The 133,935-nt window shown below is 39.1% G+C and overlaps 2 protein-coding genes and 1 long non-coding RNA gene across 5 annotated transcripts; 1 reads left to right on the forward strand and 2 right to left on the reverse strand.

Moving 5' to 3' along the window:
- Positions 1-20,511: 20,511 nt before the first annotated feature.
- On the reverse strand, positions 20,512-66,370 carry COQ2 (coenzyme Q2, polyprenyltransferase). 3 transcript variants are annotated; one of them, XM_037830132.1, is made up of 8 exons: positions 66,072-66,370; positions 49,448-49,614; positions 37,179-37,300; positions 35,702-35,787; positions 33,832-33,965; positions 27,878-28,066; positions 25,278-25,339; positions 20,512-21,276 (listed from the first exon to the last, which is right to left on the reverse strand). In XM_037830132.1, exons 1-8 carry the CDS (start codon positions 66,340-66,342, stop codon positions 21,156-21,158), a joined length of 1,152 nt encoding a protein of 383 aa, XP_037686060.1. In that variant the 5' UTR covers positions 66,343-66,370; the 3' UTR covers positions 20,512-21,155. The 3 variants fall into 3 exon arrangements, with proteins under 3 accessions (XP_037686060.1, XP_037686062.1, XP_037686061.1); XM_037830134.1 differs by lacking the exon at positions 20,512-21,276 and adding an exon at positions 23,302-23,346 and having other exon boundaries at positions 66,072-66,369; XM_037830133.1 differs by lacking the exons at positions 20,512-21,276; positions 25,278-25,339 and adding an exon at positions 25,464-26,019 and having other exon boundaries at positions 66,072-66,365.
- LOC119529598 lies at positions 23,313-38,731 on the forward strand. Its single transcript, XR_005215908.1, has 3 exons — positions 23,313-23,502; positions 24,065-24,210; positions 38,467-38,731. It is a non-coding gene; the product is annotated as an uncharacterized LOC119529598 (long non-coding RNA).
- An 11,391-nt stretch (positions 66,371-77,761) lies between the features above and the next one.
- On the reverse strand, positions 77,762-120,381 carry HPSE (heparanase). The gene is made up of 12 exons (XM_037830135.1): positions 120,038-120,381; positions 109,016-109,161; positions 107,154-107,279; positions 103,343-103,516; positions 99,673-99,841; positions 99,279-99,326; positions 98,671-98,764; positions 98,111-98,217; positions 96,891-97,005; positions 94,076-94,194; positions 92,772-92,918; positions 77,762-79,381 (listed from the first exon to the last, which is right to left on the reverse strand). Exons 1-12 carry the CDS (start codon positions 120,265-120,267, stop codon positions 79,222-79,224), a joined length of 1,635 nt encoding a protein of 544 aa, XP_037686063.1. The 5' UTR covers positions 120,268-120,381; the 3' UTR covers positions 77,762-79,221.
- Between the last annotated feature and the right edge of the window lie 13,554 nt (positions 120,382-133,935).

Consider the following 133,935-nt stretch of genomic DNA (forward strand, 5'->3'; position numbering starts at 1 on the left):
CTTAAGCCCCTAAATGTTTATGTAACAAGTCATTATTGACCTCTAAGGTCCTTTACATCTAACATAAGTCATGCTCCTAGGGGCCAGCAATTTTTTTTTTATTAGTGAGTTTTCTCAGAAAGTAGAGGAAGTAAGTGTCCAATGTTGATCGCAAGAAAGAACTGGTCAGAGAAGTGGAAGTGACAGGAATCCCAGGGAAAAAAATGATGAGGCTATTTTAGAATTCAGGGAAAGTTGGACATGATCAGACATATATTGTAGAATTTGGTAAGACAGGTCCAAAGAGTTTTTGGTTAATTGGTGGGATTTCTGCAAAGAGACTCCAAAGGGAAAATGACAAGTATTTAGGAGAGGTGCTTCAAAATGAAATTCAAAATCTTGTAAACAAGGATGACCTCAGATAGGACGAAAAGGGGGAGTTACCCAAAGAGACACATTTGGCCGCCTATAAACTCTCTAGTAAACTCAGGTATCAAAGGACATGCACAAAAGTTGGAAAAGGTTGAAATTTCAAGTGTGGCTATAACTTGAAAAAAATTGTTAGGAAGCTCAATCTTTAGAATGAAGAGACACTTGCAAAAAATTTTAAAGACAATATAATAGGGAATTAAAAATCAAATTTATTGAGATAGTATTTGCATGCAACAAAATGCCTACATTTTTGTGTACAGTTTGATGAGGCTTGACAAATATACATACCTGTTAAGATATAAAACACTTCAATGACCTCAAAAATTCCCTTGTGCTCCACTGCAGTCAGTCCTCCCCCAACTCACCCCAGGTAACCATTGATCTGGTTTATATTACTGTGGATTAGTTTTGCCAATTCTGGAACTTCATACAGATAGAATCATGCAGTAGACACACTGTTTCAGTTTTCCTGACTGCAATCAAAAATATCAGTAAAATGCCCTCCCCTCTACGAGGGACCCGACTCCCAGGGGTATAAATCTCCCTGGCAATGCAGAGTATGACTCCCGGGGATGAATGTGGACCCGGCATCGTGGGACTGAGAGTATCTTCTTGACCAAAAGGGGGATGCAAAATGAGACGAAATAGTTTCAGTGGCTGAGAGATTCCAAATGGAGTCGAGAGGTCACTCTGGTGGACATTCTTATGCACTATATAGATAACACCTCTTAGGCTTTAATGTATTGGAATAGCTAGAAGTAAATACCTGAAACTATCAAACTCCAACCCAGCAGTCTGGACTCCTGAAGACAATTATATAATAATGTAGATTACAAGGGGTGACAGTGTGATTGTGAAGACCTTGTGGATCACACCCCCTCTATCTAGTGTATGGATGAGTGGAGGAATGGGGATAAAAACTAAAGAACAAATGGGGTGGGATGGGGAGATGATTTGGGTGTTCTTTTTTCACTTTTATTTTTTATTCTTGTTGTGGTTCTTTCTGATGTAAGGAAAATGTCCAGAGATAGATTGTGGTGATGAATGCATAACTATGTTATCATACTGTGGACAGTGGATTGTATATCATGGATGATTGTATGGTGTGTGAATGTATTTCAATAAAACTGAATTTAATAAAAAAAAAAGATTAAAAAAAAATACCAGTAAAAGATTGGCTTAACAACAGGAAATTATTGGCTCATGGTTTCAACACTAGGAGAATTTCAAAATCAAGGCATCAGCAAGGCAATGAAGAGTGTGGTTAATTAAGGTGTAAAGCAGGACATGGTGAATCATCCTAAAAGACTGGAATATCTCATCATCATGGGAACCCAGAGCTTTACTTCTGGAGTACGTTATTGGAAGGGGATTGTGGGAGAGACCAGTGAATGAGAAATAGGAATCTCTAAGGTGTCCTTGGGTAGAAAGAATTTCTCCATCTCCAATTAGGATATATATGTGTTTGTGTGTTTAGCATGGACAATACCAAGGTGGGGATTTTACTAGATTATGATTTGGGGGGCTCTTTTATTTTATGATGCTATAAAAGACTGTCCCCTACTCTGTTTGCCAATTTTACCATTAGGACCTCTATATTCTATTTTCTTTCCTTGATTGCACAATAAAGATGAGATATCTGTACCATTAACTATCTACCCAGCACAAAAAAAACCTTTAAGAAAAAAAGTTCCTCTTAACTCTCCTAAGGAAAAAACAAAAGAAAATTTGGATTATGGTTAGGGAACTTTGGAACAAGCTGATAGAATGATACATAAAATATAACATGGCTGGCATCCCCAGGAAATTTATAAATAGAATAAAAATGCATACTCAAATAGCTTATCAGCCTAAAGACCATCTTAATTGGCAGAATCAGATATTATTTATCTTATTTCAAAATTATAAATACAGAAAATCTTAACCAATCCATAGATTCTACTTACTACTTTTAATAAAGCATTGACAAACCCAGCCTTCATTTGCTTTAATAATAATTTTAAGTACTGGTTGTGTTGACTTGGTAATCATAGGAAGACATTGAGACCAAGCATTTAAGTTGACATCTACACTATTGAAATGATACAAATGTAAAGATTCAAGAAGAAGGAACTTTTTTTAAATTTTTTTAATTCAATTTTATTGAGATATGTTCACATACTGTACAATCATCCATGGTGTACAATCAACTATTCACAGCACCATCTTATAGTTGTGCATTCATCACCCCAATCTATTCCCGAACATTTTCCTTACACCAGAAAGAATCAGAATCAGAATAAAAAATAAAAATAAAAATAAAAAAAGATCACCCAAGTCACCCCCACATCCCACCCCACTTTTTCATTTAGGTTTTGTCTCCATTTTTCTACTCATCCATCCATACACTGGATAAAGGGAGTGCTATCCACAAGGCTTTCACAATCACACTGTCACCCCTTGTAAGCTACATTGTTATACAGTTGTCTTCAAGAGTCAAGGCCACTGGTTAGAGTTTGGTAGTCTCAAATATTTACTTCTAGCTATTTCAATATATTAAAACCTAAAAAGTGTTATCTATATAGTGCGTTAAGAATGTCCACCAGAGTGACCTCTCAACTCCATCTGAAATCTCTCAGCCACTGAAACTTTATTTCATTAGAAGGAACTATTTTTTAAAATCTATATGCACTTGACAAAAACCAAGATTAATAAATGCAATCTGTCTGTGTCTCTGCTAACTTTATCCTTTCTCCACCCTGTTTTGGAAAGAGGAGATTGGCATGTTTTCTTGGGAATGTAACAACTACAGAGGTAATTCTTATTTAAGTTTTTGAAGAACAGAACCTAAGAAGCATGCTAAACACATATTCTAAATGAACTAGCAAGGCTTAGAAAATGTAGACTTTTTGTCTTAGGTAGCTTGAGGCAGCAGAAACAACATCTTATTTTTATGAATAATCTATTTTGAAATATTTACTAAAATGTTTATATACATGAAAAGGACTATTTCCAAAGGCATACTTTCATAAAAAACTTTATTACTGAGTTATCTTTAACATATGATGTTCAGTACTTTTCTAGAATTTCATATTTGCCTTCATTTCCTAGAGTATTAAAGATATTCACGACTATGAAACAGTTAACTAATTTGAGTCTAACTAAAATAAAAATAATTGTCATGTTTAGTACCCACACAGCATCCCTACAAGGACAACCTCCAGCATGAGGATGAAATAGGGAATTAGTCACTACTCAGCTAACTCAAGGAGGGAATGTAAAAACAACTCTCAGAACCTGAGGCTCAGAGGCAAGTACTCAAGTGGACATTGTCTTAGTTTCCCAGCTGCTAAAACAAATACCATACAATGAGTAGTCTTGAACAATGGGAATTTATTGTCTCACGGTTTTGAGGCTGGGAAAAGTTAAAAATTGCAGCGTCAGCAAGGCAGTGCTTTCTCCCTGAAGACTGCTGTGTTCTGGGGCTGGCTGCCAGTGATCCTAGGGTCCTTGGCTTTTCCATCACATGACAATGCACCTAGCAATACCTCCTGTCGCCTCCAGGTTCCCTTGACTTCTGGCTTCTTGCTTCTCCCTGTGGCTTTCTCTTTCCATGTCCAATTTCCTTTGCTTCCAAGAACTTCAGCCATATTGTATTAAGGCCCACCCTCATCCAGTTTGGCCACACCTTAACTAATAACATCTTCCAAGGTCCTATTTACAAATGGGCTCACACCCACAGGATCAGGGTTTGGGACCTGAACATGCCTTTTGTGGGGGACATGAGTCAATTCCCAATAGACGCCCTGCTGCAAATGGCAACTACAGTCTCAGAATAAAATGAGAATTGGAGTCCCCCAAGTTGAACTAATTTCTACAGCTCTTACTCAGAAAGTAGATGTCAGGCAAGTAGCAGTGTTGAAACTTACGTATGCAGTTTGCAAAGAGTTGGTAAACTGGGGCAACAGCAGTGGGGCAGTTTTCCCATTTCAAAGGCCTCTTAACATCTCCTCTGTTTTCAGTTAATCTTCTTCATTAAGGAGAGTTATATTCAGACCAGAGGTAATTGAAGCCTAAATTATTATAGAAGCCAATCTACAGTGTAACAAGCTGGACAAGAGTTAATTCACCAGGAAATTCTCTAGAGAAGAGCACTAAATTTGTTTATAAGAAATACTTTGTAAAGCCTGTGAGGGTAAAGTTGAAGACCTAAGATCAGATCCAAGCAAAAGAAGATGGTTGTGAAATTATTCTACATCAATAAAGAGAAGAAGTTACATTGCTCCTCAGGGGAAAAAAGAAGGAAATGAGGGAAAGACAAAGAGTATGATAATAGGAAGAAAAGCAAGCAAGATAGTAGAATGCAGAGCGAGGCTGCACACTCTCATTTGTGAGGTTTGGCAAGGTTGTGCTGTATCTGCTTGCACTGGCTCAGGAGAGACAAATTGTACCAACCCCATGTTCAGTGCCATCACGTTGGTAGCTTGAAATAACCCATGGTGGAAATAATTATACCGTAGAAATTCACAAATGCTACAAATCAGGCTTTTTCTTCTCAGAAATCCTGTTTACCATCACACCTCTGGGTATGGAGCAAGGATAATAAACAGAAGGCCACATATCATGTGCCTAAATATTTAAAAGTTACAAATCAGGGTAAGAAATTGTTATGTAGAATATATTCCTATCCCCTTGCCTTGACAAATATATTTTTATAATGACCTGGAGAGGCAAATTTGGATTTAGAATCCTTAGACTCCTCCGAGTGCCACAACAGAACATGGACAGAAAGAGCTGGTTCCCTGTCCACCCGCACCTGGCCTGTAAGGCACTTCCCCTTCTATTTCTACCCATTGCCCCATCCCATATTGCAGAGGGGCTTGGGTGCTCATGAGTGGATACCTCAATCTGCACATTTGAGCTCTAACTACACCCCCATAAAACATGTGTCTCTGGTTAGCCCGGGAGCCTAGGGGTGTGCACTCAACTGTGTGGTCTACCTCGGGAGGACTGAACCAGGAGAAAGGGTGCACAGACCCCAGAGATAGGCTCAAGGCTGTATGGGCAGATACTTACCCAGAGCATGGTATAGAAGGGTATGGCGCAGAACCCATGTGGGCTTGTCTCCTTGTCCTGTAGGGAGGGAGTATAGTCAGAGAAGGGTTAAGAGTAAGACCATGTAAATCCCAGAGCAAAGGGCAGGAGCCCTTCCTGCCCAAGTCTAAGGATAGCATTGCGCTGGACATTTGTGGTAGTTTGGAGCTGTTATGTACCCCAGAAAAGGCCATGTTCTTTTAATCCATTCTTGTGGGTGCAGACCTATTGTGGGTGGGATTTTCTCATTAGGTTGTTTCAATTGAGGTGTGACCCTGCCCATTCAAGGTGGCTCTTAATCCTTTACTGGGGTCCTTTATGAGGATAAAAGAGAGAGAAACACCCACAGAAACTGAAAGAGCCACCAAAGGCAGAACCTGAAACCACTGAAACTGAGGAGAGAAGGACCAGCAGACACTGGCCATGTGCCTTCCCATGTGACAGTCTTTCTTCAGAGAAGGTATCCTCTTGTTGTTGCTTTAATTTGGACATTCTCACAGCCTTAGAATAGTAAAACTGTAAGCTAATAAACCTCTTTTGTAAAACCAACTCATTTCTGGTATATTGCATTTTGGCAGATTTAGCAAACTGGAACATCATTGTGTAGTGGACCCCTCTCTATGATCCTCCAGATTTTCAGTAAATGCTACAAAAGTTATGCAATAACTGGGTTACTAGAGTTCCTTCCTGGAAACAAAAGGGTAAGTCAAGACAGAAGCAACAATATTCTAGAAGCAGTTGTAGCTCCTTACTAGTCAGAACAGGTGGCAGAATCCTCAGGCCCAAATTAGAGCCTGAGCAAAAGACTACTCTACAAGGTATAGACGGCTGGGTTTGTAAATTTTTATACCTCTGTTCATGTGAGCTAGACATACCTCTACAGTATTGCTAATTAATCCACATATCTGGAACACCACTCATTTTGCCAATTAAAAACTGTTTCTATCATAACTGAAGCTTATTAGCGATTAGCATATCAAGAAGCTACAGATTGGCCCTCTGGAATGTGGAGACTTGATAGGACCCTGCAACTACACCCAGGAAAGTCTATTTGATTAGGGAACTTCTGACGGTAAATTGCTGCCATTAGATTAAAACTAACAAACACACAGATGTTCTATTGTCCATGCTCTTGATACATATTGAAAACATTTATGCACACACGCATACACACTGGAAGTACAGAAGACACGGCATCAGAACTGAGATGATAATTAGCAGGTAGTGTCCATTCTGTCCAGCTAGCAACATAGAAATATTCGCAGAGGGATTCTATAATTAAGGATTTTATGAAGAAGACAAAAGTACTTTTTTAAGAATGACTGAGCCCAGACTGTACTTCACAAAAGTTTAAAGGTCCTGATGTCAACTTCCAGTTCCTCCACTCTCAGGAACTAGAGATAACAGTTCACCTCTGTGGCCAGGGGAATATTTCTGGAATGGCCTGGATCCTCTTTTCAGTGTCCCACAGCACTCTCATTCCACACTCTTTGGGATGTCCACTTCCTGTTTCTGGGTCTTTATTATAAATGAAAATAGTTCTTACTTATTTGTTTCAGCCTTGGCCCAAAATATAGTCTTCAACCACAGTGTCTTTGCACTGTGCATTTTGGCCTGTGATGAGGTGATATAACTAACGGTTAGAGGAAGGTCTCTGCCTGAGTTTGAAAACCTGGGGCTGACTCCCAGCATCACCCACCACTTGTGTGACTGTGCACAAATGTTCTCAACCTCTCTCTTTTCAGTTTCTCACCTGTAAAATGAATTAATAGATGCAAAGTGCTTAGAACAGCTCTTGGTACAGAGTAAGCCCTATAAGGTTTTGACTATTATCATTATTTGTTTCCGCTGACAGACTTGCAAATTGGGGGACTTTGAATTTTCTCCACTTTATTTTATTTTTAAGAAGTAAACTACCAGCAAATCCTTTTATACTTTAACCATCATTGTTAATATGTTACCTGCACGGCTACTCCATTAGGTAGCTGCAATGACAGGGTCAGACGGCTGCTGGGATAGTTTTGAAACTTGAGATGCTTAAGCCTGTGATTTCAGGATCTAAAATGTTACCTTTCTCTTGCCCTTTATCTGTTGTCTCTCTGTTAGACATTCAAACTGATTATCAGTCTTTCTACCTGAAGGAATAAAGGGGTAAAAAACGAGAACTGAAATACATTTTTTTAAGGAGAAAAAGCTCATGAGGCATCTGTGAAAGAAAGTCTAAAAGAGTTTCCTCATTGCCTGTGCATTAAATTTATCTATATATCATTTATTTCCTTTGGTGACTGTAGATTTTCATTGGTGTTAGGTATTCTGCAAATTCTTAGGAAATTGTTTTTAACTCAAGTTTGTTTCAAAGAAAATGTATAGTGAACCTTACGTAATTCTGAGCCATTACTGCTTCATAGTAACTATTTATCTACTGAGTTTGCTTTAAATATTATACCATATTCTGATTGGAATCAGTACTAATAGTTAAAAGGTCTGTACATTTTAGAATATACTTTATTAAAAAAATTACACATAGATGAACACACTTGGTTCTATCCTGAAGTAGTGTCAAAATCAGATAAAACTGGAGAAAATCCTCTTCCAGTTTCCTGTACTCCAGACAGGGCAGCTGGAATGGTTACTGGATTGCTGTATGAGGGGGTCCCAGTTTGCCCTGGACTTTCCTGATTATGGCACTGAAAGTCCTGCATCATGAGAAATGCCTCGGTCCCGGGCAAACCAGGGCAGTTGGTTACCCTAACTAGGGGATCTTGGCTTTCCCAGGACTTTCCTGATTATAGCAATGAAAGTCCCCCCACATAGGAATTGCCCCAGTCTTGGGCAAATTGGGATGGTTGGTCCCCCTTGCTGGGGGGCTAATGGAGGGGTGGAGGCCTTGAATGCCAACCTAGAAAGGTCTGAGTGTACTGGATCAGCAGCAAAGTGAATAATCAGGCACCAAGTACTATAAAAATCTCCTATGGATTCCTAGAAGCCTCTTCTCCCAGAGGGGGAATGAGGAGGGGAAGTGGCCACAATCTTTCCTTACCCTGGACCACTGCCCCACCCCTCAAATTACAGGTCATTTAGGACCTAGACCCATATACATCCACCAATACCCACAGCACAGTGAAATTCAGCTAGAGCTATGGCCATCCGAGTCAGGATTGAGGGTTTTGTCGCCTTGTGCTCCGTGGAGAGATAAAATTATAGTAAAGGTTAAGAGTGTGGCTGGGATCCAGACAACCTATGGTCAAATTCCTACTCTGCCCATCTAAATGTGGTGGCTTTGTAGCGTTGACTTGGCTAGACTGAATTACGTATCCCAGAATTCCCCTCCCTGTGTGTTTCCAGTTTATGTGGGCCCAAAGGAGATTTTCTTCAGTCAAGGACGTCAGTCTGTGAATCACGTTGGTCTGGTGAAAGGCAGTGATTTCCGCTGTGGCACCTCAAGCCAGGTTTTTGGCTACCAGACCTAGAGTTTTTGCTGTAGTGTAGATCAAGCAATATGGTAGGCTGCCCGTCTGTTTTATTCCTAGGGACACTGTGATCAGTTAGCCACCGCAATTGATCTTTATGAGCCAATGTATTCTGACTACCAGTGTATCCTGCTACCCTCCACAGTACATGTGGCCACCCACCTTATCTTTGGTGGTTAAATAATGCCACTTGGCCTCTGCTATTTTGCTATCCCATCATCCCCATTGAAATCAATGTATCCATCTCAATGGCGATATCCCCTGTAGTCGTGCATGACCTACAAAGGAGAGCAACAAGAGCTTTAAAGGATGCAGGTACTCCCTTCACTAATGATTTGGTAATAGGAGTACCTTCTGGGCCTTGGGTTGGGATGTACCTGGAAGGTGGGGGGAGTTAAGTGTGCAAGATTCACACAATAATTCCAGTCCAACCTCCTTATCTCTCTTTGGGTTCTTTCCTTTTCATTATGGCAGGAAAGCTCTCTAGTAAGTGCACCCATATCAATGATTTTGCCCAAATCTAGTGTTATATTCCACTTTTCTTGTTCTAATGTCTTTAAAATCCACTCCTACATATGTTCTTCAGGTTTCTGATGATATATATTAGAAAGGTGTTGCAATTCTTTTGGTGTGTAAACTATTTCCTCTTGGATCATAGTGTTTCCTGTCCTGCTGTAACATACTGAAATTGGACCCTAGTTATGTGTCCAATGCATAAGGGGTGGTTGTGGTGGGACTTGAGGAGAATAAGCAACACCTTTTTAAGGCACCTTCCCCAGAGGAGGTTAACACAGGATATTTAAGGCAAAGGAAGGCTAGTCTTCTATCAGAGGGCAAGCTACTGCCACATAAAAGGGAGGCTCAAAAATGGTGAATTCAACTGTTATTGTAATTCAGCAACTCAGACAATTACAATTTATTTTGAATTTTCAGCAATATCAGCCCTCTGGCTACAGAAATAAGAGATTCTTTTAGGGCTGTATTGGAAGCTGTTTGGTGCACCAACTGTGACTTGAGTTGAGAGGTAAAGGATTTGAGCTTCTCAGATTCTCTCTGCAAGTACTTGTGTGCACTCAGAAAAATCTATCCTATACCACATTGTAACAGTCATTATTATTGCCATAACAGTTAAGTGCAATGGCCACTTGGGCTCTGAAGACACTTGCATCACTTGGTATTTCACAACAATCAACCGCAAAGGTGACAGCTTGACTGTGGGGCCCCTGCATGCTATGGATTACTAACTTCCCATTTCCCACTGGCAAGAAGCTCAGCACTGTCCTCAAGCTCAGAGACGTGACCAAATCAATCCCTAAGTCCCATCTTTGCAGGTCTGTCTCCTGGGGTCACTCTCAGCACCACTTCTGTATCACTCAGAGACCAAGTATAATTTGAACTGCGAAAGTTTAATACAAAGAATTATTAACTATAACAGAGGTAAAGAGAATGCTAAAGAATATACCAGAGTTGGGGAAAAGAACCCAAGGAAGGAACAAACTCGGAAGGGGTCCTTCTCCCCAAGGTTGGGTTTCAAACCCTGTTGGAGAAGGTGTGGTTGCAGCACACTGGATGGTAGAGAAGTTTTCTGGGTTGCCTTGGATCAGAGATGGTCTGGAGTCACCAGGTAAGCAGAGAACACCTCTCTGGGGTGCATGTGGGCAAGGCTGGCAAAGGGGCCTCTAAAGAGGAGTGAGGCTGGTCGTGTACAGGGATTTGGGGCATCAAGAAGCCATTTGTCAGCTGAGTGTCAGGACATCTCGTGTCAGGAGGGCTGCAGTGAAGTGGTTACTGGGCCGGGCTGGGGTTGAAAACTTACTAAGGGATTGCATGTCATATGCACACCGCTGGGGAAGAGCTGGAAATCCCCGAGATACTCACAACACTGGCAGCCACAAGTAGGAGCAAGAAGAAGCAAAAGGAAGCACATCTGATCTAGGACAGGAAGCCCCTTCCTACGGAAGTGGCCCTCCAGTGCCCTCTAGAGACAAAACCTAATGTGCTCCTTGTAAAGGCGAAATGCTACAGGGTCCAGCTCAATTGCAGAATGAATAATGAAGCCTGGATTTGGAGCTGTGAAGTGATAGATTGAACCAGCACATCAGTCTGTCAGCTTTCTCAGCATATCTGCGAGCTTCCAGATGCTCCCTGAATAAATTTCTTTTCTGCCTAAATCAGCCAACTTGCAACTAAGAACACTAACTGATATACTTGTTTTGTTTAGTTTCTTTTGACAATAGTTTTCATTATTGTGACTTCAAATTGTCATTTTGGGAGGGATACACCATAAAATTCCCTGGTATTAAAAAATTTTATAAGTATGAGTTAAAATGATCTGAACCTGTAATGTGTTATGCCTGTGGACTATAGATACAAGACCAGCAATCTGGCTTTCTTGCTCTTCCTTGAACGTGTTTGGCTTAGCCCAATTTCAAGGCTTATATATTCACTCTTCCTTCTCTGTGGAACATTCTTCCCCCAGGTACCATATTATTCTGTCTCATCACATCATTTAAGGCTCTTTCCAGCTATTACTTAAAATTCCTTCCCTAGACCGTATCCAAAAGTCTTCTTTCCCCATAACTCTCTTTCACTTTAGCCAGTTTTTATTTTCCTTATAGCATCTTACAACTATGCCAAATTATATTAATTAAAAGAATATATTTATTTATTACCTACTCATTTTTTCACTTACTTATTTGTTATTGAAATGTAAACTCTACAAAGTCAGGGACATGTTTTGTTTGTGGCGTCCTCAGAACCTAGAACAGTGCACGGCACGTAGAAGGTGTTCAATAAATATGGATTAAATGAATAACAGTCCGTGTCAGAAAAGGAGTGGCTCTTTTGGAACTTAAGTCCATATGTAGACAGATCTATAGCAACAGAATTTTTCTTTTTTTAATTTTCCCTGGCTTCATGGCTTCATGGTTATTTTATTGTGTTCTCTTACATTGAACAAATTTAAGTCAGCAGTGGAGGTTCAAGAGAAATTTCCTTCAACACAAGTCAATGCTATTCAGTTTGCATTTTGGCAACACAAGGTAGCACATTCTTTTCTTCTTTTTTCTCTTTTATTTTGCATACATCTATGGTTCCCTCTGTTCAGGAATTTGCACGCTAGTTGGAAAGGGGCCCTTTTTACAGCATGTGTGCTTGTGTTCAAAGGTAATAAAACAAATGAATCATGCAAGCTCTGCAAGGGCATGAGGCCTGCCAAAGAAAGGGGACTATTTTAGTTGACAGGGTCAGCTTTTTTTTTTTTTTAATTCATTTTTATTGAGATATATTCACATACCGTGCAGTCATACAAAGTGTGCATTCAATTGTTCACAGTACCATTATATAGTTGTGCGTTCATCACCAAAATTAATTTTTGAACATTTTCATTACCACACATACAAAAATAATAAGAATAAAAATTAAAGTGAAAAAGAACAATTAACATAAAAAAGAACACTGGTTGCCTCCCCCACCTCCCCCATTTTTCTGCTTATCTATCCATACACTGGACAAAGGGGAGTGTGGTCCATATGGCTTTCCCAATCCCACTGTCACCCTTATAAGCTACATTTTTATACAATCGTCTTCAAGATTTAAGGGTTCTGGGTTGTGGTTTGATAGTTTCAGGTATTTACTGCTAGCTATTCCAATTCATTAGAACCTAAAAAGGGTTGTCTATATTGTGTGTAAGAGTGCCCACCAGAGTGACCTCTCGGCTCCTTTTGGAATCTCTCAACCACTGAAACTTATTTCATTTCCTTTCACATCCCCTTTTTTGGTCAAGAATATGTTCTTCATCCCACGATGCCGAGTCTAGATTCCTCCCTTGGAGTCATATTCCACATTACAGCAATAGAATTTTATCTCTTAACTTCATTAGCATGAAAACAACCTAAATGCATTTTGGTTATTCTTGCCCAACTTGATGAAAATGACTTCCATTCACATTTCTTTTCATTGTATTAGTTTTCTGTGGCAGCTCAAAACAATAGAAATTTATATTCTTCCAGTTCTGGAGGCCAGAAGTCCAAAATGGGTCTTACAAGGCTGAAATCAAGGCGTCAATAGGGTCATGCTCCTTCTTCCCGTATCTAGAGCTCAATTCCTTGCATTCCTTGGTTTCAGAGCCGGTGGCATAACATCTTTTCTCTGTGACTCTGCTTCCCTCTGCCCCTATCACATGACCTTCTTCTCTTCTGTCTGTAATCTTCTTCTGCCTTCCACTTATAAGTACATTTGTGCTTACATCTAGGGCTCACATGAGTAATCCAGGATAATCTCCCCATCTCAAGACCCTTAATCACACCTGCCAAGTCTTTGCCATATAAGGTAATGTTCATAGGTTCTAAGGATTAGTATTTGAACATCTTAAGGGGCCACCAATATTCAGCCTACTACATTGTGGTGTAATTTACATGCAATAAAATCCACCCTTTTTGGTTTACAGCTCTATTAGTTTTCACAGAAGCATACAATTATGTAAAACCATTGCAATAAAATATAGAACAGTTTCACACACACACACACACACACACATATCCAATTCAACCCTTCCCTGCAGTCTCCAACCCTTGGCAACCACTGATGTATTTTCTGTCCCCAGGGTTTTGCCTTTTCCAGGATACCATATGTCTTAGCTTCCCAGCTGCTATGACAAATACCACGTAACAGGTTGGCTTAAACAATGGGAATTTATTGTCTCACAGTTTTGGAGGCTGGAAGGCTTGTTTCCTCCTGGGGTTGGTAGTGTTCTGGTAGGCTGCCAATCCTTGAGTTCCCTGGCTTTCCTGTCATGTGGTGATGTCTTCTCCCATGTCTTCCAAGTTCTAGCTGACTTCCAGCTTCCCTGTGGCTTTCTCCTTATAAGGCATCCAGTAATGGGATTAAGACCCATCTTGATTCAATTGGCCACACTTTAACTAAAAAGAACATCTTCAAAAGTCCTTTTTATGATGGGTTCATGCCCACAGGAATGGGATTAAGAATATGTTTTTTTTTTTTTTTCTATAAGTAGAATCATACAGCATATAGTCTTTTGAGTGCGGCTTCTTTGACTTAACATACATGCTTGTTGTTGCATGCATCAATAGTTTGCTCCTTTTAGTATTCCATTATATAGATGTACCACAATTTATTTATCCTTTCACCAGTTGAAGGACATTTGGTTGTTTCCAGTTTGGAGTGATTATGAATCAAGCTACTGTAAATATTCACATACAGGTTTTTGTGTGAATATAAGTATTTTTTTCTTTTCTTTGTGTGGGGGACACCTTCGTTTGGGGTTGCTAGGTCATTTGGTAAGTGCATGGTTAATTGTAAGAAACGGCCAAACCATTTTCCAAAGTGGCAATACCATATTGCAGGTCCATTAGCAACATATAAAAATTTCAGGTGCTCTGCATCCTCACTAGCACTTGCTATGGTAATTTCCACACACGAGAAACAAAAACACAACCTATGACTGACCAGCTAAAAGCAAAGAGAAGAAATTCAGAAACATGAATGAATGAATGGGGAACAATTATAAAATCACATACCTATTTCCTACATTCTTCCACATATCCTGAGATCTTAACAAATTTTAATTAGTAATGAATAATTTGTGATAAAACTATCTTATTTGTAATATATTTTCAGGTGAATTAAAAAATATCTGGAGTGTTTGTTTTTAGTATTAAAATACTGATCAGTGACATAATCTTACTCTGGATTCTAAAGTGTTGAAGTCTTTACTTCTCTTCAAGGAAATAATGTAAACTGAAAGCAATCTGTGTGGATGAGGCATTCTCTCAACAGGACGTGACCTCTGATTTCAGTAATTCTCTCAGAAACACTGTGTCAGGGTTTCTATTGCTGACAATTATGAAGGATGTAAGAGTCATGATAATTTAGGCTTTTGTTATAATGCTCATTGCTGCCTAAAGGAGAAACTAAAAACTTTAGTTTTTAAAAGAAGATTCTTAAGGAGTTTTAAACTGGGCAAGTCAACAAATAGAAATATAGTTAACATTTGCATAATTTCTATTTCTTCACATTGAACTTATACTCTATTAATGGGTAGAACATCCCTTTTACAGTTTATCGGTAATTTTGACAAGTTTTCAATTTTCTGTTCGGCATTCCGCCATCCCCACCAAACTGAAACTACTTAAGGAACTCAGCCTTAGGAACTGAATGTTAACATTTTTTCGTTAAAATGGGACCTGAAAATCAGCTCTTCTTAAGTGAATAGTTCTTCATAGGTGGCTTTCAGAAAGAGAGATACTTAGAAAGGAAAAAGAATGCTAAAAATGCCTTCAAACAACAACAGTATTTGCTGAGCACATACCATAAGCCAGGTGCTGCTGAAAGCTTCATATACTTTATTCATTCAACAAATACTTATTGAGCATTTATTATGTGCTAGATGCTATTCCTGGCACTGGAAATACAGTACTGATCAAAGCAGAAAATGTGTGGCCTCATGGAGTTAAGATTCTAGTTGATGGAGACAGGCAATAAATAAGAAAATAAGTGGAGAAAAATAAATCAGGGACAGGTGCAAGGTAATTTATCTACTAGATACTATCTATTAGAGTGCATGCAGATTTAGAAAGAGTACAAGAAGGTTTTATTGAGATGGTGGCCTTTAGCAAAGACTAAGGAGGTGAAGGGGCAGCTGTGAAGATATCTAGGGAAGTATTGCAGAAATGCAACAAGGCCAGTATGGCTGGCACTGTGTTGGCAAAGAAAGGAGTGGTACGAGAGTCAGGAGGTAACAGGGTCTTTGGCTTTACTTTGAGAGAAAGAGAGATCCAGTGGGAGATTCTGAGCAGAGGCATGACATGTGCTGGCTTATGCTTTAACAGGATCACCCTGGCTCTAATGGTGAGAAGAGACTAAAAGGGGTAAGAGCAGAAGGAGGGAGACCAGTTAGGAACTGATCACACTAGTACAGGATGGGAACTTGGCACGAGCATCAGAGGTAGTAAGAAAAGGTCAGATTCTGAATTTATTTTGAAGGTATTGCCAAGAGGCTTTTCTAATGTCTTGGATGTGGAACGTGAGAGAAAGAGGATTTGTGGATGATTCCAAGGTTTGGAACTGAAAGAGTGGAAGAGTAACTGGAAGAGTGGCATTTCGGTTACTGAAATAGACAGGTGGCTGGGAGGAGGAGGTTTAAGCTTTCTATATGCATTCAAATGCTAAGTTTGTGGCATCCCAGGGCTGGAGCCTTGAGCACTCAGGGACCTGTGTGACCTGGGCGCAGACATTGAAGGTCATTGAGCGTAATCACTGTTGGTAATCAAATTTGACAAGACTCAGGTGAGGTTTTTCTGCAACCACATCTCATCAGGCTCTGCTGAAATCAACTTTCAGAAGACTCAGCTGAGACTACTTTGTAACCAAATCTTATGAGGCTCTGCTGAGTTATATAAGGCACTTCTATTTGTCTTGTTTGACTTCCTCTCCAAACTGGCCACCGTTGGGAAAAATCCTCTTTTAAGTCAGTCCCTATTGAAATTCATGGGAAACTCTTTGCCTTGCATGTTCTTTTGTCTTGGGGTTGAGTTGGGCTGGAGCAAAGTTCAAGGGGAAGTTTATGCTGGAGGTACACATTTGGAAGTTATCAATATACAGATGACATTTGTCAAGGACAACATTGCACTGGACAGTATTAAACAGGCAAGGATGACTTCATTCAAAGCTATATGCAATTGAGAAAAGAGAGACCAGAGGCTATAGTGATAAGGAAAGAGACCAGAACAAAATCTGAACTCAATTCCACTGAAGCAGAGAACAGGAGGGCTTTTAAGGACTGGGGTGAACTGGTGGAAAAGTACTGGAGGAATTAGGGGGAGGTCAAGCAATGGGGTGGGTCAATTACCTGGAGTTATCTCCTGAGTTTGCTGTTGAGGCCAGATGGTGCAACATGTTCCATTTGGAGACTGTAAGGATTAGGATGAGAAGGGCCAAAGGTCTAGAGTCAGGGAGAAGCTTGTCTAAAGTTTATTAAGCTAAGGGGAAGTTAAGGGTGTCTTGGTAAATAACACATAGGGAGGGAGAATTCCTAGTGTTGGGGATTGAATCCTGCTGCCCACAAAAGGCATGCTCAAGATGGCGAGTGTGAACTCTTTTGTAAATAGGACCTTGAAGATATTATTAGTTAAGCTGTGCCCAAACTGAATGAGGGTGGGCCTTAATCCAATATGGCTGAAATCCATTGGATATGGAAGTGGAAACCAGAGGATGAGATAGAAAGAGACAGATTACCATGTGACGGAGGCAGAGATTCAGCCACTACAGACTCCAAGCAAAAACGTGACCTGCTGAGACCTTGATGTTGGACTTCTAGACTGCAAACTGTGAGCCAATAAATTCTGTTGTTTAAACCAACCCATTCTTTTATATAGATCTGCCATAAAAGAGTGGGATTTGTCATGGCAGCCTGGTAAACTATGATACTTAAACTAACCTGTTTTCCAGGATCACAGGATTCAAGTAAAATTCAAAGTTACAAGACTAGATAAGATTATTGTCTCATGAAATTCTTAGAAACCACCATGACGTAAATATTATTTTAACCCCCATTTTAGACTTAAGGAAACCGAGGCTGGAGAGGTTTAAATAGCTTGCCTAAGTCATATAGTTAGTAACTGTATGGATGCAAATGTTCCTTCTTATCTCAATTCTCATCTTTTCATAACTTGTTCTGATTATGAGAAAATTGTTTCTTTGGGCTTTGGTTTCCTTATCTGCAAAATTAGGACTATAGAAAAATGGTTTACAAATTGGATTCTGTGGGAATTCTAAGGCTTCCTAGAGGTTCTTCAGAGCTCCCTTGAAAAAGAAAGGGAGGCTCAGGGGAAGGGTTCAGGAATTTTCACCCAGTTAAAGGGAGGCAGCTCTGTTTTCATCTGTATTTATATGTTGGCACTTTACGTAAGATTTTATTTGGGGAAAAAAAAAATCAGTTGCCTATGTAACAAAAGTGAGAGAAATTCATTGGAATAAGTGGTCTCTATGGCCCCTGCCAGTTCTGAGAGTTCCATTTATTCATCCAGCCAGCAATCAGTGCCTGCTCATGGTAGTCTGTGCACTGTGCTACACTCTTACAGGTCTAGCTCAATATTGAGAAGGGAAGAGTAACTGAATATCTACATATCTATCAACCTGATCATTCGTCTATCTTTCCTTCCTTCCTTCCTTCCTTCCTTCCATTCATCCGTCTTTCATCTATCATATCTACCTCTCAAATTATGCATGAAAGAGTATCCAGCTAGAAAAATAATATTGTTGCTGGCATGAACACTAAAAACACTGACATACTGTTTTATTTCAACATTTTTTTCCCATAGCACATTTGGTTGATTACTTTTCAAAGCAAGGGAGAAGGGGAAGAAGGGATTAACATCTTTTGAGTTTTATCATGTGCCAGGAAATTTATCTCAATTTTGCCTCATACCAACCAAGTGAAATTAAGTATTATTCCATATATTTAACAGATAAGGAAACTAAAGCTGAGTTTACATAACTTGGCTGAGGGCACTCAAGCAGGGATTCACATCCAGACCTGTCCAACCCCAAAGCCAGAACCTGTGTATGCTGTACTGTCACTAGCTTGCAACTCAGTTGTAAAACTTTCCTGTTTGCCAAACCAATATCAGTATGGTTTCTTTGTATTCTGGAATTTACCGTCCTCTTTTACCTCCTAACTTATAAACAGTTTTATTGCTTTGGTTACATGTTGCCAGATTGCTTCCCCAAATGCCATGCTAGCCTTTAGACTTAAAAGCCAGAGGCGACCATGCCAGTTTTCCCACATCCTTGTAACCACTGGATATTATTTTAAAAAAAAAGTATATATATATATATATAAATATAAATTTTTTTTTGCCACATAATTGGCAGAAAACTCATCTGCTTGTTTTCATTTTTTTGATCTTTGTGTACTAGTGAATTTGAACATTTCTTCATGTTTGCTAACTTACTGCATTTCCTCTTATATATCTAACATTATCCCAAATGAGATGACACATGTAAAAGAGCTTTAAAAATGATGTAGCTCTTTACAAATTAGATTAGACCCTGACATCTGTAATACTAAAGAAAGCCACATTATTGATACTCAGATTGGAGTATAAGCAATTTAGGAAGAAAAAAACAAGAAAGGAAGAGAAAACAAGGAGTAATTTAGGGGTATAATCTAAGATTATTTTGACAAAATATTTTGCAAACCACCTACTTATTTGCTTGAAGTATTTATAAATATTCTCATTAATATGCTATTGGCACATACATATGTAGAGAGTCTTCTAAAAATGTTGAACCATTTGAGATTGCCATTTTTATAGTTCAAACCTTTTGACTATTGATATCTCATATGGTACACTGCTAAATATCAGTGCTGTCCAATAAAAATATAATGTGAGGCACAAATGTAATTTAAAATTTTCTAGTAGACACATGAAAAAGTAAAAAGAAACAGGTGAAATTAATTTTAACAATATATTTAGCCTGATCTCTAAAAATACCTCAACTTTAAATCAATGGAAAATCATTGAGATATTTTGCATTCTCTTTTTTATACAAAGTCTTCAGAATCTGGTGTGTATTTTACACTTACAGGACATCTTCATCCACACTAGCCACATTATCACTGCTCGATGGCCACATGTGACGAGAGGCTACCATACTGGATAGCACAGCCCCATGTACCAGATTGTGAGCTTTTTGAAGATAAGAACTGTCTGATTTATCTCTGTGTTTGCGGCAATTAGTCTGTACCTGGGCCATCGGAAATGCTCAAGAAATGTTTGGTTTGATGACTGTCTAAACTAATAGTATACATTAATGACAGTGACTCCAAGATGTTAAATACATTACTTCCCCATGGAAGAGAGAGTTTTACATAAAGCACAAAATCCAAAATCCCATAACTATTAATAAAATGTTGATCCTTTAAAATGAAGACACAGTCTAAGCAAGTTTAATATCAGATCTTGGGGATATGATCAACGAGGCAGCATAGAACAATAAACAAATGGGCAAAGATGTGCAGGTAATTCACAAAAGAAAAAATACAAACCTCCTATAAACATTTTGAAAAATACTCAACCACACTAGTCATCACAGAAATGCCAAACAACATTAGTCTTGCCTATGTAATTGGCAAAGATAAAAAAGTTATGGCTTAGTGTTGCAAAAGTCTAAGGAAAGAAGTATGCATGCACTGCTGGTTGAAATGCAGACATTAAATCTTTCGGAAAAGCAATTTCAGAAAATGTATCCAAAACCTTAAAAGTGTGCCTACCGTCACACCCACCTTACAATCCCTCGAAATATGCATGAAGAGATACTCCGCTTTAGGGATTCATCCCACAAAAATAATCAGAGATATACCCAAAGATATAAATTTATTCATAGCACTATTGTTTGTGGGGGGAAAATATAAAAATCCTAAGTGTTCAATAATAGCATTAATTAAATTATAGTACATACATATGATTAAAAATTTAAGAAGCCAACAAACACTCATATTTTGAAAGAACATTTAATGACAAGGAAAAACATTAAGTGAAAAAAGTTTTGAAAAGAAGTACAGTGTGTCTCAATTTTATTAAAAATGTTTATATGTGTAGTAAAAGCCAAGATGACTATTAGTCTGATAACAGTGCATTGTCCTTGGATAATGGTGTTATAGATAATTTTTATTTTCTTCCTTTGTGCTTTTCCTATTTTAGACTTACCACAATATATGCTACTTTTGCATTAGGAAAAAAATGCAGAAAATATTATTTTAAAAAGATAAGAGAGAGACAGCTGTGGGTAACTTTTCATTTCATGTCCTTTATCAGTTATTATTCCTGAGGTTAAGCAAGGTGGCATCACTGTTCCCAACCAAGTATCTGATAATGAGCAAGGTGTGGTGACTCATTTCCCAACATTGCAGGAGGCCTTTGGACATCACTGATCAAGACGCTATGTTGGCTCCTTCGTGAGGTGGGGTTATGACTGTTTTACAATGTGACTTACTGGTAGTTCAAGATGTCTCAACTTGGGCACTCTGTTGGTGTCTGTTCTAGTTTCCCAGCTGCTAAAAAAAATACCATACAATGGGTTGACTTAACAGGAATTTATTGGTTTATGGTTTCAGAGGCTAAAGGCTTGCTTCCTCCCGGGGTCAGTGTCTCTGGCTGACTGGCAATCTTTGGGGTCCCTTTACTTTTCTGTCACATGGCAATGCACGTTGTGGCTTCCTCTCCTTTCTCTTCTGGGATTTTCTTGACTTCTGGCTGGCCCTGTAGCTCCTCTCAGTGCTGAAAGCATTCTCCTTTGTTGACTGTGGATATAATCAGCCATAGATGCAATCAATTGACTAATGATTTAAATCCATGAAATACTGCACAGTAACAATCAACCAAGTGCTTGCTTAACAAACAACTGGACACCATAAGCTTTCATAGGTTCACATATGAAAGTAGCCCTCACAGGGCTTATCTTTGTTCTTAGAACTGCACTTATTTTTCAGATGTGGGCAAGGAGGATTGTTGCTCAAAGGGAGACAGGGAAGTCTGAGGCTGCAATTATAGGCTTTCTCTGGTACTCGAGCCTGTCCTTTATTTTGGAAAGAACTTATTAAATAATAATAATAATCTCCTTTCCTTTGTTTTTGTGGGGATTACATTTAGGTTATCTTGAAGTCTATTTTTAAAAGGCAAACATTAAAAAGTACAAATAGTATTAGAAGAGTTAAAGGTTAATTTTTAGCTCAGCTTAAAACATGGAATTTAGAACCAATGCCTTCCAATTTTTCTTACAAAGCCATATAATAACATGTTACTCATAACTTTTCATTTTTTTCATTACATTTTTATGTAGTTTTAATCATGCATGCATGCAAATCTGTATTTTTATTATGGTGCTTCACATTGTGAACTTAATATGTCATCAAATGGCATTAATTATTTCTAATGGTTGCACCCAACACTGGATCTGGCAAATAACTAGGATGTTAGCTCACTTGCAGTAAAATAAATTACAAATATACACTGAGTACCTGTAGTGTGATGTATTGGAGGTATTGCAGTGAATGAGACCAACAAGGTCCCAGTTATCATGAAATCTCCATTCCAGCAGGTGGAGACAGATCATTTTTAAACCCATGAGAATGGTATTATTATAATGCCCATTTGAGGAAACAAACCACAGAGAGTTCAGGTAACTTGCCCAAGATCGTCCAAGTGTGCAAGCAGAGACTCTGACCCAGGTAGGCTGTCTCCAGGAATTGCACTCTGAGCTACTGCTTCACTGGTACCAACAAATGCTCTGAGGGTTCAGAGGCTGGCCACTCAAAGCTGCAATTGTATTAGTTTCCTTGTTGCTGTTGTAACAAATTACCACCAAATTAGTGGCTTAAAACAACATAAATTTATCTGTTCTGGAGGTCAGAAGTTTGAGATGGGTGTTGCTGGGAAAACATAGGGTTGCCAGGGCTGGTTCCTTCTGGAGGCTCCGAGGAGAGATCCATTTCCTCCCTTTTTTCAGTTTCTAAAGGCCGCCTGCATTCCTTGCTGCATGACCCCTTCCCTCATATCACTCCAGCTTCCTGCTTGCATCATGATGTCTCTCACCACTGCCTTTGACAGTCTTGCCCACTTCTTGTAAGGACTTTTGTGATTACTTTGGGCCCACCTGGATAATCCAGGATACTCGCCCTACCTCGAAGCCTGTAACTCAATCACCAGGTAAGGTAACAAATTCACAGGTTCTGGGGATTAGGACATGGACACCTTTAAGGGGCCATTGTTCAGCCTGCCACAGTTGTGGACATTGGAAGAGCTAAAACTTGTGCTTTGGAACAAAATGGAAGGATTATAGTGGCCCAGGGAAAGCTTTTAGTGAACAGCATTTATGTAGTGCCATTTGCCAGTGAGGTTCAGTACTAGGGCCCTTTAACATATGCCAACGTAATGCTCACAACTGCCTGGGATTGGCAGATGGCATTCACCACTTCTATGAGGTCTTCCAGGGGGCAAGGTCAGGTAGGATTCACACCCAGGCCTGTTTGCTCCAAAGACCAAGCCCTCACCATGGTACCAGCTGCAGGGAGGACAGTCGTGATGGCAGAGAGGCTTGTAGACAGTGAAGAGACCAGCCCAAAGGGTAGGGGGTGGAGGTGGTGGTTTGAAGTTATCTGGACCCCAGAAAAACATATTCTTAAATTTAATCCATTCTTGTGGGTGTGAACCCATTGTAAGTAGGACACTGTGATGAGGCTACTTCAGTTAAGGTGTGGCTCACCTCAATCAGGATGGGTCCTAATCCTATTATAGGAGTGCTTTATAAATGGAATGAACTTCAGACCCAGAGAGAGAAAGCCATGGAAGCCAGAAGCTGAAATCAATGAAACCTGGAGAGAAGGGAGAGACCAAAAGATGCAGCCATGTGCCTTGCCAAGTGCCTTGCCAAGTGGGAGAGGAGCAAAGGATCGCTGGCAGCCAGTCTTTGGGAAGAAAGCACCACCTTGATGATGCCTTGATTTGGACATCTTTTCTGCCTTAAAACTGTAAGCTAATAAATTCCCATTGTTTAAACCAGCCCATTTTATGGTATTTACTTCGAGCAGCCTAGAAACTAAAACAGGATATGCTGAGTTGGGGGACATAGTAGAGTGCAGCCTGATTGTGGAGGCCTTTACAACCTGGAAGAGGCACTGAGCAATTTAGCAAAGAAATCCAAGAAAAGGGAGAGGCAGTGTTTGTGATGCAATTTTCAGACCCCGCAGCCAGGTTTCCTGTAGCTCCTACCCCAACTCCACCCCCATCATAAACTTTTGTTAGATAACCACTCACAATTTACAAAGTTCATTCACAGGTTTTTTTCTTAGGATCCTCACAGTGACCCTGAAGCACAAGGTTAGGGTAAGAACTTTGGTAATTTTATCTATCATGAAAAGTTACTTGCAATACCCTCACAACTATATTGACTATAAACAACCCTAATACTAGATGATTGCTGCAATTCTTTCCAACCTTGATTGTTTTATGTCCATGATTCTAGAGGCTAATAATCTATTTTATCTTTTTACCCTCCCAACCTACTCCTTACTCATTTTTCTGCTTTTTCAGGCTTTTCACCTGGAAGGAGGAAGGAGAAATGAAAAAAGAACTAAAACATTAAGTTTAAGCAGCTTTTGAAAACAAGAGAATCCAGGAATTAACTTTACCTATATTCTCCTGTTCCCATTTATTACAAAGGGCTGCAGGATTTTAAGGTTTGTTCTATTTTTAACTTTCATTGATTGACTTGAAAATGAAATTGAAATACACTACACTCACCTTCCTCTAATTGGAATTGGCCCTAATGGGTTAAGATATTTAAGCATTCTAAAATATAGGGTGACATTTGTAAAAAAACACAACAGATTGTAAACGACCCATTTTACTCTATCTATTCTAATGCGGTGTCAGAATTAGATACAATCAAAGCCAATCATAATTCCCTAAATGCAGGGGACAAATTTCCTCTTTTTTCTCCTCTTCAAATCATTACTACTATAGTAGAGCAGTTACAACTACTACTACTGTCTAAGCACTCACTCTCAGTGGTTCAGTATTTGTTTAATCAACAATTAAATAAATTTTCCTATGCTTATTTATCAGTGCCAGGTATATCAATTGCTCTATAAATGTTAGCTGCAAAATACTATGCAATCCAGCATTTGCAACTGCCTGTAATTCATATATACAACTAACTACTTCCTCTAAGCACCAATGCCCCCAAGAGCCACTTAAATCAAGCAAAATATATTTTAGGTTGACATAAGCACTGAAGAGAAAAAATAATGTAGAATTAGGGGATAAGATGTGTGGGGTGATGTTGGTATGTGAAATTATGCTGGTATGTGAAATTTTAGACACAGTGCCAAGGAAAAGCTGCTTGGAGAAGGTGACATTTAAGAAAAGACCTAAAGTGAAAGAGTAAAACATAAATTGATATTTGGCGAGAGCATTCCATGCAAAGGGAATAGTGAAATGCAAAGGCCCTGGGGCAGGAGTCTGCCCAGTATATCTGAGGAACAGTGATCAGGCCAACAGGGCTATAGTATGATGTGCGGAGAGTTGTTGGGAGACAGGGCCAGATCACGTAGTGCTTGGTAGGTGACAGGACTTTTTAATTTTTACTGAGTAACACGGGGAGATCCTGAAGGGTTTCTGGCTCTAGAGTCCATACACTCAATCAGTATTCCAGGGTTAACTGCTATCCTGTAAATTATAATTGAATACGATAAAAAATAAATAAGTAGAAATTAAAATAGACAGTCCAGGGTGACCGACTCACTGCCTGTTTTCTTGTCTCTGTGGCTGCACACACACACCAGATCTTCCAAATAAATGCTGGAGCTGGAAACAAGAGCAGGGCAAAGGGGAATAGTTTACATGTTCCTAAAACATGAAAAGCAGAATGGTTTCCTGAATTAGAAGTTTTTGGCAGTGCTTAGAGGTTACAATAAAGAACAATAAGCCCTAACTTTCCACAGCAGTTTTTATTTTTCCCTTAAAAAAGAGTCCATTTTCTTAAAGATACATTCATTTAGATGGGATACACATCTGTATTTTTAAAGTGCCCAAACTCCCATCACATCCTATAAGAATTAGGATGAGCAAAAGAATGCACTGACTTCAACATTCAGGGTCATCTCAGAGCTTGAAGAGCCCCTGGTTTCTGAGACAGGGAAAGAATTTTGCTAGCAAATAGCTGAACTAAAATCTAGGCAAATACTCTCCAAATCTTCATTTTCTGGTTCTTACTTCTTTAACATATTGTATAAGATTATTTATTCAAATCTAATTATGTGATAACAATACCTGAGAGTGTTTTGTAAAAATTTGTTTTAAAAATCCCTAAACCTCATTTGCTAATTTTCTGATCTAATATCTATATGTTCCTTTGTTTCTTTTGTTTTCTTTTCTTTCCACAAATTTCCAAGGACAATCCCTAAAAATATTATTAGTCCTATAGTTCGGTTTGAGGCAAATTTGTTCCAACAATCTTCAGGTCTGTGGATGTCTAGAGTGTAAATCTGTAAAAGAATAACATAATGCTTCATTAATACCTAGTATGGCATGCGGTGGCATCACAAATGAACATATCAATGCAAACAAGAAAACAGTATCTCATTATAGAATGTTAAGCAATGGCAAGTTCCTTAAGCCCAAACTGTTTTCCAGTATAGAAAAATCTATTGCATCTCTCACTGAGGATCATTCAAGCTGTGTTCTGAAAACTTCCAGTGAAGGGATACCAGAATGCTTTGAGAGACAATCCTTGCTACTTTAGTTCTATTTGGAAAACTCTTCCTTACACTGACTGATCTAAAATCTGCTTCCCTGAAATTCCTACCCTCTGGTGCTAGATTTATTCTCTGGGCCAATGATTCCTGACAGGAGAACAAGTCATATTTGGGGCAGGACAACTCTCTATTGTGCAGGGTTGTATGGTTCATTGAAAGGTATTTAATATACCTGGTTCTCACCCATTACATGCTTGTAGTGCCTCCTCTCTACTTTATTATAATAATAAAAATGCCCCCCCCCCCCCATTTTCAAATCTTTGCCCCCCTCACATAGAGAGGGAGTGTTGAGAACTACTGCTAGTGACCTGGAACAAATATATGCTTTTTGCCTGTGGCAACCCCACAAATATATCAAGAATGTCTCAAGTCCCAGTCTTATTCTTCGTTAAACTTCGGCATCCCTCATTTTCCCAACTCTATTATGTGTACTTCCATTGTTCAAATACTAGAAGGCTATGTCCATCATAAATGCTGCATCAAGGACTGGACAGAGGATCACGAATACAATCTACAATATAAAGTGTGTACCAAATATTTCTTACAATATTTTTGCTTTCTCTGCTCTCTAATATCCAAGCACTTAAATGTTGCTACACAAACGTTATCCTAACCAGACAATCAACTGATGATTCTGTCAAAAAAGATGCTAAAACACTCGTGGAGCTGACTTATGAACAAAAGGAGGTGCTGAGAAATTCTGCCGTTGGGAAATGGTAGAATCCTATTTTTTAGCTTTCTCAGTGAGGAAAACAATGAAGGTGATACAGCACATGATTTTTTTTATGAACTTCAGATTTTAGTTTCATTCATACTATGCTGCGTAAGTCTTGCCTATACTGATATTAACTTGTAATAATCTGTACTAAAAAATGATCTAAATATAGGTTTACTAAAATCTTTTGGCTGCTGCTAAATGAAAATAATAACACTGATACAAAACTACAATACATTTTTAGTAATCTATTTAATTAAGGTTAGATTTAATTAATTCATTTTACAAAATTCAATAATGTAGATTGAATTTCACAAAAGTCAATAATGTGGAATATCATTCTAAGCCTTGTGGGGTTTGGGGGATGGGGTGTTAGATGAGCACCCTGAAATGACAGTTTCCTGTTGTTTAGGCAGAACTCCACCATGTTTGATATTTCATTTGTTATCTGGTCTTGGTCTCTTGTTAGTGGGACCCAACCGATGAATTAGTTTGTTTACCATCAATAGAAGCCCAGATTTTTCAAAAAACGGTTTCGTTGATCAGTTCTCTTTTACAGTAATTCAACTCCAGCCACAACCTTCAGAAATTGCTGAAATTTTTCCAGACATGCATTAGAAGTAATTCCAGGAAAATGAGAGAATATTCTCAGGAAAATCCAGGTTTAGGTTTATGTGATTTTTCTAAAATAATACAGCTAGCTTTTTTTACATGATAATTAGGAGCAGGAGGGGGTGGTTCACAGCAGTACAAGTCGAATTGTTCATGGCAAGAAGTATCTTGCTTGGTAAACACAGAGAGCATTTCATTTAAATAATTTTTCTAATTTATATCAAGGAAAAAATGAAGTGAAACATAAGAAACCTGTCCAACCTGGTGAGCCAGGTGGGTTCCAACAGCGGCCAGGGCAGTGTAGTAGGGAGCCGTCTGGTCACAGTTCACTCCCACCAGGCTCAGCGCCCCCAGCATGGCCAGACCGAAGCCACTGAGCCACCGCTTGGTGTTCTCATGGAACCGCAGCGCCGTCGATTTCAGACCAATGAGAGCATCATCTCTTTTGTCCTATTATCAGAAAGTAAGGTGAGTTTTTTAAAAATGAGATATAATCCACATACCATAAAATTCACCATTTTAAAGTATATAATTCAGTGGCTTTTAGTTATGTTCACAAGCTATGAAACCATCACCACTATCTAATGCCAGAAGAAATGATCTTAACGGACATGTAGATATTCCATAAGCTGAGAAAGATGACATAACTCAGAAACATAGGGTGATCAGTAAAGAATGTGCAAACCAAATCAAAGTTAAATGTTACCACTATAATTATCTTTCACCTCTATTTCCATTCTATAACCCTATAATGACACGTACCTATATATTGTATTATATTAGGATCAAAACTCAATTCCAAATAAAAGTGTTCTATAATTGCTTAAGGTGATGAATGCACAACTATATATGATGAGACCGTGAGCCATTGATTGTATACTTTGGATGAATTATATGGTGTGTGAGTACATCTCAATAAAATTGCTTAAAAAAACAAACAAACAAAAAACCCAAAAAATCAACTCCAATTCTTTAAAGAGCTCTTCTCTACCTCAGAGTTCTCAAATCTCAATACTTTCTTATATGTTTTATTTTAAATCTTATTAAAATCACAGATGTAGAAAAATGCTCGCTTGCCATCTAAACACATCTATTTACATTTCACCTGTTTTTCCTTCTTATTGCAAGCTCCTTCAGGTGTAAACTTTGTCTTTAATCATGTAAACTACAAAAATGTCAAGGAGTAGGAGGTGCTTTTACCAAAGAAGATAATCTAATTGGAGTACAGTTGTCCTAACCATTAGTTCCAGATCTTACTGCAAAAAGTACAGACATCAAATGGGAACACGGTATTTTCTTCATGTTTTTTCTATAAACCTAAAACAACTCTTAATTTAAAAAATTAAAAAAAAAAGTATAGGCATCTCTCCTGAACTGTCAGCTTCACTTCAGAAAATCAGATTGGTTAAAGATCTGGTGAACTTTTTCATGGTAATACAAATGTGGTGTGGGGAGGAGGATGTTAATGGAAAAAAACAGTATGGAATCCAGATAGAAATATTATAAAAAACCTTAATACTCACATTCATTAAGCTAGACATGACTTAAACAATATTATTTTTAATTGTGAAAATTCCAACACAAAAACTTAAATGGCCAAAATAGACAAGTAGTGAAATAATAAAAGTTACAGCAAATCAAATCAATGGACTATTATGCAGTTTTAAAGTGACAATGCCTAAAAACATGGGAAATGTTTATGTAATACTAACTGTGGTAGGTTGAATTACGTACCCCAACAAAAACGTTCTTAAACTCCTGTCCCTGTGGATATGAACCCTTTGTAGAACTGTTATTTGAAGATGTTATTTTTAGTTAAGGTGTGGGCAACTGAATGAGGGTGGGTCTTAATCCATATTAGAGAAGGCCTTATAAAGAGAACCTGAAAGCCACAAAAGCCAGAGAGGAGAGGACATCACCACAAGACAGGAAGCAGAGATACAAGCTAAGGAAGCCCCAGGACTGCCGGCAGTCAGCACTAGAATGCTAAAGACTCTGGGAGAAAACAAGCCTTGTTGATACCCTGATTTTGGACTCCTAGCTTCTGACACTGTGAGTTAATTAATTCCTGTTGTTAAGCCAAAACCAGGTTGTGGTCTTTGCGACAGCAGCTCTAGCAAACTAAGCTGCTAAGTTAAAAAGCAGCATAACACAATGACTGAAGGCGTAGACAGAGAAGCAGAAGAGTGTACTGGCTGAAAGCGTGGACTCCGTGGAGACACTCAACTCCGCCACCAACTAGCTGTGTGGCATGGATGAGTTACTTCTTTGCGCTTGTTTCCTTATCTGTAAAATGTGTATAATAATTCTACCTTTCTCTCTTTGAGAATTAAATTAGTTTTTTTTTCAGTTTTATTGAGATATATTCATGTACCATACAATCATCCATGGTGTACAATCAACTGTTCACAGTACCATCATATAGTTGTGCATTCATCACCCCAATCTATTTATATATATATATATATATATATATATATATATATATATATATATATATTTTATTGAGCTTGTTCAGATACCATACAACTATCCAAAGATCCAAAGTGTACAATCAATTGTCCACGGCTCCACCATGCTGTGCATCCATCAACACAATTATTTTTTTTTCCAATTTTTAGAACATTTTCACTACTCCAGAAAAGAAAGACAAAAAAAAAGAAACTCAGATTCTCCCATATCCCTAACCACGCCCCCCTCTCCATTATTGATTTATAGTTTTGGTAGAGTACATTTGTTACTGTTGATGAAAGAATGTTAAAATACTGCTAACTATAGTATATAGTTTGCAATAGGTGTATATTTTTTCCCTATATGCCTCTCTATTACTAACCTCTAGTTATAGTGACATACATTTGTTCTAGTTCGTGAGAGAGATTTCTAATATTTGCATAGTTAATCACAGACATTGTCCACCACAAGATTCACTGTTTTATACATTCCCATCTTTTAACCTCCAACTTTCCTTCTGGTGACATGCGTGACTCTGAGCTTACCCTTTCTACCACCTTCACACACCTTTTGGCACTGCTAGTTATTCTCATTACATGCTACCATCACCCCTGTCCATTTCCAAATATTTAAGTTCACCCTAATTCAATATTCTGCTCATGAAAAGCAACCGCTCCCCATTCTTTAGCCTCATTCTGTATCCTGGTAACTTATATTTCATGTCTATGAGTTTACATATTGTAATTAGTTCATATCAGTGAGACCCTGCAATATTTGCCTTTATGTGTTTGTCTTATTTCACTAAGTATAGTGCCCTCAATGTTTCTTCATCAACCCATTTCTTTTAAGATGGTTTTGTTCAAACACTATATATTCCATCCTAAGTAACCAATCATTGGTTCCCCGTATAATCACGTATTTATATATTGAGCACCATCGCCACTCTCTATATAAGAAGATTTCTTCCACAAAGACAGGAAGAGTCAAAGAAGGCAGAGAGGCAAAAGAAAAAGGCAAGAGAAAGAGAGAAAAACAAACAAACAAAAAAATTTGATAGCTGGAAAGTGACAAAAGGAAAGACAGCATTAACCTAAAGGAGAATAAAGAGTCAGACAACATCACCAATGCCAGGAATCCCATACCCTTCCCCTATTCCCCCCCATATGCATTTAGCTTTGGTATATTGCTTTTGTTACGTTAAAGGAAGCATGATACAATGCTTCTGTTAATTCTAGTCTCTAGTTTGCATTGATTGTATTTTCCCTCCAATCCCACCCTATTTTTAACACCTTGCAATATTGACATTCATTTGTTCTACCTCATGTAAAAACATATTTGTACCTTTTATTACAATCATTGAGCACCCTAGGTTTCCCTGAGTTACACAGTCCCAAGTCTCTATTGTTTGTCTTTTGTTCTGGTGTCCCACATGATCTCAGCCTTCTTCTTTCAACCATATTCACAGTCATCTTTGTTCAGTGTACTTACATTGCTGTGCTACTATCTCCCAAAATTGTTTTCCAAACCTCTCACTTCTATCTTTCCCTTCTGTTTGCAGTGCTTCCTTTAGTGTTTCCTGTAGAGCAGGTATCTTGTTCACAAACTCTGTCATTGTCTGTTTGTCAGAGAATATTTTAAGCTTTCCCTTATATCTGAAGGACAGTTTTGCAGGATATAGGATTTTTGGTTGGCGGTTTTTCTCTTTCAGTATCTTAAATATATCACCCCACTTCCTTCTTGCCTCCATGGTTTCTATTGAGAAATCCACACATAGCCTTATCAAGCTTCCTTTGTATGTGATAGATTGCTTCTCTCTTGCTGCTTTCAGGATTCTCTCTTTATCTTTGATGTTTGATAATCTGATTATTAAGTGTCTTGGCGTAGTCCTATTCAGATCTATTTTTGGGGTATGCTGCGCTTCTTGGATCTGTAATTTTATGTCTTTCGTAAGAGATGGGAAATTTTCATTGATTATTTCCTCTATTATTGCTTCAGCCCCTTTTCCCTTCTCTTCTCCTTCTGGGACACCAATGACACGTAAATTCTTGCTTTTTGTTTTGTCTTTAAGTTCCTGGAGACGTTGCTCATATTTTTCCATTCTTTTCTCTATCTGTTCTTTTGTGTGTAGGCTTTCAGGTGCCTTGTTCTCCAGTTCCTGAGTGTTTTCTTCTGCCTCTTGAGATCTGCTGCTGTATGTTTCCATTGTGTCTTTCATCTCTTTTGTTGTGCCTTTCATTTCCATAGATTCCGCCAGTTGGGTTTTTGAACTTTCAATTTCTACCTTATGTACGTCCTGTGTTTTCATTATACAGTTCAGCTCTTTCACCATATCTTCCCTAAACTTTTTGAATTGACTTATTATTAGTTGTTTCAATTCCTGCATCACAGTTGAAGTACAAGTTTGTTCCCCTGACTGGGCCATAACCTCATTTTTCTTGGTATAGGTTGTAGTTTTCTGTTGTCTAGGCATGGTTTCCTTGGTTACCCCAGTCAGGCCTCCCCAGACCAGAAGGAAGAAATATTCAGTATCCAGTTTCCCTGAGGGTGTGTCTTAGAAAATTGGTATACCCTGTGATGCCTCCGGTCACTGTGCTTTTCTGCCCAGCAGGTGGTGCCTGTTAGCCTATAATTCTTGACTGGTGTAAGGAGGTGTGGCTCTTTTTCCCCAAGTTCTGAATGAAAGGCAGGTAGTAGAGTTGGGCCCCACCCCTTTCCTCTTAGAGAAGATAGACGCCCTACATGGAGGTCATTAGCATTTCAATGGTCTCTCTCTGCCTGTGCTATATACCCTTGTCTGAGTCACAGAACTGGGAACTGAAAATGGCTGAAGCTTTCTCCACTGAGCTGAAAAAGGAACAGAGAGTCCCCTTCAGAGCTAGTGTGAGGTGACCCTCCAGCTCTCCAAGGTCAGTTGTCACCCAAAACCTCTGTCTGCTTGTTGGGGATTTGTTACCTCATAATGAGCAGTTCACACTCACTAATTAAAACCCCAGTTGGAGCTCAGCTGAGCTATATTTGCTTGCTGGGAGAGAGCTTCTCTCTGGCACCACCAGACTTCGTAGCTTAGGCTGTGGGGGGAGGGGTCTCCCGATTTGGATCCGCAGGTTTTACTTACAGATTTTATGCTGTGATCTCGGGCATTCCTCCCAATTAAGGTTGGTGTATGACGTGTGGACAGTCATGTTTGTCCCCCCGCAGTTATTCCAGATTATTTACTGGTTGTTTCTGGTTTTTTTAGTTGTTCCAGGGGGACTACTTAGCTTCCATTCCTCTCTATACCACCATCTCAGATCTCTAAATTAGTTTTTGTAAAGTATTTTAAAAAGGGTAAATAGTAAATACTACTTAATTGTTTTTAAATAAAATTAAATAAATTGAGCTCTATAATACACAAAAACATGAAACAAAAATATTTTGTTAAAATAGGACTGTATAACACAGGGAATCCTATTGTAAATGATGGACTATAGTTAATAGTACAATTATAAAAATGATCTTTCATGAATTATAACAAATACCAGAGTAATGCAAAGTGTTAAAAATAGGGTGGTATATGGGAACTCTGTATTTGATGCATGATTTTTCTGTAAATCTACAGCTTCTCTAATAAAAAATTTCTTTTTTTGTTTGAGCCAGGGAATTATGAATGATTTTCTCTTAAGAAAAAAATTATTTTTCCTTAATTTGGTTCTTATTTTGAAGTTCTTTAAAAAATGCAAACAAAATTCTAAACCAAAGTTAAGAAAAAGATATAATTTCCTTACCTGATGTGCATAGATAGTATCATATATTAGTGTCCACATAATTCCAGAAAAATAAAGAGGCAGGCAAACAGACGGATCGCAGGAGCCCTTGATAGCAGACCATCCAAGTAATGCTCCCCAATTGAAAGTCAACCCTACAGTTAGTAAAACATAAACAGGTAAGGCTAAATATACTTTAGAATTCCAAAGGAAAGGAGAGGAACACCAGCACATACTAAGTGCTTGCTTTGTATCAGGCTCTGCATATGCTGTTTTCTAATATTCCTTCATTAAAATCCTCTCAACTTCCATAGTAATTATTAGCTCCATTTTACAGTTAAGAAAACAGGCCCAAGGAGGTTAATTAATTAAAATAACATAGCTAAAGTTTAAGGAGAACACTTATCCTAATGGGGTGCCTGGCACAGCCAATACACAGTTGATGCTGGGGTTGAATTTAGACCTATATGACTTAAAAAGCTATGGTCTGTCCATTACCACTCTACCTCCCCCTACAGGTCATAAAAATAAGCTAGATAATAAACACTTATTTACTCTACAATCCTTATTTATTCTATAATCTTCTCTGAGGACTGATTACTACACCTACATTTGGCAACTCCTAAATCTCTATTTGCAAGCCTGATCTCTCCCCTCAGGTTGGGACTAGACACTGAACTGCCTGCTGGACAACTGTATCTGCACATCCCTCAGGTCCCTGCAACTCAATGTGTCTCAAGCCCCTTTTCTCCTCCTATATTGCCTATTTACACTCAGAATGCCCCCTCCTCAACTGATTCAGGGCCTCTCCTTTGTGGTCCCAGAGCACTTAAGCCTGCCACATTGTTCAGCAATTGCCTGTTTATCTATTGTCTCCTTCTCTAGCTCCTGAAAGATGGGGAATGTGTCTTAGTAATTTTTATTTTTCTAACATGTGGTGCTGTTCCCAGCAGAAAATAGAGGTTCAATAAAAGTATGAAGTAGATATGTTATCTAATAGATAGGAAATGCTTATGCTTCTCTCACCAGAAGGGCAGCTGAGAAAATAATTTCCTGCCTTTTTAATAATGAAAAGAAATGTTGAATCAAAAGATCTTACAAAGAAAATAAATATTCTACCCCAACTTTTCCACAAACCAGGCATGTATCAATTCCTTGGTTCATTTTTTATTTGTTAGAAAAACAGCTCAAAGAACGAAGAACAGAACAGAATAGAAAAGTTGGGAGCAGATATTTTTGCAATTGATTTTGACATATCTGCCTACCTATCTTCCTCTCTTTCTACCAACAAATATTTATTGAATCCCTGGGATGTGCCAGGTGCTATGCTATCTATTGGGTAATATGTAAAGAATGTCTTATCTTTGAGGTGTGTACAGTTTCTTGATGTGGAGACAAAGGAGGTTCAAAACTTATTCTTGTTGGATTAATGTTAAATGAGTAAGTGCTACTTTGGAGTATTATGGGAGTCCAGAGGAGGAGACTGGCTAATTATTTTCCTAGGAGTTTTAGGGAGAGCTGTGTGGAAAAGGAACTACCTGGGCTATCAACACACTTTCATCCCTTGTTTTCCTGCCAGTTCCTCAAAGCATTCAGATCAGCTACCTGAAGAGAGAGGTAGGGTGATGGTTGGTTTTTTAAAAATTTTTTTCATGGCACACCTCAATTTTTAAAAAGAGCATTTCAGAAATTGATGATGATGATGTTGATAATCTTAATAAATATGCAGATTCTTATGCAATAAAAATGGCTAACTGCCCTCCTTTAAAATATGAAAGTCATCTCTTGGTTTGAAAAATGTCTTGACTGACTTGACATTTTATCCCTGTCACATTATCAAGAAAAAGTATAGTTCGAGAGTAGCAAATATTTATAGTTATTTCAAGCTCACCCAAGGCTAACTGAGGCCAGTATGTTATTCTTTTCATTAGCGGGTAGGTGATGACAAGAAGTAGGGATGCTGCTCCCAGAGCTATGCTGAAATCAGGGAAAAACATAAAAAGATTAATGTTACTATCTCTTAGAAATCGCCAGATACTTTAAGACCATAACAATAGCAACACTAATTGGAAAATCTTTATTTACTTCAATTATATTTTTGTTATATAAAATTATCTTCCTAGCCTTTGACTTTTCCTATTATAAAGGACACCTGGGAAAAATCTGAAGAGTTACAGAATAACCAAAGAAAATAATCATAGCTAACATATAGTGCTTTCATATATTAGGCACTATGCTACGTGCTTTACATATGTGAACTCATTTTAATCTTTACGATGATTCTAAAAGGTAGTTTTATTCTCCTTGTTTTATAGATTAGGAAACTAAAGAACAAAGAAATTAAGCAACTTGCTAGCTGTCATATAGCTTGTCAATAGCAGGGCCAGGATTCAAGGCAGTCTGGCTGCAAAGTCCATCCCCTAATAACGTTAAATTCTATTCTCTCTCTAAACTATGTTTTCAAATATTAAGGCATTTAGTAAACTGAGACATCTTAATAGAGAACAGAATCAAATACCCTTCCCTAGATGCATGACAGTAGGGGTATTATTTCTCTAGAAAAGGATGAGGTCACAAAGCATCTATGGAAAGATGATAACACAAGATGCTCTGCACCTCAGGCCTCCCTAACATCACTCCTCCAGGAATCACCTTCCAAAGTGTTTTCACATCACCCTTGCTGTCAGGGCAAGACATGTAATTAAGTCTCGTCTCTATAAAGTAACACTAATTTGCTAACCACCCCCCCCCACTTGTTTTTGTCTTTTTCCTTCTCATTGAAGCTCTTGATAAGCAGCCATTTGATTCATAAAAGTTTAATTTTGTCTCGGGTACACAAAGTATCAAATAAGTATTTTCTTTGTATCTCTAAGAGGTACAGGAATTAGTCCTCCCCTTTTTCCTTCTGTCATTGATTGGTAAAGAGCATGACCCTGGAAGAGTGAGTATAATCACTTCTGTTTTTATGTACTTCAGAGATACTGTCAGCATAAATAACATTACACATAGACATGTGGGTGTACACAGACACAGACACAGACACACACACACACACACACATAAACACATGCATACACTTAGCCAAATATATGAAACTGCTTTGTTTCCCTTAGGGAACATGCAGTGAATATACTGAAGGTGATGCTGAATAAAATAAATCTTGATCTCTTAATTCCTTTAGTTGAAAACATTCTTGAAGCAAATTTCACAATGTGTTGTGACTTATTAACACTTGCAAACTTATAGATGCTCAATATGTATCCAATAAACATCTCTTGATAAAGATATTTCAATTTTATTTTATTCCTATTTCCTCTATATCAGAGGATAAATTGTATATATGATTATGAAAACTATATTTAATATACCTGTAGTAATTCAAACACAGAAGAACACCCAGTGCCAAGGTCAGCTGTCCTCCAAGAAAAACAAAGGATCGAAAAGTTGAAATGTCTCCAGCAGCTATTGGGCGATTTGCTGTCCTTGTAACCTTAACATATGAAAAATAGATACTTTAGCCTTATGAAATGACTCACTCATTTATTTAGACATTTAATCGAGAGACTGCCCCTTGGTAGGCACTAAGGATACAAATATGAGTAAAGGGTAAAATCAACATTTGAAGTATGGCCCCAAATCAAAACTTCAGATATAAAATTGTTTTGAAAAGAATTAAAATTCCCACCATTCCCCTTTCTCTCCCATCTCTATCCAAACCAAACAAAGCAACTTCTTCATCTAGCTGAGCAAGTGTATGTTCAATTTCCATAGAGAAAAGAGGGGTAATAATAAGAGAATTTGCAGGAAACATGGAATGAGGAAATTGTAGTAGATACTGAATAAAGCTGATATCACATGAATGTTTTGATCACAGGAAGTAATGCAATCAGAAGTCAGATGTGAAGAAAGAAGAGACATAATCTGGGTCTATAAGAGGGATTGCTTTTGCTAGGCTACTTAGGAATGAGTCTATAATCTTACATTGATTCAAGTCACTCCCCAAACAGCAAACCTCACCCAAAGGGCAAACTCATGGGAAGAGCGACAATAGACAGAGCTGTTAGGTAGACAAACAATATACTTTAGCTGTTCTTTTCCTTCCGAGTGATCTTGAGATGTGACTATTTTATACCCAACCACAGATAACACCATAACCAAATTCCTAATATTGCCAGAAGTTAAGAACTCAGAATCTTGGATCAGAGAGCCCAGAATTTGAATCCAACTCTATTGCTTAGTAGCTGTGTGATTAGGGACAAATTACTTATCTCTCAGCCTTAGGTTATGTACCTGTTACAGAAAACACACACACACACACACACACACACACACACACACACGGGTTGGGGGAGGGAGAGAGAGGGAGTGTGATGGTTAGGTTCATGTGTTAACTTGGCCAGGTGATGGTACCCAGCTGTCTGGTCAAGCAAGCACTGGCCTAACCATTGCTGCCAGGATGTTTGTGGCTGGTTAATAAACCAACAGACTGGTTTATTAAATCATCAGTCAATTGACTGCAGCTATGACTGATGACTCAACGAAGGGTGTGTCTTCCACAATGAGAGAATGCAATTGGCTGGATATAATCCAATCAATCAGTTGAAGACTTTTAAGAGAGATAGACAGAGGACCTTTACTTCTTCTTCATCTGACCAGCAAAGCTTTTCCTGAGGAGTTCAACGAAGTTGCCAGTACGTTTCCAGAGGAGTTCATCGAACATGTTCGTCGAAGATTCCAGTTCATTTCCTGAGGAGTTCTTCAAAGTTGCCAGTTCGTTTCCTGAGGAGTTCATCGGACACCTTCCTTGGAGTTGACAGTTTGCTGACTGCCCTACGGAATGTGGACTCGTGCATACACACAGTTGCATAAGTCACTTTTATAAATCTTATATTCATAGATATGTCTCATTCATTCTGTTTCCCTAGAGAACCCTAATTAATACAGGGAGGGAGGAAGGAAGGGAGGGAGAGAGGGAGAGAAAATAGTAGTGTCTACTTCATAGCGTAAATGCAGTGCTAGAGGCATATAAGTATGCAATAAATGTTATCTATTATTAACATATTTTTGTATGATTTATATCAGGAATCAGCAAGCAATGGCCTATGGGCCAAATCTAGCCTGCCACCTCTTTTTTGTATGGCCCATGAGCTAAGAGTGGTTTTTAAATTTTAAAATGGTTAAAAGCAAACCAAAAGAAGAATAATGTATTGTGACACATGAAAATTATATGAAATTCAAATTTCAGTGTCCATAAATAAAGCTTTATTGGCATACAGCCATGCCCATTTGTTTACATATTGTCTTTGGCTGCTTTCAGGTGCCAATGAAGGGTTGAGTAGGTTTTACAGAGACTGTATGGCCTGTAAACCCTAAAATATTTGCCATTTGCTTCTTCACAGAAAGTTTGCTGACCCTAATTATGTCATGCATCACTGTGCAATAAAATAACTTGTCAAAAACTGTGAGTAATGACTCATCGTGGTGGAATGCCAGAACTGGATCTTTTATTCCTAATTTAGTTGGAAATTAGAAATAATATTTGTGTCTTATATTTGTTTCAGGCATGCTGGTATCTGTTGAGTGGTTACAGTGTGCCACCATTCTAAGTGCTATACATTTATCACATCACCGAACCCTTATAACAATCTTGTCTTTCAGTCATTCACAAGATCTTGCCATTTCCAACTTGTATGAAATTGAGGCACAGAGAGTCTCAGTAACTTTCCAAGGTCACAAAGTGCTAAGTGGTTGCATAGCTGGTTCAGTTTACAGACCACATTACTGACCACAAAATTATACCGTCCCTGTGGTAAATGTACCTAGCTAAATTTGAAAGCTGAAAACACACAAGCACTCTGTCAAAAGACTAAAAACAATGTAACATGATAAAACACATTCTATGAAACCAGCATTCTCACAGCTCACAAAACCAAATCATTAGTAGCTGAGTGCTGAGATTATTTCAGTGTTTGTGGACCTAATGTTTATCAGTTCATCATACGGCTAGTGGATTACACAGAACATCAACAAAACACACTCAACCAACATACACTAACAGCAATTCACTTATTTAATGTTAGCAATTTACTAATTCATTACTATTAATAAGTTATTGCTAATTTACTAATGCATTAGCAATTCCCAGGTAATTTATAAAACCCTGAGCCATAAATATGTCCTTAATGATATAAAAGAAACTGTGAGGTAAGCACTGTAATTTGGCCAAGGTTTTTAATTCATCTTTTAAAAGAGATTCATATAATATTTTAAAGTTCATGTCAGCAAAGCCCCCTCAGTAGGTATAAAACACCCATTTATTGCTTTGTTCTACGTCAGTATGGAATTTGAACTCCTCTAATCATAGAAAAATGCATGAGGGGGATGTAAAGTATCTAATCAGTTCTCTTTTATCTATGGAGAAAATCACTTAAAGGGGCACTAAAAAGGTCAAACTGTTAATTAAAAAAGGGAAAATATTGGTTGGCTTGAATATATTATACTATATTTTATAGACATAATACTGGTTTATTTAAGATGTGTAATTAGTTTTTTTTTAATTAAACTTTTTCTTTTGAGATAATTGTAAATACATATGCAATTATAAGAAATAATACAGAGATCCTACGTACTCTTTACCCAGTGTGCCGGTTTGAAACTGTTATGGACCCCAGGAAAGGTCATGCTCTTTTAATCCAATCTTGTAGGAGAAGACGTACTGTGGGGTGGGACTAGATCAACCTTTTGATTATGTTATTTCCCAACTGAGGGTGGGACTTTTGATTAGATTATTTCCATGGAGGTGCGAACCTGCCCATTCTGGGTGGGTGTTGATTAGTTTACTGGAGTACTTAAGAAAGCCAAGAGCTGATATGGACCTAGACACTTAGAGATGCAGACAGAAAGACGTTTGGAGATACTAAGCTAAAAGATGCAGCCCAGAGTTTGCTCTGGAGAAGCTAAGAGAGGAACCCCAGAAGCTTAAAGAGAAATGCCCTGGGAAAAGCAGCAAGGATGCATGGGGGCTGAGAGAGAGAGAAGCTAAGAGAGACAGAAGCCCAGAGACATTTTGGAGAAAGCCATTTTGAAACCAGAACCCGGGAGCAAAGGACCAACAGATGCCAGCCACGTGCCTTCCCAGCTGACAGAAGTGTTCTGGATGCCACTGGCCTTTCTTCAGTGAAGATATCCTCATGTTAATGCCTTAGTTTGGACCCTTTTACAACCATAGAAGTTAGGTTATTTGTAACCTAATAAATCCCCTTTATAGAAGCCAATCCATTTTTGGTATTTCTGGTAAATGGCAGCTTTAGCAAACTGGAACACCCAGCTTCACCCAATGGTAATATACAGCAAAAGTGCAGACACTGGCACAATTAAGATATAGAAAATTTTCACCACAAGGATCCCACGTTGCCATTTTATAGCCACATCCACTTACCTCAAACTTCCGACCCTTCCTTAACTCCTGGCAGCTAAGCTGTTCTCCATTTCTCTTATTTTTTCATTTCAAGAATCTTATATAAATGGAGTCATACCGTGTTAACCTTTTTGTATTGTTTTTTTTTCTCTCAGCATAATTCTCTGAAGATCCACCCAGGATGCTGAGTGTATCAATAGTTCATTCCTTTTCATTGCTGAGTAGTTTTCCATGGTTACCGATATACCATATTTTGTTTAACCATTCACTTGTTGAAGGACATCTGGTTCATTTCCAGTTTGGGTCTATTATGAATAAAGCTGCTACAAATATTCAAGTACAGGTTTCTGTGTAAACATAAGTTTTCATTTCTCTGTGATAAACGCCCAAGAATGCAACTGCTGTGTTGTGTAGTAGTTGCATGTTTTTTTAAAAAAACTGCCAAAATGTTTTCCAGAGTGGCTGTACAATTTACATTCCCAACAGCAATTTATGAGTGGTCCAGTTTCTGTGCATCTTCCCAGCATTTGGTGGTGTCACTATTTTTTATTTTAACCCTTCTGACAGGTGTGTATATATCTCATTGTGGTTTCAATTTAAATTTCTCTAAAGGCAGAGGATGTTGAACATCTTTTCATGTGCTTATTTGCAATTTGTAGATCCTCTTCAGTGAAATGTCTCTTCAGGTCTTTTGCTCATTTTCTAATTAACTTGTTTGTTCTGCTGAATTTTGAGTTTTTTATATATTCTAGATACTAGCCTTTTGTTGGATATGTTGTGTGTAAGTATTTTCTCCCAGTCTGCTTCTTGTCTTTTAATCCTTTTAATAAGGTCTTTCACATATCAAAAATTTTTAATTTTGATGAAGTCCTGCTTATCCATTTATGGATCATGTTTTTGAGGTCAAGTCAAAGAACTCTTTCCCTAGCTCTAAATCCTGAACGTTTTTGCCTATTTTTTTTTTTAAGTTTTATGTTTTACATTTAAGTCCATGATCCATTTTGAGCTAATTTTTGTATGAGATGTGGCTTTAGTTGAGGGGTTTTGTCTTGCTTTGTTTTGTTTTGTTGCCTACGGATGTCCACTTGCTCTAGCACCATTGATTGAAGAGGCTCTTTTCTCCACTGGATTGTATTTGCACCTTTGTCAAAAATCAGTTGGGCAAAACCTATAATGTCGAAAAGAAGGAAGGAAGGTAGGAAGGAAAGAAAGGAAGGAGAGAAGGAAGGAAGGAGGGGAGGGAGGGAGGGGGAGAGAGGAAGGGAGGAGGATTGAAGGGAAGGAGTCAGTTGGACATATTTGTATGACTCTTTCTGGGTGTTTTACTCTGTTCCATTGATCTCTGTGTCTATCCTTCCACCAATATCACAGTCTTGGGTATTGTACCTATATACTAAATCTTGAAATTGGGTATTCTGATACCTCCCACTTTTTTCTTTTTCAAAATTGTTTTAGCTATTCTAGTTCCTTTGTCTTTCCATATAAATTTTAGGACAATATTGTCTGCATCTACAGATCTCACTGGGATTTTGACAAGAATTGCCAAAAATCTGTACAAGACTTGGGTACAATTGACATCTTTACTATGTTGAATCTTCCAATCCATGAACATGTACATCTCTCCATTTATTTAGACCTTTGATTTCCTTCATCAGTGTTTTGTAGTTTCCAGCATACAAGTCCTGTACAGGTTTGGTAGATTCATATCTAAGTATTTCATCTTCTTTGAGCAATTGTAAATGGTACTGTATTTTTAATTTTGGTGTCCTGTGTTCATTTCTAGTATATAGAAATACAATTGATTTTTGTATGTTTACTTTATATTTTGCACCCTTACTCAACTCACTTATTAATTCTAGGAAAGTTTTTATAGATTTCTTGGGATTTTCTATGTAGACACACAAGTCATCTACAAATAGGTAGAGACTCATTTTTTACTTTTCAATCTGAATGCATTTTATTTCCTTTTCTTTTCTCAAGCCAAATGTTGAATAAGAGTGGTAAGAGCAGACATCCGTGCCTTGTTCCCGATCTTAGAGGTAAAGCACTCAGTCTGTCACCATTAAGTATAATGTTAGCTGTAGGTTTTTTGTATATGCTCTTTACCAATTTGAGGAAGTTTCCATCTATTCCTATTTTTTCTGAGTTTTTATCATGAATGGGTGGTGAATTGTGTAAAATGCCTTTTCTATATTGATTTATATGACCATGTGATTTTTCATCTGTAGTCAGTTAATATGGTAGATTATATTGATTGTTATCAAATATTAAGCCACGCTTCCATCCCTGGAATAAATCCCACTTGGTCATGGTATATATAAATATTTTTAATATGTTTCTGAAAACCATTTGCTAATATTTTGTTAAGGATTTTTGCAACTATATTCATGAGGGATATTCATCTATTATTTTATTTTTTGTACTGTCTTTGGTTTTGCTAACAGTGCAATATTAGCTTCATAAAATGAATTGGGAAGTGTATCTTCCTCTTCTATTTTCTGGGAGAGATTGTGTAGAACTGAGGTTAATTTTTCTATAAACATTGGGTAGAATTCTCCAGAGAAACTATCTGGGTCTTACAATTTTTTTTTGGGGGGGGGGGAGATTTTTGGCTATTCCCTTAATAGTTATCAGGCTATTCTAATTACCTATTTTATATTGGGTGTTCTAGTTTGCTAATGCTGTGGAATGCAAAACACCAGAGATGGATTGGCTTTTATAGAAAGGGGGTTTATTTGGCTACACAGTTACAGTCTTAAGGCCATAAAGTATCCAAGGTAACACATCAGTAATTGGGTACCTTCACTGGAGGATGGTCAATGGGGTCCAGAAAACCTCTGTTAGCTGGGAAGGCATGTGGCTGGTGTCTGCTCCAAAGTTCTCGTTTCAAAATGGCTTTCTCCCAGGACGTTCCTCTCTAGCAAGCTTGCTCCTCTTCAAAATGTCACTCACAGCTGCACTGAGTTCCTTCTCTTTGAGTCAGCTCATTTATATGGCTCCACTGACCAAGGCCCACCCTGAATGGGTGGGGCCATGCCGCCATGGGAATATCTCATCAGAGTCATTACCCACAGCTGGATGGGGCACATTCCAAGCAAATCTAATCAGCACCAAAACGTCTGCCCCACAAGACTACATCAAAGATAATGGCGTTTCGGGGACACAATACATTCAAACTGGCACATTGGGTGAGTTGTGACAGCTGTGTTTTTCTACGAACTGGTTCATCCAAGTAGTCAAATTTTTGTGTGTAGGGTTGTTTGTAGTATTCCCTTATTATCCTCTTGGTCCTCTTGATATCTGCAGAGTTTGTAGTAATATGCCCTATTGCATTCCTGTTATTGGTAATTTGTATCTTTTCTCATTCTTTTGTCAATTTTGCTGTCTTTGCAACTGGTCTTTTCAAAGAACCAGCTCTTTGTTTCACTGATTTTCTCTACTGTTTTCAATTTCATTGATCTCTGCTCTTATCTTTATTTCCTGCTTTTTGCTTGCATTAGGTTTATTTTGCGTTCTTTTTCTGGGTTGTTGAGGTGGGAGTTTAGATTAATTTGAGGCTTTTCCTCTTTTCTAATGCATGTATTTAGTACTATAAAATTGTCCCTCAGCACTGCTTTGGTTGTATCCTACACATTTTGACATGTTGTGTTTTCTTCTTCATTTAGTTTAAAATATTTCTAAAAATTTTTCAAAAGACTGTTTCTTTGACCCCTGGTTTATTTAGAAGTGTTTTGTTTAGTTTTCAAGTATTTTGGAGATTTTCCTATCATCTTTCTGTTATTGATGTTTCTTACTGTATGTATTTTCTGTTTTTCAGATTGGGTAATTTCTGTTGTTCTCCCAGTTCATTGATTCCACTGTCCTCTCCATTCTGCTGTTGAGCCCATCCACCGAATCTTTTCTTGTGGTTATTATATTTTCCAATTCTAAAATTTTCATTTGGTATTTTTTTTATAACTTCTATTTCTTCGCTGAGGTAGGGGTTTGTGCCAGTTTGAATGTATTGTGTCCCCCAAATGCCATTATCTTTGTGGTCTTGTGAGACATAATAGTGGGGATTAAGTTGGAACATTTGAATTAGGTTGTTTGCATGGAGATGAGCCCCACCCAACTGTGGATGATAACTGACGGGATATTCCCATGGAGGTGTGGCCCCGCCCATTCGGGGTGGGCCTTGATCAGTGGAGCCATATAAAACATGCTGACTCAAAGAGACTAGAACGGAGTGCAGCTGTGAGTGACGTTTTGAAGAGGAGCAAGCTTGCTAGAGAGGAATGTCCAGGGAGAAAGCCATTTTGAAACCAGAACTTTGGAGCAGACGCCAGCCACGTGCCTTTCAGCTAACAGAGGTTTTCTGGACGCTATTTGCCATCCTCCAGTGAAGGTACCCGATTACTGATGTGTTACCTTGGACACTTTATGGCCTTAAGACTGTAACTGTATAGCCAAATAAAACCCCTTTTTATAAAAGCCAATCCATCTCTGGTGTTTTGCATTCTGCAGCATTAGCAAACTAGAACAGGGTTCCTCATTCCTGCTGGGTTCTGCCTCCCCACTAGTCCTCTGCTGATACCTCCCTCGTGGGAGGGGTAGGAGTGCCACATTACAACTCTCTATGTGGTCTCCACTGATACAATGTCGGGAAGTGAACCTTGTTACTGCTGGGTCCTGGTGGAAGTCCTGACTCTCTAGTAGGCTGCCTCCAATACCACTACAGTGTGTAGGGATGCCTCATTACTGTTGGGTAGGGGTAGAAGACTAGGTTCCCCATGTGGTCTCCACTACACTGTGGAGATGGTGGGAGCTTGTTACTACGTGGTGAGGATGAAAGTCTCAGTTCCCTATGCACATACAATGCAGTCATGTAAAACAAAGCAAACACTCAACTGTTTACAGTACCGTTATAAAGGTGTGCATTCATCACCAAAATTAATTTTTGATATTTTCATTACCACAAAAAAATAATAAGAATAAAAATTAAAGTGAAAAAGAATAATTAAAGTACAAAAGAACACTGGGTACCTTTTTTTTTTTCTTACTCCATTTTTCTACTCATACATCCATAAAGTAGACAAAGGGGAGTGTGGTCCATATGGCTTTCCCAATCACATTGTCACCCCTCATAAGCTACATTTTTAGACAATCGTCTTCAAGTTTCAAGGGTTCTGGGTTGTAGTTTGAGAGTTTCAGGTATTTACTGCTAGCTATTCCAATTCATAAGAACCTAAAAAGGGTTGTCTATATTGTGCATAAGAGTGCCCACCAGAGTGACCTCTTGGCTCCTTTTGGAATCTCTCTGCCACTGAAGCTTATTTCCTTTCATGTCCCCTTTTTGGTCAAGATGTTCTCCATCCCATGATGCTGGGTTGAGATTCCTCTCCGGGAGTCATATTTCATGTTGCCAAGGTGTCAGATCCCAAGTAGGGGGGAGGGCAGTGATTTCACCTGCCAAGTTGACTTAGCTAGAGAGAGAGGGCCACATCTGAGCAACAAAGAGGCATTTGGGAGGAGGCTCTTAGGCACAATTGTAGGGAGGCCTAGCCTCTTCTTTATGCAGCCTTCTTTAATACCACCCTGACAGGGAGGTTGGAGTACCTTGTCATTGCCTGGTAAGGGGGGACTGTCTAGGTTCTCCATTTGACCTCTGCTGACATGTTTTCTTTTTCTCTTATGGTACTTGGCTAGAGTAGGGTGGCTGCTGTCTAAAAGTCTTCTGTCTTGTTAGGATGCTCCTTTTCTGGTCCTTTGGCTAGGAAAAGTAGGCTTTTGCTATTGTTTTTCTGCACCCATTGGAATTTCTAAGTTGCCAACTTCTTCTGCTTCAGATCTGGGATATATGAGACAAAAAAGAAAATCCAGGAAACTCAACAGTTGGGTCCTAAGAACCTTGTCAGCCTGCTGCCTTCTCTTCATCTTTCAGTTTTCTATTGTTCATTTTATATATAATGCTCAGGGTTTTTATTTGTACTTAGTGTGAAGAATAGGGAAAAGTACATCTCTTCAATCTTCCCAGAAGTAGAAGTCAAAATCTAGGTAATCAGTTTTAATATTAGTGAAAGAGAGGGACTGAAAGTTTTAGGGTACAGTAGGTCTACCATCATATCTTTTTTTTAAATTCAGTTTTATTGAGATATATTCACATACCATACAATCATCCATGGTGTATAATCAGCTGTCCACAGTACCTTCATATAGTTGTGCACTCATCACCCCAATCTACCTTTGAAAATTTTCCTTATACCAAAAAGAATCAGAATAAGAATAAAAAATAAAAATAAAAAAGAACACCCAAATCATCCCCCCCATCCCACCCTATTTTTCATTTAGGTTTTTGTCCCCATTTATCCACTATCCATCCATATACTGGATAAAGGGAGTATGATCCACAAGCTTTTCACAATCACACCGTCATCCCTTGTAATCTACATTGTTATACAATCATAAGATGAAACAACTTAGAAATCATAAATTTTGCATTTCATCTTCAAATTTCCTATCAATCAAAGTCATAGGTCTTAATTTGTTTTTGTATGTTACTGAGAACAAAATGCTTTTCAAACATTTAATCTTAGATACTCCCTTAGACCCACGACTCATGAATTGTTATTAATTTATAGTACTACTTATCATTTCCTATAAGCCTTATTCTGAGTTAGCAAATATGCTTTTAAAAAATGATTAGCTGCTCTAAACATCTCGAGAACTATTTTGAAGACATATATACCAGAAGTTTCATTCATATGGTTATGCAGAATGAAAAACTGACCAGGATGGGTAAATTCCCAAGTCAAGAAAATATTCATCTCCTGGCATGGATCCACTTGATCAAGCATCCCAGTTGTGTTAGTGTGGCATAGAGATCCCTTTACTATGCAGTTCCTGCTACTCCCCTGCTACATCTTATTCTCCAGCCATATACAAACCACATATGGTTGCAGTTACCAGGGACAATAAACTTTATCTCACAGCATGTCTCTGAACCTGCTGTCTCCTCTGTCTAGAATGACCTTCACCCTCCACCCTATCTTCCCCCAACCTTTTTTTTCCTTTTATTGCCATATTGTTCTGCTACAGTTCAAAGATCTTCCCTAGGAAAGTTTTCTCTGACTCCCTCCCTTAAATGGGGTAGGTGGTCTTCAGTAAAGACCACCATTCTCATGACACTCCCACTGTATTATAGTTACTAAACTGTGAGGTTAGGACTGTTGTATTTGATCCTAGAACCTGTCACTGTGTTTCACAAGTATTAAGTACTCAATGAATAATTTTTTAATTAAAAATTATATTAATGTGATACTGTTCTGTAAACTAAAAATTATTATAGATATACCTTGCTTAAAGAAAATTCAGTCTTATATGAAAGGAAAACTAGGGGTAAATTTCATTTGATAAGAGTTCACTATGGGTTTCTTTTAAATTAAAAGTTCACTTGATTATTTACTCAAGCATTTAATGATCTTGTACTTGTTATAGCACTTGTGCTAGGATAAAGGTAAAAAAGATGGCCCCCTCCCTTGAAAAAATAACTCTCTGTTAAGGAAAAAGAAGTAATTATACATATGCATTAGCATATGCACAGAAAATAATTCAGAGTAATATAATACATCAAACTGCTAAATGAAATTTTCTCTGGGGGTTTGAGGAAGGGCATAAGGGGGATTCATTTACTATCTTCTGCATTTCTGAACTGTGTGAATAAGTATATATTACTTTCCTAAGGAAAACATAAAGATATAATTATGTTCTTTAACAATTATCCTTAACATAATAAAGAGACAATTATAGTAACTGCTACTAAAGCCACCTTGGTTAATTTAAATCAAGGTTTGATTTACTAAGAATAGTTATGGCTCCAAAACACATTTCAAAGGAAGGGATGGCAGTTTTTTTGGACACTCATAGGTTCAGGATGGATTTTTCACCTTCACTCCTAATATCTTTACCCTTGGCCCTTCAAATTCTTAATTCATTCAGTAAAAAAATTGTTAATTCATTTAGTAAAAATGAATTATGAGGACCCATGGCCACTCTTATGCTGAGATAAGATTTATATTGTATTTTGTAACACCAGTTATTCAATTGATAACAACACTTCTTATGTTGGATTTCAGTGAGGATACTAAATAATCTTTTGGTTTACATGTTATTCAAAAGTGAAGCCATCTTGTTACTCTGTAGAATTGAGAGAAGGCTCTCTGTCCCTTTCCAGGAAGAAACTACCTTTTTATCAAAGTCCCGGTCCCACATGTCATTAATAGTACAGCCTGCTCCACGCATCAGAACAGCTCCAGTACCAAAGAGGGATAACATGTACCAGTCCGGAAAACAACCCGGTTCAGCTGCCAAGCTGATGCTCCAGGTACATGGCAGATACAGCAGCCAGGTTCCTAAACAAAAATAAAAAACAAAAAAGGTACAAATTCAAATTCATTTACTGTCTTCATTTGTTTAAATACCACATCCCAAAGAAGTAAAGAAAACTATAACAAATTCAAAAAACACATGACCAACTGGTAAAATAAATTTGCAACTCATATCATAAAGGACTATTTTCCCTAATATGTAAAGAGTTCCTAGAAATTGAGAAGAAAGAGATCAATAATCTGATTTAAAAATGGATAAAAAACATACAGAAGGTTCACAGATAAAGAAATACAAATGGCCCATATACAAATGAAAAGATACTCAAATTTGAGAAATGCATGTTAAAACTACACTAACTTAACATTTTCCCCCTATAAGACTGGAAAAACTCGAATGTCTGATAATACACCATGGAGAGCCAGGCACGCTCATATATTTCTGATGGAATTACAAAATGGCCCAACTATTATGGAGGCCGTTTTGAAAATTTTTACCCAAATTACATGTGCACATATTTGTTGACCCATAAATTCTTCCTCTTTAAGTTTACTTTATAAGGTACATATTTGACATTTGTAATAGTAAAAGACTATAAACATAATAAATGTAGATCAACAGGGGATACTTAAATAAATTATGGTATATCCATTAAAAGGATTATAATGCAGCTATTAAAAATTGGGCAGAGACATCATCAACATGGTGATGTAAGACATACCCTGGAAAAGTCTTCCCTCAGAATTAGCTAATAAAAGGACAAATCCCACTTGCTTAGAACTTTGGAAGACATTAGAGAATGGAAAAGGACTCTATAAACAATGAATCAAAGAAAAAGAAAAATAATCTACAAAAGCAGGTAGGAAATTTCTGTCCTGAACCTGCTCGTCCTCTTCCTTCCCCTCACTGGGTCCCACACAGCCTGTAAGTCTCCCAGAAGGGACTTGGCCTGGAGCCCTCCCATCATGGACACAAACTATAGAGCCAGTCACAGAAACAAGACTCAACCCCACGCAAACCAGACACAGGGACTCAAGTCCACAGAGACCCAGGGTAGAACACAAGCTGCTAAGACCTGCTACACGCAAAAGAGCAAACATGATTAGAGAGAGACAGAGAGAGAGAGTGCCAGAGAGAGTGCGAGAGAGAGCGCAGCAGAACTGCTGACAAGAGGTGTGCTTACTAAATCCATTTTCTGTTGGCTGGACCACCTAAATGCAAAATAGATTCTGGAGTGATCCCATCTGGCTCCGAGGGACAAGATACCATAAAGGGGAAGAAAACAGAGGCAGAATAGCCCCACAGGAAAAAAAAATGGGGAAGAGGAATCTAAAATCTACTGCTCTAAGACAGTAGAGGGGGCACTGAGTAAGGGGGAGAATTTAAACAATTATAGGAGACAGAAAATTCTACACAAAAACAAACATAACAGATCAAGATTACCAGAGGACAGCAGAGGAGAGGAAGCTTTCTACTGGAAGTGAAATAAAAAATGCAATCATAAAAACTGTTCGCAAATGCAGGGCAATAATAAGATGAAGAGCTAAAAAATCTGCAGTTAAACAGGGGCTACTAGAAAGGCCTATAATAAGTTGGATCAAGTATCAAAGAAGAGCTTTAACACAAAACCAATCAACAATAAAACCAGAGAAAAGAGGGAAAAACTAACCTTTAGAGTTAACTCATAAAGATAATCAGATACCTAGACATGAGCAAAAAATTATAGGCTATACTAAGAAATAGGAATATATAGCTGAGTCAAGGGAACAAATAAGAACTTCAGAAGAGACACAGGATTTGGAACAACTAATCAATGATGTTCAAACAAATCTCCTAAATCAACACAAGTAGATGAAGGAAAATATTGATAAAGAGCTAGAGGATATTAAGACAATGTGTGAGCATAAATAAGAATCCAAAAGTTTAAAAGGACCATAAGAGAAATTATCGGGAAGAAAGGCACAATAATAGAAATTAAAAATACACTAGAGGCATACAATAGCAGATTTGAACAGGCATATGAAAGAATCAGCAAACCAGAAGACAGGAAAATTGAAATCATACAGTCAGAACAGAGCAAAAATAGCAAAAATTGAGCAGTGTCTCAGGGATTTGAGTGACAGCATGAAGCACACAAACATGTGTCATGGTGTCACAAAAGAAGAAGAGAAGGGCAAAGGGGCTGAAAGAATATCTCAGGAAAAATGGCACAAAAGTTCCCAACTTTTATGAAAGACATAAACATACATGTTCAAGAAGCACAGCTTACTCCAAACAGAATAAATCCTAATCGACCTACTCAAAGATGCATACTAATCAGATTGTCAAATGCCAAAGAAAGAGAGAGAGAATCCTGAAAGCAGTAAGAGAAAAGCGATTTATCACAAACAAGGGATCCTCAATAAGACTAAGTGTTAATTTCTCATCAGAAATCATGGAGGTGAGAAGGTATATAGTGTATGTAGGTATATTTAAGTTACTAAAAGAAAAAAAAAACTGTCAGTCAAAGATCCTTCATTTGGCAAAACTTCCCTTCAAAAATAAGTGAGACTCAGCAGGTAAACTCACTGCCTGCCCCATGTGGGACATGACTCCCAGGAGTGTAAATCTCCCTGGCAACATGGGACATGACTCCCGGGGATGAGCCTGGACCTGAAATCGTGAGATTGAGAAAATCTTCTTGACCACAAGGGAGAAGAGAAATGAAACAAAATAAAGTTTCAGTGGCTGAGAAATTTCAAATTTCAAATGGAGTCAAGAGGTTACTCTGGAGGGTATTCTTATGCATCATATAGATACCCCTAAATTTGTAGTTTTTAGTGTGTTGGAACAGCTAGAGGGAAATACCTAAAGCTGTCAAACTGCAACCCAATAGCCTTGATTCTTGAAGATGATTGTATAACTATTTAGCTTACATAGTGTGACTATGTAATTGTGAAAACCTTGTGGCTCACACTCCCTTTATCCAGGGTATGGACAGATGAGTAGAAAAATGGAGACAAAAATTAAATGAAAAATAGGGTGGGATTGGGGGATGGGATATTTTAGGTATTCTTTTTGACTTTTATTTATTTTTTTGGAGTAAGGAAAATGTCCCAAAATTGATTCTGGTGATGAATGAACAACTATGTGATGGTACTGTGAATAACTGATTGTACACTTTGGATGATTGTATAGTATGTGACTGTATCTCAATAAAACTGTATTAAAAAAAACTGTCAAGTGATTCAAAAGTGGTTCTAATGAGTATGAAGCTACTGATGTCAAAGGGGCATGTAAAAATGTTAATACTATTGTTTTATGAAATGTAAGAGTAGAATAAACAAGCAATTCTTGCAATTAGTATTATATAGTTTATAAAGTATAATTTTAAATATGGACACAATTAAATAAAAAATTTTATATAGAAAAAAATGAGTGAGAATTTAAACTATTCACAGGTAAACAGAAATTGAAACAGTTTTTCAACAAAAGACCCACTCTACAAAAATTAGTAAAGGGAGTTCTGCAGGTTGAAAGGAAAAGACAGGAGAGAGTGGCTGGGAATAGTATGAAGAAATGAAGATTACAGTAAGGGTAACTAAAAGGGTAAATGCAAAACCCAATAGTACTCTATCATCAATATACAACTCTACTCTTTAATTCCTATAAGAGTCAGAAAACAATTGAATAAGAAAAAGGCATATTTCCTAATAATGGACATGCAAAATACAAAGTGGTAAAGTGGGACAAAAACAGCACAAAGAAGGGAAACAGAGGGATATGGGAGCAGAGAGCATGTGTGCTATTGAAGCTAAGTTTGCATCTTTTCAAATTAGGTTATAGATGTAGATTGTGTAATACAAGCCTCAAGGTAACCACAAAGAAAGTATTTTAGAAATATACAAAAACTGAAATGAGAAAGGGATCAATCAGATACATTACAAAAGATCAACTATATAGAAAAGGAGATTGCCAAAAAGGTAAAGAGAGACCAGAAAAAGATATGACATATAAAAACCGAAGAACAAAATGGTGGAAGTAAGTACTGCCTTTACAGTAATACACAATGTTAATGGACTAAAATCCCCAATTAAAAGACACATATTGGCAGAATGGATAAACAAGAATGATCCACTGCTGATAAAACAATGCCCGAGAGAAGCAGTTAGTCATTATCTATCATTGATGGTCCAGAAAACTGGATTTGAGTAACTGGGAAATGGACTAGCATAGAGTACAACAGAAAAGTGCAACAAGACCTAAAACGTACTGGGTTTAGGATGGAGAGAAGAGGAGACAAAAATGATAGTCTGCACAAAACCTCCACTTCCCACCTCTGGCCTCCTTTCTTTTACCCACCAGGCCCCAGGCTGGATATCGTAACATTAAACCATAGAAGGTTAGGTCGGCCATTGAGGTCTAGACAATGCCAGAGGGCACAACGCAAAGGACTCAAGGATTCTGTAATAGTTTTTTCTACTTAATGGTAGAAAGTCTACTTTGATTTGGAGGCAAACAGACGGTCAAAATCTCAAACTTTCGATTTCAATTTTAGATAGGTCACATTTCCAAATCTGGCTATGATTTGCAAGGCAATGATGAAATCAACAAATAAAGACTGTCAGTTTAAAAAAAAAAAAAGAATGATCCAACTATAGGTTGATTATAAGAGACTCACCTTAGACTCAAAGACACAAATACATTGAAAGTGAAAGGTTGGAAAAAGATATTCCATGCAAACAACAACCAGAAAAGAAACGTTAAGTCAAAAACTGTTGTAAGAGACAAAGAAGGATGCTATATATTAACAAAAGGGGCAATAAAAAGAAATAACAACCATAAATATTTATGCACTTAAGCAAGGTGCCCCAAAATATATGAGGCAAACACTGGCAAAATTGAAGGAAGAAATAGACCCCTTTACAATAATAGTTGGAGACTTCAATACACCACTCTCCTCAATAGACAGAACATCTAGACAGAGGATCAATAAGAAAACAGAGAACTTGAATATGATAAATGAACTAGACCTAACCCACATATACAGAACATTGCATCCCCAAACAGCAGGATATACGTTCTTCTCAGCTGCAAATGGATCGTTCTCCAGGATAGACCACATGTTGAGTCACAAAACAAGTCTCAATGAATTTAAAGTGAATGAAATTATACACAACATCTTCTTTGACCATAATGGAATGAAGCTGGAAATCTAAAACAGGCAGAGAACTGGGAAATTCACATATATATGGAAGTTAAATAACACACTCTTGGACAATCAGTGGGTGTTCTAGTTTGCTGCCAGAATGCAAAACACCAGGACTGGCTTTTATAAAGGGGGTTTATTTGGTTACACAGTTACAGTCTTAAGGCCATAAAGTGTCCACCAACAAAGGGTACCTTCACTGGAGAAAGGCCATTGGCATCTGGAAAACCTGTTAGCTGGGAAGGCACGTGGCTGCTTGTTCCCAGGTTGTGTTTCAAAATAACGTTCTCCAAAACGTCTGCATCAACTTCCAACGGCTGTCTTCAAAATGTCTCTTAGCTCCAGCTAGCTATGAGCTACTTCTCTCTGAGCTTATATAGTGCTCCAGGAAACTAAACACAGTCCACACTGAATGGGCAAGGCCATGCCTCCATGAAAATTATCCAATCAGAGTTATCACCTACAGTTGGGTGACTCACATCTCCATGGACACTGAACCAATAGGTTCCAACCCAATCCACACTAAGATGTCTGCCCCCACAAGAATGCATTAAAGAATATGGCTTTTTCTGGGGGACATATATATACAAACCGATACATTCCGGCCCCTGGACACCAGAAAAACATATTCTTTCCAAATACAAAATATATTCATCCCATCACAATATCACAAAAACTTAAACCATTTCAGTAACAATAGGTAAGTACAAGATCCCATCAAAATCAGTTACAAGCATGGTTTGTCCTAAAGCAAAATTCCCCTCTGGCTATGGACCTGTGAAACTTAGAACAAGTTATCTGCTTCCAATATACAAAGGAGGGACAGTCATAGGATAAACATTCCCATTGCCATAGGAAGAAACAGTAAGGAAAACAGGGTTAACAGGACCAAAACAGTTCCTGAAACCCGCAGGGCAAACTCCGTTAGATTTCAAAGTCTGAGAGTCATTAACAGAACAACGTTGCATCCTTGGGACTCAAGAGAGCGGGAGTCTAACCCTTCCTTAGGGCCTTTGTGGCAGCCCTTTCCTCTTCAAACGCTGGGGTGAGTGCTCCAACATATCCACACATTGAAGAGACCACTTTCTTGGCCCCCACCCTCCTCAAACACTGGGACAGCACCCAGATTCTCTTCCATCTCCGGGGCACACACTCAACCCCTTCAGAACAGTGGGGTGGCAGCCAGGCTCTCCTCGACCTCTGGATAGGAAATTATCCAGTCAGAGTTATCACCTACAGTTGGGTGGGTCACATCTCCATGGACGCTGAACCAATAACCCAATCCACACTAAGATGTCTGCCCCCACAAGAATGCATTAAAGAATATGGCTTTTTCTGGGGGACATAAATATACAAACTGACACAGGGGTCAAAGAAGAAATTACGAGAGAAATCAGTAAATATCTTGAGATGAATGAAAACAAGAACACAACATATAAATACTTAAGGAATGCAGCAAAGGCAGTGCTGAGAAGGAAATTTATAGGTCTAAATTTTACCTTAAAAAAGAAGAGTTAAAATCAAAGGCCTAACTGTATACCTGGAGGAACTAGAAAAAGAACAGTAAAGTAAACCCAAAGCATGCAGAAAGAAAGAAATAACAAATATTAGAGCAGAAATGAATGAAATAGAGAATAAAAAACAATAGCAAGCATTAATAAAACACAAAAGTTGGTTCCTTGAAAAGATCAATAAAATTGACAAAGTCCTAAATAGACTGACAAAGAAACAAAGAGAGAAGACCCAAATAAATAAAACATTACTACTGACCCCACAGAAAGGAAAAGGATCATGAGGATACTACGAACAACTGTATGCAAACAAATTAGATAACCTAGATGAAATGGACAAATCCCTAGAAACATGAACAACCTACACTGACTCTAGAAGAAATAGAAGATTTCAACAGAGCAATTACAAGTAAAGAGATTGAAACAGTCATAAAAACCTCCCAACAAAAAAAGCCCAAGACCAGATGGCTTCAAAGGTGAATTCTACCAAACACTCCAAGAAGAATTAATACCTATCCTGCTCAAACTCTTCCAAGAAATTGAAGATGAGGAAACACTGTCTAACTCATTCTATGAGGCCAACATCACCTGAATACCAAAGCCAGATAAAGATACAAGAAAAGAAAATTATAGACCAATTCTTCTTAGGCATATAGGTACAAATACCCTCAACAAAATACTTGGAAATCGAATCCAACAGCACATCAAAAGAATTATACATCATGCATGATCCAGTGGGTTTTATCCCAGGTATGCAAGAGTGGTTCAACATAAGAAAATTAATGTAATACACTACATTAACAAAATAAAGGAGAGAACCACATGATCATCTCTATTGATCCAGAAAAGGCAGCTGACAAAATCCACCATAAAAATTCTTAGAAAAATAGGAATAAAAGGAAACTTACTCAACAAGATAAAGGTTATATATGCAAAACCCACAGCTAACATCATATATTCAAGGGTGAAAGTCTGAAAGTGTTTCCTCTAAGATCTGGAACAAAACAAGGATGCCCACTGTTACTACTGTTATTCAACACTGTACTGGAATTTCAGGCCAGAAAAGGTAGGCGACAAAAAGAAATAAAAGGCTTCAAAATGAAAAGGAAAACGTAAAGTTTTCACTATTTGCAGATAACATGATCCTATACGTAGAAAGTCCTGAAAATCTACAATAAAGGTGCTAGAGCTAATAAATCAATTCAGCAAAGTGGTGGCATACAAAATCATCATGCAAAATTCAGTATTGTTTCTACACACTAGTAATGAGCAATCTGAGGAGAAAATCAGGAGAAAAATCCATTTATAATAGCCAATAAAAGAATCAAATATCTATGATTAAATTTAACAAAGGATGCAAAGGACTTGCACACAGAAAACTACAAACATTGCTAAAAGAAATCAAGGAAGATCTAAATAAATGGAAGGATATTCTGTGTTCATGGACTGGAAGACTAAATATCATAAAGATGTCACTTCTGCCCCAAATTATTTACATATTCAATGCAATCCCAATCAAAATTCAACAGCCTACTTTGCAGAAATGGAAAAGTCAATTATAAATTTATTTGCAAAGGTGAGGGGGCCTGAATAGCCAAAAACATCTTGAAAATGAAGAACGCAGTTGGAGGACTCACACTTCCTGACTTTAAAGCATATTTCAAAGCTACATTGGTCAAAAAGACATGGTACTGGCACAAGAATAGATATAATTACCAACGGAATCAAATGAGAGTTCAGAAACAGACCCTCAGACCTATGGCTAATTAATTTTTGACAAGGCTGCCAAGACCACTCAATTGGGAAAGAATAGTCTCTTCAACAGATGGTGCTGGGAGAACTGGATACCCATATGTAGAAGAATGAAAGAGGACCCCTATCTCACACCAAACACAAGAATTAACTTAAAATGGATCAAAGACCTACATATAAGAACCAGGACTATAAAACTCCTAGAAGAAAACATAGGGAAGCATCTTCAGGATCTTGTGTTAGGTAATGGTTTCTTAGATTTCACACCCAAAGCACAAGCAATGAAAACAAAATAGATAATTGGAACCTCATCAAAACTGAAAGCTTTTGTACATCAAAGGACTGTATCACAAAAGTGAAAAAACAACCAACCCAGGAATGACTATGGTCTGTTAATTTCTGAATGGATATAGTAGGAACAAGTTCACAGAAATGTTGCTATATTAGGTAACTTTCTTGGGGTAAAGTAGGAACAGGTTGGAAGTAAAGCAGTTATCTTAGGTTAGTTGTCTTTTTCTTACTCCCTTGTTATGGTCTCTTTGAAATGTTCTTTTATTGTATTTTTGTTTTGTTTCGTTTTTTTTTTTTAATTTTTTTTTCCCATACAGTTGATTTAAAAAAGAAAAAATAAGTTAAAAACAAAACAAAACAAAAAAAACAACAAGGAAAAAAATATGTAGTGCCCCCTTGAGGAGCCTGTGGAGAATGCAGGGGTATTGGCCTACCCCACCTCCACGGTTGCTAACATGACCACAGACATAGGGGACTGGTGGTTTGATGGGTTGAGCCCTCTACCATAGGTTTTACCCTTGGGAAGACGGTTGCTTCAAAGGAGAGACTAGGCCTCCCTGTAATTGTGCCTAAGAGCCTCCTCCCGAATGCCTCTTTGTTGCTCAGATGTGGCCCTCTCTCTCTAGCTAAGCCAACTTGAAAGGTGAAATCACTGCCCTCCCCCCTACGTGGGATCAGACACCCAGGGGAGTGAATCTCCCTGGCAATGTGGAATATGACTCCCGGGGAGGAATGTAGACATGGCATCGTGGGACGGAGAACATCTTCTTGCCCAAAAGGGGGATGTGAAAGGAAATGACATAAGCTTCAGTGGCAGAGAGATTCCAAAAGGATCCAAGAGGTCACTCTGGTGGGCACTCTTATGCACAATTTAGACAACCCTTTTTAGGTTCTAAAGAACTGGGGTAGCTGGTGGTGGATACTTGAAGCTATCAAACTATAACCCAGAACCCATGAATCTCGAAGACAATTGTATAAAAATGTAGCTTATGAGGGGTGACAATGGGATTGGGAAAGCCATAAGGACCACACTCCACTTTGTCTAGTTTATGGATGGATGAGTAGAAAAATAGGGGAAGGAAACAAACAAACAAACAGACAAAGGTACCCAGTGTTCTTTTTTACTTCAATTGCTCTTTTTCACTTTAATTATTATTCTTGTTATTTTTGTGTGTGTGCTAATGAAGGTGTCAGGGATTGATTTAGGTGATGAATGTACAACTATGTAATGGTACTGTGAACAATCGAATGTACGATATGTTTTATATGACTGCATGGTATGTGAATATACCTCAATAAAATGAAGATAAAAAAAAAAAGAAAAGCATCAAACAATATAATTCAGCACATTATAAAAAACAAACAAACAAACAAACAAACAAACAAAAAACACCAACCCAGTGGGAGGAAATATTTGGAAACCATATACCTGATAACAGTTTAATATCCAGAATGTATAAAGAAATCCTGCAACTCAACAATAAAGAGATAAACAACCCAATTTTTAAAATGTGCAAAAGACTTGAACATACATTGGAGAGGATGTAGAGAAATAGGAACACTCATTCATTGATTGTGGAGAAGTTCAGTGGTGCAGGCACTGTGGAAGACAGTTTGGCAGTTCCTCAGAAAGCTAAACATAGAACTACCATATGACCTGGCAATCCCTGTACTAGGTAAATACTCAAAGTAATTGAAAGCAGGGACTCAAACAGGTATCTTCACACTGATGTTCATAGCAGCATTATTCACCATTGCCAAAAGATGGAAGCAATACAAGTGTCCATCAAGTGATGTATGGATAGGCAAAATGTGGTATATACAAACAATGGAATATTATTCAGCTGTAAAAAGGAATGGAGTCCTGATACATTCGACAACATGGATGAACCTTGAAGACATTATGTTGAGTGACATAAGCCAGACAAAACAGGACAAATATTGTATGATCTCACTGATATGAAATAATCAGAATAAGCAAACTCATGGAGTTAGGATCTAGAATATATATTACCAGGGGCTGGGTTGGGGGTAGAGAATGAGGAGTTAATGCTGAATTTGTACAGAATTTCTACTTAGGTTAATTATAAAGTTTTAGATATGGATGGTGGTGATGGCAACACATTATTGTGAGTATAATTAACAACACTGAATTACATATGTGAATGAGGTTAAAAGACAAAATTTTAGTTTCCATATATGTTACTAGAATTAAAAACTAAAAGATAAAACATAAAGCTGTATAACACAGTGAACCCTATTGTAATTGATAGACTGTAGTTAATAGTACAAGTATAAAAATATTCTTTCATGAATTAAAACAAATATACTATACTAATACAAGATGTTAATAATAGGGTGGAATAGGGGAAAAATACACACAATGTAAACTATGGACTATAGTAAATAGTACAATTTTCATATTCTTTCATCAATTGTAACAAAGGTACTACACAAATACAAAGATTCAACAATAGGGGGTATTTGGAAATGCTATAATTTTTACATGATACTTCTGTAAACCTACAACTTCTCTAATTAAAAAAAAATTAAATAAAAAAATTTTTAACAGCCAATTCTCTATACATGTACTAATATGGAGTGATCTGCAAAGAATATTGTTAATTGATAAAAAGCTAAGAATAAAACAGCCTGTGTAACAGTTACCATTTGTGTTGGGGAATGGGGGAAAGATATAGAAATTGTTACAGATAAAGATATACATATATTTGAATTTTAATATATGCACTTAAAGAAGGATACATTAGAAACTGATAATAATAATTCTTCTGGGAGGGTAACTGGGTGGCTAGGGGACAGGGTTAGGAGACTTTTCACTCTATACCATTGTACCTTCCAAAATTTGTACCATGTACACATATTACCTACTCAAAAAAAGTTAATAAAAACTTTCTTTACTGTTGTTAGTACAATAAACTAAAATGGTCTTTGGTGGGGGGCTTATAATCTTAGATTTTCTGTTATTTTGTACTGAATACCTTACAACTGCATGCATAAATGGGATTAATTCTTGGTGTTTAGCCCATAAACTAGATGAAATTAAGCTAAAATCAAATTGATTATATGGATAGTGACTTCACATATAAACTTTAATAGATGTTCTACTTCCAAAAGAAAGTCTTCCAACTATTGATTGGATATTGTGCCTATTAGGTAAATTCTGAGCTTTCTTTCCCTATTTAGGAATATAAGAGAAAAAAGAATATGAGGCTAAAGAAAGATCAGGTTCTATAGAAAAATAGTCAAATGGTCAAAATGGAAAAAAGTCTCTATAATCATGTTTAAGTTTCATTAAGTTTAAGCTTTGCTTATTCACAAATATTTATAAAGTATATATTCTGTGCCAGGAACTGGGAATACAACGGTGACTAAGAAAGAGCTGGTCTCTGCCTTTACCTAGCTTATAAATCAAAAGGAAGAAACACAGTTAAACAAGCAATAACAATAAAGTAGATTAATTTTCAACAACAGTGTAAATAGAGGTCCTACAATGGCATAAAACAGGAACACCCAACTTAATTGGTGATGAGTTGGGGAGGATGTCAAGCAGGGGTTTGCAAAGGGAGCTTAAACTCCACAAGCAGAAAAAAGCAAGGGGAGGCTAGAAAACTTGAGAGAAGGCCAGTGCAGACCTAAATTCAGGCTGTCATGGACAGACTCATATTTTCTATGCTCCATCTAAAACAATAACAATAGCTAACACTTATTGAGTGTTCACTAAATGTCAGCACTGTTCTAAATGGTTTTATATATATAAATTCATCTAGTCCTCAACAACACTCTCATAAAGTGGCACTAACACTATCCTTATTTCACAAATGATGAAATAGATGCACAGAGAGGTTAAGTAAAACATAATGAGGTCAACTACTATTTCTTTTTCTCTGGAGCTACCAGTACAGCTCACAAGGACAGAGGAGTAGCTGATCCTGTCCTGCTGGGCTCGAGAAAAAAGAACATCACTTCAAAGCAATTAGAACTGAAGATTCCATTAAAAAGAGAAGGATTCTGGAGAGAAAGATGTGTCACCACCTATAACATTTGTTCAGGAACAAAATTTTCTTGGCCGTAAGTCTGTAGTATAAATACCATATTCACTTATTGATAAGCCTCTGTAGAGTTCCCCTTCAAATAAGGAAGGTTCCTGTGGAGGAGAAAGTCAGAAGACGCGGTTCCGTATCTGCCACTTGTAAGCTGAGTGACACTGGACAAGTCCCTTAAACTTTAAGGCTCAGTTTCCTCTTCTATAAGGGAGGGAAAAGAACATTTACTTTGCAGAGTTGTTGTTATAAAAAGATGACATTGATGATGATGGTGATGACAACAACAACAGTGATAAATACTATGTGCCAAGTGCTTTCATAAAAACTTTGATATGCACAACAAAACTATGAGATAGGCACTGTTTTTATTATAACCATTTTACAAATAGAGAAGCTGAGGTATAGTTAGTAAGTAATCTGCCCAAGGCCACACCCAAGCAGCCTGGCTGGTTTATGGTGTTAAGTCCAATGCTATCATGTTATGTACCTACATCTCTATATACACTTAAGTGCCTATTGCTCTCTTGCCCCTTCTGATTGTCAACATAATGGTTTTCTACCTTTCATTACACTCTCTTTCATGAAGAAAGACGTGGAGGTGGCAGGGAGAGGAGATAAATAGGCTTAAGAAAGAAATGTTTATCGTAGATGAAGGAAGAACTCTCTGGAGAGGTGAAAAAAAAATAAGCAAGTTCCAAGAAGCTATGAGCAGATCAAAGAATCTATGCAAATTGAGTCTAAGATTCATTCACTAATTACACATTATCTTCATAAATGCAGTAAAACAAAACTACGCTGCCAATTTAGTGGAAAGAGGGCCACCTGCTGAAACTTCCTGAAGTAATTTAGGGTGACTGAACCATTTGAAAGAAGCTGTACTCCCTTCTCAAAAACAATGAAACTCACTTTGGTTTAAGGTAATGATCCAAAGTAAAATAATGAACATAAAATTCCTCATAAAAGAAGAGATTAAAAAAAAATCAAACCTGGAATTCTACTACTGTCAATATATTGTTCCTGGCATATGGTAGGGGCTCAAAAAATGTTTGTTGTATGAATTATAAAACAGTTCTATTAATAAGTTGTCTGAAAAATCCTGCAAACTTCACCTTATTTAGAACCAAAGCATGCAAGCTGGCAACTTCTTAACATTCATAATAACTGTTAACACAATCTTCTCCAGTCCTTACTTCTGTAGTAATAATGGATAACATTTCTTAAGCACTTACTACAGGCACTGTTCCAAGCTCTTAACATATATTAATGAATTTTCATGACAACCCTGTGAAGTCAGTATTATAAGTATCTTCATTTTATAGATGAGAAATGAAGGCCCAGAAAAGTGAAGTAACTTGACAAGGTCCCTCAAATGGGCAGAGTACAGATTCATACCCAAGGGGTCCATTATCTATAGGGAAAAAGCTCAGACTCCTTAGCTTGGGCATCAAAACACTCCCTAATCAGATTCCAACCTGATATTGTGGCACTAATTCCGCTACAGTCCTTGTCTATTCACTGACCTTGTCTTTCTCTTGAACAAGCTGTGTTCTCTGTCACTGCTTCTGGAATAGTGTCCTCTCTCCCCGTACCCAGTTGTATCCAACCTTCAAGGAGCAGTTCTTGTCCTACTCCTACAAAGTCTCCCCTGAGTACTTCAGCCACAGAGATTTTTACTTACTCTGAACTTCAGGGCATATTGCTGACTCCATAACTCATATTTATTCACATCTGACATTGTGATATTTCACGTCAACTTGTTTACTTTAAATTTCCATCCAGTTACCTGTTCATTCAATAAATTCATCAAATATTTATTGAATGCCAAGTGAGAACAAGATTATTGCCCTTAAGTAGATTACAGTAATATCTGAGATTTTATTTGCTCACTGACAAGTAAAAGGATAGTTATAATATAGTAAGTTTTGTAACAGGAGAAGTATTAGTGCATGTAGCAGGGAGGAGTTAATCCAGCCTGGGAGTTTAGGAAAGAAAAAAATAAAAAAACAAAAATTTTAGGGGTCTAGCTCCAGAACTTTTACTCATAATCCCTCTGTAACCTCTTGCTCTTTGGTGACGTGCCCTAGCCACTAAGGTAGAAGCCAGAGGTTTAATTATGAAACTGGGAATAACGGCAGCTGTTGATTTATCTTGGATACCTGTAAGTCTACACTGCAGCTCTGTGATGCAGGCCCCAGAAGAGAATTACAGTCAGGCTTTGGATTAGAACTGAGCTTGGGAATTTATGCTTAGCAATCTGTACCTGGCCCCCAAATGCAAGGGGTCACATGCAACCCTGCTAACGATGGCAGTGCTTTCCTACCATTTGATTTGTTTTTATATTTTAGTTGCTGATTTTGTTGTAATTCTTAGGGCTCTGATCCCAAATAGGTTTGTGCATGAATTCAGATACCAAAAGCTAATTTGGGGGTTTGGGCTGGGCAAAGGTGGAGTGAATATATCTAAGCATTTGAATGTAATTCCATGCACTGCAATGACAAACGTAACCATATAGATTAATCAGAGTTACGACTCCATCACTCCTCCCCATGGTCCATTCTTCTTTAGTCCCATGCTTATCTTGCCTTGTCTCCCACTAGTTTCCATACCCATCTGGTACAGATTACTTCCCTACTTGTCCTTTGAGGTATAATTTCTTCTTGAAATTTCTTATACTAGTCCCTTACTTGTCCTTTGAGGTATAAGTTCTTCTTGAAACGTTTTCCAGAAATGGAAATTCACAGTAATTTCTTTTTCCTGGCATCACTTGCTATCTGTACCACTCATTTGATCCCATACTTTTCCAGCTCAACAAAGAGTCTTTTTAAATTAGACTGGAAGCTCCTTGAAAGCAGTTTCCGTAGTTGATCCCTAAGGCTAAGCAATGTGGGAGGAATTTACTGCTTCATTTAACACTGCTTTAGCTAGGCACTGCTATTGGCACTAGATTAAAAAGTCTGATGTTCGCGGAATTTACATTGTATTGGAAAGTCAATCAACCAATATGTACAAAAGGTTAGTTACTGGTGAATGTTTAGAAAAACGGAGAGCAAAAGGATAGTGAGGAAGTGTTACTGTAGACAGGAAGGTGAGGGAAATCCGACTTCAAGAAGTGACAGTGAGCTGAAAGGCAGTTTGTAAGCACTGCACCCGCTGTGTTCAAATGAATTAAATCTTTATGTTAAGGGTGTTGCAGGGAAAAGACCTTGGCCTCAGCATAAAAACACTGGGTTCTTCAGGTCTGGCTCTGCGAGGAGCCTTAGTTTCTTCAGCATCTCAGTTGTTTGCCTCGGGAGCATTACTGGATTGTGGTGAGAATCAAAGATTATAATGAACGTGGAAGTGCTTCAATACTGTAAATCTACGCAAACGACGGGAAACACGAATGGAATGCTCCGCTTCATTCACCATTTAAACAAGTATTTGTGGAATGAGCGAATCTATTCCGCTCTTCGAGGCGCTCTGGATCCAGACAGCGTGAGAGCCCGCAGGTCCCCTAAGACAGCCCGGTCTACAGTGTCCCGAGCTGGCTCGCCCGAAGGTATAAGGCGCCTGGCGGTGAGGACCAGGATTTCCGGTTCTCTTATTTCCATTACGCCCACGGGGTCACCTCGGACAGCTCCGCAGAGCCCTGGTCCGCGAATCCCCGGGCCGCTCGCGCCGCGCACCCCCGAACTCACCAATGGGTTTGTCCAACCGCATGAGGCGCAGGTACGGCTGCAGAGGGCGGGGCGCCGAGTCCACCACTGCCGCCGCTACGCTGAGCGGTCGGCCGCGCGGCATCGGCCCGGGTGTAGCCCAGGGTGAGAGCCGCCAGTCCCCAACGCGGGGCGCGCCAGCCACGCCAGCCGCGCGCTCCAGCGCCAGGGAATGGCCCCGATCGCCCCGCAGCCAAGTCTGCGTCACGGCCCGCAGTACCGGCGTGAGTCCCGCGCCGCGTGAGGCCAGCATGGTGCTAGTAGGGCGTAGCCCGACCCTGGTCTGACGTAACTCCCTGGCGGCAGCCTCGGCAGGCATGCGCAGTGGTGCCTGCGGGAGGCCTGTTAGCTCCTGGCAAGAGTGGGCAGGGACGTATTCCAGGCCTTTCGAGTGGCTTGTCAAATAGGCATTACCGTGGTCACTTTTTCCTGTGAGAGATTCCCGCGATACTTAACCGCAGTTCACTGGGAGATCCAGTGTGGCCGGACTCATATGTCTGGTGGTTAGCTGGGGCTGTCCCCAAATTCATATTCTGAAAGTAAACTGTGAACACGTTCTGCTCGGCTTACCTTAGAGGCACTCCGTGACTTACCAAATTCGATGCAAATCCCCAGCTTGGCATTTAAGGCCTTTGACCTTACGTTATTTTCCCAAACTTTGCCCCCAGAACTCCAGGAAACCAAGATGCAGGTTTACCCCATCCATGATACCTTTGTACCTGCATGCTATTTCCAGTTGCCTGGGGTTTGCACCACAGTGTCCTCTTTGAGATCCCATCTAGAGTTCAAAAAAATATAGTGAATACTTTTCCCACTTTGGAAAAAAAGATGATAGTTTAATTTTTTATACTCAAAATACAATATATACATATATTATAAAGAAATAAATCCTGTTGGAAGATTTTGAGGTTCATTTTCACAAAGTAATTCCTTTGCGGGATCTGGGCAAAGTCAATTGATAACCTTCTGGAAAGGGTTCACCATTTTAGATGCCATTAAGAACATCTGTGATTTATGGAAAGGGGTCACAATATCAATATTCACGGGAGTTTGGAAGAAGTTGATTTCAACTCTCATGGATGACTATGAGGGGTTCTTTAGTGGAGGAAGTAACTGCAGATGTGGTGGAAATAGCAAGAGAACCAGAATTAGAAGTGGAGCCTGGGAGAAACTAAGATGGTGGCTAGGAGAGACAGGGCAAAAAAACACCTCCGTGAAAAATACTAGCTAGAAGCTAGAAAGTGACCCAGAACACCAGTTCCAGCAATGCACCAGCTGGACAAGGTCTGCTAAAACCACAGGGACCATATACTTGGTGAATCTGGGAGTCAGCATTCTGAAATGAGTGAGTAAGTCAGCTGAATGTCTGGCAGCCAAACTGTGGGTTGGTGTTTGGAGGTGGACTAGTTATTTTTGCAAAAAACCCAAAAGCTGCTGTAGATACGGCAGCGAGAACCACACAGTGAAGTGCAGCAAGAAAGGGCTGTGCGAACACCTCGATATGTGGCGTGGAAGATAGCCTTTCACACACCCACTGCTAGTTGTCTTGGTGCGAGGAGGGCAGAGGAGAGCCAAAAGGGGAAAAAACCACACCCCTTGCAGCCATCTTCCCGGCGGGCTGGGAACACTCCTGCCTGGCACTGGTGCCACAACCCAGAGCCGCGCCGAGGGACCCAGTGTGATGGGAAGTGTTTCCAGCAAGACCGCACACACACCACAATATCGGGCATGGACAATAGCCTTTTGTGCAGCCACAGCTAATTGTCCCAGAGCTGGGAAGACAGAGCTGTGTGAAAAGGGGGAAATTAACATGCCCCATTCAGCCATCTTTGCAGCAGGCTGGGAATGACCCTGCATGGCACAGCGGCCCAGGGCTTCCCTTGAGGGATGGCATGCACTTGTGACATATCACAGCCTTCCCTCAGCAAAGGCCCTGGAAGGGCACAGCTGGGAAGAAGAACCCAGTTGGAGAACCCAGGGACCCTACGCCGATAGCAAGGACTTGTGGGTCAGCAGCAGAGACAATCTGTGGCGAGGCTGAAATGAAGGTTTAGACTCTTGCAACAGCCTTAAATCTCCTAGAACACCTGGGAGGTTTGATTAGTAAAGCTGCCCTGCCTCCCTAACCACTCAGACACACGCCCCACATTCAGGGCAGACAGCACCAACAACACACCCAAACTTGGTGCACCAATTGGGCCCCACAAGAACCAGACCCCCACACACCAAAAAGACAAAGTTGGGGAGAACTGACTTGAGGGGAATAGGTGACTCGTGGATGCCACCTGCTGGTTAGTTAGAGAAAGTGTATGCCACTAAGCTGTAGATCTGCCAATTCGAGATTGGTGTCTGAATAATCCATCATATCATAAAAGAGTCTAGTAAAGCAAATGCCAAGAGCCCAAAAACAGCAGAAATTTTAAAGCATATGAAAAAACCCAAACTGAAACACCCAAATCAAAAGATCAGAGGAGATACAGTACTTGGAGCAATCAATCAAAGAACTAAAGACAAACAATGAGAGCATGGCTCAGGATATAAAGGACATGAAGAAGACCCTAGAAGAGCATAAAGAAGAAATTGCAAGAGTAAATAAAAAAATAGATGATCTTATGGAAATAAACGAAACTGTTGACCAAATTAAAAAGATTCTGGATATTCACAGTACAAGACTAGAGAGAGCTGAACAATGACTCAGTGACCTCGAGAACCACAGAATGGAAAATGGAAGAACAAAAGAAAGAATGGGGGAAAAATAAAAAAAATCAAAATGGATCTCAGGGATATGATAGCTAAAATAAGACATCCAAATATAGAACTCATTGGTGTCCCAGAAGGGGAAGAGAAGGATAAAGGTCCAGAAAGAGTATTCAAAGAAATTGTTGGGGAAAACTTCCCAAACCTTCTACACAATATAAATACACAAAGCATAAATGCCCAGTGAACTCCAAATAGAATAAATCCAAATAAGCCCACTCCAAGACATATTCTGATCAGACTGTCAAATACTGAAGAGAAGGAGTAAGTTCTGAAAGCAGCAAGAGAAAAGCATTTCACCACATATAAAGGGAACAACATAAGACTAAGTAGTGACTACTCAGCGGCCACCATGGAGGCGAGAAGGCAGTGGCATGACATATTTAAAATTCTGAGAGAGAAAAACTTCCAACCAAGAATACTTTATCCAGCAAAACTTTCCTTCAAATTTGAGGGAGAGCTTAAATTTTTCACAGACAAATGCTGAGAGATTTTGCTAATAAAAGACCTGCCCTACTTCAATACTAAAGGGAGCCCTACCAACAGAGAAATGAAGAAAGGAGAGAGAGATATAGAGAAATTTAACAGACATATATAGAACATTACATCTCAAATCACCAGGATACACATTCTTCTCTAGTGATTATGAAACTTTCTCCAGAATAGACCATAGGATGGGACATAAAACATAAATTTAAAAAAATTGAAATTATTCAAAGCACATTCTCTGACCACAATGGAATACAAATAGAAGTCAAAAATCATCAGAGACTTAAAAAATTCACAAACACCTGGAGGTTAAAAATGAGGGGGAGATGAAAACATTCCCAGATAATCAAAAGCTGAGAGACTTCATCACCAGTAGAGCAGTCCTATAAGAAATGCTAAAGGGAATTGTGCAGGCTGAAAGGAAGGGACACTAAATGACTGAAACCACATGAAGAAATAAAGATTTCCAGTAAAGATCACATGGTAAATATAAATACCAATACTACTGTATTTTTGATTTGTAACTCCACTATTTACTTCCTACAGGATCTAAAATACATAAAGTGTAATGATAAATCAGTGGTTTTGGACTCAATGTAAAATATGTAATTATTGAAAAGGACTACATAAAGGTGGGGGAATGGAGGAGTATAGGAACATAGTTTTTGTGTCCTATTGAAGTTAAGTTGGTATCAAAGAAAACAAGATTGTTATAGACTTAAGATGTTAAATTTAAGACCCACAGTAAACACAAAGAAAGTATCAGAGAATATGATCATAGAGATGAAAAGTAGAGTATGGGTTATGAGAAGTGGGAGGAGGGGCAATGGGGAGTTTATAAGAAATGAGTGTAGGGTTTCTTTTTGGGGTGAAGGGAAATCTTTAGTAATGGATGGTGGGAAAGTGATGGCATTGCAACATTGTGAATGTGTTTAATCCCAGTAAGTGGAATGCTTGGGAGGGGTTGGATTGGGAAGATTTATGCTGTATGTATGCTTCCACAATTGAAAAAAAAGACAGTCTGAATAGATAATGGCAATTAAATGCCATAGATGATCCTGGATGAGATCTAAGAATAGAGGAGAAAAGGCTCAAAAGGACACAATTAGAACATAAGAAAAAAATGAAATATGGGTTGTAAGCTTTATATCAATGTTAAATTTCTTGAACTTCTTAACTATACTTAATGTGATTACATAAATGAATATTCTTGTTCATAGGAAATGTGTATGTGAATTATATTATTTATTCAAGGATGTGTGAAACTTGCTCTCATATGTTCAGAAGACAGAGCAATAGATGAAGGATGAAAGATAGGGAGAGAGGGAGGGAGGGAAAGAAAGAAATGGTAAAGTGACAAAATATTGAAGTTGGTAGATCGGGGTATCGGTGGAGGGGGGTTGGGGTATGCTGGAGTTCTGTGTATGGGGTTTGTATTATTTTTGCAACTGTTACTGTATGTTTGAATTTATTTCAAAATAAAAATTAAAAATTAAAAAAAAAGAAGTGAAGCCTGAAGATATGACCAATGCTGCAGTCTTATGATAAACCATGAAAAGATGAGGAGTTGCTTCTATGGATGAGCAAAGAAAATAGTTTCTTGAGATGGAATCTACTCCTGGTGAAGATGCTGCAAACATTGTTGTAATGACCACAAAGGATTTAGAATTTTACATCAACTTAGTTGGTAAAGCAGCAGCAGAGTTTGAGAAGATTGTCTCCAATATTAGAAGATGTTCTACTGTGAGTAAAATGCTATCAAACAGCACATGCTACTGAGATATCTTTTGTGAAAGGAAGAGTCAATAGATGCAGCAATCTTCATTGTTGTCTTCTTTTAAGAAATTGCTACAGCCACCCCAGCCTTCAGCAACCACCTCCCTAATGAGTCAGCAGCCATCAACATTGAGGCAAGACCCCCCATCAGAAAAAGGTTATTACTCACTGAAGGCTCAGATGATGGTTAGCATTTTTCATCAATAAAATATTTTTAAATTAAGGTAATTACATAGTCTCTTTAGACATAATGCTATTGCACACTTAATAGACTGCAGTATGGTGTAAACATAACTTTTATATGCACTGGGAAACCAATTTGTCTAGTTAATTGCTCTGATCCAAAATGATAATAAAATTCTCTGATCTCCCTGAGAGAATGTTTTCAGTTTGCTGAAGCTGCAGAATGCAATATACCAAAAATAGGTTGGCTTTCACAATGGGGATTTATTAACTTACAAGTTTACAATTCCAAGGCTATGAAAATGTCCAAATCAAGCCATCAGCAGGATGATACCTGGACTCTGAAGACAGATGTTCACATCCTCTGCTCCTCTGTCACATGGGAAGGCATGTGCATGTCTGCTGGTCTCTCCCTTCTCTCCTGGTTTTTGTTGCTTCCAGCTTTTAGCTTCAGTGGCTTCCTCTCTGAGCTTCTGCATGTTTCTCTCTTGTAGCTTCTGTCTCTCTTAGCTTCTCTGGTTTTTCTCTCTGAGCTTCTCTGGGGCTTTTTTTCTGCATCTTCTCTCTGTCTTTTATCCTCTGATAAAGGACTCCAGTAAGAGGATTGAGACCCACCCTGAATGAGGTGGGTCGCATCTCAAGTTAAGACCCTATTCACCACTCAGTGCTCTCCCCGCCCATGTGGGACCTGGCTCCCAGGGGTGTAAATCTCCCTGGCAATGCAGGATATGACTCCCAGGGATGAATCTGGACCCAGCATCATGGGATTGTGAACATCTTCTTGACCAAAAGGGGGATGTGAAATGAAATGAAATAAAGTTTCTTTGGCTGAGAGATTTTAAATGGAGTTGAGAGGTCACTCTGGTGGACATTCTTATGCACTATATAGATAACCCTTTTTAGTTTTTAATGTATTGGAATACCTAGAAGTGAATACCTGAAGCTATCAAGCTCCAACCCAGTAGCCTTGACTGTTGGAGACAATTGTACAACGATGTAGCTTACAATGGGTAACAGTGTGATTGTGAAAACCTTGTGGATCACACTCCCTTTATCCAGTGTTTTGATGGATGAATAGAAAAAATGGGGACAAAAACTAAATGAAAAATAGGATGGGGGGATGATTTGGGTGTTCTTTTTTACTTTCACTGTTTATTCTTATTCTTTCTGGTGTAAGGAAAATGTTAAAAAATGGATTGGGGTAATGAATGCATAACTATATGATGGTACTATGAACAGTTGATTGTACACCATGGATGATTGTATGGTATGTGAGTATATCACATTAACACTGAATTTAATTAAAAAAAGACCCTATTCACCAAAAGATCTAACTTACAATGGGTTCACGCCCACAGAAATGGATTAAATTTAAGAATATGATCTTTCTGGGGTATATAACAGCTCCAAACCATCACAGAGGGCCAAATGGTTATAGCCCAGACAAGAATCTTAGATTATGATCCCAAGGTATTAGGAAGCCTGGAACACTATCTCCCTAGGTATCATCATGCAGCAAGACTCCCAGGAGCTTGGAGACATCTCTAGCCCACGCAAAAGTCAGAGGCACACAAGACTAAGTGGTCCCTGGAAAGATTTTATTTACATCCCAAAATGTTAGTGTGAGAGCCCAGAATCCTTTCCCTTCTCCAAGATGCAAAGGTTTTTCTCCCTCCTTTCAGAAGAGGCAGAGGAGGCAGCTGCTTTTTTCTCCTTTATATAAGCAGAGGATATCTATTTTCCCCCATTTCTCGCCTAAGATATGGACTTTGAAGTTTATTTGTGTAGGACATTTGACCTGGTTTTCATCACATCACACCAGGAGTAAGAATCAGGATATGGGCAAACACACAGTCAGTATTTGCTTTTTAAGTGAATAATGATAAACTGTTTTTGATCTAGAACACCTTGTGGGCACATTCAGGATAAAACTAATAAAGATGCATATTAAAAAGTCAACAGAGAGTAGGAGAGATCATGGATTATTACTGGAACTTCAGGTATTAAAATACTTGATTTCATCCAGGAAGAATGTGTTGAGAGACAAGACAAGGGTTGGGGATTGACTCACAAGAAATTTCATTGTGTAGGACAGGCAGAGGAACAGAAACCAAGTAAGGATACAGAGAGAGACAGTCAGAGAGACAAGTGGAAAACCAGGAGTGAGTGGTGTCATGGAAGCCAAGACAGAAGATTGTTTCCGGAAAAGGAAGTATCAGATGCTTCAAGTAAGATATGAACTGAAAAGTGTCTGCTGGACTTACTCATATTTGAATCTCTGGTAGCAGCTGGCATGGTGTCTTTCATATGGTAGGAATAGATACATATATTTGCTAGACTGTAGTGTAGGGAACAAGACTGGAAACATGAACATCTGACTTTTAATTGTGACTGGCACTATCTTTAAGCACATGATATATGCTGTATTTTAGGAATTTAAATCTTTTCTATGACTGCTGATTGTAGCCTTTATACAGAAGGTTTTCTCTGCTTTCTGCACTTGAAATATTATGAGCATTCTCACTGTCATTACATATTGTTCCAAAAGTTGCTGTTAGTGACTACAAAATATTCCCTCATATGGGTGTACTGTGTTTCTCTTGTGGGACTTTTAGATGATTTTCAATTTTTAACTACTATAAATACCGCCCCCCCCTCAACTATCCTTGCAAGTAAATTTTCAGTCCCACTTTTTCCTTGGGCTAGATTTCTGAAATAACGTTATGTATGTTTTGTTTTTACTCAATTATATAGCTGATTTTCACAAAAGCTGTAAGAATGCTATAAAATACAGTGCCTTGGCAAAAGAGTTTAAAAAGTGGGAGGAGAAAGCCACAAAGATACATGTTTTAAAAACTGGTAGAGAGTGAGATTTTAGTACATCTAGCAGAAAATAGAGATGCTGGGAGGACTTGCAGATCTGAATTTCAGATTTGAAGACTCATTCATTATCCAGTGCCCAAAGGCAGGAGCGACTACATGATTTGTGGGGTGCATTGCAAAATAAGAATGCAAAGCCCCTTGTTAAAAAGTTATTAAGAATTTCAAGATGGCAATAGCAGGAATTAAATCAAACATGAGGCCCTCTGAGCACAAGCCCTGAGCAGACTGCAAATGTTGCATGCCCTTGAAGCTGGCCTTGCACGGAGGGGATGTGACCCCCAGAATGTCAGTCAATTAAAATGCGAGGAGCAAAGGTGGGTACCCAAATGCTACTCTGTTAATTTATAGTACATAGAACAACCACAGAGAGTGGAGTCCCACCTTTCAGGGGTCCCCTGTAGGCTCTACCGCCCCGGCACTGAATGTTCTCGGACATACTACTCAGCTGCTGCAAACTGGTCAGAAAAAAGCAGGGACTAGTTGATCTTTCAAAGGACCTGTACAGCTCTGATTCCCCATCAGTCATCTCTGGGTGCAGGGATGACTCTGTTTTACTTTTTAAAAACCTATTATCCATAGAAGATGAATAAATTCATTCATCCCACAAATAGTTATTTAAATGTTAAACCAACCATAACATTTGACCCTATGTGTCCCCTTCATTTGCGTAGATTTACATTTTTGAAGTACTTCCGCATTCATCATAGTATTTGATCTTTACAGCTTTCAGTATGCCATCTGATTTTGGGGGTGGGCACTAGAGAAGGTGTCTTAGGCTTAAAAAAATATGTTGTTTGACTCCCAAAATGGGACTGTGGTGTTGCAAAAGTGACCTTCAAGCTTAAATAGCGCAAGCATTAACTAAAATTGCCTCATGCCTTAAAAAATTCTATGTGAAGTCGGTGTTCTTTTAGAAAGTTGTAATTGACAATAAAGTCACTACAAAATGATAGTTGATACTATCACTATCTGAAGCTGTTATTATAACCATAACAGCTGAAGAAATAAGCTGATAGAAATAAGAATAATAAGAAAAATTCTGGGAGGCACTGCATATGCTTCTCAGCAGTACTGGTGGAACTGAGATCCATTGCCTGAAGCAGAAACTCAATAACACACTCAAATATTGGCTTTTCCTTTCTCCATCTCACTCTCCCTGATCTCTCACTCCTGCTTCCTGGGATCACCTCCCCAGGAAACAACCTGACCCCAGGCCCTTGTCTCAGGCTCTGCTTTGGGAGAATCTCGCTCCTGACCCCTAAGCAGAAGAAGGAGGGGTCCGACCCAACACACTAGCGGTTCTATATCCTGTTTCCAGACTCTGTAGTCAAAACTGAATCTGTTACCTTAGCTAATGTAGTGGACTTGAATTGGTAATTCTGTTAACTTTGGTTAGGGGAGTAAATTTGTAACTTTGGGATATGGAAATGATATTTTTGTGCAAGTTCTATTTATATAGGTTTTCTTATCAATGTTTGTTAAGATGTTTAAATGTTTAGAGACTCTTATCTACTAAACTTGTATATGATTTATTAGGTTTACAAAATGGTTTTTTTTTTTTTAGTGTGCTTAGGACAATTCTGTTTAATTTGCATGTTTGCCTTATTGGAGTGTTGCAGAATCACATAAACTAGATTTGTTATCATCCTTTGAAGGGTCTATGGGAATTTGAATAAATATGTAAGTTGTATTTAACAACACTACCTAAAAACCAAGTCAAAAAACTGGCGGACCATCATCAAATATGTGGAAATAGGTAAAGAACAAATTCACATAGATCAAAGGTGTCATAAAAACCTATAGTATTTAATGACAATAAAATAGAAGATTAAAAAAATACTGTTAACTATTTAAGTATCTAAATTGCTCCAGGACTTTCTAATGCATGACTCTGTAAAATCAAGAGTAGTATAAAATTGGAAAAGAATAGGTCAGAAGTACCTTCTCCTTGAAAAAAAAAATCTCCAACTTAGGGGTGGAATGTATATGGGAATCTACATAGTATGTCATCCTAAAGTATATAACACATGAGCTAGTCTATGCATTGTCAATAACATTTTTAAAAACATCACTGAAGACATCTATATCAAAATATATCTTATTTTGCATATTTATCTAATGCAATTAAAAACTGATAGGCATTTACGCTAATTTTGTTCAGAATCAAAATTCTGGTTAGAAGGATAATTAAGACTTATCAACTGCAAGGTGATTCAGTAGGTTTATGAGACACATCAGAATTTAAAAAAAAGAAAGAAAAAGAAAATGGATGCAATTACAGAACTGACAAGCCCTGAACACATAAGTATCACAACAAGGCTAGGAAATCATGGAGATGAAATGAACCACAAAGGTCAAACTAAAAGACAAATAATTTTTAGCCAATATAATGAATTGCAGAAAATAAATGTATTTGATTATTAAGCGCCAAAGGAAGAATTTGTGCTCAAAAATTCTCACTGACATGACAAACAAGAGATTACTCTAAGCAATTTTAAGTAAACCTTAATATTAATGCATTTAATATTCATTAATATATAACTGAGAGTATTTCTTTCTTCACATAATAATCCCCCCAGTTCTTCACATAACCACACACCATCTCCCCCATTAGTAATAGCTTACTAATGATATTTTTAAAAGATTTTAAAAAAGTAATGGACAATACCTTTTCAGGTTTGAAACGTCATTACATTTTTCTGTATATCCCAAAATCAAAATACCTGAACTAGTTTAAATTTGAATGTTCATTTATGCCATTAAGGAAACATCTGAGGGGCTACTTTGTGCCAGACAACATGCTAAGCCCAGGGACTACAGAGATGATTTAAGATAATAGTACCTGCTCCTTAAAAGCTTAGAGTCAAGTGAGAAAAATGTATTTGTGCATTTAAAATGCATCCTAAGTGCCACAATCAATGTACAAAGCGTTATGGGAGTAAAGAAAAACGACTAAACCTACTTAAATGACAGAGGGAGGTATTAGAACTGATGTTTAAGCTGGGTCTTAATAAACATAGGAGTTTGTCACATAGGGAAGAGAGCTAGGGTAGTCCAGGTAGAGAACAGAGGGAATACAAGGAACTAAAAAAAAAAAAAAAAAAAAAAAAAAAAAGTGCAGGTATGCTCAAACTTCTCAACTGATCTGTGGGTTGGAGAATAGTGTTCAGGGGGAGAGTAATAAGAGTTGAGGCTGAAACAGATGATAGTGCCAGGTTATGGAGGACCTTATGTGCCTATAGGAAATGGGCAGCCATTTAAGAATTGCAGGTAAAGTCAAGGTGAACAATTAAGGTATGGCTGTAATAATACAAACAAGGAAGTAGACTTTGAATTTATTACATGGCAGAGGACAAGGAAGAGAAAAACAGAAAGGACAAAACTTAGATCATACTGGATGTATATGATGAATGTAGGAAATCATGTTTGTGCTTGATCAACTTTTCAGTGTTGGGGAGGATGAAAGAACAAGTAAAAGTAGGAGGTGTAAACAAAGTGGTGAACTAAAATAAAGTTTCTGTAGGCTTGGGGGAATGTAGGGATCCTAGGCTTAGGCTTTATTGAAGAATAATCATCATGCAATATTAAGGTTGTAAAAATTACTTTATTTCAAATGTGAAAATATAAAAACTACTTGCATATAAAATTTGAGGATACTGAAGCATCCAAATTTTAAGCTCCAACTTTAGCTCCTTAAAAATGCACTTAAATTTAATTGAGACAATATTCAAAATTAAAAGAGAAGATTCTAACAAGGAAAATATATTTTGTCACTGATAAAATGCACAAAACTGTAGTGGTCAGTGCTGTAGCCCACCCCCCCTAACGCTGACTCCACTCTAAATAATTACTCTGGGACAATTATAACAATCTCATTGGCCTTCCCAGTGATTGGATGAAAGGCCGTGTGACCCATTCCTGATCAATAAGACATGAGGAGACATGAGAGAGGTTTGCTAGAAGAACCTCTGAGAGAGGCTTCTTCAAAATCTATGAAGGAGACAAAAAAAATTGTCCATCTTCTTTCTCTGGCTGCTGCCACATCTTGGAAGAGGTAACAACTATCATGTTCCCAGCTTGTGAATAAAGCAAGCACTAAAAATGATAGAGCAGAGATAGAAAAATTGGTCCTTGGTGACATAACTGAGCTGATAAAGTCCACCTACTTGAGTTTCTTCTTATGTGCAGTTATAAATTTCCTCTTACTTAAGCCACTTTGAATCAGGGTTCTGTTACTTGCAGCCCAAAACTTCCCAATTAAAACAATAACTAAAGATAGATTAAAGTGAAACTTAACAGATGGTTATAATTTATTGGTATTCGATATTTTCTAAATTTTCTGCTCTTGGTAAAGCAATATAATTAAGTCATTTAAAAGTTTCACTTGGAGTTTACATAATCTCTTCCCTCTGAATTTTCATTAATAGTTAGCATCTAACCAGTTATCTGTCCTCTCACATATTAATGCTGACAAAGACAAACAGGACAGAGGGCAGAGAAGCAGCAGTTGAATTTCAGCTCTCTCCCTAAGGTACAAAGAGAGTCTCTCTTACATAACCAGTTTGAAGGCTGTGGCAATAAACATTTTCCAGTGGGAGACCATAGAGAGGGTGTATGAAGGAAAGAATGCAATGATCTTCTTATAACTGTTTTAAAAATAAAAACAACAAAGCACTTTCTTAAAACTAATGATATTTCCTTCATTTACTTGCCTCTTGGCTATAGCTCAAGTAATTGCTACAGATGGTGTGCGATTGGGAGTATTCATACTCATTTCTAATAACCGTAAATAAAAACAGTGCATGCAAAGTTCTAAGCACCATGCTTGGCACAAGGGATTTCAAGTTATTATTATTAGCAGTAGTCTGCTTACAGAGATCAAAATACTGTACCAAATGTAGGACTAAGCGTGTCCTAGCATCGCTGAAGCTCCCATGAGTTGATTTGTAATGTGTGCTTGCCTTTCTACAGCTAGAGTTTTGCTTTATTCTTAATCAGTACATTTGATAAATTCAATCTCAGGGCTAGTGTATGCCTTTCACTTTCAGATGCAAGCAGCAACTTTGGCATTTCTTATCACAAAAAACCCATATGAGAAAGCTGGCAAGCCCAGTGAACTTCCTGGGCGGAGAGGTTTTTCTGTCAACGCTGGCAGAGTTTTATCATCCACCATCTTCAGAGTTTGGCCATTGAGCTGAACAGATCTGCAAAGGGGAAAGATACACCTGAGTTAGTCAAGTTGTGCATGCTCCACTTACCCTACAAGAGTCATAGCACTCCCCCCAAAAACGTTTTTGTGTATGGCAGCTTATATTACATAGCAACTTGTATCTCAACATTACATCAGTTAGGTATTTTACCTACATGATCCTTAAGCTACAATAGTGGAGTTGAGTAGTTGTGACAGAGACCATAGACCTGTAAAGTCTAAAATATTTACTATCTGACCCTTTACAGAAAACGAACACACATTGCCTCAGATATGAGGCAATCTGAGGGAGCTATAAAAAGGTTAAGCAGCATGGCATAACTTCTGGAGTTGTGGCAATCTTACTTGATGGTGATAATTGAAGACCTTTTTATATAAAGCAAACAAAGGTACATATATCATGGAATGTAATATTCACAAATTTAACATAAAAAAATGACAGTGAATGAAATTTCTCATTTGTTACTATTCTCATAAACCCTCTAACCTCCCAGGAGATATGCATTCACTTTCTTAGGCTGATAAGGTATATCAGTTGAAAACATATTGCTGTAGGAAGCAAAACCAATTTTATTTGGCTAACCTACAGATTCCAAAAAAATCTCTTTGTATTTTGCTGTAGAAATCCAAACTCAAAGTTGAGTCAAAAAATGAAAATAAATTAAGGGCAAGGATTATTTCTTATGCATATCCACCATTGGTTAAATCAAATTAATATATGCTCATGGCAACAAACCTAATATAAACAAGAGCTTATGAAGAAAAGCAATAGTTCGCTTATTGTTCCACTGATAGTTACTTCCATAATCTTAAACAATGCTTATATTTCAATTACCTTTTTGCATTATGCTTTTTATATTACTAAAAAAAAGCCTCAGTACTTTTATTGATGAAAACTTAACAGATATAGTTAATATCAGATTAAAATGCATGTCATATATGTCAAACACGTAAGATAGGTAGAACACTTATGATAGCATCTTGCATATAGTAAGCACTATAAAAGTATCATCTATCATCATTATTTTTATGTAAATAAAAATGGGTATTCTATTCATAGACTCTTAAAATTTGATTTTTTTCCCACTTGACACATCCAAACATTTTCCCACACCATTTAACATTCATCCACGACATCCCTTTAATAGCTATACAGGACTTGATGGTGTGTATGAATTTATTTATTCAATCCTCTTTTAGACTTTGTTGTTTCCAATACAGCATTATTACAAAGTTTTCATTTTTAAAGATCTCTCACATTCTGTCCTCGCTAAGTATCATTCAGCAGAAAAAAAGTGGTTTCCACTTAGTCTTGGTTGGATGCTCGGCTCTTGGCTCTGTAACTTAAGGCATATCAATAGCATATCGGTGAATGTGCCTGCATTGCAGTTGTACCCTGTCCTGTGCACTGCTGTTTTTTTATCACCTATATCACATCAATTTTTAGCTGGGTGGGGGAGGAAATGCAACGACCATCATCAGGAAACCACAAACAAGAAGAGGTCTTGTAAACCTCTCTAAATGACACCAGTAAGAGTCTGTTCTGTGTGGGACTGAGGACCATTTGCAAGGGTACACACTGAAGTTTCAGAAATATTGTGAAGACAGTATTGTGCTGCAGAGTTTAAAGGTAAATCTGATCATAGTGAGTTAAAATTGCTATGGATAAGATGACAAAATATGGCAAGATATTAATACTACCATCAGGTTATATTGTTTAATCAGCTATGCATATAGCTAATGGATGATGTAAATAAATGGAGTGTAAGGTTAAAGTATGTTGATTATTTCTGCATCAGGCTGAGTGATGAGGGTAGGGTTTTATTTGAGGGTTGAGTTGTGTCCCCCAAAGAGATATGTTGAAGTGCTAACCCCCAATACCTGTGAATATGATCTTATTTGGAAATAGGGTCATTGAAGATGTGATTACTTGAGAAGAGGCCAAACTGGATTAGAGTGGGCCCTAATCCAACATGACTGGTATCCTTATAAGGAAGAGGGAAATTTGGACACAGAGAGACACTGGGAAGAAGGTCATGTGAAAACAGAGGAGGCAGAGATTACAGTCATGCATCCATAAGCTTAAACTTTAACCTATAAGTGACCTATACCTCATTTACTAAAAATCACACCCATCATCATATTAAGGCCACCATTTTCTTACATATGTTCTGTGACTAAACATGTAATCAATCTTCACATGGCTAATAATTAGATCATCTCTATCCTTGTCATCTGGAAGTCTTGTGTTCATTATCCTAAAACTTGCCCATCTTTTGATACCATAAAACTATCAGAATTACTGCAGTTCAGAGAGACAGAATTTTAGGCTGATAGGCCACCTGATATCCTGTTTTGTGCCTAGTAATAAACTCTTTGAAACCCGGGTGTCTCGGGAATTGATCATTTGAGCTCATCAGGCAGAGAGCCCACAGCTTTATTGGTATTGTTAATAACGCTTGTCTGGCGGGGGGGGGGGGCGCTTTGGAGAAAACATGCTTTCAGGTCCTGAAGCTAATTGTCACCAAAAATATCATTCATATAGCATTTGCAAGGATGGGAATGGAGGGTGAGAATTTTGTAAACTCTAAATTTTTATGCTGCAATATGAGAATAGTAATAATGAAAACAGCTCCTTCCAATGTACATTGGGCTAAAATCTAACAATGTTTATGTGCTTAACTCTTCTGTTAAGTAAAATAAAATGCCCACCTGCATTGGGCATTGCCGGGAGAAGACCCCTTTCTGAGAAGGCTTTTCCAGAGGACAAAAGTAATTGACCTACAGGAGTTTTCCAAGAAAATGGAACATGCCTTACAGGGTCATTCATAAGCAATACCCGGTGATAAAACTAGTTTTGGTACAGTTGAGATAGTTTATCAGAATGGGTAAGCATATCATACTAATCAATGTGTGCCTGTTCCCCGTTTTGTAAGACTCCCCCTAAGTAAAATGGAAACAATGTTAGCCAATCAGAACATTGCCTCATTTGCTTTGGCTTTCACCCTATCTGTGCTTCCTTGTACACTTCCTCAGTGAAACTCCCTTCTGCTTTCTGAATGGGATGCCATCTGCTTCATGAATCGATAAGACTGTGAGATCCTAAATTGTATGAAAAAGTTTTCTTATCAGTTTTGACAATGAGGACAGGACCTGAAAGTGACGGCTGATGGCTCTGGAGACAACGAGAAAGGCAACAGCCCCATAGAACCCTTTGAGTTCTCTGTCCTCATCATCTCAAGGGTCGTGGGTGAGGGCCTCTCAGGTTGAAGCTCCACTCAGAGTTTGAGCTCTCTGATCTCACTAGCTTTTTTTTTTTTTTTTTTTTTTAATCTTCATTTTATTGAGATATATTCACATACCACGCAGTCATACAAAACAAATCGTACTTTCGATTGTTTACAGTACCATTACATAGTTGTACATTCATCACCTAAATCAATCCCTGACACCTTCATTAGCACACACACAAAAATAACAAGAATAATAATTAGAGTGAAAAAGAGCAATTGAAGTAGAAAAGAACACTGAGTACCTTTGTCTGTTTGTTTCCTTCCCCTATTTTTCTACTCATCCATCCATAAACTAGACAAAGTGGAGTGTGGTCCTTATGGCTTTCCCAATCCCATCGTCACCCCTCATAAGCTACATTTTTATACAACTGTTTTCAAGATTCATGGGTTCTGGGTTGTAGTTTGATAATTTCAGGTATCCACCACCAGCTACCCCAATTCTTTAGAACCTAAAAAGGGTTGTCTAAATTGTGCGTAAGAGTGCCCACCAGAGTGACCTCTCGGCTCCTTTTGGAATCTCTCTGCCACTGAAGCTTATTTCATTTCCTTTCACATCCCCCTTTTGGTCAAGAAGATGTTCTCCGTCCCACGATGCCGGGTCTACATTCCTCCCCGGGAGTCATATTCCACATTGCCAGGGAGATTCACTCCCCTGGGTGTCTGATCCCACGTAGGGGGGAGGGCAGTGATTTCACCTTTCAAGTTGGCTTAGGTAGAGAAAGAGGGCCACATCTGTGATCTCACTAGCTTTTAGTCAAAGGTTAGTTGAGCCTTAATTGACAAAAAGGCTCGCTAGCCTGTCTTTCAGTCCATAGTTTCATTTTTGCTACTGCTGGTTTATTTGTGCTTTGCACAAGGTAAGAACTAATGATAAAAATGGGATCCTAAAACTCTAAAAACTTTGATTCTCCACCCTTTGGCATCCTGGCATATTACATGTTCAAAAATTATGGGGCCGGAAGCTGTGCCTATCTCACCAAATAGCAAAATCTCATCAAAAACAACCTAGAGTTGCAATGACCAGTATGGGGAATGTTCTAATTAGACAAATTTACTCATCTCAGAAGTGCACCCGAGAAAAAGGGCTCCTGAATTAAAACAGGCCAAATGGGATGCCTACTTTAAATGGTACTCAGAGTCTATTAAGGAATTGCAAAATTCTAAAAATAGTTTATATAAACTAGTGAGTTTTGTATTTCTATGTTTTCTGTTGTTTTTGTATGTGACTCATGGCTGAACAGTTTTGAATTGAAGCTATAAGGTCTCTATTTGTGTCTGTCTGTAGGTTTGATGTATGATATTTACCCACCTCTGGATAGTATTACCAAATTAACTTATAAAACTCCTTAAATGAGCTCAACTCAAATTGGCTTAAAGATAAATAAATGCTTATATGTAAGTTAATATTCCTAAAGTCCCAGAAAATAAAGAAACCAAACTTCTAATATTTCTAAATGAAAAAAGTACTCATAGAATTAAACCCAAATGTTTTAAAAAAATATTCAAGTCCACATAATTGAGATAAAGCTTTGAAAAATGGGACTATTTAATATTGTTAAATAAAAATAGCTATGCTTTCTGAGTTATCAATGTTAAGTACAACATGAGCATACAATTTTATTCTACTTGGGTATGTTCTTCTTACAATTACACAGGTTTACCGATAAAATAATCTAGCATTATGTCTAGTAGATCTTTAAGATGATGAAAAATGTAAATTTGTGCTTAAAGAAATTGAGCTATTATTTTGACAAACTTTATTTTAAGAATAATTGTGTTTTGTAGGATGCTTGCTTGAAGACAGTCTGCAAGATCTTCTTTGGTAACTTAAATATGTAAGGTATGCAGGGTGTGTTTTGGTTAAGGAAAAAGAGAGTAGTTTTTTCCTAAAGTAAAATGACTGGTTGTTGCAGAATGAGAAACAGGAATGTGTAGGAAAAACCTGAAAGAATGTGGAAAGTTGTATAAAGTTTGTGGAAAAGCAATTTTATTTGTCATGGTCAAGACTGGCTAAGATTTGATAAGCTTTAAAGATTTTTAAGAGTTTTCTTATCAGATAGTAGCCTTACACAAAACTAGAATTTTGTTTGCTCTGTTAAAATGACAGTTTTCTTGGATTATTGGTCTACTGTTAGGAAGAGTTGTAAAAAGGTTTTTCTTAACCATCTGAGTAATCGCCTAGAAGGCAAATATTCTGTATCTTAATCAGAAGAATCTCCCTTATATTGACCTTATTATCTTTTATTGTTTAAGAGAACAAGTCATTTGGCTTTTCTTTTTTTTTTTTTTTTAACAATCATGTAACTCATATTTACTTTTAAAATCTTTTATTGTCACTTTGGTTAAAGAGAGAACCAAATATTGTTTCATAGTCACTCATGATCCTATTTAACAAAATGTTCAAACCTGACAACTTTTTGACATTTTGCCTTCCCAAAATCAAACCCTAAATGACATCTTATTGATCTCAAACTGTCTTTGGAATTTCTCAGAAGTCCCCTGGAAAATCACAAAGAATTTGTTCTTTCACTTTGTAAAAAGAGAGGTGCTTGAAATAATTAGGTTTATTTGATATGCTATTAGTTGCATGGGAAGTGCTATCAAATTAAAAAGGATTTTGTAACCTTCTGTTCATTAAACGTTTTATGGGTAAAATGTTATTAATATAGACATTTCAGAGATTTTTCAATATCTCACTGTCCATGAGATGTCCTAGTCCTGATCTGCCTGATATTAGACAACAACATAGAATTATTGGTCATAAATTCAGCTATTCTTTTTAAAAAATGTTACATGTCACTGAAACAACCAAATTCCTTCTGAACTGCATTATTTTTGTAATGAACTTTCATCAGAACTTTTATTACTTTAACAGCAATCAGGTAACAATGGCTGTTTTAAGTCTTTTGTCATCTACAGACAATTTTTTTTATTAAATTCAGTTTTATTGAAATGCATTCACACACCATACAATCATCCATGATATACAATCCACTGTCCACAGTATGATAGCATAGTTATGCGTTCATCACCACAATCTATCTCTCTACAGACAATTTTTATTCTGATACTTCCTTGAAAACACTTGCTGCAGTCAGGTACAAACCAGGTGTTTCATCTTCAACAAAGAAAGGACTATCTCAGAAACCCACAGCAAGGACTATGCCAGGTACTGTGAGGAACAGGTTGCTACTGACAACTCAAATAACTTTGAGACCATACCACTGGACTGAGTCAAGATTCCAAAATTCTAGTGAAGAAGCCGATGGGTCATAGATTACTAATACAAGTGGAACAAGGACTGATTACCTAGGACTGAATGAAATGATAAAGAATGAATATAGTTTTGTTTGGATTATTGCTGACGTTTAAATGTTCTATTTTCTAGATAAAAGGAATCCCATACTCTTTCCCCTTAAGCTATAATTCATAAAATATTCTTTTTCTCCCGGCCTATAGCCTCCAGAATTTGGAAATTCTTATCAATTATTCTTATTTTTATGGCAAAATAATTATTTGCATAGGTTCCGTCAGAATCTGTCCTCCTTGTTAACAGGACACAATTGGAGACACTGGTTATATATGTCAAGTTTGAGAATGATGCTCATTTAAGCAGACATGACCAGAGCCTTTTAAGGAACTAAGGTTGACTTTATGGAGTCAAAGCTTACAAAACCCTCTTGGAAAAACTGGTCTGGTACCTGGCTCCAGTGTTGCCAGCCTTACAGGTCAGTAAGGAAGGTCACTTTCTGGCAAGCATAGGAACCATGTGATACTTTGGGGACCTTGAGAAAGAGGAATTCACCCAAATCTGTGTATACTGCAGGTGAAATCTGTTGTCAAGCTCTTGGCTTGGCTTCCTGGCCTCCACAGGCTTTTAAAAGTCCAATCAGAAGTTCCTTATGGAAACTACCAGCAAAGCAAACTTAAAAGGGCCTTTATGGTAAATCACCATTCTTGCTGCATCTATGTAAAAAATCAGGCCAAATTTAATGAAAATAGCCTTATTTTATGATTAAGAATCATCTTTTTAAAGATTATCTTTGTTCAAAAGGAAGGTGACTGTAGAGAAATTTTGTATTTTGATGGCAAACTATAGCACACTCCTGTTGATTATCAGATTCTGCTCCTGTTCATTGAATTATTTTGCATCCCCTCTGCAAACTGCAGTTAACTGCATGGGTTTTTACCTACCTGTAAACTGAACTGAATCCTGTGATCTTGCATATATGATTTACCCTAAATGCCATCCAGAAAGCTAATTTTGTATCTTTTATAACCATGTCTCAAACCGACAATAGAAGGAGAAAACTGCCAATCCTCTGACCTACTGCAATACAGAGTTCAACTCTGTCATGCACACTGTCATACCTTCCTTAGGAACACACTATCTGGAGTGAGCAGTTATAAATATATCTAAGTTTATGAAACCTTTAACACCATACTAAATGCTTTTCAGGCCCTCCAGGCTGAAGTTGACAGCTCAGCATCAGTGTTCTTGTAAAACAGACAGGCTTTAGATACCTTGACTGCCCACGAACAATATTGCATTTATGTCAATAAGTCTGGCACAGTGATAGATAACATGAATATTTTAAAGGACCAAGTTAAGGTGATTCATGATATCAGTTAAGATCAAATATTTCAATGGGCAGACATTTCCTGACCTAGATTCTTGGTTTAATGGAATATGGGGACAAACTAGCACGCTTTGGATATATGTTTTTAATTGTGATTAGCAGTCTCTATGTTTTTATTTCTTGTTGCACAAACTGTTTCATGATTCCGTCCAAATTCCTTGCCACCCTCAAGACAGATGTCTGCCCTTAAGACAGCTAATCAAAAGAAAATTGAGATAGCAATGGGACTGCCTCTAGTAGACTGAGACTAAAAAAATAAAAAATAAAAATAATTGACACCCAGACTTGGAGAGAGGGCCATACCTGTTGTGATGGTTAGGTTCATGTGTCAACTTGGCAAAGTGATGGAATCCAGGTGTCTGGTCAAGCAAGCACTGGCCTAACCTTTACTGCAAGGACATTTGTGGCTGGTTAATAAACTAGAAGTCTGGCTTATTAAATCATCAGTCAATTGACTGCACCTGTGACTTATTACATCAACAAAGGGCATGTCTTCTGCAATGAGAGAATTCAGTTAGCTGGATTTAATCCAATCAGTTGAAGACTTTTAAGGGAGAGAGAGAGGACCTGAAATTCTTCAGCTAGCCAGCATCTCCTGAGGAGTTCATCAAACACCTTCATCGGAGTTGCCAGTTTGCTGCCTGCCCTATGAAATTTGGACTTGTGCATCCCCACAGTTGCATGAGACACTTTTAGAAAATCTTTTATTTACAGATATCTCTGTTTCCCTAGAGAACCCTAACTAATATAGCTTGGTTCAGGGAGTGGTTCTTGAGAAATACAATCTTAAAATGGGCATTTACAGTTGGTTTTCCACTCTAATTAGATTCAAAGGCACTAATGACTCCATTTCCAATAATCAAGATGGCACTGACAGCCCATGGCATGAATTGGCCATGGAGTTGCACAAAATATCACCATTTGATTCTCCTAATCATACCCTTGTATGAAGCAAGGCTCTGGTGACAGTGTTTTTGACACCTTAACAGAGTTTTGTGGAGTTAAGAGGTATAATGATGTTGGCTGGTCACTCTTAGATACACTGGATAAAGTTATAAGAGAAGGGGATGAACTAAAGGCTTCAAATTTGAAACTTAAGTGCCAAATGACAGACCTAAAGGTTTCTATGTGAGCCCTGAAAGAAGATCGTATTTCCTGTGTCTGCAGACTTGAGATTTCTAAAAACCAGACCCAGAGTTTCATTGTGGGAATAGCAGATTTACAACTTAAACTAAAATCTCAGCTTCTCAGGGTGTCTGCTGTTAAAGTAAAGGCACTGATTCGAAAAGAATGGGATCCTGAAATTTGGGATGGGGACATATGGATTGACAATAATGGCACTGAGGACATTGGAACCCTGGATTCTGCTGAGTCTTTGCTAGATAAGCCTGTAATGTTCTGCCCTGAGGAAACACCCCCTGCCTCCCTCCAGTCTGCCCTGAGGAGACAGCTACCCAACCTCCAGCCTGCTTCAAGGCAACAGCTTCCCAACCTCCTGTTGGCCCTGAGGAGCCTGCCACCCAGCCTCCACCTAAAGAGATTAAGCCTTCAGTGCCTGCTAAACCTATAATCACCTCCCCTGAGGAAGCAGCCCTCTCTTTGTCTAGAGAGATTAATCCTGTTTCACAAGATGAAACTGCAATGGAATGTCCTGAGGTAAATGGCTTGATGGATACTTCTAATTCTTTTCATGACCCACCCCTACCAACAGTCTTTGCTTCAAGACCTATAACTAGACTAAAGTCCCAATAGACCCTGAAGGGTGAAATACAAAGTGTAACCTATGAGGAAGTATGTTATATTCCAAAAGAACTGCATGAGTTTTCAAATTTATATAGACAGAAATCAGTGGAATATGTGTGGGAGTGGATATTAAGTGTGTGGGATCATGATGGAAAGAATATAAAGTTGGATCAGGCTGAATTTATTGATTTGGGCCCACTAAGCATAGATTCTGCATTCAGTGTTGTAGTTTGAGGGGTTAGAAAGGGCATTAACTGTTTGAGTGGTTGGCTGAAACATGGATCAAAAGGTGGCCGACATTACCTGAGGTTGAAATGCCAGAACTGCCTTGGTATAATGTAGAGAGGGAATTCAAAGGCTTAGAGAGATTGGAATGTTAGAGGGGATTTATCATGGAAAACCTGCTCACACAACCCTGGAATCTCCAGAGAACACATCTTTTACCAGGACTGTGAGGAATAAATTTGTGAGACTAGCTCTATCATCCCTGGAGAGCTCTGTAGTCACCCTTCTCTGTAGGTCAGATATTACTGTGGGAACTGCTGGAATCATTAAACACAATGGGGATAATCAGATAATGAAATCCCGAGTTCAGCAGAAGCCACTTGGCAGCAGCTAATCACCAAACTAGGTTGGCATGGCTACCATAATGTCAAACAGGCTCAAAGCAGCAGTCAAAATCATCTGACTCACAGAGATTTATGGCATTGGCTAGTAGATCATGGAGTACCTAGAAGTAAAATAGATGGGCAGTCTACTAAATTCTTGTTTGATCTGTATAAGCAGATCTGTATACTCCGGATATGGGTTTGTCTTCCCTGTATGCAATGCTTCTGCCAAAACTACCATCTGTGGACTTACAGAATGCCTTATCCATTGACATGGTATTCCACACAGTATTGCTTCTGATGAAGGAACCCATTTCACAGCAAATAAAGTGAGGGAATGGGCACATGCTCATGGAATTCTCTGTTCTTACCATGTTCCCCATAATCTAGAAGCAGCTGGGTTGATAAAACAGTGGAATGGCCTGTTGAAGACTCAATTACGGTGCCATCCAGGTGGCAATATCTTGCAGGGCTGGGGCAGTGTTTTCCAGGAGGCTGTGTATGCTCTGAATCAGTTTCCATTCTTTGGTGCTGTTTCTCCTATAGCCAGGATTCACAGGTCCAGGAATAAAGGGGTGGAAATAGGAGTGGCATCACTCACTATCACTCCTAGTGATCCACTAGGAAAATTTTTGCTTCCTGTCCCTGCAACCTTAAGCTCTGCTGGTCTACAAGTCTTAGTTCCAAAAGGAGGAGTGCTTCCACTGGGAGACACAGTGATAATTCCATTGAACTGGAAGTTAAGACTGCCACCTGGCCACACTGGGCTTCTCATGCCTCTGAATCAACAGGCAAGGAAGGGGATTACTGTACAGGCTGGGGTGACTGATCCTGACTATCAAGAGGAAACAGCACTGCAACTATGCAATGGAGGTAAAGAAGTTTTCCTGTAATACAAGAGACCCCCTAGGGCATCGCTTAATACTACCATGCCCTGTGATTAAAGTCAATGGAAAACTGTAACAACCCCATTCAGGCAGGACTACCAATGGCCAAGAAACATGAGGCATGAAGGTTTGGGTCACCCCACCAGGCAAAGAACCATGGCCAGCTGAAGTGCTTGCTAAGGGTAAAGGGAACATGGAATGGGTAGTGGAAAAAGGTAGTGAGAAATATGACCTATGACGATGTGACTAGTTACAGAAACAGGGATATGATGGCATGAGTATTTCCTCCTTGTTTTGTTATGAGTATGTTTGTATTTGTCCATAAAGGACATATCTTTGTTTTCTTCTCTATCTTATCCCCTTATCATATGACATAAGCCGTATTGTTCATTTTGCAGTATTTAAGTTAAAGGAAATCAAGTTTAAGAGTCAAGGTCACCCAAAGACTTGCACCCTATTCTGGAGTGATTTACTGCATTTCTGGTTGTATGCAGGACAGCTGAGTATTCTTAGGTGAAATATATGTCTGTTATTGTTCTCTACTTAGAGATAAAGTATGGTTTAAGGTGATGTGTATAGCTGCCAAGTTGACAAAGGGTGGACTGTGATGGTTAGGTTCATGTGTCAACTTGACCAGGTGATGGTGTCCAGGTGTCTGGTCAAGCAAGTACTGGCCTAACCGTTACTGCAAGGACATTTGTGGCTGGTTAATAAACCAGAAGGCTGGTTTATTAAATCATCGATTGCACCTGTGACTGATTACATCAATGAAGGGCATGTCTTCTGCAATGAGAGGATTCAATCAGCTGGATTTAATCCCATCAGTTGAAGACTTTTAAGGGAGAGAGAGAAGACCTTTACTTCTTCTTCAGCTAGCCGGCATTTCCCGAGTAGTTCATCAAACACTTTCATTGGAGTTGCCAGTTTGCTGTCTGCCCTATGGAATTTGGACTCATGCATCCCCATAGTTGCATGAGACACTTTTATAAAATCTTACATTTAAATATATCTCTTGTTGGTTCTGTTTCCCTAGAGAATTCTAACTAATACACTTGTAATCCACTTAAAGGAAAAATGGAACAAAGCAACTGACTGAGCCTACTCAACTGCCTGACAAGAAAATAAATGGTGGTGACCAGAGTGTTTTAGTCAAGCTTCCAATGAGATCACTGGAAAAATGACCAAAAGGGGGAACACTGTTAAGTAAAATAAAATGGCCACCTGCATTGGGCATTGCCGTGAGAAGACCCATTTCGGATAAGGCTTTTCCAGAGGACAACAACCATTGACTTGCAGGAGTTTTCCAAGAAAGTGGAACATACCCTACAGAGTAGCTGGTAAGAAATACCTGGTGATAAAACTAGTTTTGTTGCAGTAGAGGGAGCTTATTAGAATGGACAAGCACACCATACTAACCAATGTATACCTGCTGTCTATTTTGTAAGACACCCCCCCCAACTTAATGTCAGCCAATCAGAACATTTCCTCACTTGCTTCCGTGTTCTCCCTATATGAGCTTTCCCTCTCTGTCCCCCCTTCTACTTTCTGAATGGGATGCTAGATGATTCATGAATCATTCAATAAAACTGTGACTGAGAGCCTAAATTGTATGAAAAGTTTTTCTTTTATCACTTCTATATTCGTAATCATTCTTTGGGGTTCTGTTGAATATGGGCTTTTATAAGATACATTCAGTGATTGGTTTTTAAAACTAAAATGTATTAGAACCAACCTAATCTGTTTAGAAAGCACATATCTTGCCTTTTTTTTTTTTTTTTTTTACTCTAAGCAATAAAAATATTACCTTAATGCTGTAGGAGAATCACACCCAGCTCATGTGGTATGACATTTTACAGCAATATACATATTCTCAATAGCAATTATATATAGGTATGCTTTGCTTCAGTAGCTGTGTTACTAATAATTACAAATCTTTTTGGAGCAAATAATCCAAATGCATTGAGCAAATATTGATATATCAAGTTGTTTTGACATGCAAACTATTTCCTAAGATATTGCTAGTTTGTGTTCATGTCTTTCTGGTTTGGGCTCTCAAAGTGAATTATACCTTTAGTACATAAACTTCCTGAATATTAAGAACTGTCTGAACTTGGAATAGTTGATTCTTTTCCTGCTCCCAATCAATACTGTTTATTCTGAAAAACAGCAAAAAAATTTAGTGAAAACTAAAAATGAACAAGGAAAATTACTCACTTGGAAAATAATCCATCAGGACCTGAAGGTTTGACAAGATATTTGTCCACTTGCTTGTCAAATAAATGATATGGTAACTGCAAACGCTTGGTGACATTATGAAGGTTTAAGGCATACAGAGTTAAATCTCCTTCTTTATACTTTGGACTAAAAAGAAAATAGATTAACTCAATAAGAATATTTAATTTAAGCAATTAAAACCTCAATTGCGATTATAATCATGTGTACTAAGTATTCGCATATCTAATGATGACGTCCTCTTAGCATTCTTCCTTTTATGATAATATTAGACCACCTTAGTGGTCTTATTTTGAAAACAAGATTAAAAATATTGACCTTCACACTACCACTTTCAGGGCTAGAGCACTCTGCAATCTGTACTGCTTTGCCAGGCTGAATTCCTAGTAAGCCAGTTAGCCAATCCATTTTTCAAATGTAGGAAGGCCAAATAATAGTGAATTTTGTGAATTCGTGAGAATTCAGGTTATAAACCATAAGAACAGAGGCTTTTTCTAGTCTTATAAAAACATTGAAATGAACAAGAAAATTAAATCTGTTATCACTTTTCAGAATTTACCCATCTGAAGCATTCCTTACAATACTTCCTAGTGGGGCCCTCGCTATCCACGGAGTTCCCACTAACAGACATGGGAAATAGTAGGTAGCTTTTGGGCCAGAATGAGTGTTCTCTTATCCTATCAGGAGAGATAGATTGAAAATGGAAGAAAACCTTTGAGATTTAGGAATATTTTTTGCTACCTAAAGCCAGAGCATTGTAACCCATTGGGGTTACAAAAATCTTTATGGCCTCTCAACTACAAAAATCGTGATTGAACCTGAAAATAAGGTTGTTTTTATTGTTCTTTTACTTCTTCTTCTTTATTAAATTTAAGTTATCAAGTATGATGCAAGGGGATAAGTATATACATATAATTATTCATTCTTATGAATTACTATTAATATTGCCATTCATTCATAGTCATTCAGTGAATTAATCATTCATATACAAAGTTATATTGTCATACATTAAAACTATTATCTATTTATTTAAATTCAGGATATACTTGCATTATAAATTCTGACAATTAAAACCATTGTGTAAATCTTTGCTGGACTGCAAATGCCTATATTTAAGCTGTGTGTTTTTAGTTAGAATCTGGTACTGTACCACCATAAATATGAGAAAAAACATTGCCACACCTTAGACACACCATTTATTATGTGACAACAGAGAGTTACGGTAGGAAGTTGTGTGCTTACCGATTAACGCTTATTGATTGGTAAAGAGTGAATATCATACTTACTGGTTGAGATTTGTGCAATGAAGATATACTCGAAGTTTTGTTCTTTCTGGACCTTTTACACTTGCCATTAACACAGTGGTGCCCACAAGTTTTTTGAACAGAAGAGATAGCCAATAATCCTAGATGGAGGGGGCAAAGACTGGATCTTAGTTTTTTATTTAACAAAAGCAGTGGCAAGAAAATAATTATCCTATGATAAATAGCATTTCTCTTTTTGGTCCATAGTACCACCATGAATCTGAAGGCAATGGCTTGTTTGCTGCTTTTATCACTGGGGACCTATGTTTCAAGAATTCAGAGGACCACACCCTCTAGGAGATATATTTCAAAAATGTTCTCTACTAATAAGAGAAAGAGTTTAAATATTCTCAGTTATCTTTCATCCAATAACTCAAAACACAGCTCAAAGAAGAACTTTTAGATACATACACCAATACACATGAAGACAAATTTTTACAATAAAACTCTAATTTTTGTCTAAAAGTCAAATTATTGACTAAAATAATTTTCTTTAAAACCTAATAATCCCTCTAACAAAATGAATCTAGGCAATGCATCAGTAGCTATTAATGTTAAAAAAGAGAGGGACAACCACATATTATGTGCCTCTTGATGGACGCACACAACATTACCTATGAAGTACTCCTGCAAAAACATAAATAAATGAAAATAAAACCTGAATCATTCTCTAAGTCAAATTACCAGTTACAGGAAATAACAGGGGACAGAGGAACATGCTAAATTACACCAGAGGAGTAAATTTAGGAAAATCCAGAATGTGAGAAACTCTATACGGCAAATTACATGGTTTCTTTAATAAATTTTAAGGGGGGAAAAAGAAAGAGGGAAGGAAAACTTAAATATTAATACTTAAGAGTCATATCAACCTTATGCAAAATATGGATTTCGTTTGTATTCTGATTTGAATAAGTCAATTACAAAAATTTGAGACAATTAGAAAAATGTGAAACACTAAACATTTGATGACATTAAGAAATTATTGTTAATATTTTAAGGTATGAAAATGGTATTGTGTTTTTTTAAAGGAGATACATATTGAAATATTTATGGATAAAATGATATATATGAGATTTGCTTCAAAGTAATCTAGAAAATTGGAGATGAGGAATAGGTAGGATTATAGATTAAATAAGATTGACCATGAATTGATAATTGATGAAGCTAGATGAGGGATTCCATGGGGTTCACACACTTTCCTCTACTTTTTTGTATGATTAAATTTTCCATAAAAAAAAAGTTTTTAAAAAAAACAGTCAATAGATACTCCAAACTCTTCCTTCTTGAGTTGAGAGAAAGTAAACTCAACAGGGCAAGCAGCTTTAGTTTCTCTATTTAAATTCAAACTCCGCACTGGAGGTGAGGGGAATTAATTAGATGTTTTCAAAAGAGATGTAAAATTAGCAGGATTTAGTGAGTGGTAGGGTGGAAAACAGGCAGGCCAGAGGGCCAGGATTTGAATGGAATTTTTTAGAACACTGGACAACTGTGTGACCTCCAGCAAAGCATTCCACTTATTGTCAACTTGAACTTCCTCATTGAAAAAATGGTTATAAGATACCTCCCTTGTCACCATACGGGATTGTTTAGCAAATCAGATGAGGAAATACAAATGCATAGTGGGTTTAAGGTTTATTCCCTTGGATTCTGCAGGTGTCAAGGGTACCATTTACTCTTGTGAGTTTTTCTAGCTGACTGTGAACCTTGAGGAGGAAGTATATTTAATACATGTACAAAGGGTTCTTAAAACAAAGGACTGGATACTGGAAAGGTCTGGATTACATAATAAATAGCTGACAATATTAATGAAGAATTACAGGATAAGCCGGCTGATTTCTAGACATTGAAGTCAAAGTGAATTTTGCAGAAACTATTTACCTTCTTTGCACAAGGTCCATTTAAGGAAGGGCCATCAGTAGAGTTTGGATGTTTGCCTAATGAAATTATTGTGCTTAATTTAACTCTACAGATGACTCATAATATACTTTGGGAAAGATAAATTCCATTTTTTGAAAGGTCATTTTTCTAAGAATATTCTAAACAGTGTGTTCCATGGGCTTGGACCACTATAGATAAAAAGCAATTTTGTCAGGAAATTTAACCACAAACCACAAAAGTCTAGCTTACTTTTTGACATGTGCTCTTTGCAAAACTGCTTAGCTTTCCTATGATATTCAAATAATTTCCTTAGGAATTACTCTTAAAAAATAGATATCTTCAAATGCCATTTTAGACTATAAAAGTCAAGGTCATATTTCACAGGACCACATCTATATTATCCCAATTTTTAGACATATATATCTTCCAGGTAGCTTTTTAGACAGAAAAGCTACATTTCCTGATTTAGCACCAGATGCAGTTGGAGGTAAGCTGGAAATGAGACTTTATTCATAATTATTTTGAAGAGTGTTAACAAAATAACCAATTCTTACGGTGAGCCTAAGCATGTGGTTTTTAAGTTTTGGATGCTGTAGGTCATTTTAACTTTAATTTACTTTGCAAAGCATTTTTTGATTCAAGTATTTTATCTTGTAAAATGTGAGTCACAAAATTTCAAATTATCCCTTTTTAAACAAATCCTATTCCAAAAGGACCCACATTAAACAAGTGATTTTTGGGTCTCGATTTCTTCTCTCGAGGAACAAAAATATTGGCATGGATGATCTCTAAAGTCCCTTCCAACTCATCATTCTATGGTTTGGCTCTGTATTGAGAGAACTGAATGACAGAACATTAACAAGGAGCCCTCAGCCTAGGCTAATCTATTAACAGAAAGAGGAAAATAACGGTCACTTACAGGTAAAGGTTCAAAGTTTGCATCCACTAAGTGGTAGTTTCCGGCTCCAAACAAGACTTGCCTCATCACCACTTCTATGCCCATTCTGGCCGACAGGCCCAATTTATCCAGCCACCTGGCAAAGAGTGAGACTCAGCTTTCTTCAACTTGAGAAAATAAAATAACAATTTTATTTACACTCTATCCTGATTTATTCAGCTATGTGTGAGGGATTAACAGGAAACCAAAAAAGTGGCACTAATTATAAATAAGTCATTCTAATAAAATGGAGACTATATGAAGCAGCAGCAGAAACCTTCCCTCCATATCTTCCCACAGTTCAGCATGCTGACAATTCCTAGGAGACTATTAATATACCATGAGAAAGCAGGGAGTCCCAGTCAGGGGAAGACAAGGCAAATTTCCACTCCTGTAGATAATTCCTCATTCTGTGGAGTAGCCCAACTCTCTTTCCTCCCTCACTAAATGAGGTCTGAAGAAAAAATTGCAGTCAGCAGTGGTAAAATGTGAAATACGTAGATTTGCCCCTGAAATTTTATGGGACCCACTGCATCTTTTGGTTTCGGGCAAAACAAACTTCTCTCTTCTATTCTCCCTCCCTCCACAGCCCCCATCCCAACAGGATTTGTGCTTTGTTTTGGGCTTAAATGAATGAGAACAGAGAGGAAGGAGATAAGTCTCATTCTGAGATTATAGAAATATAGATTGGGAGTGTTTCACAGAGTTTTTGAACGTATGTAAACAGTATTTTGTAGCAATCAAGCTTGTGGTGGCTGGATAATTAGGTGATTTAGTAAATCTTTAAAATCATTGGTAGCCCCTTCTATTGTGACCTCATACTTCAGGCTCAAAACTTCTTGGGAATCTACGAATATAGCTACACATAATCAGTATCCTTCTCAGTCTCAAAGTTCCGAGAGGGACTCTTTTACAATGTGCTTATTTGAAAGAAGGAATCCTTTGGCATATTTGTGGCCATAATTAAGGATCAAAATTTAATTTAAAACAATTCATTCTTACAGTGATTAATTTAGGACATACATTATAGTGTCTAACAAGCTTTAATAAATCATCTTTTTGCAAAATCTGGCAGGAATATTGGGAATCAGCTGCAGAAGTCATCTTTTGATCTGCTTTTTGGCTGACAAGCTATCTGAGCTAGTGGAGGGATAGGGGAATGGCTACGCTCGGATACTGGAGGCAAGTGTTGCTTTACTCACATAAAGCCAGCCGCAAAGGTGTTGGACAGCAAGGGCGCCCCACCACCGTATGCCGAGCTCGTTTCTCCTAACCAGACCTTCTTGAGGGGTCTGGTCTCCTCAACAACCTATGGAACAGGGAAGTCTCCACGGTAATTGCAAATAAGCTGACCAACCGTGGTGTAGAAGGTTAACAACATTCGAAACCTTGTATTCATTGTGATCTGGACCTATCCATCCAGTAGAGTTATATGCTCAGTCATTTAGGTCCTGGGCAATACACATTTATCGGAATACTAAGGTGTGGAAGGAGCATAAGCAAAACTAATCTTATGACCTATGATAGTTAATTTTACTAAGAAGCTAGAGAACATATTTCTCATTTCTAATCAACATACACGGATGAGGCCCTATGCTAAGTGGAAAACAAAGGCAAATAAGACCTTGTGCCTGTCCTCAATAAACTTATGCTCTAAGATTAGAAAAGCATGTAAATTTATATGCCTTTAGAGTTTAGAACTGGCTAGAGTACAAAATGAGGACTCTGGTATTACATTAAAAAGGGGAAAAAAACCTTTTACCTGGAAAATTTTTTGCACAGATAAAATAAAAGTGTCCAGTACATCAGTGTTTAGAAAATCTTCTTTGGTAGCAATACGTCCATTCAAATAGTAGCTGTATTATTCAGAAAAAAATAATGAATTTTACCTTCTGCCTTTAAGTTCAGTGGCTGATTTTGTTCTCTTTTCTAACTCTCCCACCCCCTTGCATAAAAGAAAAGTCAGAAATTCTACTAGGGAGACACCAGGATGGAAGGGAGACATGAAGAGCCTATTCTATACAAATAACTAGAAATTAGTTTCTTTGTCTTGAGAAGACAGAGTCACATACACAGATACTCACAGGGTTACCTGGTCTTTGGTAAGCATGTTGGTTTTAGCCACTTATATGTTCCATGGGTCAAGTGACAAAATGCCTTGATCTTATAGAAACTACCATGTTATTTAAAATAACTTTTAATTTTTGTTTTCTTAATATTAAGGTTCTAGCATTGTGTTCTTGAGACATTATTTGTTTCTTATCTGAATTATAAAGTCAATTGGCAGGTAAATGGAATGAGTTTTAGAAAAAAGGCACTAAGTAAAATTAGCACTACTGTCCTAGTATTAAGAAAAGGAGACATACTTACTGATGCCATGTAACTGAATCAATCACTTCTCCCCCAGCCTGAAGGAAACTGGGAAAAAAAATCCATGATGTCATCACTTAGTCCTCATATGTACAATATATCTGCACAACAAATGCATAAGCACTTTATTCCCTGGACATGGGCTGGTTACTACTTTAGGGTCAGGTAAATACTATCTTCCTAATTCGAATACAAATTTTATCACAGGTGCCATTTACTCCAGAACCCTTGGCATTCTGAGCCAGTTATTGTTTCCTCTTTTGATAAATCATACAGTCAATTAATCATATGGTTAATTAATCCACAGTTAATAACATGTGGATTGTTGAAGATTCTCTACCAGAGAGGAACATTTACTTTTAAGAAAAGCAGTTCTGTCTCCTTTAGCTCTTACCTCCTCAGCAGCTTAACAGTCTTTCCTCGAGGCTGACCAACATCAGGACCATAGAGTTTAGAATTTTTGAAAGTGGACTTTCCTAGGAGTTTATGCAACTCAGTAAAATCTTCTCCTAACTGGAATCCATCGATGTAAATACCAGCCTTCTTCCGGAAGCTGTTAGGTTCTGAAAGACAGCGATTCTCAAATAATCATCTACCAAGAATTTTTTTTTTTATTTAAAAGAAAACATACAACAGCATTTAAAAGTACTAAAACATTTTCCAAATCACAAAAAAACTGTAATTCAAAGGCAGGAAAAGTGAAACCTCTAGTTATAAAGAAGATATTCCAAAAAAACAAAAATCGAAATTATGTAATTAGAGTGTGAAATGGGTATTGAAATAATTTGAAGTGAATAATGGGGATATTAAACCAATAAATATTTGGAAAAAAGTCTGTATGCAGTATTGAATAACCTAATTTTCTTTAAAGAAAAAAAGTTGGGTGGGTGGAAGACATTTAAAAACCCATCTCTATGATAGAATTAAAAGCCTTATTAAGAATGTTTACTTGCAAATTTTATGTGCGTGTACACGGAAGTAGCAAAGCTGAAGAGACAGGAGAGAGGCACAGAAAGGGAGGTAAGGGAGTGTCCAATCTACTTCTCAAATACACCTATGGCAGGCTCTTCCTGCTCCCTTCCCTTTCACCCTTTGCAAAATGTGACCCAAAGAAGAAGGGAACATGATATCACTCTTTTCTCTTGCTCTGAAGAGGAGAAGGAGTTGGGTGGGAAGGGTAGCAAGTAAGGTAAGGAAGGATGTATAGAGATGAGTAAGGATGGATGATACATTAGTCATACAATTGCCATAATAAAATTGTTCAGCATCTAGCTAAGACCCGATGGCCTCAACCCTTCTATTGTGTTTTCTCTGCTTCAGCTTGCCAGTTTTCCTCAGCAACCCCAGGCAAAAGTCTGCTGCTAATCTTTATTACAACACATATCATTGCAGACATTTATCTTACTTAACAGCATGTTTTCTTTTTGGTCTAGCTCCTTACCTCTAGAAAGGAAGCTCCACAAGAGCCAGACTGCCTGGGTTCAAATCTGATTCCTCTATTTAGTTGCCTGGAATCCCATGGCTATTTACTTAACTTCTTTGTGCCTCTTTTCTCTTCTGTGAAGTGAGGGTCATAATTATATCTATCTCAGGGGTGTTTATAAAGATAAAAAAAGTTAATACGTGTGCAGTTCTCAGAACAATGCCTGGAATATAGTATGTACACATCATATTATATCACACATCCCATTTCATTTTGGTCAATTGGCAGTGGTGTGGAGAAAGTCCAACAAATACTTTTAGAATGAATGTAGCTAATCATTAACACTTTAGTTTGAATTTTTAAGTTCCCTGCAAAAAAGAATGAAGGAGACAATCAGGAACTTATACTGGGAACCTGTAGACAGCTTGAGAATATCATGAGGGTTGGGATGGGGTTGCTGAGATTAACGGACAAGTTGAGAAACAGGAAAAGGAATGGGAAAATCTCAAGGAAACCTGGGAGCCATGGGGAGGTTTTTGGCTCCAGCTGACTGTTCTCAACTCGAATGTATCATAAATTGGGTTTAGCAATAAGTTCTGGGATGAATAAAGGAGTTTTCTGCCATAAACAGTTCCAAAAGTTGCATAGCTGAGTGCTTTTAAGTATGTGCCCAAGGCAGCAGTATATTTACTAATATTTAAAAGATTATCATAAATAGCAACAAAAGGGAATCTCCTTAATAATGAAATGTTCCTGGGGGCACTTACCATTGCCTAGTTCCCAAGAAATGTTATACCTCCTGTGTGCCAGTTTGAGTGTATTGTGTACCCCAAATGCCATTATCTTTGTGGTCTTGTGTGGCGCAGACGTTTTGGTGATGGTTGGATTTGCTTGGAGTGTGCCCCACCCAGCTGTGGGTGATGTTTTCAATGAGATGTTCCCATGGAGGCTTGGCCCCGCCCATTTGGGGTGGGCCTTGATCAGTGGAGCTATATAAATGAGCTGACTCAGAGAGAGGGGACTGAGGGAGTGCAGCTGGCAGTGATGTTCTGAAGAGGAGCAAGCTTGCTAGAGAGGAATGTCCTGGGAGAAAGCCGTTTTGAGGCCAGAGCTTTGGAGCAGATGCCAGCTGCCTTCCTAGCTAACAGAGGTTTTCCGGACGCCATTGGCCATCCTCCGGTGAAGGTACCCGATTGCTGAGGTGTTACCTTGGATGCTTTGTGGCCTTAAGACTGTAACTGTGTAGCGAAATAAACCCCCTTTTTATAAAAGCCAATCCATCTCTGGTGTTTTGCATTCTGCAGCATTAGCAAACTAGAACAGATTTTGGTACCAGGAGTGGGGTGCTTTTGCTGCTGAGTTTGCAAATACCAAACATGTTGGAACGGCTTTTTAAATGGATAAGGGGAAGATTCTGGAAGAATTGTGAGGCGCTTGATAGAAAAGGCCTAAACTGCTTTGAAGAGACTGTTTATGGAAATATGTACTCTACGGATACTTCTGATAAGGACTTGAGCAGAAATGATGAATGTGTTGTTGCAAACTGGAAGAAAGGTGATCCTTGTTTTAAAGTGGCAGAGAATTTGGCAAAATTGAATCCTGGTGTCAGATGGAAGGAAGAATTTAAAAGTGACAACCTGAAATACTTAGCTGAGGAGATCTCCAAACTACATGTGGAGGAGGTACCCTGGCTTCTCCTTGCAGCTTATAGTAAAATGCGAGCGGAGAGAGAGAAACTTAGAACTGAACTCTTGGGTTCAAAGAAACCAGAAGCTGATGGCTTGGAAAATTATGAGCTTCCAGGGGGTGGAATCCCAGAAGCTACAGCCCAACGTGAGGATGTAACCAAACATGGAACCCAGCCACCATTTCAGTACAAGCCAAGATTGGAGATGGAATTATCCAGAAAGGATTTGTGGAAAGTCCTATTTTCTATTGGCTTTGACCCCTGTGTGCTTCATGCAAAGCCAACAGAATTTTTACGAGATCTTTATAGACAGAGCCATTGACGGTCTGGACTGGAGGAGACAGACAAGGAAAAAATTAAAGGAAAAATTTCTTCAAAGACAGAGCCATGGAGGTTGAGGTCTGGAGTCAAGAGGTCTCGGGCTGGGAGAGCGGAGCAGCCCACATGCATGGAAAGGGTGAGTTTGCCCCAGAGGTCGAGGGTAGGCATTCCACCTCGATGCTCTGGAAGAGTTTTGCCACCTCAGGTCCCGTCCCAAACAGGGTGGAGCACATTCCCAGGGAATTGGGGGAGAGCCTGGCTGCCACCACACTGTTCTGAAGGGGTTGAGCATGTGCCCCGGAGATGGAAGGGAATCCGGGAGCTGCCCCGATGTTTGAGGAGGGTGGGGCCAAGAAGGTGGTCTCCCCAATGTGTGGATATGTTGGAGCACTCACCCAAGCGTTTCGAGAGAAAACAGCTTCCAAAAAGGCCCTTGGGAAGGGTTCGGCTCCCGCTCTCTCAAGCCCCAAGGATGCAAAGTTGTTCTGTTAATGACTCTCAGACTTTGAAATCTAATGGAGTTTGTCCTGTGGGTTTTAGGAACTGTTTTGCTCCTGTTAACCCTGTTTTCCTTTCCTAAATAGCAACAAAAGGGAATCTCCTTAATAATGAAATGTTCCTGGGGGCACTTACCATTGCCTAGTTCCCAAGAAATGTTATACCTCCTGGAAGAACAGTAATCCAGGAGCAACTGAGCATTAGAGCTGTTCCATTGCATATCTGCTGTTCTTAGTAATGCATTTAGGCCAAAGATCAGGTCCAGTCCTGAGCAATTTGCAAAACTATACAGCATATCCACTGAGCTTCCTAAAAGAAAAATGTTGCAATTTAATGGTTGCTAGTTGGCACCACAATGAAGAAAGCCTCCAGAGTTACTCTTCATAACTATGTCTTGTTAATTCCAGTCCTACTGAGTGACTGTAATTATGTCTGAGACAACAAAATCAGACTAGCTGTTTAAAAAAAGAAATCAATCTGACTTCATTTGCTTTGGCAGTTGAATTGAATCCCACAGAAGGTACCAGAAACTTTGGTCTGATACTCAGGTTTTGTTCAAGTGACTTCAGATGAACTGGGGAAAACACATTTTAGGACTCAGTGTGCAACATGAATTGGACAGACCTTCATTAGTCAACATAAGCTCCAGTCTTCATAATCTAAATATCTCCATGCACGAACTTAGCTACAAAATATTTTGGTAAGTTTAACTTTATTTAAAACAATTTTTGAAAATTTCCTGTACTTTATTTATTACATTAAAATAAATAGAATTTTACATTAAAAAATTGGCTATGAGTAGGTCTGTGGTTTCCAAACCATGTATGTGCCAAGACACCCTGGGAAGCCACAGTTAATTCCTGGGTATGCTTGTCAGATTTAGCAAACAAACAAAAAAAGACACCTAATGAAATTTGAACTTTAGACAAATAAAGAATAATTTTTAGTGCAAATACGTCCTATGCAGTATTTGGTACGTACTTATACTAAAAATTATTGTCTTTACCTGAAATTTAAATTTAACTGGGCATTCTGCATTTTATTTGGCAATTCTACTCACAAAAGCATGCAGGATTGTTTACACTTTCAAGGGAAACACATCAACATCTGTTGGACATGATGTGAACTATTATATTATATTGTTTGGGCCTAACAACTTAATAATCTAAACTGTTAGGTTATTTCTTTTGCAATAGATGCACAGTGAAAAACATTACTGAGTCACTTAGGAGCCACAAAAGTTTGGAAATTTATGTACTTGGCTTTTTTTTTTTAATCCTTGAGCCTATGATCTCTTTTTGAGTGTCCAACAATGTAATTTTGAGTGTTGCCTTTAAATCAGTTATCATGTGCATAACAAGTCCTTGTGTATTTAAAGTTGAACTCATGAACTCTCCTAGTTCAAAAATATCTCTACCTGCCTATCTATTTGGCAAACTTACACCCTTCCTTCTTAATAGTAGTTTTGATTTTTTCTAAGTCTTCAGTCTGAATTATTTGTATAATCATAACAATGAAACCCTGGATTTAATGAATGATAAAGGCTGAGGTGCAGAAAGGACTCTAGCAATCTGCTTTAAGTGGGCTTGATATTTCCTGTGTCACCCACTTCCACAAAACCATTGCCTCTCAAGGAGTGATGGGGTTTGAAATGTTCTCTTGAGTCCTGGGGCCCAGCTGGATTTTGGAGCCAGGACAACATGGAACCTTTAGGATCACTGAATCTTTCTCTACCCTCCACCCCCATTTTTTAATGAGGAAACTGAGACTCAAAGAAATGCAATGATTTGCCCAATATCACATGGTTATTCGGTGACAGTGCCATTGCTAGAGCGCGTTATGAAGGGGTTCTAGCAACTGCCTTAGTGATAACTATATTTTAGGCTTATATATCTCAAGACCATATTGTAGAAAGTGTCCTGCATCAGGAGTCTTAAGACCTGGGTTCTAGGTCTAGCTCTCCCATGATCAAGGATGGTATCTTTATCCCACACTAGCCTCAGTTACCGCTCACCACACTCCTGGAACAACCACCATCATTCTGTCTACCTCGCATAACTGAGGATTAAACAACATATGTGAAAACTGTTTGTAAACCATGAAAAGATCTTACAATGTAAAGCATCATTATTGCCTAACTCCTTTACAAAGATTATGGCATTTTCAAAAAGCCTGGAATGTTTGCATTTTAGAGTATTTATCCAGCTCATACTTTACCTTTCTTTATTTCTTTATTCTTCCAAATGCACTTAGATATTTATGTAGCTTGAAATTCAATTATAGCCCACTATAACATAATAACAGTAAAATCTTCTAGAGAAGAGCTATATAATACTGAGTTCAAATCCACTCCTAAAAAAAAATTATATGACCCACCCAGACTCTCTCCTTCACTCCACAAAATAAGAATAATAAAAATACTGACAACTAAACACCCTGTTCCTAATCACTTTCCATACTCATCTCTTCCTGCCTGACAGAGTGGGACGATCTCTGTAATGAAGATAATCTAGATGACACATTAAGAAACGGTGCCGACTCTTTCCCTTGCATTACCCCCATGTCCAGCACCCTCTGTGGGTGTGGACGCTAAGGAGGGAGAGGGTGAGAAGGAAGAGAGGTGGAGAAGGACAGCAAAGAATTAGCTCATCAACTATGATTATTTTAATAAGGGAGTCCTCCTTTCCGCTGTCACACCCAGAATTACATCAATAATAAAGCTTCCTTTTCCTGCCCAAACAGGTTTGCAGGGTGAGTTTATATTCTTAAGACAAATGTTTTTGTCATCTCCTTCTTTAGTGGAACACACCACCCAATTGGATCAGTATTAGAACTTTTACCTGTATCTTCTAGGACACCTGTTTTATGGGTGGAGACCACAGATTAGGCAATTAACAGGTCCTTGCCACAGCAGGATTGTATCAAATTCTGTTCATATGTAAATCATGTTCATTAAGACATCAGAGCAGTTCTTCCCCTCTTTAAAATGCAAAAAAATAATTTAGGGGACTACATTAACTATTAGCATATAATCTATTTTCTGATTTATCAAGTGTCATTTTTTCTAGCAATAAAAAATAGGAATTAAAAAAAAAATCCACCTGTTGCATTGGAATCCAGGCTATATACAGTAAAATCTTACAAAGATACATAATTTACTTTAAATATTGTGCTTTAAAAATGTTACCTAACCCAAATTAAATTAACTTCAAAAATATTTACTTTCCAAAGTCAAATGGCAACAGTTCTAGAACATCTGAGCAGGTTATTTCCTTAACTGAGATCTTGGTTAGGCATAAAACATCATCTTTCAGATAAAACCATATTTCATAGTTAAGTAAGGATTGCTCATAACAATGTCAACCCATTCTGAAGACTGGAAAGCCGTTTCAGTGAACAGAAATAAAAATTCCCAGCTAATTGAGCTATCCCTGTGTTTGTAAAGACACAGAGGAAAGAAACAGAGAAAGCTGCTTGGTGGACAAGACTCTCCGGTATGACTCAGGATTGCCCTGTGTAATGATACACCCAGCTGAAAACAGGGGTCACCTCTGGGGAGGAAACACAGAGCAGGCGATGAGATGTGAAAGATAATTGCATTGTAACCTTTATACTTTAGTATCTGACTCTTGCATGAAGAATACAGTCATGTCTTTCTTGACTCCCTAGTGCTCAGAGCAGTGAAGGTAGTATCAGCTTGGGAACAATTGGTTTCTACATTTCACACCATGGCCAGTAGGCAAAGCCAGATGAAGAAAAGAAAAAGAAAAAAAAAAAAAAAGACAGAGGTTTGAGCTCAAGACTTCCTGTTCGCTCTTTATAGCATTTGAGTATTGTACAGTTTTATATAGCTGCTGTATTTAGGGCTTGTTAGATTAAAGCCCAAGTCTAAGCTATCCAAGTATTTTGGGGGCTGGGACACCTGCTGGTGCCTTTCATTTCTTACTTGTGTATGTGCCGTTCCTGAACTTTTTCTGATACTGCTCTCTGAGTAGCAGTTGCTCCTGGAAGGGCCATTCCAACTGTAATCTCTTCTCCACTTCAGAAGGGATGGATCCAGATTTGCAAATATCTGCAAATGGGAAAAATAATTTAGAGAATCTTTTTCTGCAGAGATAAGGTTGAAGTCATATATATATAGATATATATTTACTTAGCTATTATGTGAGTAAGGAAGGATAATTACTTTTTTAATTATTAGGTATAAAGTTAGATACATTCAGTTATACATGTTAAATTCTTTCTGGCTAACCAATCACCACAAAAACCAACCAGACAGCAGGTTTCCTAAGAATTACAATACAATAAAATAAGCTTATGATTAAAAATACATTGGAAAGAATTCACATGATTGAACAACTCAGAAGGTGCCTCAGAAGAATTACCACAGAAACCTACTGAAGAAATCATGGTTCCCTTCTCTGAAGATTTGCCTTTAAAGTAGATGGAAATTTGCTGTACTTGGACTACATCTGATCTGTGGTGATTTTCTCACCATAATGGAAGGTAAGATGGGAAATTTCGACTTTTTATCTTTCAAATTTGGTACCACCAAAGCTTCTGGGACAACTAGCATGAGCACTTGGAAATATCTACCACCTTCCTGTCAGCCAACTGTCCTGCTTTATCACAAACCAGCAGGGTTGCCAGGCGCTTGCTGCCAAGGCTGGTTGATGGGCTGACGACTTCCCTTCTGGGAAGCATTCTGGTTTTCTGGCAGCTGGTGCCTTTCTTCCCTGTTCTCACAAAGGATGTTTCAGAGGGACTTGGATCATTCCAGTGACCACCACACAGGATGAGGAAGACTGGTGAGTAAAGGACAGTTTCCTGTCTAAACTTTTGAGACCTTTTGACAGCATGTGACTGGAGAAGAAAAGAGCCAAGTCTAAACATCAACTCTTTCAACTTGTTCAAAGGGAAACCTACTGCCTTTTTTCTATTTTTTCCAATTGCTATTTTATCTACTTTGTCCCAATTGCTCATTCCCTCTTCTAAACAATTGCTACCTAAAGAAGAGAATAGAAAGAAAACAATCGATAAAAAAATAATTTGCTAGTATGACATTATGCACACAGTCTTACAATTCAACAATTATACAATATTTTAAATAATTGTTAATGATAAATTAACTTCCATTTGATGTCTGAATAGCACTAATGAAAGATGTGGGGCAAATCCTCAAGGTGTCCTAGGGCAGGTTCCTCTGGTGAAGCCCACAGACTTCCAATATCAAAATCATCGGAGGAGCTTGTTAAAATTGGAGTCTAAGATTGGGGCCTAGGAATCCAAATATTCAAAAGCACCTCAGGTGATTGTGCATACTCAATAAAGTTGGAGGAATGTGGCCCAATAAATCAAGTTCTTCAATTCCATTCTTAGAAGCAGAGTCTATCTCCATATCCCCTTGATACATCTTTCATCCACATACTATTTCTAGAATAAATGTGCTTCAATTCATTGCTGTATCTTCAGGTGGAAATACTCTTTAGTTTGTCCCATTTTTATCCACAAGCTCCCACTAAGCAGCTCATCCTTTAGCTACAGTCCTTGTATTTACAGAACAATTAACTTTAAATTATTCCCAGTGCACATTTTTTCTGTGTGATTTCTCACACCCATGAACACATAATGATGAGGACACTTGGCCACTGTGTCCTCCTTTTGTTTAGGTGCCTCCACAGGCCAGTTGGGGGGAAGAGGCTCTTAATCTCTTTAATTGTTAGGTGTGAGTCATGACCCTTTGCTCTAAGTATTCCCATGGCTGCTGATTCAAGTGCATTAAAATATATAATTTTTTAAAAGTTTCACCCTGGTTCACTTGAGATTGCCAGTAACTTCTCTCTTCAAAGGTTGGTTCCTTCTTTGGATCAAAAGTTAGGAAGTCTGTCTTGGTGCCGCCAAATCTCAGGTATGCAGGAGACAAGCCTCTGGCCAAAGTACGAAGCTTTGGAGAACTGTTGTGAAGACAAGAGAGAAGTTAACATTTTTTTTCCCACTAAATTAATCCAGTCAAACATTTTTACTCCCTTCTCCCTTGGTGGACATGATTCTTAATATCTGTGTGAAGAAGAGAAGCAGCAGAAAAATAATATATGAAATAATATTTGTATAATAGAGGAATCTTTCTAATTGCAAGATTATTCTTCCAGGCATGTAAGGGCAATCTAGAGCTTGAATTTGGGCAAGAGCTTATGTTTGACAAGTAGGATAGTGCTCAGTACTTTAAAAAAGACCCATTCCTTTTTATGCTTGATGGAGACAAAGAGGTAACAGGGTGAAAACTAAGTGAGAGATGTCTCTGAAAAATAGATTGTCTTCAAAAATTTTTATTTTTGATCCGATTCCTCCCCCTCCTTCTACTGCCAACCCCAAAGAAAGATTATTCTTTTGAATTTAAGTCAAATGACATAGAATTCTATAATATATCCCATTAAGCTGAAACCCTTCTAAGTCCTGTTATGTGCTCAGAATGGTACCAAATGCTATAGAATGGAATTTAAATCATCTATAATCCCTCCCTCAGAAAGCTGAGCGTGTATGTGAATATTTAAGTGAGCAAAAACCAAAAAAACGGAAGATTCAAGTAACAGGATCACCTGCCATACATTTCTGAGGTCTCACACAAGTGGTTCTGGCCAACAGTTCCTTAGTGCTTCCTGGAATGCTCTTAAAACACATAAAACCAATGCCACATGGTTCTCGGAATGGCCCAATTAATTAATTAATTGATTTACACAAGGGTTTATTTCAAATCAGAAAATTATGCCAGGAGGACTACCCAATCGCCAGTACTGCTTAACATCCTGGGAACTCAAGACCTGACCTAAAATTACCATTTTTAAGGTGTGCTCCTGCTTAGCTACATATAGTACTATGTAAAATTTTCAGAGGATTTCTTTCTTCATGCTCAAGATGGAGAAATTAAAAGATAGAAATTGACCAAATGCTAGGTATCCTGCATTGAACACATTAGCGATTCCTCCTTACTTTTTTTTGGGGGGGTGGGTATCGAGAGTATTTTAATGTACTAGGTAGGCCCACATTATGAGTTGTGTAGACCTTATGCACTTTTGCTTTCATGGGCCCCTGAACCCATTAAAAAATATTAAAAATATATTTTATGATTGCATTAATATAAAGACAAATATGTTAATATTATATACCAAGACATTTTCTTCAACCCCAAAAGTCATCTCTTTTCTTCTGATCTTAAGAAAAAAAAAATATTTTTGTGGGCCCCAAAAGTATTGTGGTAAAATGGAGCACAAAGTGAGGCTTCAGAAATGTTATAAACCTGGAATTCCTGGCAACAGTGATGACTTCTAGGAAAGATGGCATCTCCCGTGGAATAAGCAAAAACATTTGAGAATAAATGGAAATGCAAACTTAATAGAAGTGTGCCAGTTTGAATGTATTATGTCTTCCAAAATGCCATTATCTTTGATGTAATCTTGTGTGGGCAGATGTATTAGTGTTGATTAGCTTGTAATTCTTTGAGTAAGTGTTTCCATGGAGATGCGACCCACCCAACTGTAGGTGATAACTCTGATTGGATAATTTCCATGGAGGTGTGGCCCCACCCATTCAGCATGGGCCTTGATTAGTTTACTGGAGCACTACATAAGCTCAGAAGAAGGAGTGAGCTTGCTACAGCCAAGAGGGACAATTTGAAGAATGCACAGGAGCTGAGAGAAGAGCTGCAGCTGATAGACACATTTTGAAGATGGCCGTTGGAAGCTGACACTGACATTTTGGAGAATGCCATTTTGAAACACAACATGGGAGCCAACAGACATGTGCCTTCCCAGCTAACAGAGGTTTACGGACGCCATCAACCATCCTTCAATGAAGGTACCCTGTTGCCTTGGACACTTTATGGCCTTAAGACTGTAACTTTGTAACCAAATAAACCCCCTTTAGAAAAGCCAATCCGTTTCTGGTGTTTTGCATTCTGGCAGCATTAGCAAACCAGAACAATAAGTGAGGCAGAAGAAAACTATTGCCACTCTGCTACAAAGGCACCTAAAAATAAACTGTGATAAAATGTGATTTCAACAATGAAAATAATATATATAGAAGGAGAGAAATACACCAGAATGATAGCAGTGGTCATTATTATGTGGTGAGATGAGTGGTAGACTCTTTTCTACTACTTTTCCATATTTTACAGTTTTCCATAGTAAGCACAAAATACTTAAATTACACACGTTTTAATTTTATTTTAGGATAGATGAAGAAACCAGGATATACTTGAAAGCGACTTTGCCATTGTTGATTTATTCAACAAACATTTATTGCAGGCCCCTTTTTTGCCAGGCATTATGTTAGTTGCTGGGGACAAAATGATAAATAAGATGGACACACTGCTGCTATCATGTAGCTAACTGCCTAGTGATATATAGAAGTAAATTGGTAATTCCAAAAGAGTGTGAGTTTGGCTATGGGAACACATAGAAGGGGCTCCTAACCCAGGCTTTGGACTGGGGTTGAGGGGATGGTTAAAGAAGGTTTTCCAAGGGAAGTGGCTTCAGTGTTAGACAGGCAAGAGGAATAAGCCTTAGCCAGATCAAAGATAGTGGGGTGGGACTGAAGGAAGTATTCCAGGTAGAGGAACAGTCTGTGCAAAGACCAGAGGTAGGAGAGAATATGGCACCACTAAAGAACTGAGGGGTGTGGCCCAACCCTAGTGAGGGTGGCAGGGAGGAGTAGGGCAAGAGTAGGCTGAGAGGCAAGTAGGGCTTTTTCTAGAGGCCCCATAAGCCATGTCTCAGAGTTCCAACTATATATAAGGGCAATGGGGAGCCATGGAAGGATTTATAGCAGTGGAGTGACCTAACCAGACTCTTACTTTATTAGAAAGGAATTTCAGGCTGCAGGTAAATAAAAGATTATAAGGATCAAGACTGGGGGGGGTGGTCAGAGAAGAATTAGGGGACAACTGTGCTCATGTTAATCTAGTTAGAAAATGATGGCCTGAAGCAAAGTAACAGTAGTAGGCATAGAGAAAGATGGATGAATTCAACAAATATTTAAAGGTAGAAATAACAGGTTTGGTGATTAATTTGGTGTAAGGGAGGAGTCAAGGATTCCTCCTGGGAAGCATCTGGGAAGACGGTGGCATCATTTGCTGAGATGAGGAATAGTGATAGGTTGTAGAAGGGGGAGGGGAGAGGTGAGTTCGGTTTTGTAGAATCTGACATGCCAATGAAATATTAAAGAAGAAATTCTGTTTCAGCTCAGTTGGCCATGTATGTCTGGAGCTCAGGAGACCCATGCAGGCTGGGGAAATAGATTTGAGAATATTCAGCATGAGAGCCAGTGACTAGTGACACCTAGCCCACTGGCCCTGAGACGTGGCCCTAAAACGGACATGAGAAGCCTCCTCAGAGAGAGTCATGCCAGTGTGGCCCCAATCCACCACCTCTGGCCAGACACTGGTTCTGGTCCTTGGCATTTCAATTGTGCTTGATGAAAGAGGAAACTTGATGAGATTTGTGTAGCTGACATTTGTGAACAGTTGAGACTAGTGAGCAATGGGTGCTCCCTGGGAAATAGAGAGAAAACTAGCACCTGGGAAAAGAAGCTGTGGAGCACAAGATGTGCACTGCACGGCTTGGGTCAGACACCCGAGCCCCAGAGCCTGGCTGCCAGGGCCATGCACTGACTGTGCTGACTGCACCACGTGGGTCCCTCTCCATCACTTTACTGCCTGCCTTTATTTTCATCATAGCATTCACCACTCTGAAATTAGCTTTCTGTTTGTGGCCTTGGTTTACTATCTATCCTAACCGCCACCCCTGCCCCAGATGTAAGTTCCATGAGCAGGGACCTTCTCTGTCTGCCTCATCAGTCTCCCTAGCACCTACCTAGATAAGTGCCTGGCAAATAGCTGGTGCTTAATAAGTATTTGTCAAGTGAATGAACAAGCGAGTCCAGCCTGATGAAAGGGAAGGCAAGGACAGACAAAGACTGTTTTTTGACCAAAATGAAAACCCAATCCATGGCTGCTGCCAAGTAAAGGAAATCACATGTTATGGACTTTTGGTATTAAGGACCTTTTTGAGTGTTTCTTTTGCAATAAATATGGTCTTGTTTTGAGAGTACAATATTGATGCCCTTTGACAAAGACCAGATTTAAAACAGCTGCAAAACATGTCATAAAAAGCAAATTGATCAAAGGTACAGTATTTCAATCACACACAGGAAGAAGAATGGAAAAAAGAAAAACTAACAATACAACAGTGACAGGGAAATAATAAAAGAATGCCTGAAAGCAGCTACAGATATTCCATTTCTGGAGCACTTTTTTGGGAAAAAAAAGGCTGCAGGTATTTTTATTTTACTTTTTGTTCAAAAATCAGCTGCTTGTCTCTAACATGAAGGCAGAAGTGTGCTGGAGCCTGCTTCTACCAGTTTCTGAAAGCCAGCTGTTAAATTTTGAGAAATTTTGTGAGCCGTTTGTTAAAGTGCTGACAATTTACACCATGGAAATCAGCAAAAAACACATATCAGTTCCTCCTACTTCCGGAGAGCCAGTTGTTAAGCTTTTCCTGGCACACCACATCATGAAGAGTGATTCAAACCACGGAAGCTGGTAAGACCCCTCGGGAGAGTATGCTAAATGAAAAGAAGGCCTAGGTCAAATGTCTGAGGAACACCCATATTTACGACAAGCCAGAGAAAGAGAACTGTCAGGGGTGGGAGTAAATCCAGGAAGTGGAAGTGACGTAAACCAAAGGGAGGAGAATGCTTTAAGTTGTTGAATGCTGCCAAGAGACCAGACAAGTTAGGCATTGCAAAGTGTTCACCGGATTTAGCAACCAAAAGAAGGTCACTGATGAAGGTGGGGAGACTGTGTTCAGTGACACAATTATGGTGACACCACTAGAGTGAAGCAAGGAAGAAATGAGCAGTGAGGACGCTGTGAAGGGGAGGAGAGAGGGAAAGCAGCACTACTGAGGCAGGAATGCAGGGCGGTGGTTGAGATGGGAAAGCCTTGAGGATATTTAGGGCTGAGAGCAAGGGGCCAATAAAAAGGGAGATGTTGAAGATAAAAGACAGAGGAGATGACAAGGAGAGCAAAGTCCGTGAGGAGGCAGGAAGGGACAGGATGCAGGGCAGAGCTGGAAGGACTGGCCTGAGATAAGAGGACGAAGAAAGATGGACAAAGACACGGCATGTCTGCACGTTTGATTCCTGTCCAGTGACTTCATTTTCTTTGGGAAGCAGAAATGTGGGCACATGCTTACAAGTGATGGGATCAGAGTTTTGAAGAAGTGGAGAATGAAAGAGGCAGGGAAATGATGGGTCAAGGGGTAGCACTACAAGCCAAGTAGGTATGGAGTCTAAGAATTTATAGTGTAACATCAATCATTGTGGCTGTGAGATGTTTTCCCCCATGAGCTTAATAGCCATACTATACAGGATGACAACCAATAATGGAAACAGAGGTAAATACATAAATGTGGTTTATTAATATGCATTACAGTTCATGATTAAGTAATATCTTCTGCTTCCAGACTTCATTGTCACCCATAGATTACAAGGGGGAAAGTATAGTCTGACTAAGCCATGTTTGGGGTTTTAACAGGAAGAACAATGGGGCAGGGTTGGAGGATATTATCATATGAGTGGTTCATGTATAAATGAAGAAATTCAAATTGGATATGGAAGAGAGGAGACGACTGATAGAATGTTCAACAGAGGCATTTAGAAAACAGTTGTTGCAGAAGCCCTGGCGTGAAATAACTGGGAGGGTAGGGAGTGGTGGTCCAAGAATGGGATGTTTGCATTTAACATTTAGGTGTTAAAAGGTTCTTAGTGATGAAAAGAGTCCAGTGGTGGTTTGATGGGTTGAGCCCTCTACCATAGGTTTTACCCTTGGGAAGACGGTTGCTGTAAAGGAGAGGCTAGGCCTCCCTATGGTTGTGCCTAAGAGCCTCCTCCCGAATGCCTCTTTGTTGCTCAGATGTGGCCCTCTCTCTCTGGCTAAGCCAACTTGAGAGGTGAAATCACTGCCCTCCCCCCTACGTGGGATCAGACACCCAGGGGAGTGAATCTCCCTGGCAACGTGGAATATGACTCCCGGGGAGGAATGTAGACCTGGCATCGTGGGATGGAGAACATCTTCTTGACCAAAAGGGGGATGTGAAAGGAAATGAAATAAGCTTCAGTAGCAGATTCCAAAAGGGGCCGAGAGGTCACTCTGGTGGGCACTCTTACACACACTTTAGACAACCCTTTTTAGGTTCTAATGAACTGGGGTAGCTGGTGGTGGATACCTGAAACTATCAAACTACAACCCAGAACCCATGAATCTCGAAGACAATTGTATAAAAATGTAGCTTATGAGGGGTGAAGGGGTGACAATGGGATTGGGAAAGCCATAAGGACCACACTCCACTTTGTCTAGTTTATGGATGGACGAGTAGAAAAATAGGGGAAGGAAACAAACAGACAAAGGTACCCAGTGTTCTTTTTTACTTCAATTGCTCTTTTTCACTCTAATTATTATTCTTGTTATTTTTGTGTGTGTGCTAATGAAGGTGTCAGGGATTGATTTAGGTGTTGATTGTACAACTATGTAATGGTACTGTGAACAATCGAAAGTACGATTTGTTTTGTATGACTGCGTGGTATGTGAATATATCTCAATAAAATGAAGATAAAAAAAAAGAAAAGAAAAGAGTCCAGGTGTGACCATGGCATTAAGTGGCTGAAATGCAGTGCAGCAGAGTGTGCTGTTAAGCCAGCTCTTGGAAAAAGTGCCCTTCTTTTCAGTGTTTGCCAATTTCCATGGTATAAATATTCTCACTATGGCTGATCTCAAGATACTAGCGTGATGTTACTAAATGCAAAGTCGGAGGAGGTGCATACATCTCACACTCTGGTACAAGCTGTCTACCAAAAAATGTGGAGGTAAAGAAACTAAAAGACAGTTTATCCATGTGGACTTAACAGTTTTCTAGGACAATGGTGGGACTAAGAGGTGGAGAGGAAACTGTGAAACCAGTGCCAGTCATCAATCCATGAGAAGTGAGCGAGTGGGGAGCAAAGTGGTGACAAGGAGCATAGAAGGGAGCCAGACATGGATGCAGAGAGCCTTACACTGAAGTCATGACAACTGTCTTTAAAGATGCACCAGGCTAGTCTGAACTCAAAGTTTAGGCACTTTGTATATGTTATTTCACTTAATCCCCAAAAAGATCCAATGAGGTAAATGCCTCATTTTATAAACAAGGAACCAGAATATAGGGATGCTAAGTGATTTGCCCAATGTAACACCGTGGAAAGGGATTTGAGGGATTAGCAGTCTGGAGTTCAAACTAGTGGACAATGTAGACCAAGGTTATCAGGAAAGGGCTCCCGGGAGCAGAGCAGAAAGTGTTGGTGGGGCACAGGAACAAAGAGAGCTCAATCAGGGGAAAGCACATCTCTGGAGGGTCAGAAAAAGTGAGTTTATGGCTGGCAATTGTTCTCAGTTCCTTGTTTCTCTTTGGTCGTGGCTATTTCTGTCAGCAACAGGCATGCAGAGGGCCTGTGGCTCTTTCCCACATTGGTTATCAGACTAAGCATTGGACATCGTGAGAAGCAAACCCAACTGCCTTGTTACAGCTATTGCGGTTAAACGCCACTTTTGCTCTTTTGTACTTATGATCTCTGGCACTACCTTAGTGCTTGCATTTGTGTTAACCTTGTATTATTAATTGTGCTTGCATTTGTGTCTTGACTGAAATCTAAAGCTGCACTGTCCACTACCACAGCCACTAGCCACACATGGCTATAGAGCACTGAAACGCGGTCTCTCCAAACTGAGATTGCCGTCAGTATAAAGTGCACACAAGATTTTGAAGACTTGGTTTGATAGAAAGAATGCAAAATATCTCATTAATATTTTTATATTGATTAAATGCCAAAAAGATAATATTTTAGATATATTGATTTAAAATATATTATTAAAATTAATTTCACTTGTTTCTTTCTACTTTTTAAAAATGCAGCTAATGGAATATTTAAAATTACATATGTGGGTTGCAAATGAGATTCACGTTATATTCCTATTGGTCTAGAGCCTCCCATCATTGAGGGCTGGGATCTCTTTGGGGCTTGTTCACAGTTGGGCTTAGGAAGGTGTTTGATTGGTTTCTTGATTAATTACCTTAGGGAAGAGAGAAAATTGAAAAGATTTCTAATTCTAGGTGGTTTTATCATTGGCATTTAAGTTTGGTGTACTGTCAGTTGCAAATGTATAAAAAAACCTGCTTGCTATTGTGGGAAGTCAGAACCATGCCCTCTGATTAAATTCACTGAGACCCCCTTTGCAGTAACTTAGAGGTTTGGGCCCTGATTCTCTACTTTTGTGTCCATGGCTCTTTTCATTGTATCAGCCTTCTCAGTTTGTTGCCAAGCATTCTTTTTTTCCCAGACTCTACCCTGTTTCATTTAACAAATATAGACTGGCTTACTTTGTTTTTGTGTACTGTTGTCTCTGGGATCAGAGTGGGTTCAAACTCTGGCTCCTTCATTTACTACCTGGCTGATCATGGGTGAGTTACTTAATCTTCCTGAACCTTGATTTCTTCATTTTTAAAATGGGGATAATAATAGTACTTACTGCAGAGTTTTGTAGCAAGGATTAAGTGAATTGATACTCATAAGGTGCCTTAAACAGGGTTTGGCATAACCGGAGGACTCAGTAAGTTTCTGCCATTTTTATTATCCTCTCCTTTCGTATGACTTCAGCTTTCACCTGCTCAGTTCCTGCCATCCTTGCCTAAGCATCTTCACCTTTGAGAAACTGTAACAAACAACACCCATCTCACTGCTCACTACTGTGAAGAGATACCAAGCATAGTGTTGTTTTCTGAGATGTGTTGTCTTCTGCAATGGCTGGGTCACTGGGGACATGGGCTAGCCATCCTGGGGAGATGGACCCTCAGACCCTAATTTGGAAGCTAGGTCTTAGGTGAGAAGGAGAGGGAGCTCCTGCCTCTGAGCTGCAGTCTTTTCAGTCCTCAGCTGGGAAGTGTGGCTGTGCTTAAGGATGCTCCTAAGGAGCAGGCATCCAAGATGGTCCCTGCCATGGGAAGGGCTCTGGAGCCAGTCCTGGAGAGAAGTTTGTATGAACAGTAATAAACTGTGCTCTGTAAAACCACATTATCCACTTGCATGCTATGTTCTTTTGGTTTTTCATTATCCTCTGGAATTAAGGGGAAGAAAAGGGAGAAAAAAGAAAGAAAGAAAATTAAGAGAGGTGTCTAAGGAGAACAAAGGTATCACCCTCACTAAATTGCAGACTGGGAGCTGGGTGTCTACCTGTGGAGAGTGTGAGCGAAGGGGGAGGTTGGTGCTAGTCAACTGGTGAGCTTGCTGCAGGGTGATCAGGCCTGGACCCCAAAAGTCATACACATAGGACTTTCTTTTGGACCTGTTTCTCCAAGGGAAGAATCCCTAAATATCCTTGTTCAGGGAAGTGGAGGGGCATATGCTAGCTGCAGCCGCAGAAGAGGACTTGAGTTCTCAAATTTTGGTAAATAGACATCTACTCAATCCCTCTGTTTTTAGTGAGGCCCTTCATACCCTCTCTTCCCTCATCTACTACCCACCCTGACCCCCCCAGCTAGGTCTGGGTCCTCAGATCTGGAGCTCCTTCAGCATCTCTCTAGAACCAGCTGCCACCCGATATCATCTTCCCATCCTCAAGGGGAAGGGCAGAAAAAATGAAGACTCCTTCCCATCAGGAAATTCTCCTTCCACAGGGAAAAAACGGAGGTTAACTATGATCAAGAGACCCACATAGAGAAATGATGAATGGTTAGCAACAACTCCCCATTTCCCAAGAAGAAAGAACCAAGCAATTCGCTTTCATTTGCAACACTCAGTGTCAGACACTGTGCTAAGTAGTTATTAGCTCATCAAATCCTCATAGCAATCCTACGAGGTATATGTTAGAGGTTCCATTCTACAGATGAAGAAATCAAGGCCAAGCAACCTGTAAAAAACAAATTCAGCTTTGATGCAGTAGGGAATCAAGCCAGGGTAGTCTGACTTTCAAGCTTTTAACCACAAGGCTGCCCACTTTACTTGCAGAATAATTGACTGCAATAGCAATGGAGGCTAACCTGTATAACAGTGTCAGCACAGGAGGGAAAGCTTCTAGGTCTCTGATAATGGTGAGCGAGATGTGGCCTCTCTGGACGCACCTGAAGCCTAGATGACCCCGGAAGTTCTCTGCATCACCCCCAACACCCACCCCTGACCCCTTGGGGTCAGCCCACACACGTAGACCGGGGCGGTGAACCTGCACCAGGTTCATTCTTCCTCAGGTGAGAAAAAAATTGGCAGCGTCCCATAAAGCAGCATCACATTTTGCAGCCTCATTTTGGAGAAATATCTTTTTATCAGTGTTCCGTAAGTCACTACAGTAGTCTCCTAGGTCTCATTTATTTAATATTTAGACTTTTTAAAATATGAGGGGTAATGCTAATTCTTCTTTGAAACCTTTTTCATCTAAGGTGCACTTGGCAGGGTCCCACCTCCTGTGGCTCACTGGGGCAGGTGAGCATTTTCTTTTCCCGATTTTCCCTTACTACCCAGACACTAGCAGACGCTCACCCAATACGTACTGAATGAATGAATGAATGAATGAATGAATGAATGAGGGAAAGGACAAATTGGGAGGGGTTATCGCGAGAAAAGGGAAGCGGGCAGGATCCGGGATCAAGTGGGAAGTTGTTTCAGCGGAGAGAGCCGAGCGGAGTTGCTGGCGGGACGGGTGGGGGCGTCAGGACCACAGGAGAGGAGGACCCGGACCGGGAGGCCGGCGCTTACCCCAGGAAGGTGAGGAACCGCGGGTCCGTGGCTAGGTTGGCGTCGATGGTGAAGGAAAGGAACGCGGGGCTCACCAGGTGCACCGGCTGCTCCGTGGAGAAGTCCAGCTCCACTACGTCTTCGGCCAGCGCCGGTCCCGCCAAGACGATCGGGGAGACGGGACCGAGCGGCCCCAGGAGAAGCAGCAGCGGCGGCGGAAACGGCAGCCCGGGCTTGAAGCGCAGCAGCATCTCGGGCTCACCTGGCTGCCCCGCCCGCTAGCGGCCGCGCAGTAAGAGCCGAGACCTCGCGCACTTCCTCTCGCCAGACCACTGCGCCCCGTTCTGCTTTCCTCCACCCTCACACTTCCACTCACCCCTCCCACTGCATCCTCCACCCTTCCCACTCCTCCCCTGCATCCCTCCCACTGCACCCGTTTCTCCCCGCCCCGCCCTCCCCCAGCAGTCACCCATTTCCTTGCACGCTTTCCTCTCGGTGGCGGTCGCGTCCACTCACGAAATCACCCACACCCATTGAAGGGTGCGGAGATAGATGGACGGGATCCAAGGAGGAGGGAGCGCCCGGGGAGGAGCGCTGGCTATCCCGGACTGGGCGTCCCCATGCGTAATGCCCTCGGCGCGCTGTGGGAATACCAGTTTCTCTCTCCAGGTCGCACCCCAGGTGGCGCCAGGTCTCCTTCTTCTAGCCCTCAACTAAAGCCTCAGTTGGGCATTTAATCCTTCCCCTCCTATCTGGCTTATAAACACATGCTTGTCACTTGAGACAGCCAAAGCTTGACCTGAGGGCTGTTTCCCAGGCATCTTACTTTTACCTGGAAAATCTTGCCTGATCTAGGTACAGCTAGAAGGAGATCAGCCGCCAAAAATTCCTTATCAGGTTCTCACGAGGACAGTATTCAGCAGGTGCTCCAGCATCTGGTATTCACTAAGGCAAGCCTCCATACAGCTGTGGGGTAGTGACTGTCCCTTGAATTTGTAACCTTTGCCGTATTACCTTTCTGTACATTCATCTTTAGCTATTGGCCAAACTTTTCCTCAGTTTTCCTTTGACGCTTATGTTGATGTATAAATATAACAAGCATCATGCAGTTAGTGCCTCCTACATATCTGATACTCTGAGGGGCGTTTTTTTCTGGATTATCTCTAATTCTCACAACAATTCTGCCAAGTATTATCCTCACTTTACACAGGAGAAGTCAAACTCTGAGACATTTACTTGTCCAACTGTCAGAAATGAGATGGGAAAGCAGTTACACAACTCTGAACAGATGGCAGCCTGTCTCAGCCAAAATGTAAGTTCCTCAAAGAAGCTTTTGCTGAGACTCCAGGCAGCTGAAGTCCCTCATGATACACTGTCATAGCACCCTGAACTTTTTAGAACTCACCACATTTGTTATTATCATGAATGTTTGCTCAATGTTTGCCTCACCTGCTAGACTACTAAGCTCCACAAGATCAGAGATGGGGTCTGCCTTGCACACTGCTCAATCTACAGCTTGTGGCACTTAGAGTATTTGCTCATGCTTGGCACTTAGAATATTTGTTTAGTAAGCGAATGACACCAAAACCCTTAGACGTTTTTCCACTTAGATTGTATCATCAATAAAACAATAGGCAATAAAAATGGGTTGTTTGGAATTTGTATCTAATTTGCATAAATCTGTCTATTCTCAAGCAACTTAAAAGTTAAACATTGAATTAACTGAAGAAGAGTACAGTTTGGGTATTTTGTGTGTGTATCTATCAGTTACTATTTTTTCAAATGGAATCAGTCTCATACGCTATAATTATATATAAGAAATATACATACACATACCCACACATATATAGACATCAAGCTACCCAAAGAATATAATCATATGGGGACAGAAACGGAGGTGGAAGAGCAGAGAACTAGACTCTTTTATTCTATTTTGTCATGACATTGAGCCTACATCACCATAACCCGTCCCATGCCCTGCCTCTTGTTGTGATGGAGCAAAAGTCACACCCATTGCTTTTGAATATTTGGTTGATTGGGAAAGTGGGCTATTGCAATTTTTCTAAATTTTCGTGACATCCTGAGATCTGGGACAATACGGTCCACATGTGAGTTACTAATACGGAAGCTGGGAAAACCTAAATGAGGAAGGAAAGAGAAGCAACTTGCCCACATGAGGATCTGTTGGCTGAGATCAGTTGGGTCTCTGGTTACTGACCCTAAGCTGGTTTTGTCCACTATGTCTGATAAGAGGAATAAATGGTCTTGAGGAGAGAAAAATATATGGGGATGGTAATGGAAACTGCCCTTTCTGTGACACATAATAAACACCCTATATTTTTATGGCATGTTACAGCTTACATACATCCTAGGCTTGGTGGGGTGGGATCTTGGGCCAGTTTTTAAAATTCCCAGAGCTTCATTTTCTCATCTGTAAAGTGAGGGAAATAAAACATATTCCATATATCTCTTTGGAGAACCAATTGATTTAATGTATATCATGTGCTTAGCTCCATATACAGTACAATGTAGGTGTTCAACAGCTGAGAGGTTTTTTTAAAACAATTATTATTACTTCATTTAGTCCTTACAGTTACCTGGTAAAATAGGTTTAGATCAGTTCTCTGATTGCAAGTACAGAGTTTTTGCACTGTATCACCCAGATTTAGTGACTCACAAACTATGTGAAGACAAATTATTTAAAAATAAAAACCTTCAAATGAACTAGGATAGTTCATGTGACTCACGTAAAAATTATGGTGTATCATTTCCATGAGGCTTTTGCTTTGCTTTTATTTGTGACGCTTGCTTTTTAGAGATTCAGGTATGATTTACCCTGTGAACAACTCCATGCACTCATAAGATGTGATTCCAGGGCATCTTCAGAAAATAATCGTCTTTCCATTTCTCTGTCTAGAAAATTAAGATCTTTCTAGTATAAAAATCCTTAATGGAAGTAGATGTCTTAAGCATTTATGGTTCTCTCCAGCTCTGTAAATAGTATATACACAGTACTGTTTTGAGGGATTGGGATATGACTAACGTAAAGTTTTCATTTGAATTCTTTGGTGATCAAACTATACAGGCATACCTTGGTTTATTGTGCTTCCCAGATGTTGCATTTTTTACAAATTGAAAGTTTGTGGCAACCTTGCCTCCAGCAAGTCTATCAGCGCCATTTTCCCAATAGCATGTGTTCACTTCATGTCTCTGTGTCATATTTTGGTAATTCTCCCAATGTCTCAAATTTTTCATTATTATTAAATCTGTTATGATGAGCTGTGATCTGTGGTCTTTGATGTTACTATTGGAATTGTTTTGGGGCTCTATGAACCTCACCCATGTAAGATTGCAAACTTAATCCATAAAGGCATGTGCTCTGACTGCTCCACTGACCAGTGTTCCTTGTCTCTCTCCCTCTCCTCAGGCCTCCCTATTCCCTGAGACACAACAGTATTGAAATTAGGTCAATTACTAACCCTACATGGTCCATAAGTGTTCATGTCTTTCACTTTAAATCAAAAGCTAGGAATGATTAAGCTTAGTGAGGAAGCCATATTGAAATCTGAGACAGGCTGAAAGCTAGGCCTCTTGCACCAAAGCCAAGTTGTGACTATAAAGAAAAGCTCTTGAAGGAAATTAAAAGCACTGCTGCAGTGAACACATTAATGATAAGAAAGTGAAACAGACTTGTTGCCAATATGGAAAAGGTTTTAGTGGTCTAGATAGAAGAGTAAACCAGCCACAACATTCCCTTAAGCAGAGCCTAATCCAGAGCAAGACCCTAACTCTCTTCAATTCTAGTATGGCTGAGAGAGGTGAGGAAGCTGCAGAAGAAAAATTTGAAGCTAGCAGAGGTTGGTTCATGAGGTTTAAGGAAAGAAGATGTCTTAATAACATAAAAGTGCAAGGTGAAGCAGCAAGTGCTGACGGAGAAGTTGCAGCAAGTTATCCAGAATATCTAGCTAAGATTGATGAAGGTGGCTACACAAAACAACAGATTTTCAATGGAAACAAAACAGCTTCTATTGGAAGAAGATGCCTTTAGGACTTTCACAGCTAAAAAGTCAACGCCTGGCTTCAAAGCTTCAAAAGACAGGCTGACTTTCTTGTTAGGGGCTAATGCAGCTGGTAACTTTAAGTTGAAGCCAGTGCTCATTGACCATTCTGAAAATCACAAGGCCCTTAAGAATTACGCTAAATCTACTTAGTCTGTGCTCTGTAAATGGAACAACAAAGCCTGGATGACAGCACATCTGTTTACACATGGTCAACATGGTTTACTGAATATTTGTTCAATATTGAGACTTACTGCTTAGGAAAACAGATTCCTTTCAAAAGATTACTGCTCATTGCCAATGCATCTGGTCATGCAAGAACTCTGATGGAGATGTACAATGAAATTAATGTTGTTTTCTAACACAACAGCCATTCTGCAGCCCATGGATCAGGGAGTCATTTTGACTTTCAGGTCTTGCTATTTAAGAAATACATTTCATAAGGCTGTAGCTGCCATAGTGACTCCTCTGATGGATCTGGGCAAAGTAAATTGAAAACCTTATGGAAGGGATTCACCATTCTAGGTGCCATTAAGAACATTTATGATTCATGGGAGGGGGTCAAAATATCAACATTTGTAGGAGTTTGGAAGAAGCTGATTCCTACCCTCATGGGTGACTATAAGGGGTTCAAGACTTCAGTGGAGGAAGTAACTGCGGATGTGGTGGAAATAGCAAGAGAGCTAGAATTAGAAGTGGAGCCTGAAGGTGTGACCAAATTGCTGCAATGTTATGATAAACCATGAACAGATGAAGAGTTGCTTCTAAGGATGAGCAAAGAAAGTGGTTTCTTGAGATGGAATGTACTTCTGGTGAAGATGCTGTGAACACTGTTGAAATGACAACAAAGGATTTAGAATTTTATATCAACTTAGCTGATAAAGCAGTGGCAGGTTTTGAGAGAACTGACTCCAATTTTGAAAGTTCTACTTTAGGTAAAATGCTATCAAATAGCATTGCATGCTACTGAGAAATCTTTCATAAAAGGAAGAGTCAATTGATGCAGCATACTTCATTGTTGTCTTATTTTTGTATATTGCCACAGCCACTCCAACCTTCAGTAACCACCACCCAGTTTAGTCAGCAACCGTCAACACTGAGGCAAAATCCTCCACCAGCAAAAAAAGATTATGACTTTCTGGAGGCTCAGATGATAGCTAGCATTTTTTAAATTAAGGCATATACATTTTTAAGACATAAAGCTATTTCACACTAAATAGACTACAGTATAGTATAAGCATAATGTTTATGTGTACTGGGAAACCAAAACATCATTTTATTATGATTATTGCAATAATCAGTTTATTGCAGTGATATGGAACTGAACTTGTAATATCTGCAAGGTATGCCTATACTTTATAACAAGGAGAAACTTGTAATATGTGCTAGGGGTTGGAAAGAAGGAAGTTAAAATCCCTTAAGTGCATGCTGTTCTTCAAGGTGCTTTAACATATTCACCGACTGATCCACTTGTTCACATATTTATTGGGTACCTATCATATGCTAAGTACTCAACTAGGTAATTAGGCAGCAATCAGGTATGATCCCTGAACTCCAGAGTGTCCAGTCTTACTGGGGAGCAAACAGTATGTTTTTTAAAAATTGCACAAAAGTAAAATTGCAAGTGTGGTAGGTACTTCAAAGATGTTCATGATAATTTATATATCTGTGATGGGGGGGGTCATAAAAGAAAAACCTTTCATGCAATTTAGGATCCCACAGCTTTATTGAGGGATTCATGAGTTGGGCGGCATTCCTTTCAGAAAGTAGAAGGAAGAGCCCTTGAGAGGGTGGAAAGGGGAAGCTCTATAGGGTGAATGTGGAAGCAAGTGAGGAAATGTTCTGATTGGCTCCATTAAAATTCCATTTTACTTTAGGGGGTCTTACAGAGTGGGGAGCAGGTGATTGCTTAGGAATGAGGAAGTTAGCTGCTCATAACTGATTGACTATATTTAAATTAGGTTTTCTGGGCAAGCTGGGCATTTACAAGAAATAGAAACTGGCTTAGATTTTTGGCTTTGTTGACATGGGGCTTAGCTTGGGTGCCTCCCTGATGGGCCTACTAGATTTTATTTATTGGGGATTTGAATTATAATGGGGATCCATGAGAGTTAACACTGGAGGACAGTAGAAAATAATTAGGTCAGACATGCAAAGGTCCTGGGGTGTGAGGGAGGCTGGAAAGTAAGATAAGTGAGAGATGGCTGAGGCAGCTGGATTAAAGAGAGTGAGGGCAGCCTGGGGTCACAGGGGCCAATAATGTAGGGCTTTGTGGTATTCTCAGAGCAATGGGAAACCATTGAAAGGGCTTCAATCCATGAGTAGGCAATGCAAAATGATCAAATTTATATTTTAAAAAGACAATCTATATATGTTCTGTTTCTTTTGCTGTGCAGATGCCTGTCTGTAAAACATGGATGTGCACTTTTCTATAGATATGGCAGGTTTAGATGTGACACAACGTAAGAATGTGTTTCTCTCTGTGGGGGTAAGAAAGTGGATTGAGAACTCTCAAGCAAGCCAGAGGATATCAGAGAAAGCAGGAAGTATCCCTGAAACCATAAGGACTGATAAGCCTCAGGGTCACAAACAATAGCAAGCTAAGAAAAGGGCCCAATACTTGCTGCAGTCTCGTGGATTATTAAAAAATCCTCAGAGGAGAATGGTTGTCCAATTTTGATCCCCTGTCTTTGGAATGATGAAGGCCTGGAAGACCCTTATTATACTCATGACAAAATAAAGTGAATTCACTGGGACATTATTTATGACTACTCCTAGGCTCTGTCAACAGTGTAGAGTAAACAGTATAAAGACTTGACAGACATGGGGCAGAGAAGGGAAAGTTCCAGCAAAGGTATTAGAAATAGAGGTGGGATTGGGTGGGGAGACAAGGATGAGGTATCCTAATCTTAAATAGACTAATTCTAATCTTGCAGAGACTCTTATCTGTGTTGGCGACTATTGGCCAAGTGTCAACTAGCTTTGGCTCTCTCAGGAAATAAGTGCTCTGAAGTGGGATGAAAGTATTTCCTGCTTTGTTGACGTCAAAGGAGGAGTTGATAAGGAAGGTGGTTTGCGTGGGAAACAGACCTTGTAGTGAGACTGATTTGGCTCTGGCGACTGAAGTATTGTAGTAGGCTACAGTTTGTGTCTCCAGATTGTGGCCAAAGTGCCTTCTGGATTGGTGGACAAGGTGCAACAAGGAGAATGGAAGGGAGGTGGGTGAGTCGATGTGGGTAGAACAGCTAAACAGCTGTTTTCAAGGTTCAGGCAAGAAAGGAGAGAGCCTGGAATAGAGTGATTGTGGTAGAGATACATTTTTAAAATTTCTTTTTGGAGAGGCTGATTGTTGAGCTCATCAGATCAACATGACTTGGATTGGCTCTAAAGGACCAGGAAGAGGAAAGTAACTAGAATGAGTCTTAAATTTCTGTATTGCGTCACTGGATGCAATCATGAGGCCAGAGAACAGTGGTAGAGGGCCTGGGAATAGGTGGAAAGATTGTGAGTTTGATTTGGGCATTTTGAATGTAATTTGTTCAGCACATGCCCAATAGTTATTTGGATACCTTTGAATCAGCATAACAAGATTGCAGGGTAAATATTACTATTATCCTAATTTTCATATGTAAGAAAAGCAGGGTTTAGTAACTTTAAGTAACTTGCCCAATTTGATTCACCTCTTTCATAAATTTCTTCATTTTCTGGTCTACAACTTGGTTTCCTCTGGGGTTCCTCCTCCACATCCCAACTGCTAACTGCTGGAATTCCTCAGAGCTGTCCAGAGTCCTTTGTTATTTCCTATTTACCCTTTCCTAGGTGAGTTCATCCCCTGCTGTATTAGTTAGGGTTCTCCTTGGAAACAGAATCAATGAGAGATGTCTCTGATTATCAAATTGTAAAAGTGACTCACGCAACTGTGGGTATGCACGAGTCCAAATTCTGCAGAGCCGTCAACAAACTGTCAACTCCAAGGAAGACGTCCGACGAACTCCTCGGGAAACGAACCGACAACTTTGACGAACTCCTCAGGAAACGAACCGGCAACTTTGACGAGCTCCCCAGGAAATGCTTCACTGAGCAGCCGAAGAAGAAGTGAAGGTTCTCTAACCGTCCGGCTTATAAGCCTCCAACTGATCACCTGGACCAAATCCAGCCAATTGCATTCTCTCATTGTGGAAGGCACACCCCTTGATGAATCATCAGTCAGCTGCAGTCAATTGACTGATGATCCGACAAACCAGCCTGTTGGTTTATTAACCAGCCTCAAATATCCTCACAGCAATCGTCAGGCCAGTGCCCGCTTGACCAGACAGCTAGGCCACCTAGCCAAGTTGACACATGAACCCAACCATCACAGTCCACCCCTTGTCAACTTGGCAGTTGTACACATCACCTAAAACCATATCTTCAAAATGAACGTTACAGCTTATGCCATATGATAAGGGGATAAGACAGAGAAGAAAGCAAAGATATTTGCTTTACAGACAAATACAAACATAATCATAACAAAACGAGAAGGAAATATTCATGTCATCATAGTCCTCATTTCTGTAACTGGTCATGTGGCCGTAGTTCATATTTATCACGACCTTCTTCCACTACCCATTCCATGTTCCCTTTACCCTCAGCAAGCACTTCAGCTGGCCATGGTTCTTTGCCTGGTGGGGTGACCCAAACCTTCATTCCTGAAGTTTCTTGGCCATTGGTAGTCCTGCCTGGATTGGGTTGTTGCAGTTTTCCATTGACTTGAATCATGGGGCATGGTAGTACTAAGAGACACCCTAGGGGATCTCCTGTATTCCAGGAAAACTCTTCTTTACTTCCATTGTGTAGTTGCAGTGCTATTTCCCCTTGATAGTCAGGATCAATCACCCCAGCCAGTACAGTAATCCCCTTATTTGCCTGTTGATAAGGTATAAGAAGTATAAGAAGCCCAAAGTGGCCAGGTGGCAGCCTTAACTTCCAGTTCAATGGGATTATTGTTGTGTTTCCTGGCGGAAGCACTCCTCCTTTTGGAACCAAGACCTGTAGACCAGCAGAGCTTAAACTTGCAGGGACAGGAAGCAAAAATTTCCCTAGTGGATCACTGGGAGTGATAGTGAGTGGTGCTACTCCTGTTTCCACCCCTTGATTCCTGGACCCATGAATCCTGGCTATGGGAGAAACAGCACCATAGAGTGGACGCTGATTCAGAGCATACACAGCCTCCTGGAGAACACCGCCCCAACCCTGCAAGGTTTTGCCACCTAGTTGGCGCCGTAATTGAGTCTTCAATAGGCCATTCCACCGTTCTATCAACCCAGCTGCTTCTGGATGATGGGGAACATGGTAAGAGCACAGAATTCCATGAGCATGTGCCCATCTCCTCACTTCATTTGCTGTGAAGTAGGTTCCTTGGTCTGAAGCAATGCTGTGTGGAATACCATGACGGTGGATGAGGCATTCTGTAAGTCCACGTATTGTAGTTTTGACAGAAGCATGTCGTGCAGGGAAGGCAAACCCATATCCGGAGTATGTCTATTCCAGTAAGAACAAATCGCTGCCCTTTCCATGATGGAAGTGGTCCGATGTAATCAACCTGCCATCAGGTAGCAGGCTGATCACCCCAAGGAATGGTGCTATATTGGGGACTGAGTGTGGGTCTCTGCTGCTGGCAAATTGGACACTCAGCAGTGGCTGTGGCCAGGTCAGCCTTGGTGAGTGGAAGTCCATGTTGCTGAGCCCATGCATAACCTCCATCCCTACCACCATGACCACTTTGTTCATGAGCCCATTGGGCAATGACGGGAGTTGCTGGGGAAAGAGGCTGATTGGTATCCACCAAACGGGTCATTTTATCCACTTGGTTATTAAAACCTTCTTCTGCTGAAGTCACCTTCTGGTGAGCATTCACATGGGACACAAATATCTTCATGTTGTTTGCCCACTCAGAAAGGTCTATCCACATACCCCTTCCCCAGACTTCTTTGTCACCAATCTTCCAATCATGTTCCTTCCAAGTCCCTGACAATCCAGCCAAACCATTAGCAACAGCCCAGGAATCAGTATACAGACGCACCTCTGGCCAGTTCTCCTTTCAAGCAAAGTGAACAACCAGGTGCACTGCTCGAAGTTCTGCCCACTGGGAGGATTTCCCCTCACCACTGTCCTTCAGGGATATCCCAGAAAGGGGCTGCAGTGCTGCAGCTGTCCACTTTCGGGTGGTGCTTGCATATCGTGCAGAACCATCTGTAAACAAGGCCCGAGTCTTCTCTTCCTCAGTCAACTGACTGTAAGGAACTCCCCAAGATGCCATAGCTGTGGGCTGGGAAGGAGAAGGTAAGGTGGAAGGAGTGGGGGCCAGGGGCATTTGGGCCACTTCCTCATGTAACTTACTTGTACCTTCAGGACCTGCTCGAGCTCTACCTCATATATACCATTTCCATTTTATGAAGGAGTGCTGCTGTGCACACCCAACTTTATGGCTTGGTGGGTCAGACAACACCCAGCTCATGATAGGTAACTCAGGTCTCATGGTAACTTGGTGGCCCATGGTTAAGCGTTCTGTCTCTACTAAGGCCTAGTAGCAGGCCAACAGCTGTTTCTCAAATGGAGAGTAGTTATCTGCAGAGGATGGTTAAACTTTACTCCAAATCCCAAGGGCCTGCATTGTGATTCTCCTATAGGAGCCTGCCAAAGGCTCCAAACAGCATCTCTATTTGCCACTGACACTTCTAGCACCATTGGATCAGCTGGATCATATGGTCCAAGCGGCAGAGCAGCTTGCACAGCAGCCTGGACCTGTCGCAGAGCCTCATCTTGCTCCGGTCCCCACTCAAAAGTAGAAGCTTTTCTAGTCACTCAGTAAATGGGCTGGAGTAGCACACCTAAATGAGGAATATGTTGTCTCCAAAACCCAAAGAGGCCAACTAAGTGTTGTGCCTCTTTTTTGGTTGTAGGAGGGGCCAGATGCAGCAGCTTATCCTTCACCTTAGAAGGAATATCTCGACAGGCCCCACACCACTGGACACCTAGAAATTTTACTGAGGTGGAAGGCCCCTGTATTTTTGTTGGATTTATCTCCCATCCTCTGCCACGCAAATACCTTACCAACAAATCTAGAGTAGTTGCTACTTCTTGCTCACTAGGTCCAATCAACATGATATCATCAATATAATGGACCAGTGTAATGTCTTGTGGGAGGGAGAAATGATCAAGATCCCTGCGGACAATATTATGACATAGGGCTGGAGAGTTGATATAACCCTGAGGTAGCACAGTGAATGTAAACTGCTGGCCTTGCCAGCTAAATGCAAACTGTTTCTGGTGGTCCTTGCTGACAGCAATTGAGAAAAAAGCATTTGCCAGATCAATAGCTGCATACCAGGTACCAGGGGATGTGTTGATTTGCTCAAGCAATGATACCACATCTGGAACAGCAGCTGCAATTGGAGTCACCACCTGGTTAAGCTTACGATAATCCACAGTCATCCTCCAAGACCCATCTGTTTTCTGCACAGGCCAAATAGGAGAGTTGAATGGGGATGTGGTGGGAATCACCACCCCTGCATCCTTCAAGTCCTTAAGAGTGGCATTAATCTCTGCAATCCCTCCAGGAATCCGGTATTGCTTTTGGTTCACTACTTTGCTAGGCAGGGGCAGCTCTAGTGGCTTCCACTTGGCCTTTCCCACCATAATAGCCCTCACTCCAGGAGTCAGGGAACCAATGTGAGAATTCTGCCAGTTGCTGAGTATGTCTATTCCAATTATGCACTCTGGCACTGGGGAAATAACCACAGAATGGGTCCGGGGACCCACTGGACCCACTGTGAGACGGACCTGGGCTAAAACTCCATCAATCACCTGACCTCCATAAGCCCCAACTCTGAGTGGTGGACCAGAGTGACATTTTGGGTCTCCGGGAATTAATGTCACTTCTGACCCAGTGTCCAATAATCCATGAAATATCTGATCATTTCCTTTTCCCCAATGCACAGTCACCCTGGTAAAAGGCCGTAGGTCCCCCTGGGGAAGGCTGGGAGGAAGATTAACAGTATAAATTTTTGGCAGTGTGACAGGGTCCTTCTCCAAGGGTACCCGGCCTTCCCTTCATTCAAGGGGCTCTGGATCTGCAAACTGTCTCAAGTCTGGGAATTGATTAAGGGGCCGTGACTCTCTGTTTTTGTAATTCAAGGGAAACTTTTGTTCACGTGACCTAGAATTCTTCTGCTTATATAGTTCAAACAAGAATTTAGTCGATTACCCATCTATTTTACTACTTGGTACTCCACGATCCACTAGCCAACGCCATAAGTCTCTGCGAGTCATATTATTTTGATTACTGCTTTGAGCCTGTTTTTCATTATGGTAGCCATGCCCACCTTGTCTGTGGTGATTAACTGCAGCCACTTGGCTTCTGCTGACTCGGGACCCGATTATCCCCATTGTGTTTAAGGATTCCAGCTCAGTGACAGTAGTTCCTACAGTAATATCTGACCTACAGAGAAGGGCGACTACAGAGCTCTTCAGGGATGATGGAGCTAGTTTCACAAATTTATTCCTCACAGTCCTGGTAAAAGGTGTGTCCTCTGGACATTCCAGGGCTGTGTGAGCAGGTATTCCATGATAAATCCACTCTAACATTCCAATCTCTCTAGGCCTTTGAATCCCCTCCTCCACATTGTACCAGGGTAGTTCTGGCATTTCAACCTCTGGTAATGCCGGCCACCTTTGATCCATGTTTCAGCCAGCCACCCAAACAAACTGTTAACACCCTTTCTAACCCCCCGAGCTACAACATTGAATGCAGAATCTCTGCTTAGTGGGCCCATAACAGTAAATTCAGCCTGATCCAACCTTATATTCCTTCCACCATTATCCCACACTCTCAATATCCCTTCCCACACATATTCCCCTGGTTTCTGTCTGTATAAGTTGGAAAACTCATACAGTTCTTTTGGAGTATAGCGTACTTCTTCATGGGTCACACTTTGTACCTCACCCTTTGGGGCTTGTTGGGACTTGAGCCTAGTTATAGGTCTTGAAGCAAAAACTGGTGGTGGGGGTGGGTCATGAAAAGAGTTAGAATTATCCCTCAAGCCATTCACCTCAGGACACTCTGTTGCATTTTCATCTCTTAAAACAGGATTAATCTCTCCAGACAAAAGAGTGAGGGCTGCTTCCTCAGGGGAGGTGATTGCAGGATTAGCAGGCATTGAAGGGTTAATCTCCTTAGGTGGGGGTTGGGTGGCAGGCTCCTTAGGGCAGACTGGAGGCAGAGAAGCTGTTTCCCCAGGACAGCCCTCTACAGGTAAATCTAACAATGACCCAGCAGAATCCAGGGTTCCAATGTCCTCACTGTCATTATTATCAATCCATATGTCCCCATCCCAAGTTTCCGGATCCCATTCTTTTCCAATCAATGCCTTTACTTTAACAGCAGACACCCTGAGAGGTTGAGATTTTAGTTGATGCTGTAAATGTGGTACTCGCACAATGAGAGACTGAGTCTGATTTTCAGAAACCTCTAGTCTGCGGGCACAGGAAATAAGATTTTCTTTCAGGGCACAGATGGAACCCTTTACATGTGTCACACGGCATTCAAGTTTTGAATTTGAAGCCTTTAGCTCATCCCTTTCTCTTACAACTGTATCCAAAGTATCTAAGAGCAGCCAGCCAACATCATTATACCTCTTAATACTGCAAAACTCAGTGAAAGTGTTGAAAACACTGTCACCCAGAGCCTCGCTTCATACTAGAGTACAATTAGGAGAATCAAATGGTGCTATTTTGCGTATTTCCTTTGCCAACTCCTGCCATGGACTATCAGTGCCCTCCTGATTATTGGAAATGGAGTCATTAGTGCCTCTGAATCTAATC

Source organism: Choloepus didactylus, chromosome 3 (assembly GCF_015220235.1).
Source record: "Choloepus didactylus isolate mChoDid1 chromosome 3, mChoDid1.pri, whole genome shotgun sequence".
Lineage (NCBI taxonomy): Eukaryota > Metazoa > Chordata > Mammalia > Pilosa > Megalonychidae > Choloepus > Choloepus didactylus.

Coding starts and splice junctions, on each gene's coding strand:
- COQ2 (XM_037830132.1), bottom strand. CDS start 66,342: ATGCTGGCCTCACGCGGCGCGGGACTCACGCCGGTACTGCGGGCCGTG. Junction 49,615..66,071: donor GCGGTTGGACAAACCCATTG/GTGAGTTCGGGG, acceptor ATTTTTGTTTAG/GAACCTGGCTGCTGTATCTG. Junction 37,301..49,447: donor ACCGGGACTTTGATAAAAAG/GTAGTTTCTTCC, acceptor TCATATGTTAAG/GTTACAAGGACAGCAAATCG.
- HPSE (XM_037830135.1), bottom strand. CDS start 120,267: ATGCTGCTGCGCTTCAAGCCCGGGCTGCCGTTTCCGCCGCCGCTGCTG. Junction 103,517..107,153: donor CAGGAACGGCACATACACAA/GTAAGAAATGAA, acceptor TTTTTCTTTTAG/GAAGCTCAGTGGATATGCTG. Junction 99,842..103,342: donor TTCTTGGGAACTAGGCAATG/GTAAGTGCCCCC, acceptor GCTGTCTTTCAG/AACCTAACAGCTTCCGGAAG.